The sequence below is a fragment of the Salmo salar genome, chromosome ssa15, assembly GCF_905237065.1.
Source record: "Salmo salar chromosome ssa15, Ssal_v3.1, whole genome shotgun sequence".
Classification (NCBI taxonomy): domain Eukaryota; kingdom Metazoa; phylum Chordata; class Actinopteri; order Salmoniformes; family Salmonidae; genus Salmo; species Salmo salar.
Window position 1 is genome coordinate 106528746 of NC_059456.1, and position 144179 is coordinate 106672924.

The 144179-nt window shown below is 43.5% G+C and overlaps 4 protein-coding genes across 7 annotated transcripts; 1 reads left to right on the forward strand and 3 right to left on the reverse strand.

Moving 5' to 3' along the window:
* Positions 1 to 14941: 14941 nt before the first annotated feature.
* cdk20 (cyclin dependent kinase 20) lies at positions 14942 to 29472 on the reverse strand. The gene is made up of 8 exons (XM_045696533.1): positions 29156 to 29472; positions 28645 to 28758; positions 26452 to 26640; positions 26076 to 26197; positions 25681 to 25743; positions 21372 to 21495; positions 16339 to 16494; positions 14942 to 15854 (listed from the first exon to the last, which is right to left on the reverse strand). The coding sequence occupies exons 1-8, from the start codon at positions 29228 to 29230 to the stop codon at positions 15666 to 15668; spliced, it is 1032 nt and encodes a 343-aa protein (XP_045552489.1). The 5' UTR covers positions 29231 to 29472; the 3' UTR covers positions 14942 to 15665.
* Positions 29473 to 40040: 10568 nt separating this feature from the next.
* hcfc1b (host cell factor C1b) lies at positions 40041 to 105483 on the reverse strand. The gene is given in 28 exon segments (XM_045696534.1): positions 40041 to 41845; positions 42943 to 43006; positions 45276 to 45585; positions 47150 to 47335; positions 48312 to 48449; positions 50012 to 50440; positions 55041 to 55198; positions 58514 to 58709; positions 63023 to 63208; positions 63370 to 63521; positions 65270 to 66419; positions 66984 to 67120; positions 67457 to 67595; positions 71290 to 71423; positions 71701 to 71905; positions 73689 to 73799; positions 75518 to 75742; positions 79308 to 79484; positions 86000 to 86151; positions 86351 to 86665; positions 86952 to 87033; positions 87035 to 87132; positions 89237 to 89343; positions 89574 to 89658; positions 94042 to 94250; positions 102482 to 102642; positions 102913 to 103061; positions 104695 to 105483. Coding segments are annotated over 28 exon segments (5673 nt in total). The 5' UTR covers positions 104873 to 105483; the 3' UTR covers positions 40041 to 41805.
* A 22220-nt stretch (positions 105484 to 127703) lies between these two features.
* On the reverse strand, positions 127704 to 135295 carry mecp2 (methyl CpG binding protein 2). Of its 2 annotated transcripts, none has more exons than XM_014147507.2 (3): positions 135203 to 135295; positions 133435 to 133860; positions 127704 to 132310 (listed from the first exon to the last, which is right to left on the reverse strand). In XM_014147507.2, exons 1-3 carry the CDS (start codon positions 135232 to 135234, stop codon positions 130765 to 130767), a joined length of 2004 nt encoding a protein of 667 aa, XP_014002982.1. In that variant the 5' UTR covers positions 135235 to 135295; the 3' UTR covers positions 127704 to 130764. The 2 variants fall into 2 exon arrangements, with proteins under 2 accessions (XP_014002982.1, XP_014002981.1); XM_014147506.2 differs by having other exon boundaries at positions 133435 to 133863.
* Positions 135296 to 136309: 1014 nt separating this feature from the next.
* Positions 136310 to 141854, forward strand: LOC106572929 (uncharacterized). Of its 3 annotated transcripts, none has more exons than XM_014147516.2 (9): positions 136310 to 136628; positions 136932 to 137117; positions 137796 to 137953; positions 138062 to 138260; positions 138982 to 139078; positions 139440 to 139611; positions 140081 to 140233; positions 140466 to 140620; positions 141554 to 141854. In XM_014147516.2, exons 1-9 carry the CDS (start codon positions 136384 to 136386, stop codon positions 141638 to 141640), a joined length of 1452 nt encoding a protein of 483 aa, XP_014002991.2. In that variant the 5' UTR covers positions 136310 to 136383; the 3' UTR covers positions 141641 to 141854. The 3 variants fall into 3 exon arrangements, with proteins under 3 accessions (XP_014002991.2, XP_014002992.2, XP_045551215.1); XM_014147517.2 differs by having other exon boundaries at positions 136318 to 136628; positions 136932 to 137105; XM_045695259.1 differs by lacking the exon at positions 136310 to 136628 and having other exon boundaries at positions 137026 to 137113.
* Positions 141855 to 144179: the final 2325 nt, after the last annotated feature.

The window sequence follows — 144179 nt, forward strand, 5'->3', positions numbered from 1 at the left end:
ATGGGCCTGTAAGACTACTGGACTAGCCCTGTGGTTAGTAATCTCTCCATGTCATTCACTGCCATTTCCCCAGCGCAGGACTGTCTGCCTCCCCTAATACACACACACACACACACACACACACACACACACACACACACACACACACACACCCCACCAGATGAACCTGTTCGCCTGTCACAGAGGAAGAGAAGAAAAAAAAATCACTCGCTTGTCATGCTGAAAAAACAACTTTTCCTCTTTTTTCAAGGAAGAGAAATCTTTCATAGTTGAGATGGGGGGTATGCTAATTCACTCTAACTCACTCTATTAAATTAATCAAAACAGGAACATTTTACATTTGGCTAGAAATTCAACAGGAAATTATATCAACAGAGAAAAATGCCTACAGTCTATAGTGCATTGACTTTTTCCACATTTTGTTACGTTACAGCCTTATTCTAAAATATACTGCTCAAAAAAATAAAGGGAACACTTAAACAACACATCCTAGATCTGAATGAATGAAATAATCTTATTAAATACTTTTTTCTTTACATAGTTGAATGTGCTGACAACAAAATCACACAAAAATAATCAATGGAAATCCAATTTATCAACCCATGGAGGTCTGGATTTGGAGTCACACTCAAAATTAAAGTGGAAAACCACACTACAGGCTGATCCAACTTTGATGTAATGTCCTTAAAACAAGTCAAAATGAGGCTCAGTAGTGTGTGTGACCTCCACGTGCCTGTATGACCTCCCTACAACGCCTGGGCATGCTCCTGATGAGGTGGCGGATGGTCTCCTGAGGGATCTCCTCCCAGACCTGGACTAAAGCATCCGCCAACTCCTGGACAGTCTGTGGTGCAACGTGGCGTTGGTGGATGGAGTGAGACATGATATCCCAGATGTACTCAATTGGATTCAGGTCTGGGGAACGGGCGGGCCAGTCCATAGCATCAATGCCTTCCTCTTGCAGGAACTGCTGACACACTCCAGCCACATGAGGTCTATAATTGTCTTGCATTAGGAGGAACCCAGGGCCAACCGCACCAGCATATGGTCTCACAAGGGGTCTGAGGATCTCATCTCGGTACCTAATGGCAGTCAGGCTACCTCTGGCGAGCACATGGAGGGCTGTGCGGCCCCCCAAAGAAATGCCACCCCACACCATGACTGACCCACCGCCAAACCGGTCATGCTGGAGGATGTTGCAGGCAGCGGAACATTCTCCACGGCGTCTCTAGACTCTGTCACGTCTGTCACATGCTCAGTGTGAACCTGCTTTCATCTGTGAAGAGCACAGGGCGCCAGTGGCGAATTTCCCAATCTTGGTGTTCTCTGGCAAATGCCAAACGTCCTGCACGGTGTTGGGCTGTAAGCACAACCCCCACCTGTGGACGTCGGGCCCTCATACCACCCTCATGGAGTCTGTTTTTGACCGTTTGAGCAGACACATGCACATTTGTGGCCTGCTGGAGGTCATTTTGCAGGGCTCTGGCAGTGCTCCTCCTGCTCCTCCTTGCACAAAGGCGGAGGTAGCGGTCCTGCTGCTGGGTTGTTGCCCTCCTACGGCCTCCTCCACGTCTCCTGATGTACTGGCCTGTCTCCTGGTAGCGCCTCCATGCTCTGGACACTACGCTGACAGACACAGCAAACCTTCTTGCCACAGCTCGCATTGATGTGCCATCCTGGATGAGCTGCACTACCTGAGCCACTTGTGTGGGTTGTAGACTCCGTCTCATGCTACCACTAGAGTGAAAGCACCGCCAGCATTCAAAAGTGACCAAAACATCAGCCAGGAAGCATAGGAACTGAGAAGTGGTTTGTGGTCCCCACCTGCAGAACCACTCCTTTATTGGGGGTGTCTTGCTAATTGCCTATAATTTCCACCTGTTGTCTATTCCATTTGCACAACAGCATGTGAAATTTATTGTCAATCAGTGTTGCTTCCTAAGTGGACAGTTTGATTTCACAGAAGTGTGATTGACTTGGAGTTACATTGTGTTGTTTAAGTGTTCCCTTTATTTTTTTGAGCAGTGTATATATTTTTTCCCCTCATCAATCTACTCACAATACCACATAATGACAAAGCGAAAACAGGTTTTTAGAATTTTTTGCCAAAAAATTATTTACATAAATATTCAGGCCCTTTGCTATATGACTCGAAATTGAACTCAGGTGCTTCCTGTTTTCATTGATCATCCTTGAGATGTTTCTACAACTTGATTGTAGTCCACCTGTGGTAAATTTAATTGATTGGACATGATTTGGAAAGGCACACACACCTGTCTATATAAGGTCCCACGGTTGACAGTGCATGTCAGAGAAAAAAACCAAGACTTGAGGTCGAAGGAATTGTCCGCAGAGCTCCGAGACAGGATTGTGTTGAGGCACAGATCTGGGGAAGGGTACCAAAACATTTAAAATCAAATGTTATTGGTCACATACACATGGTTAGCAGATGTTATTGTGAGTGTAGTGAAATGCTTATGCTTCTAGATCCGACAGTGCAGCAGTATCTAACAGGTAATATCTAACAATTCCACAATAAAACCTAATACACACAGTCTAGTAAAGGAATGGGATGAGAATATATAAGTATAAAACATGAATGAGCAGTGACAGAGCAGCTAAGATGCAATAGATAGTAAATAATACTGTAGATAGTGAAGGATACAGAATACAGAATATACATATGAGATGAGTAATGTGAGATATGTAAACATTATTAAAGTGACTAGTGTTCCATTTATTAAAGTGAATAGTGTTCCGTTTAATAAAGTGACTAGTGTTCCATTTATTAAAGTGACTAGTTACCATTTATTAAAGTGACTAGTTACCATTTATTAAAGTGACCAGTTACCTTTTATTAAAGTGACTAGTGTTCCATTTATTAAAGTGGCTAGTGTTCCGTTTATTAAAGTGGCTAGTGTTCCGTTTATTAAAGTGACTAGTGTTCCATTTATTAAAGTGACTAGTGTTCCATTAATTAAAGTGACTAGTGTTCCATTTATTAAAGTGACTAGTGTTCCGTTTATTAAAGTGACTAGTGATCCATTTATTAAAGTGACTAGTTACCATTTATTAAAGTGAATAGTGTTCCATTTATTAAAGTGACTAGTTACCATTTATTAAAGTGACTAGTTACCATTTATTAAAGTGACTAGTTACCATTTATTAAAGTGACTAGTGTTCCATTTATTAAAGTGACTAGTGTTCCATTAATTAAAGTGACTAGTGTTCCATTTATTAAAGTGACTAGTGTTCCGTTTATTAAAGTGACTAGTGATCCATTTATTAAAGTGACTAGTTACCATTTATTAAAGTGAATAGTGTTCCATTTATTAAAGTGACTAGTTACCATTTATTAAAGTGACTAGTTACCATTTATTAAAGTGACTAGTTACCATTTATTAAAGTGACTAGTTACCATTTATTAAAGTGACTAGTGTTCCATTTATTAAAGTGACTAGTTACCATTTATTAAAGTGACTAGTGTTCCGTTTATTAAAGTGACTAGTGTTCCATTTATTAAAGTGACTAGTTACCATTTATTAAAGTGACTAGTGTTCCGTTTATTAAAGTGACTAGTGTTCCATTTATTAAAGTGACTAGTGTTCCATTTATTAAAGTGACTAGTTACCATTTATTAAAGTGACTAGTTACCATTTATTAAAGTGACTAGTTACCATTTATTAAAGTGACCAGTTACCATTTATTAAAGTGACTAGTGTTCCATTTATTAAAGTGGCTAGTGTTCCATTTATTAAAGTGGCTAGTGTTCCGTTTATTAAAGTGACTAGTGTTCCATTTATTAAAGTGACTAGTGTTCCATTTATTAAAGTGGCTAGTGTTCCATTTATTAAAGTGGCTAGTGTTCCGTTTATTAAAGTGACTAGTGTTCCGTTTATTAAAGTGACTAGTGTTCCATTTATTAAAGTGACTAGTTCCATTTATTATACTAGTTACCATTTATTAAAGTGACTAGTGTTCCATTTATTAAAGTGACTAGTGTTCCATTTATTAAAGTGGCTAGTGTTCCGTTTATTAAAGTGACTAGTGTTCCGTTTATTAAAGTGACTAGTTACCATTTATTAAAGTGACTAGTTACCATTTATTAAAGTGACTAGTGTTCCATTTATTAAAGTGACTAGTGTTCCATTTATTAAAGTGACTAGTGTACCATTTATTAAAGTGACTAGTGTTCCATTTATTAAAGTGACTAGTGTACCATTTATTAAAGTGACTAGTGTTCCATTTATTAAAGTGGCTAGTGTTCCATTTATTAAAGTGACTAGTGTTCCATTTATTAAAGTGACTAGTGTTCCATTTATTAAAGTGACTAGTGATCCATTTATTAAAGTGACTAGTGTTCCATTTATTAAAGTGACTAGTGTTCCATTTATTAAAGTGACTAGTGTTCCATTTATTAAAGTGACTAGTGTTCCATTTATTAAAGTGACTAGTGTACCATTTATTAAAGTGACTAGTGTTCCATTTATTAAAGTGGCTAGTGTTCCATTTATTAAAGTGGCTAGTGTTCCGTTTATTAAAGTGACTAGTGTTCCATTTATTAAAGTGACTAGTGTTCCATTTATTAAAGTGACTAGTGTTCCATTTATTAAAGTGACTAGTGTTCCATTTATTAAAGTGACTAGTTACCATTTATTAAAGTGACTAGTTACCATTTATTAAAGTGACTAGTTACCATTTATTAAAGTGACTAGTGTTCCACTTATTAAAGTGACTACTGTTCCATTTATTAAAGTGAATAGTGTTCCATTTATTAAAGTGACTAGTGTTCCATTTATTAAAGTGGCTAGTGTTCCATTTATTAAAGTGACTAGTGTTCCATTTATTAAAGTGACTAGTGTTCCATTTATTAAAGTGACTAGTGTTCCATTTGTTAAAGTGACTAGTGTTCCATTTACTAAAGTGACTAGTTACCATTTATTAAAGTGACTAGTGTTCCATTTATTAAAGCGACTAGTGTTCCATTTATTAAAGCGACTAGTGTTCCATTTATTAAAGTGACTAGTTACCATTTATTAAAGTGACTAGTTACCATTTATTAAAGTGACTAGTGTTCCATTTATTAAAGTGACTAGTGTTCCATTTATTAAAGTGGCTAGTGTTCCATTTATTAAAGTGACTAGTGTTCCATTTATTAAAGTGACTAGTGTTCCGTTTATTAGTGACTAGTGTTCCATTTATTAAAGTGACTAGTGTTCCATTTATTAAAGTGACTAGTGTTCCATTTATTAAAGTGACTAGTGTTCCATTTATTAAAGTGACTAGTGTTCCATTTATTAAAGTGACTAGTTACCATTTATTAAAGTGACTAGTTACCATTTATTAAAGTGACTAGTGTTCCATTTATTAAAGCGACTAGTGTTCCATTTATTAAAGCGACTAGTTACCATTTATTAAAGTGACTAGTTACCATTTATTAAAGTGACTAGTTACCATTTATTAAAGTGACTAGTGTTCCATTTATTAAAGTGACTAGTGTTCCATTTATTAAAGTGACTAGTTACCATTTATTAAAGTGACTAGTTACCATTTATGAAAGTGACTAGTTACCATTTATTAAAGTGACTAGTGTACCATTTATTAAAGTGACTAGTGTTCCATTTATTAAAGTGACTAGTGTTCCATTTATTAAAGTGACTAGTTCCATTAAGTGACTAGTGTTCCATTTTTTAAAGTGACTAGTGTTCCATTTATTAAAGTGACTAGTTACCATTTATTAAAGTGACTAGTGTTCCATTTATTAAAGTGACTAGTTACCATTTATTAAAGTGACTAGTGTTCCATTTATTAAAGTGACTAGTGTTCCATTTATTAAAGTGGCTAGTGTTCCATTTTTTAAAGTGACTAGCGTTCCATTTATTAAAGTGACTAGTTACCATTTATTAAAGTGACTAGTTACCATTTATGAAAGTGACTAGTTACCATTTATTAAAGTGACTAGTGTTCCATTTATTAAAGTGACTAGTGTTCCATTTATTAAAGTGACTAGTGTTCCATTATTAAAGTGACTAGTGTTCCGTTTATTAGTGACTAGTGTTCCATTTATTAAAGTGACTAGTGTTCCATTTATTAAAGTGACTAGTGTTCCATTTATTAAAGTGACTAGTGTTCCATTTATTAAAGTGGCTAGTGTTCCATTTATTAAAGTGACTAGTTACCATTTATTAAAGTGGCTAGTGTTCCATTTATTAAAGTGACTAGTTACCATTTATTAAAGTGACTAGTGTTCCATTTATTAAAGTGACTAGTGTTCCATTTATTAAAGTGACTAGTGTTCCATTTATTAAAGTGACTAGTGTTCCATTTATTAAAGTGACTAGTGTTCCATTTATTAAAGTGACTAGTGTTCCGTTTATTAAAGTGGCTAGTGTTCCGTTTAATAAAGTGGCTAGTGTTCCATTTATTAAAGTGACTAGTTACCATTTATTAAAGTGACTAGTGTTCCATTTATTAAAGTGACTAGTGTTCCATTTATTAAAGTGACTAGTGTTCCATTTATTAAAGTGGCTAGTGTTCCATTTATTAAAGTGGCTAGTGTTCCATTTATTAAAGTGACTAGTGTTCCATTTATTAAAGTGACTAGTGTTCCATTTATTAAAGTGAGTAGTTACCATTTATTAAAGTGACTAGTGTACCATTTATTAAAGTGACTAGTGTTCCATTTATTAAAGTGGCTAGTGCTCCATTTATTAAAGTGACCAATGATATCAAGTCTGTTGGTAGGCAGCCGCCTCTCTGTGCTTCTGCAGCATTGAAGGTCCCCAATAACACAGTGGCCTCCATCATTCTTAAATGGAAGAAGTTTGGAACCACCAAGACTTTAATTATTTATTTATTTGAACTGTTTTTGCTTTGTCATCATGGCGTTCTGTGTGTAGATTGATGAGGGGGAAAAAATAAATAATTTACTACATTTTTTAATAAGGCAGTAACGTAACAAAATGTGGAAAAAGTCCACCGGTCTGAATACTTTCCGAATGCACTGTATACCCCAGCCTTATTCTGGTCCTGTGCCTGTTTATTTTGAAGGACTCTGGAATAAACGCTTTCTCTGTATATTTAGTCTTGACTTCATTGCATTTTGGTACACCAGAATTACATTCATCTCCAATGAAACGCTGCCAGAATTCCATTCATTTTCCAATGAAACGCTGCGATTGCCTTGCAGCACTGCATTACAAAGGCAGTTGCAGTGAGTTCTATGTGGTGCGTACATTAGATTTGTCAAACTGTACGCGTAGACGGCTTGACAGAAACGGTAGCAGACGGGGGAATGTTGAACTTTTGTTGCAGACATATCCAGATGCTGCGTACTATTTTACGCAACGACGCTGTCAGTGTGTTGGAAGCGTTACTCTGCAGATAGCCCTACTGGGTGATCTGAAACGTCATAGTCAATCAATCAATAATATCATAATACTTTTAGCAAAAATGTTTATCTTTAATTTACAATCTGTAGAAACTATGAGAACAGAAAGGTTCAGAGCTTTTGGTGAAACATCACAGCACAGTTGAAAAATATTTGGCAAATAGAAATCCAATATGGATGGTGTTAAGAGATAGATGGGAGGGGTTGAAATGAGCTAATAGGCAGAGTGCAGTAACCTAGGAAACCCACTGAACGGTCCTGTTACCACCTCATTAGTAGACATAGTGCAGTAACCTAGGAAACCCACTGAACGGTCCTGTTACCACCTCATTAATAGACAGAGTGCAGTAACCTAGGAAACCCACTGAACGGTCCTGTTACCACCTCATTAATAGACATAGTGCAGTAACCTAGGAAACCCACTGAACGGTCCTGTTACCACCTCATTAATAGACAGAGTGCAGTAACCTAGGAAACCCACTGAACGGTCCTGTTACCACCTCATTAATAGACAGAGTGCAGTAACCTAGGAAACCCACTGAACGGTCCTGTTACCACCTCATTAATAGACAGAGTGCAGTAACCTAGGAAACCCACTGAACGGTCCTGTTACCACCTCATTAGTAGACAGAGTGCAGTAACCTAGGAAACCCACTGAACGGTCCTGTTACCACCTCATTAATAGACAGAGTGCAGTAACCTAGGAAACCCACTGAACGGTCCTGTTACCACCTCATTAATAGACAGAGTGCAGTAACCTAGGAAACCCACTGAACGGTCCTGTTACCACCTCATTAATAGACAGAGTGCAGTAACCTAGGAAACCCACTGAACAGTCCTGTTACCACCTCATTAATAGACAGAGTCCAGTAACCTAGGAAACCCACTGAACGGTCCTGTTACCACCTCATTAATAGACAGAGTGCAGTAACCTAGGAAACCCACTGAACGGTCCTGTTACCACCTCATTAGTAGACAGAGTGCAGTAACCTAGGAAACCCACTGAACGGTCCTGTTACCACCTCATTAGTAGACAGAGTGCAGTAACCTAGGAAACCCACTGAACGGTCCTGTTACCACCTCATTAATAGACATAGTGCAGTAACCTAGGAAACCCACTGAACGGTCCTGTTACCACCTCATTAGTAGACAGAGTGCAGTAACCTAGGAAACCCACTGAACGGTCCTGTTACCACCTCATTAATAGACAGAGTGCAGTAACCTAGGAAACCCACTGAACGGTCCTGTTACCACCTCATTAATAGACATAGTGCAGTAACCTAGGAAACCCACTGAACGGTCCTGTTACCACCTCATTAATAGACAGAGTGCAGTAACCTAGGAAACCCACTGAACGGTCCTGTTACCACCTCATTAATAGACATAGTGCAGTAACCTAGGAAACCCACTGAACGGTCCTGTTACCACCTCATTAATAGACAGAGTGCAGTAACCTAGGAAACCCACTGAACGGTCCTGTTACCACCTCATTAGTAGACAGAGTGCAGTAACCTAGGAAACCCACTGAACGGTCCTGTTACCACCTCATTAGTAGACAGAGTGCAGTAACCTAGGAAACCCACTGAACGGTCCTGTTACCACCTCATTAATAGACAGAGTGCAGTAACCTAGGAAACCCACTGAACGGTCCTGTTACCACCTCATTAATAGACAGAGTGCAGTAACCTAGGAAACCCACTGAACGGTCCTGTTACCACCTCATTAATAGACAGAGTGCAGTAACCTAGGAAACCCACTGAACGGTCCTGTTAACACCTCATTAATAGACAGAGTGCAGTAACCTAGGAAACCCACTGAACGGTCCTGTTACCACCTCATTAATAGACAGAGTGCAGTAACCTAGGAAACCCACTGAACGGTCCTGTTACCACCTCATTAATAGACAGAGTGCGGTAACCTAGGAAACCCACTGAACGGTCCTGTTACCACCTCATTAATAGACAGAGTGCGGTAACCTAGGGAAACCCACTGAACGGTCCTGTTAACACCTCATTAATAGACAGAGTGCAGTAACCTAGGAAACCCACTGAACGGTCCTGTTAACACCTCATTAATAGACAGAGTGCAGTAACCTAGGAAACCCACTGAACGGTCCTGTTACCACCTCATTAGTAGACAGAGTGCAGTAACCTAGGAAACCCACTGAACGGTCCTGTTACCACCTCATTAGTAGACAGAGTGCAGTAACCTAGGAAACCCACTGAACGGTCCTGTTACCACCTCATTAATAGACAGAGTGCAGTAACCTAGGAAACCCACTGAACGGTCCTGTTACCACCTCATTAATAGACAGAGTGCAGTAACCTAGGAAACCCACTGAACGGTCCTGTTACCACCTCATTAATAGACATAGTGCAGTAACCTAGGAAACCCACTGAACGGTCCTGTTACCACCTCATTAATAGACAGAGTGCAGTAACCTAGGAAACCCACTGAACGGTCCTGTTACCACCTCATTAATAGACATAGTGCAGTAACCTAGGAAACCCACTGAACGGTCCTGTTACCACCTCATTAGTAGACAGAGTGCAGTAACCTAGGAAACCCACTGAACGGTCCTGTTACCACCTCATTAGTAGACAGAGTGCAGTAACCTAGGAAACCCACTGAACGGTCCTGTTACCACCTCATTAGTAGACAGAGTGCAGTAACCTAGGAAACCCACTGAACGGTCCTGTTACCACCTCATTAGTAGACAGAGTGCAGTAACCTAGGAAACCCACTGAACGGTCCTGTTACCACCTCATTAATAGACAGAGTGCAGTAACCTAGGAAACCCACTGAACGGTCCTGTTACCACCTCATTAATAGACAGAGTGCAGTAACCTAGGAAACCCACTGAACGGTCCTGTTACCACCTCATTAATAGACAGAGTGCAGTAACCTAGGAAACCCACTGAACGGTCCTGTTACCACCTCATTAATAGACAGAGTGCAGTAACCTAGGAAACCCACTGAACGGTCCTGTTACCACCTCATTAATAGACAGAGTGCGGTAACCTAGGAAACCCACTGAACGGTCCTGTTACCACCTCATTAATAGACAGAGTGCGGTAACCTAGGGAAACCCACTGAACGGTCCTGTTAACACCTCATTAATAGACAGAGTGCAGTAACCTAGGAAACCCACTGAACGGTCCTGTTACCACCTCATTAGTAGACAGAGTGCAGTAACCTAGGAAACCCACTGAACGGTCCTGTTACCACCTCATTAGTAGACAGAGTGCAGTAACCTAGGAAACCCACTGAACGGTCCTGTTACCACCTCATTAATAGACAGAGTGCAGTAACCTAGGAAACCCACTGAACGGTCCTGTTACCACCTCATTAATAGACAGAGTGCAGTAACCTAGGAAACCCACTGAACGGTCCTGTTACCACCTCATTAATAGACAGAGTGCAGTAACCTAGGAAACCCACTGAACGGTCCTGTTAACACCTCATTAATAGACAGAGTGCAGTAACCTAGGAAACCCACTGAACGGTCCTGTTACCACCTCATTAATAGACAGAGTGCAGTAACCTAGGAAACCCACTGAACGGTCCTGTTACCACCTCATTAATAGACAGAGTGCGGTAACCTAGGAAACCCACTGAACGGTCCTGTTACCACCTCATTAATAGACAGAGTGCGGTAACCTAGGGAAACCCACTGAACGGTCCTGTTAACACCTCATTAATAGACAGAGTGCAGTAACCTAGGAAACCCACTGAACGGTCCTGTTAACACCTCATTAGTAGACAGAGTGCAGTAACCTAGGAAACCCACTGAACGGTCCTGTTACCACCTCATTAGTAGACAGAGTGCAGTAACCTAGGAAACCCACTGAACGGTCCTGTTACCACCTCATTAGTAGACAGAGTGCAGTAACCTAGGAAACCCACTGAACGGTCCTGTTACCACCTCATTAATAGACAGAGTGCAGTAACCTAGGAAACCCACTGAACGGTCCTGTTACCACCTCATTAATAGACAGAGTGCAGTAACCTAGGAAACCCACTGAACGGTCCTGTTACCACCTCATTAATAGACATAGTGCAGTAACCTAGGAAACCCACTGAACGGTCCTGTTACCACCTCATTAATAGACAGAGTGCAGTAACCTAGGAAACCCACTGAACGGTCCTGTTACCACCTCATTAATAGACATAGTGCAGTAACCTAGGAAACCCACTGAACGGTCCTGTTACCACCTCATTAATAGACAGAGTGCAGTAACCTAGGAAACCCACTGAACGGTCCTGTTACCACCTCATTAATAGACAGAGTGCAGTAACCTAGGAAACCCACTGAACGGTCCTGTTACCACCTCATTAATAGACAGAGTGCAGTAACCTAGGAAACCCACTGAACGGTCCTGTTACCACCTCATTAATAGACAGAGTGCAGTAACCTAGGATGCGTTAATCAGTTGATTGGCAGGTGTAGGACTATAGAACAATACACTTTCCTCTACTCTGGATGCTCACAAACGTTTTATAGTTAGGCTATGTAGCCTATAGTTTTTCGTTACACTTACACCTGTTAACTTTACTTTTATGCTCTATAAATTGAGTCCTTAGAATCATTTACTGCTGCAAATTTGCCAACCCCCATAGGGATGTAAAGCGGAAGTCAAATCCATCGATTCCGTTTGCTGTGCCAATAGCAACATTGGGAAAATGAGTTGGATACCAATTTAACAATCCTTCTATAGGATAAAGCATCGCAAAGTACTTCATACCAGTTCAATCACATCGATGTATTCAGAGACCACATTTCAAGAGGCATGTTTCTTTGCATACTAAAGTACAATAATATCCATTATGAGGCTAAAGTCTCCTTGTCAAAATAGCAATATGTGAAAGTCATTACAATGATGTGATGAATGATAACCAGTATAGTTCTATAAATAGCACCGAGGCCAGACCAATATGTCTGCCTTTGCATGCTGTAGAGAGACATCAGCAGTGTTTCCTTCATAGCAAAGCCAGGCTGGCTGAGTGGCATACTGTACTGCAGGCCAAAATGGAGGCTGAGTGGCACACAGTACTGCACCAAAATGGAGGATGAGTGGCACACTGTACTGCAGGCCAAAATGGAGGATGAGTGGCACACTGTACTGCAGGCCAAAATGGAGGATGAGTGGCACACTGTACTGCAAGCCAAAATGGAGGCTGAGTGGCACACAGTACTGCACCAAAATGGAGGATGAGTGGCACACTGTACTGCAGGCCAAAATGGAGGCTGAGTGGCACACAGTACTGCACCAAAATGGAGGATGAGTGGCACACTGTACTGCAGGCCAAAATGGAGGATGAGTGGCACACTGTACTGCAGGCCAAAATGGAGGATGAGTGGCACACTGTACTGCAAGCCAAAATGGAGGCTGAGTGGCACACAGTACTGCACCAAAATGGAGGATGAGTGGTACACTGTACTGCACCAAAATGGAGGATGTGGCAAACTGTACTGCACCAAAATGGAGGATGTGGCACACAGTACTGCACCAAAATGGAGGATGAGTGGTACACAGTACTGCACCAAAATGGAGGCTGAGTGGCACACTGTACTGCACCAAAATGGAGGCTGAGTGGCACACTGTACTGCACCAAAATGGAGGCTGAGTGGCACACTGTACTGCAGGCCAAAATGGAGGATGAGTGGCACACTGTACTGCACCAAAATGGAGGATGAGTGGCACACTGTACTGCAGGCCAAAATGGAGGATGTGGCAAACTGTACTGCACCAAAATGGAGGATGTGGCACACAGTACTGCACCAAAATGGAGGATGAGTGGCACACAGTACTGCACCAAAATGGAGGATGAGTGGCACACAGTACTGCAGGCCAAAATGGAGGCTGAGTGGCACACTGTACTGCACCAAAATGGAGGCTGAGTGGCACACTGTACTGCAGGCGTCAAAATGGAGGATGAGTGGCACACTGTACTGCACCAAAATGGAGGATGAGTGGCACACTGTACTGCAGGCCAAAATGGAGGCTGAGTGGCACACAGTACTGCACCAAAATGGAGGCTGAGTGGCACATTGTACTGCAGGCCAAAATGGAGGATGAGTGGCACACTATACTGCACCAAAATGGAGGATGAGTGGTACACTGTACTGCACCAAAATGGAGGATGTGGCACACTGTACTGCACTAAAATGGAGGATTACATTTTACATTTTAGTCATTTAGCAGACGCTCTTATCCAGAGCGACTTACAGTAGTGAATGCATACATTTCATACAATTTTTTTTTGTACTGGTCCCCCGTGGGAATCGAACCCACAAACCTGGCGTTGCACACACCATGCTGGCGTTGCAAACACCATGCTCTACCAACTGAGCCACAGGGAAGAGGATGAGTGGCACACTGTACTGCACCAAAATGGAGGATGAGTGGCACACTGTACTGCACCAAAATGGAAGCTGAGTGGCACACTGTACTGCACCAAAATGGAGGATGAGTGGCACACAGTACTGCACCAAAATGGAAGCTGAGTGGCACACTGTACTGCACCAAAATGGAGGATGAGTGGTACACTGTACTGCACCAAAATGGAGGATGAGTGGTACACAGTACTGCACCAAAATGGAGGCTAAGTGGTACACTGTACTGCAGGCCAAAATGGAGGCTGAGTGGCAGAATGTACTGCACTAAAATGGAGGATGAGTGGCACACTGTACTGCACCAAAATGGAAGCTGAGTGGCACACTGTACTGCACCAAAATGGAAGCTGAGTGGCACACTGTACTGCACCAAAATGGAGGCTACGTGGCACAATTATTCAGGCTACAGCTGTTTAAAGACTTTAGTCTGGTAAATGCATCCGACCTAAGAACATTTCCGAATGGTACTCTGAAGTATATATTATAACATCTACAACCACGAAAGACCTTGGGACTTCTGGGGAACGCAACCAGAGACTCTCTGATGAACTATTATCCAGCAGACAGACCGGCGATCGCAGAGAGGGACAACAAAGGCATACACTCGGAAATATGTAAATTGACATTTATTTTCGAATGATCGGCTGGCTGTTCATGTTAAAAGTATTAGCATTTCATGACTGTAGTTATCATCTGTATTACAGTGAATCCTCTGAGTTTCCCGCTCTTGAACTGTCCCCACCCCTTTCCTTTGTCTACCAAGCCGTCATATCGACTTAGCCCACTAGGGACTTTTCTATCATGTCAGTAAACAATGTACCTACTGTGTGTGTGTGTGTTTCTGTAACTCTGTGATTAAGTTAGTTAGTTAGTAAATAAATAATGAAGCCAATTTGTATATCGCTGATTCATGATCTAGGCTCGGGTTCGTGCAGATATCCAAGAGTTTGCGACATTCAGAATATGACTGATGAGGTAATAATACATTAAGTATTATTAAGTGACTGTAAATCGATAAGATATGAAAATATCTGAAGAGAGTTAAATTCGGGAAATAGAAACTCTTTAAAACATTTTCCCGTGGTGCCCCGAATTCCTAGTTAATTGAAGTTACATGATTAGTTTAATCGCGTAATTAAATGACACATAGAGAATTGATTTGATAATGTGTAGTCCTCACATTTAATGACAGTCAACGCTACAACAATGAGCACCATGAGTCAGCAAGGCTGTCCATACTGTCTCACACACACACACACACACACCTGAAACCTGCAGAACAACAAACACACGAATTAAGAAAATGACATGGCTTTCACATCACAGCATGCATTATCTACATACCAATATCAATATTCTATGGTGCAATTAACATAGCCTGAGTTCCTGATCTGTTTGTGCTGTCTTGCCAACTCCCAACTTCCATAACAATGACAGCAAATGGAGATGGCAAGACAGCACAAACAGATCAGGAACTCAGGCTAGGATGGATGACAAAAACAAGGAAGAACAGTCGGCCATAAACACCAGGCGTGTCCTTGGACCAGAGCAGGATCCACCAGGCTACATTCTGGGATGTATTCATTAGTCACACACCGTTGCAAAACAGTTTTGCAATGGAAAACGATTTGCAACGAGAACAAGGGTTTTCTATTGGACAAATTCCGTTTGGTCCCGTTTGGTTCCGTTTGGTTCCGTTTGGTTTTCTAGTGAATACACCCCTGGTTTAAGCAGCCTGGGATTAACATGAAGAACAGTCATACACACATTGTACCAGTGCAGGGTCCACCAGGCTCTGACAGTCAAACATAAAACCTGATTAAACCAGCTTAAGTGCTACTCTCAACCAGGCTATGAAAAGCATTGGGGGCCAGTCAATCATAGACACCAGGCATGTCCCTGGACCAAAGCAGGGTCCACCAGGCTCTCTGAGAGGGGTAGATCTACAGAGAATTCTACAGGAGGCTGGAGTCGCTGACGGGAATGTTTCCCTCCGTGCTGGGGGATAGGCAGCTCCGAGTGGTGGGCCGGCAGCGGCTCAGAGAACAAATAGGGATGGAGCAGGGCCTGAGAGAGAGAGACAGAGACAGACAGAGAGAGAGACAGACAGAGAGAGAGAGAAAGAGAGTTGAGAGAGGTGGTGTGAGACAAACTGAACTTCTGTTTCAACCTCTCATTCCTAGCCTGGTCATTCCAGATCTGTGGCACTAGACATGGACTATAGGAGTTGGCAAGACAGCACAAACAGATCTGGAACCAGGCTCTCACCTTGGCTTTCAACTATCATAATGGGCTGGCAAGACAGTTGAGGACGATAACCACTTTGAAGCATAGGTGTTCTTATCAATCAATGCAAACAAAAAGCTTCCCTTCTATACAGCTTATCAGAGGTTCTATTCTGTTATTCTAGAACCGTTCAGAGGTTCTATTCTGTTATTCTAGAACCGTTCAGAGGTTCTATTCTGTTATTCTAGAACCGTTCAGAGGTTCTATTCTGTTATTCTAGAACCGTTCAGAGGTTCTATTCTGTTATTCTAGAACCGTTTCTGACCTGTCTGGCGCTGATCCTCTGTTTAGAGGGGTAGACCAGGAACTTGTTGAGCAGGTCCACAGCCTGAGGTGAGGTATCAGGTACTATCTCCTCAAGAGGGATAGCAGGGTTCTCCTTAAAAGTGATCTTATTGTAGTCAGGCAGCTCTGTGATCTCCTGCAGAGACAGAGAGAGACAGAGCGAGACAGAGCGAGAGAGTCAGAGAGAGAGAGACACGAATTGGCAAGGGCACTAGAACAGTCTGGTGCACCCGGCCTCACCCTACTAGAATCTGAAGTCAAATGTCTACTTTTTGCTGATGATCTGGTGCTTCAGTCCCCAACCAAGGAGGGCCTACAGCAGCACCTAGATCTTCTGCACAGATTCTGTCAGACCTGGGCCCTGACAGTAAATCGCAGTAAGACAAAAACAATGGTGTTCCAAAAAAGGTTTAGTTGCCAGGACCACAAATACAAATTCCATCTAGACACCGTTGCCCTAGAGCACACAAAAAACTATACATACCACGGCCTAAACATAAGCGCCACAAGTAACTTCCACAAACTTCCACTCGTCTCGGATCCCCAAAGATTGGAAAGCTGCCGCGGTCATCCCCCTCTTCAAAGGGGGAGACACTCTAGACCCAAACTGCTATAGACCTATATCTATCCTACCCGGCCTTTCTAAGGTCTTCGAAAGCCAAGTTAACAAACAGATTACCGACCATTTCGAATCCCACTGCACCTTCTCCGCTATGCAATCTGGTCATGGGTGCACCTCAGCCACGCTCAAGGTCCTAAACGATATCATAACCGCCATCAATAAGAGACATTACTGTGCAGCTGTATTCATCGACCTGGCCAAGGCTTTCGACTCTTGTCAATCACCGCATTCTTATCGGCAGACTCAACAGCCTTGGTTTCTCAAATGACTGCCTCGCCTGGTTCACCAACTACTTCTCAGATAGAGTTCAGTGTGTCAAATCAGAGGGCCTGTTGTCCGGACCTCTGGCAGTCTCTATGGGGGTGCCACAGGGTTCAATTCTCGGGCCGACTCTTTTCTCTGTATATATCAACGATGTCGCTCTCGCTGCTGGTGATTCTCTAATCCACCTCTACGCAGACGACACCATTCTGTACACTTCTGGCCCTTCCTTGGACACTGCGTTAACTAACCTCCAGACGAGCTTCAATGCCATACAACTCTCCTTCCGTGGCCTCCAACTGCTCTTAAACGCTAGTAAAACCAAATGCATGCTCTTCAACCGTTCGCTGCCCGCACCCACCCGCCTAGCATCACTACTCTGGACGGTTCTGACTTAGACTATGTGGACAACTACAAATACCTAGGTGTCTGGTTAGACTGTAAACTCTCCTTTCAGACTCACATTAAGCATCTCCAATCCAAAATTAAATCTAGAATCGGCTTCCTATTTCGCAACAAAGCATCCTTCACTCATGCTGCCAAACACACCCTCGTAAAACTGACCATCCTGCCGATCCTCGACTTCGGCGATGTCATTTACAAAATAGCCTCCAACACTCTACTCAGCAAATTGGATGCAGTCTATCACAGTGCCATCCGTTTTGTCATCAAAGCCCCATATACTACCCACCATTGCGACCTGTACGCTCTCGTTGGCTGGCCCTCACTACATATTCGTCGCCAAACCCACTGGCTCCAGGTCATCTATAAGTCTTTGCTAGGTAAAGCCCCGCCTTATCTCAGTTAACTGGTCACCATAGCAGCACCCACCCTTAGCACGTGCTCCACAGGTATATCTCACTGGTCACCCCCAAAGCCAGTTCCTCCTTTGGTCGTCTTTCCTTCCAGTTCTCTGCTGCCAATGACTGGAACGAATTGCAAAAAAAATCACTGAAGCTGGAGACTCATATCTCCCTCACTAGCTTTATTAAGCACCAGCTGTCAGAGCAGCTCACAGATCACTGCACCTGTACATAGCTCATCTGAAAATAGCCCATCCAACTACCTCATCCCCATGCTGTTATTTTTATTTTTTTGCTCTTTTGCACCCCAGTATCTCTACTTGCAGACTTATCTTCTGCACATCTATCACTCCAGTGTTTAATTGCTAAATTGTAATTATTTTGCCACTATGGCCTATTTATTGCCTTTACCTCCCTTATCTTACCTCCTTTGCACACATTGTATATAGATTTTTTTTCTACTGTATTATTGACTGTACTTTTGTTTATGTGTAACTCTGTGTTGTTGTTCGTGTCGCACTGCTTTGCTTTATCTTGGCCAGGTTACAGTTGTAAATGAGAACTTGTTCTCAACTGGCCTACCTGGTTAAATAAAGGTGAAATAAAAATAACAAAAATATATTTTTTTAAAGCTGTGAACGATCTGAGAGACAAGGCAAGAAGGGCATTCTACGCCATCAAAAGGAACATAAATTCAACATACCAATTAGGATCTGGCTAAAAATACTTGAATCAATTATAGAACCCATTGCCCTTTATGGTTTTGAGGTCTGGGTTCCGCTCACCAACCAAGAATTCACAAAATGGGACTAACACCAAATTGAGACCCTGCATACAGAATTCTGCTAAAATATATTCCCTGTATACAACATAAAGCACCAAATAATGGATGCAGAGCAGAATTAGGCCGATACCCGGTAATTATCAAAATCCAGAAAAGAGACGTTAAATTCTACAACCACCTAACAGGAAGCGATTCCCAAATCTTCCATAACAAAGCCATCACATACAGAGAGATGAACCTGGAGAAGAGTCCCCTAAGCAAGCTGGTCCTGGGGCTCTGTTCACAAACACAAACAGACCCCACAGAGCCCCAGAATAGCAACACAATTAGACCCAACCAAATCATGAGAAAACAAAAAGATAATTACTTGACACATTGGAAAGAGCAAACAATGCTATTTGGCCCTAAACAGAGAGTACACAGTGGCAGAATAGCTGACCACTGTGACTGACACAAACTTAAGGAAAGCTTTGACTAGTGTTAGGCTCTAATTTTTCCAGAGTAAATAACTCACAGACACTAGAGAAGCTTAACCAAGTTTAATTCTTCCCAAAAGGTCTGTAATTCAGACAAGCAAGACATTTCTTACCATCACAGGTATATATATCCCACTTAAGACACACTCCTCCTTCTCTCTAATCCTTACATCTTATGTTTTCACAGGAAGAGGGTAGTAAACCTTTATTACTCCCTTCAGGGGTTCTGACCTCTGACCTCAACCCCTCCTTCACCTAATCCACAGATGTCCATCCGCTTCCCCTAAAGTAAACCTGTGATCTCCTCCCGTCCACCCAGCACATTCCACAGCCACTCTGTCTTTCTACAGATCTCACTCCTTAATATAGTACTATGCGTCTGATCGATCAAGTTTAGACTCCAACACTGTGTACAGACTCGGGCTCTCAGGAGAAGACCGGATATGTGCACACTGCCCACAAAATGAGGTGGAAACTGAGCTGCTCTTCCTAACCTCTTGCCAAATATATGACATTTTACGTTTACATTTTAGTCATTTAGCAGACGCTCTTATCCAGAGCGACTTACAGTAGTGAATGCATACATTTCATACATTTCTTTCCGTACTGGTCCCCCATGGGAATCGAACCCACAACCCTGGCGTTGCAAACACCATGCTCTACCAACTGAGCCACACGGGAGACATATATTTCCCTCAGAGAACTAAAAAACAAATCCAATTTTGATAAACTCCCATATCTAATGGGTGAAATACCACAGTGTGACATCACAGCAGCAAGATTTGTGTCCTGTTGCCACAAGAAAAGGGCAACCAGTGAAGAACAAACACCATTGTAAATACAACCCATATTTATGTTTATTTATTTTCCCTTTTGTACTTGAACTATTTGCACATAATATGACATTTGAAATGTCTTTATTCTTTTGGAACTTTTGTGAGTGTAATATTTACTGTACATTTTTTATTGTTTATTATCAATTTCCCTAGCTTTGGCAATGTAAACATATGTTTCTCATGCCAATAAAGACCCTTAAATTGAATTGAAAAAGAGACAGAGACAGACAGACAGACAGACAGACAGACAGACAGACAGACAGACAGACAGACAGACAGACAGGATGATGAACAAGAAGCCAAAGAGCTTTATCCCACTTCATCCACCATTATTGCGAAGCAGCACAGGTAATCAGTCCTAGAATCACACAAACTGCTTCAATTAAATTCAATAATTGATTTCATTCAGAATGTTCTGAGTTGACTGGACTGAATGATGCAGAATGTTCTCAGTTGACTAGACTGACTGATGCAGAATGCTCTGAGTTGACTAGACTGACTGATGCAGAATATTCTCAGTTGACTAGACTGACTGATGCAGAATATTCTCAGTTGACTGGACTGAATTATGCAGAATGTTCTGAGTTGACTGGACTGACTGATGCAGAATGCTCTGAGTTGACTGGACTGACTGATGCAGAATATTCTCAGTTGACTGGACTGAATTATGCAGAATGTTCTGAGTTGACTGGACTGACTGATGCAGAATGCTCTGAGTTGACTGGACTGACTGATGCAGAATGCTCTGAGTTGAGGTAAACGGTCTTATTCACCCACTTAAAGAGAAAATCCCTGGTCATCTCTACTGCCTCTGATCTGGTGGACTCATTAAACACAAATGCTTTGTTTGTAAATTAATGTCTGAGTGTTGGAGTGTGCCCCTGGCTATCATTACATTTTAAAAAAATCATATATTTTTTTTAAATAAACATTGTGCTGGCTGGTTTGCATAATATAAGGAATTTGAAATTATGAATACTTAAGTATATTTTAGCAATTCCATTTACTTTTGATACTTCAGTATATTTAAAACCAAATACTTTTAGATTTTTACTCAAGTAGTATTTTACCGGTTCACTTTCACTTGAGTCATTTTCTATTAAGGTATCTTTACTTTTCCTCAAGTATGACAATTGAGTACTTTTTCCACCCATGCTACCTAATATACAGTAGAATATCCCTCAAATTGTGTGTATAGACAGATGGACAGATGGACAGAGAGCCGTCTCACCGGCCAAATGTGCTGGTTGGGTGTCCCCAGGACTCGGAGAACACAGCACAGCTGTTCTATGTCATTCTCTCCAGGGAACAGAGGGGAGTTATTCAGAAGTTCCCCAAATATACATCCCACTGCCCTGTGGACAGCAGAGACTGGGGTTAGATACATCAGTAGAGTCTGGGGTTAGATACATCAGTAGAGTCTGGGGTTAGATACATCAGTAGAGACTGGGGATAGATACATCAGTAGAGACTGGGGTTAGATACATCAGTAGAGACTGGGGTTAGATACATCAGTAGAGACTGGGGTTAGATACATCAGTAGAGACTGGGGATAGATACATCAGTAGAGTCTGGGGTTAGATACATCAGTAGAGACTGGGGATAGATACATCAGTAGAGACTGGGGTTAGATACATCAGCAGAGACTGGGGTTAGATATATCAGTAGAGACTGGGGTTAGATACATCAGCAGAGACTGGGGATAGATACATCAGTAGAGACTGGGGATAGATACATCAGTAGAGACTGGGGATAGATACATCAGTAGAGACTGGGGATAGATACATCAGTAGAGACTGGGGATAGATACATCAGTAGAGACTGGGGATAGATACATCAGTAGAGACTGGGGATAGATACATCAGTAGAGACTGGGGTTAGATACATCAGTAGAGACTGGGGTTAGATACATCAGTAGAGACTGGGGATACATTTACATTTACATTTAAGTCATTTAGCAGACGCTCTTATCCAGAGCGACTTACAAATTGGATAGATACATCAGTAGAGACTGGGGTTAGATACATCAGTAGAGACTGGGGATAGATACATCAGTAGAGACTGGGGATAGATACATCAGTAGAGACTGGGGATAGATACATCAGTAGAGACTGGGGATAGATACATCAGTAGAGACTGGAGATAGATACATCAGTAGAGACTGGAGATAGATACATCAGTAGAGTCTGGGGATAGATACATCAGTAGAGTCTGGGGATAGATACATCAGTAGAGACTGGGGTTAAATACATCAGTAGAGACTGGGGATAGATACATCAGTAGAGTCTGGGGATAGATACATCAGTAGAGACTGGGGTTAGATACATCAGTAGAGACTGGGGATAGATACATCAGTAGACACTGGGGATAGATACATCCCACTGCCCTGTGGACAGTATAAACTGGGGTTAGATACATCAGCAGAGTCTGGGGATAGATACATCAGTAGAGACTGGGGATAGATACATCAGTAGAGACTGGGGATAGATACATCAGTAGAGACTGGGGTTAGATACATCAGTAGAGACTGGGGATAGATACATCAGTAGAGACTGGGGATAGATACATCAGTAGAGACTGGGGATAGATACATCAGTAGAGACTGGGGATAGATACATCAGTAGAGACTGGGGATAGATACATCAGTAGAGACTGGGGATAGATACATCAGTAGAGACTGGGGTTAGATACATCAGTAGAGACTGGGGATAGATACATCAGTAGAGACTGGGGTTAGATACATCAGTAGAGACTGGGGATAGATACATCAGTAGAGACTGGGGATAGATACATCAGTAGAGACTGGGGATAGATACATCAGTAGAGACTGGGGATAGATACATCAGTAGAGACTGGGGATAGATACATCAGTAGAGACTGGGGATAGATACATCAGTAGAGACTGGGGATAGATACATCAGTAGAGACTGGGGATAGATACATCAGTAGAGACTGGGGATAGATACATCAGTAGAGACTGGGGATAGATACATCAGTAGAGACTGGGGATAGATACATCAGTAGAGACTGGGGTTAGATACATCAGTAGAGACTGGGGTTAGATACATCAGTAGAGACTGGGGATACATTTACATTTACATTTAAGTCATTTAGCAGACGCTCTTATCCAGAGCGACTTACAAATTGGATAGATACATCAGTAGAGACTGGGGTTAGATACATCAGTAGAGACTGGGGATAGATACATCAGTAGAGACTGGGGATAGATACATCAGTAGAGACTGGGGATAGATACATCAGTAGAGACTGGGGATAGATACATCAGTAGAGACTGGGGATAGATACATCAGTAGAGACTGGGGATAGATACATCAGTAGAGACTGGAGATAGATACATCAGTAGAGTCTGGGGATAGATACATCAGTAGAGTCTGGGGATAGATACATCAGTAGAGACTGGGGTTAAATACATCAGTAGAGACTGGGGATAGATACATCAGTAGACACTGGGGATAGATACATCCCACTGCCCTGTGGACAGTATAAACTGGGGTTAGATACATCAGCAGAGTCTGGGGATAGATACATCAGTAGAGACTGGGGATAGATACATCAGTAGAGACTGGGGATAGATACATCAGTAGAGACTGGGGTTAGATACATCAGTAGAGACTGGGGATAGATACATCAGTAGAGACTGGGGATAGATACATCAGTAGAGACTGGGGATAGATACATCAGTAGAGACTGGGGATAGATACATCAGTAGAGACTGGGGATAGATACATCAGTAGAGACTGGGGTTAGATACATCAGTAGAGACTGGGGATAGATACATCAGTAGAGACTGGGGTTAGATACATCAGTAGAGACTGGGGATAGATACATCAGTAGAGACTGGGGATAGATACATCAGTAGAGACTGGGGATAGATACATCAGTAGAGACTGGGGATAGATACATCAGTAGAGACTGGGGATAGATACATCAGTAGAGACTGGGGATAGATACATCAGTAGAGACTGGGGATAGATACATCAGTAGAGACTGGGGTTAGATACATCAGTAGAGACTGGGGATAGATACATCAGTAGAGACTGGGGATAGATACATCAGTAGAGACTGGGGATAGATACATCAGTAGAGACTGGGGATAGATACATCCCACTGCCCTGTGGATGCACAGAACAGACAGAAGAGGATTGGGGTTAATCATCAAGTAGGTGAAAGCAGCTAAACCACAGCTATCTGCTCTACAGGAAACACCTCATCATTACTGCCGTCTGCTCTACAGGAAACACCTCATCATTACTGCCGTCTGCTCTACAGGAAACACCTCATCATTACTGCCGTCTGCTCTACAGGAAACACCTCATCATTACCGCTATGTGCTCTACAGGAAACACCTCATCATTACTGCCGTCTGCTCTACAGGAAACACCTCATCATTACTGCCGTCTGCTCTACAGGAAACACCTCATCATTACCGCCGTCTGCTCTACAGGAAACACCTCATCATTACTGCCGTCTGCTCTACAGGAAACACCTCGTCATTACTGCCGTCTGCTCTACAGGAAACACCTCGTCATTACCGCCATCTGCTCTACAGGAAACACCTCGTCATTACCGCCGTCTGCTCTACAGGAAACACCTCGTCATTACTGCCGTCTGCTCTACAGGAAACACCTCGTCATTACTGCCGTCTGCTCTACAGGAAACACCTCGTCATTACTGCCGTCTGCTCTACAGGAAACACCTCGTCATTACTGCCGTCTGCTCTACAGGAAACACCTCATCATTACTGCCGTCTGCTCTACAGGAAACACCTCGTCATTACTGCCGTCTGCTCTACAGGAAACACCTCGTCATTACTGCCGTCTGCTCTACAGGAAACACCTCATCATTACAGCCGTCTGCTCTACAGGAAACACCTCATCATTACCGCCGTCTGCTCTACAGGAAACACCTCATCATTACCGCCATGTGCTCTACAGGAAACACCTCATCATTACCGCCGTCTGCTCTACAGGAAACACCTCATCATTACCGCCGTCTGCTCTACAGGAAACACCTCATCATTACCGCCATGTGCTCTACAGGAAACACCTCATCATTACTGCCGTCTGCTCTACAGGAAACACCTCATCATTACTGCCGTCTGCTCTACAGGAAACACCTCATCATTACTGCCGTCTGCTCTACAGGAAACACCTCATCATTACTGCCGTCTGCTCTACAGGAAACACCTCATCATTACTGCCGTCTGCTCTACAGGAAACACCTCATCATTACTGCCGTCTGCTCTACAGGAAACACCTCATCATTACTGCCGTCTGCTCTACAGGAAACACCTCATCATTACTGCCGTCTGCTCTACAGGAAACACCTCATCATTACTGCTATCTGCTCTACTGTTGTATACAGTAGATAAGAAATGGCTTATTTACTGAGCTACCTCTTTACACATTATCACTGAACTGTTATTATAGGATATGATACCAAATGAAAGCATCAAATCAATTAATCTGTTTGATTGATTAATTAATCAATCAGTGACATGAGAAACGGAATCCTCTTACCAGAGATCTACACCTTCGTCGTATTTTCTTGCCCCATAAAGCAGTTCTGGTGCTCGATACCACCTGAAAACATACAGAGCATGATCATTATTGTTTCCTGTTAATACCCACATGGGGAGGACGAGCTGGAGAAGACTGCTCTGAACAGAGTGCGATGGAGGGGAGTCGTCGATGGCGTAAGAAAGTAATGATTACCTCAACTAAGACATCATGGCTGTGTTTACACAGGCAGCCCAATTCTGATCTTCATTTTTTATTTTGACCAATCAGATCAGCTGTGAAAAAGATGATGATGTGAAAAGTACTGATGCTATTGGTCAGAAGTCCAATTAGTGGAGAGAGAAAAAGAAAGATCACAGCCCATGTAAGCCTGCAGTGAACGGTATGCAGTGTACCTGGTGGCCACCTGATGGCTGTAGAGATGCTCTCCATCGTTGTTGAAAAGTCTGGCCAGGCCAAAGTCTGCTATCTTCAGATGACCTGTAGAGCTGATGAGCAGGTTGGCCGGTTTCAGATCCTGCAGAGAGAGAGAGAGAAAAACACAGCACTTTATTATAGCTTATAACCAGGGAACAATGCAGACACAATGTGTGTGTGTGTGTTATAAGAACGTGAGTGACGTCACATTTTGTGTGTGTGTGTGTGTGTGTGTGTGTGTGTGTGTGTGTGTTATAAGAACGTGAGTGACGTCACATTTTGTGTGTGTGTGTGTGTGTGTGTGTGTGTGTGTGTGTGTGTGTGTGTGTGTGTGTGTGTGTGCGTCTCACTCACTCTGTGCATGATGGAGTTCTCGTGGCAGAAGGCAACCCCTTTGAGTAGCATCATCATGTAACCCTTGACATGTGACTCAGTGAGAGGCCTCTGAGAGTTCCTGATGACCTCAGAGAGGTCAGAGAGCATGTACTCAAACACCAAGACGAACCCTGTACCATGGGGAAACACGTCCTTTAGCTTCACCACCTACAACACATGGGGATGGACGGAAAGGGTTTCTCAAGAGTAGCCGTGTACAAGTGAGGGGGGTGTACAACTGAGGGGGGTGTACAAGTGCAATTATACAATAAACTTGGGCAACATTCTGAGAGTTAGGCTATATCAATTATATATATACTGCTCAAAAAAATAAAGGGAACACTAAAATAACACATCCTAGATCTGAATGAAATAATCTTATTAAATACTTTTTTCTTTACATAGTTGAATGTGCTGACAACAAAATCACACAAAAATAATCAATGGAAATCCAATTTATCAACCCATGGAGGTCTGGATTTGGAGTCACACTCAAAATGAAAGTGGAAAACCACACTACAGGCTGATCCAACTTTGATGTAATGTCCTTAAAACAAGTCAAAATGAGGCTCAGTAGTGTGTGTGGCCTCCACGTGCCTGTATGACCTCCCTACAACGCCTGGGCATGCTCCTGATGAGGTGGCGGATGGTCTCCTGAGGGATCTCCTCCCAGACCTGGACTAAAGCATCCGCCAACTCCTGGACAGTCTGTGGTGCAACGTGGCGTTGGTGGATGGAGCGAGACATGATGTCCCAGATGTGCTCAATTGGATTCAGGTCTGGGGAACGGGCGGGCCAGTCCATAGCATCAATGCCTTCCTCTTGCAGGAACTGCTGACACACTCCAGCCACATGAGGTCTAGCATTGTCTTGCATTAGGAGGAACCCAGGGCCAACCACACCAGCATATGGTCTCACAAGGGGTCTGAGGATCTCATCTCGGTACCTAATGGCAGTCAGGCTACCTCTGGCGAGCACATGGAGGGCTGTGCGGCCCCCCAAAGAAATGCCACCCCACACCATGACTGACCCACCGCCAAACCGGTCATGCTGGAGGATGTTGCAGGCAGCAGAACGTTCTCCACGGCGTCTCCAGACTCTGTCACGTCTTTCACATGTGCTCAGTGTGAACCTGCTTTCATCTGTGAAGAGCACAGGGCGCCAGTGGCGAATTTGCCAATCTTGGTGTTCTCTGGCAAATACCAAACATCCTGCACGGTGTTGGGCTGTAAGCACAACCCCCACCTGTGGACGTCGGGCCCTCATACCACCCTCATGGAGTCTGTTTCTGACCGTTGGAGCAGACACATGCACATTTGTGGCCTGCTGGAGGTCATTTTGCAGGGCTCTGGCAGTGCTGCTCCTGCTCCTCCTTGCACAAAGGCGGAGGTAGCGGTCCTGCTGCTGGGTTGTTGCCCTCCTACGGCCTCCTCCACGTCTCCTGATGTACTGGCCTGTCTCCTGGTAGCGCCTCCATGCTCTGGACACTACGCTGACAGACACAGCAAACCTTCTCGCCACAGCTCGCATTGATGTGCCATCCTGGATGAGCTGCACTACCTGAGCCACTTGTGTGGGTTGTAGACTCCGTCTCATGCCACCACTAGAGTGAAAGCACCGCCAGCATTCAAAAGTGACCAAAACATCAGCCAGAAAGCATAGAAACTGAGAAGTGGTCTGTGGTTACCACCTGCAGAACCACTCCTTTATTGGGGGTGTCTTGCTAATTGCCTATAATTTCCACCTGTTGTCTATTCCATTTGCACAACAGCATGTGACATTTATTGTCAATCAGTGTTGCTTCCTAAGTGGACAGTTTGATTTCACAGAAGTGTGATTGACTTGGAGTTACATTGTGTTGTTTAAGTGTTCCCTTTATTTTTTTGAGCAGTGTATATATATATATATATATATATATATATATATATATATATATATATATATATATATATATATTTTTTTTTTATGTAACCTTTATTTAACTAGGCAAGTCAGTTAAAAACAAATTCTTATTTACAATGACGGCCTACTCCGGCAAAACCCGAACGACGCTGGGCCAATTGTGCTCCGCCCTATGGGACTCCCAATCACGGGCCGGATGTGATACAGCCCGGATTCGAACCAGTGCCTAAGACCGCTGCGACACTCGGGAGTCCCAAATCGATAACTCACGTATTGGTTGTCTTCAATCTCCTGTAAAGCTTTGATCTCTCTGAGGGCTTGGTTCGGGATCCCATCCTCCAACCTTCTCAGAGCTACTTTCTTCAGAGCCACAGTCTCTCCGGTCTAAATAACAGAGAAAAGAGCGTTTCAGACAGTGCTTGAGAATGTTATATTACTGACGATGGTTTGACTGTCTGCTAACCAAACAAGGCTGGGTATAATGTAATAACTAGCTGCCGAACCACGAAGCTTACTCTTAATGTTTGTCCGTAGGCTGTGAAAAACGTAATGAAATAGCTCACTCCCTACCCGGTATCTTATTCTGTCACTATACAACTTTGTAAGCGTTGTTTTGTTGGCGATCTTGTGTTCTTTACCAAGGTTTTTGGAACATATTCCTATTGGAATGTATCACAAATAAATACCCACCAAGCCAAAGAAGAGCTAGCTATTTACAGTAGACATCTAACGTTAAGTTAGCTATCTGAGTTAAATCAAATAAACAGATTTTAATCCATACCTCGATATGTTTTGCTTTGAAAACAATACCATGAGCTCCTTCTCCTATTCTACCCAAAATACTATATTGGTCCATGGTAAATTACAGAAAACGGTTAACGTTAGCTAGCTAAACGCTCTTGTTGATAAAGCTGGCTTCCTTCAACCAAATGCAAACTTAAATAACAAAATCTACGAACTTCTGCTATATCTAATACATCGTGTTTAACTCGTGTAAAATAACGCGGTAATACAGTAAACTAGCTATCGTACAGAGAGAATAGTTTTCTCCTTAGCAAAATGCTAGCTGGACTGTTGTCATTGACTACGGTGTTGTTGTCACGTGACCATAATGGCAGCCTGTAATGCTACACTTCGGAAGACAGGGGGCGCTGTTGTATAGGCATCAGTGTAGTAGCTTCTACCACATGGAAAATATTTGCTTGTACTGATTTCAATGTGTGTACGGCACAGGAGGTTGGTGGCACCTTAAATTAGGGAGGACGGGCTCGTGGTAAATGACTGGAGTGGATTTAATGGAATGGTATCAAATACATCAAACACATTGCTTTCCAGGTGTTTGATGCTATACCATTTGCTCCTTTCCGGGCATTATTATGAGCCGTTCTCCTCTCAGCAGTACATGGCCAAGATGTTCAAACATTCATAGATGACCAGCACGGTCAGATAGTAATAATCACAGTGGTTGTAGAGGGTGCAACAGATCAGCACCTCAGGAGTAAATGTCAGTTGGATTTTCATAGCCGATCATTCAGAGTTAGAGACAGCAGGGGTGGCAGGGTAGCCTAGTGGTTAGAGTGTAGGGGTGGCAGGTAGCCTAGTGGTTAGAGTGGAGGGGCGGCAGGTAGCCTAGTGGTTAGAGTGGAGGGGTGGCAGGTAGCCTAGTGGTTAGAGTGGAGGGGCGACAGGTAGCCTAGTGGTTAGAGTGGCGGGGTGGCAGGTAGCCTAGTGGTTAGAGTGGAGGGGTGGTAGGTAGCCTAGTGGTTAGAGTGGAGGGGTGGTAGGTAGCCTAGTGGTTAGAGTGTAGGGGCGGCAGGTAGCCTAGTAGCCAGCACAGCCTTCATAAAATCACAAATAGCGATTAAATATTCACTTACTTTTTGAAAATCTTCTTCTGATTTGCAATCCAAAGGGTCCCAGCATGGTCGTTTTGCTAGGTAAAATCCTTCTTTATATCCCAAAAAGTCAGTTTAGTTGGCACCATCAATTTGAGTAATCCACTCGTTCAACATACAGAGAAAGGAATCCAAAAAGCTACCGCTAAACTTTGTTAAAACAAGTCAAACTACGTTTCTATTTAATCCTTAGGTACCCTAAAATGTAAATAAACTATAATATTTCATACGGAAAGAAGTATGTTCAATAGGAAAAGTAAAATGAGCAAGTGCGCGTCCTCTTCGTCGTGCCCACAGACTGATTTCCAACTGTGACTCCAAGTACCAAAACTCAAAATTATTCCTCGTTTGGGAAGAAACAAGCCTGAAACCTTGATCAAAGACTGTTGACATCTAGTGGAAGCCATAGGAATTGCAATCTGGGAGCTGCAATTGCATATGACCCATAGCTTTCCATTGTAAGAGCCTGGGACCTCAAAAAATATATAATTTCCGGTTGGTTTTTCTTTGGATTTTCTCCAATCATATCAATTGTGTTAAAGTCTCATACATTATTTTAACATTTATACAAACTTCAAATTGTTTTCTATCCAATAGTACCAACTATATGCATATCCTGGCTTCTGGGCCTGAGTAACAGGCAGTTTACTTTGGGCACGTCAGTCAGACAGGAAGTGGAGAAAAATAGACCGTTACACTCTTTTTTTGTTGTTGTATGGAAATCTCAGAATTGCACTGTAACCTCAGTTAACAGGGTTCTTCAATAATTATGCATAATAGCTTTTGGATGCGAATTTGATGTCTAGCTGTTTAGTGACTTGAGGAAAAATATTTGTCAACATCAGCTGATTCAGGATTTTCTGAATGACAGTCAAGTGATAAAGTGTGGGTGTGATACTGCAACGTGATTGAACAACTGACAAAGTTAAATTCATGTTGATCTGGAGAATTGACAGAACATTTTGGTGCCTATGTTGTTATGGTGATCAAGATAATTAGCCTTTGTGCTGGACAACATTATGTCAAGATTCCCGAAGTAAGATTACGGTCCGTGTACGTTTTGATCATTTGTTTTCCGAGTTAAAATGGAGCAATAGGGAACATTTTCGGGAATGTTTTTTAAAGTTAGTTTTTGAAAAGAAATAGAAAAAAAAAAAAAAAAAGCTTGTTTTCCATTTTTTTTCATATATAAAAAAACCCGGCATATTTTGATTTTCACGTGGGTGGAGTTAAATGTGGAATGCCTGTCATTGGTTAAGTGCACAATCAACACTTCCTGTCCTTTCAAAAGTAGGAGTTCACCCTTCTAACTCCATTCCAGGAATCAATTATCGATTAATGAAACAATTAACAGCTGCCCATACCATATAGCTGCCCATACCCAGCTGCCCATACCATACAGCTGCCCATACCATACAGCTGCCCATACCCAGCTGCCCATACCCAGCTGCCCATACCATACAGCTGCCCATACAGCTGCCCATACCCAGCTGCCCATACCCAGCTGCCCATACCATACAGCTGCCCATAAAGCTGCCCATACCCAGCTGCCCATACTCAGCTGTCCATACAGCTGCCCATACCCAGTTGCCCATACCCAGTTGCCCATACCCAGCTGCCCATACCATACAGCTGCCCATACCCAGCTGCCCATACCCAGCTGCCCATACTCAGCTGCCCATACCCAGCTGCCCATACTCAGCTGCCCATACAGCTGCCCATACCCAGTTGCCCATACCCAGCTGCCCATACCCAGCTGCCCATACCATACAGCTGCCCATACCCAGCTGCCCATACCATACAGCTGCCCATACCATACAGCTGCCCATACAGCTGCCCATACCCAGCTGCCCATACCATACAGCTGCCCATACAGCTGCCCATACCCAGCTGCCCATACCCAGCTGCCCATACTCAGCTGCCCATACAGCTGCCCATACCCAGCTGCCCATATAGCTGCCCATACCCAGCTGCCCATACCCAGCTGCCCATACCCAGCTGCCCATACCGTGCCACTGTGCCAAGATAAAGTAAGATTTCTGCATAAGATTAATTGACTTATTGATGAACTGCTTTTACTGTAAATGGTTAGCCAACTGATATAGCTTAGCCACCTAACTAATCATTGGTTATCTTATTCAATGGTGCCATACAGCCAAAACAACAGTATCTATTGTTAGACTAGATATATGTCCTAGCTATAGTTAGTCAGTGGTTACACATCTAACGAGCTGGAATGAAGTTGTGATGTAGGTCAACCCCACACCTAGAGAGTTGTTGGGTCCTGTCCAGAAACAACCCCTATTCCCCTACCCCTTAGATCTCAGAGAGTTGTGGGGTCCTGTCCAGAAACAACCCCTATTCCCCTACCCCTTAGATCTCAGAGAGTTGTGGGGTCCTGTCCAGAAACAACCCCTATTCCCCCTACCCCTTAGGTCTCAGAGAGTTGTGGGGTGTTGTCCAGAAGCAATCCCTATTCCCCTACCCCTTATATCTCAGAGAGTTGTGGGGTCCTGTCCAGAAACAACCCCTATTCCCCCTACCCCTTAGGTCTCAGAGAGTTGTGGGGTCCTGTCCAGAAGCAATCCCTATTCCCCTACCCCTTAGATCTCAGAGAGTTGTGGGGTCCTGTCCAGAAACAACCCCTATTCCCCTACCCCCTTAGGTCTCAGAGAGTTGTGGGGTCCTGTGTAGAAGCAACCCCTATTACCCTACCCCTTATATCTCAGAGAGTTGTGGGGTCCTGTGTAGAAGCAACCCCTATCCCCCCTACCCCTTAGATCTCAGAGAGTTGTGGGGTCCTGTCCAGAAGCAACCCCTATCCCCTACCCCTTAGATCTCAGAGAGTTGTGGGGTCCTGTCCAGAAGCAACCCCTATCCCCTACCCCTTAGATCTCAGAGAGTTGTGGGGTCCTGTCCAGAAGCAACCCCTATCCGCTACCTTTTAGATCTTAGAGAGTTGTGGGGTCCTGTCCAGAAGCAACCCCTATCCCCCTACCCCTTAGATCTCAGAGAGTTGTGGGGTCCTGTCCATAAACAACCCCTATTACCCTACCCCTTAGATCTGAGAATTGGACAGGTGTAAAGTAAAATTCCACCAAGCCTATCAGAGGGTGAGGTGGAGCTCTCACCATGTCACCACCCATCAATCCCAGAGTGTCTAGACTCTGGACAGTAGGGGCTAGGGGTTGTTTCTGGACAGTAGGGGATGGGGGTTGTTTCTGGACAGTAGGGGCTAGGGGTTGTTTCTGGACAGTAGGGGCTAGGGGTTGTTTCTGGACAGTAGGGGCTGGGGGTTGTTTCTGGACAGTAGGGGCTAGGGGTTGTTTCTGGACAGGCCATGGGTATTGTGGTAGCTCAGTCAGTCAGTCTGGCAAATGTTAACATTTTAACCATTTAGCAGACACTCTTATCCACAGCTACTTACAGTAGTGAATGCATACAATTCATACATTTTCTTTTTCCGCACTGGTCCCCCGTGGGAATTGAACCCACAACCCTGGCGTTGCAAACATCATACTCTACCAACTGAGCCACACGGGCAGTGCAGTTAAAAACGTAATTTGCGATACTGGTATCGCCCAGCCCTAGTTTGAGATCGAAATAACACTCTGAAATAACACTCTGAAATAACACTCTGAAATAACACTCTGAAATTGTGAAAATTATGAAAATGCCCTTTTTTGTGTAAAAGCTGTTTGAAAACAAATGACTGGAATTTCAGCCTGTTCAGGTGGGATGGAACTTTTGGCCCACATCATGACGTCACAATGTGATCTGATTATAATAGACCAATGACAGTTCATCGCACGATGACACAGTACGTGATCCTCCCACTATAACTTAACTATACAGTTTATTAGGTTACAGATTAAAGAAATTATCAACTTCACAGGGTGGTGAAAGTACATTGGCAGGTGATCGGCAGGTAACCTAGCGGTGAGAGCGTCGGGCAAGTAACCGAAAGGTTGCTAGATTGAATCCCTGAGCTGACAAGGTAAAAATCTGTCGTTCTGTCTCTGAACAAGGCAGTTAACCCACTGTTCCTAGGCCGTCATTGTAAATACGAATTTGTTCTTAACTGACTTGCCTAGTTAAACAATGATAAAATAAAAACCTTAATGCTCCTTTACAATAAATACCAAAGGTCTTATTCTGGTGACATGTTTGATTGCCGTTTGACATGAACTATTATGGAATCATGTTGACTTGCGGGTTGTGAGGCCGGTTGGACGTACTGCCAAATTCTCTAAAACGACGTTGGTGGTGGCTTATGGTAGAGAAATGAACATTCAATTCTCTGGCAACAGCTCTGGTGAACATTTCTGCAGTCAGCGTGCCAATTGCACGCTCCTTCAAAACTTGAGACATCTGTGGCATTGTGTTGTGTGACAAAACTGCACATTTTAGAGTGGCCTTTTATTGTCCCCCAGCACAAGGTGCACCTGTGTAATAATCATGCTGTTTAATCAGCTTTTGTCAGGTGGATGGATTATATTGGCAAAGGAAAAATGCTCACGAAGGGATGTAAACAAATTTGTACACACAATTTGAGAGAAAATAGCTTTATGTGTGTATGGAACATTTCTGGGATCTTTTATTTAACATGTGTTTATATTTTTGTTCAGTATAGAATAACAGATTTTTCTTGGATTAAGTGTTTTCTTCATGACAAACTTTAAATGGTGGCTGAATTCTCCTCAGACAACTAGAATACCTCAACACAGAGGGCCTCTAATGCTTTAGAAAGTCTATGTATTTGTCATTATCAACATCAAATCTCCAATTCATTGTCATGTCATTTTCCAAATATGTATATTTAAGTATATTTTCGGATGTTAGTTACACTTAACCCCTCAGTCCCAATATCACTGCCCCAGGATGTCCGATCCTTACACAGGTGCACCTAGCAAAAATTCCCTGTCTTAGGTCAGTTAGGATCCCCACTTTATTTTAAGAATGTGAAATGTCAGAATAATAGTAGAGAGAATGATTTATTTCAGCTTTTATTTTTGTCATCACATTCCCAGTGGGTCAGAAGTTTACATACACTCAATTAGTATTTGGTAGCATTGCCTTTAAATTGCTTAACTTGGGTCAAATGTTTGGGGTAGCCTTCCACAAGCTTCCCACAATAAGTTGGGTGAATTTTGGCCCATTCCTCCTGACAGAGCTGGTGTAACCGAGTCAGGTTTGTAGGCCTCTTTGCTCACACACGCTTTTTCAGTTCTGCCCACAAATTTCTATGGGATTGAGGTCAGGGCTTTGTGATGGCCACTCCAATACCTTGACTGTGTTGTCCTTAAGCCATAACTTTGGAAGTATGCTTGGGGCCATTGTCCATTTGGAAGACCCATTTGCGACCAAGCTTTAACCTCTTGACTGATGTCTTGAGATGTTACTTCAATATATCCACATAATTTTCCATCCTCATGATGCCATCTATTTTTTGAAGTGCACCAGTCCCTCCTGCAGCAAAGCACCCCCACAACATGATGCTGCCACCCCCATGCTTCACGGTTGGGATGGTGTTCTTCGACTTGCAAGCGTCCCCCTTTTTCCTCCAAACATAACGATGGTCATTATGGCCAAACAGTTCTATTTTTGTTACATCAGACCAGAGGACATTTCTCCAAAAAGTACGATCTTTGTCCCCATGTGCAGTTGCAAACCGTAGTCTGGCTTTTTTATGGCCGTTTTGGAGCAGTGGCTTCTTCCTTGCTGAGCGGCCTTTCAGGTTATGTCGATATAGGACTCGTTTTACTGTGGATATAGATACTTTTGTACCTGTTTCCTCCAGCATCTTCACAAGGTCCTTTGCTGTTGTTCTGGGATTGATTTGCACTTTTCACACCAAAGTACGTTCATCTCTAGGAGACAGAATACGTCTCCTTCCTGAGCGGTATGACGGATGCGTGGTCCCATGGTGTTTATACTTGCATACTATTGTTTGTACAGATGAATGTGGTACCTTCAGGCATTTGGAAATTGCTCCCAAAGATGAACCAGACTTGTGGAGGTCTTTGTGAGGTCTTGGCTGATTTCTTTTGATTTTCCCATGATGCCAAGCAAAGAGGCACCGAGTTTGAAGGTAGGCCTTGAAATACATCCACAGGTACACCTCCAATTGACTCAAATGATGTCAATTAGCCTATCAGAAGCTTCTAAAGCCATGACATCATTTTCTGGAATTTTCCAAGCGGTTTAAAGGCAGAGTCAACTTAGTGTATGTAAACTTCAGACCCAATGGAATTATGATACAGTGAATTATAAGTGAAATAATCTGTCTGTAAACAATTGTTGGAAAAATTACTCGTGTCATTAACAAAGTAGATGTCCTAACCGACTTGCCAAAACTATAATTTGTTAACAAGAAATTTGTGGAGTGGTTGAAAAACGAGTTTTAATAACTCCAACCTAAGTGTATGTAAACTTCCACCCTCCAACTGCATACAGAGAAAATTATTTTTGTTTGCTAATGCCCAAGTTTGACCAAAATGATGGAACAAGTGTATATGGCTTTAAGAATGCCAAAATCAACTATAAATGTTTATGCCATAGTCTAAGTATGTACAGTATGTCTGATTATATAGTCCCCATAGTCTAAGTATGTATTGATTGTATAGTCCCCATAGTCTAAGTATGTATGATTGTATAGTCCCCATAGTCTAAGTATGTATGATTGTATAGTCCCCATAGTCTAAGTATGTATGATTGTATAGTCCCCATAGTCTAAGTATGTATGATTGTATAGTCCCCATAGTCTAAGTATGTATGATTGTATAGTCCCCATAGTCTAAGTATGTATGATTGTATAGTCCCCATAGTCTAAGTATGTCTGATTGTATAGTCCCCATAGTCTAAGTATGTATGATTGTATAGTCCCCATAGTCTAAGTATGTATGATTGTATAGTCCCCATAGTCTAAGTATGTATGATTGTATAGTCCATTGGTTCACTGAATTTGTTCCAAATCTGTTTCTCTCCTATTTGGCTGTTATTTGTATATTTTACCGCTTAAAAATGACAATATCTCTGTCCCAGAGAGTCAGACTAAAAGTTCTTCTGGTTCAGTGGAGTCTCCCGCAGTATCGACAGGTTCTACAGTACATCATCCCGGTAAGGTCCACAACCGTATAACTGTACAACCTATTTTTTGTATTTTCTGTATATTTGCATATCTTTTCATTCAGTTATTACTCTTTTAAACTTTAAAAAAAAAAAACCCCGCATCCATTCCATAGTTTGTGTTTGTTTGATAATCCAACTGTTTTAAGTTTAAAAAGGTTAAGGATATTTATCCTAAATTTACTATAATTTGTATTATGCCCATTTTAACCTTGAAATAGTAATAATCCCTTGAAAATGGCCTTATAAATCATCATTTTACGTGACATCCGGGCTTAACTTTATCACATTTACATTTGACATTTTTAGTCATTTAGCAGACGCTCTTATCCAGAGCGACTTACAGTAGTGAATGCATACATTTCATACAATTTTTTTGTTTATCTCCATACTTCTCTTCACCCAGTCATTGTTTGACCAGCCTGTAACAACCAGCAACAACCAAAAAATACTACTTTTTCCAGGTTGGCTGTTCTACTATATAGTCAGAGGAAAAACATAACACCAAGACATTATTGAGCAGGGAGACAAGCAGTAGTGTAAAGTACTTAAGTAGTTTTTGGGGGTATCTGTACTAAACTATTTATATTTTTGACAACTTTTACTTCACTACATTCCTAAAGAAAATTATGTATTTTCTACTCAATACATTTCCCACGACACCCAAAAGTACTCGTTACATTTTGGATGCTTAGCAGGAGAGGAAAACTGTCTTATTCAACCACTTAAAGAGAACATCCCTGGTCATCTCTACTGCCTCTGATCTGGAGGACTCACTAAACAGAGAACATCCCTGGTCGTCCCTACTGCCTCTGATCTGGAGGACTCACTAAACAGAGAACATCCCTGGTCATCCCTACTGCCTCTGATCTGGAGGACTCACTAAACAGAGAACATCCCTGGTCATCCCTACTGCCTCTGATCTGGAGGACTCACTAAACAGAGAACATCCCTGGTCATCCCTACTGCCTCTGATCTGGAGGACTCACTAAACAGAGAACATCCCTGGTCATCTCTACTGCCTCTGATCTGGTGGACTCACTAAACAGAGAACATCCCTGGTCATCCCTACTGCCTCTGATCTGGAGGACTCACTAAACAGAGAACATCCCTGGTCACCCCTACTGCCTCTGATCTGAAGGACTCACTAAACACAAATGCTTTGTTTGTAAATGATGTCTGAGTGTTGGAGTGTCCCCCTGGCTATCTGTAAATGATGTCTGAGTGTTGGAGTGTTCCCCTGGCTATCTGTAAATGATGTCTGAGTGTTGGAGTGTGCCCCTGGCTATCTGTAAAGATGTCTGAGTGTTGGAGTGTCCCCCTGGCTATCTGTAAAGATGTTTGAGTGTTGGAGTGTTCCCCTGGCTATCTGTAAAGATGTCTGAGTGTTGGAGTGTTCCCCTGGCTATCTGTAAATGATGTCTTAGTGTTGGAGTGTCCCCCTGGCTATCTGTAAAGATGTCTGAGTGTTGGAGTGTGCCCCCGGCTATCTGTAAATGATGTCTGAGTGTTGGAGTGTGCCCCTGGATATCTGTAAATGATGTCTTAGTGTTGGAGTGTCCCCCTGGATATCTGTAAATGATGTCTTAGTGTTGGAGTGTACCCCTGGCTATCTGTAATGATGTCTGAGTGTTGGAGTGTCCCCCTGGCTATCTGTAAAGATGTCTGAGTGTTGGAGTGTCCCCCTGGCTATCTGTAAATGATGTCTGAGTGTTGGAGTGTTCCCCTGGCTATCTGTAAAGATGTCTGAGTGTTGGAGTGTCCCCCTGGCTATCTGTAAAGATGTCTGAGTGTTGGAGTGTTCCCCTGGCTATCTGTAAATGATGTCTGAGTGTTGGAGTGTTCCCCTGGCTATCTGTAATGATGTCTGAGTGTTGGAGTGTGTCCCTGGCTATCTGTAAATGATGTCTGAGTGTTGGAGTGTTCCCCTGGCTATCTGTAAATGATGTCTGAGTGTTGGAGTGTCCCCCTGGCTATCTGTAAAGATGTCTGAGTGTCCCCCTGGCTATCTGTAAAGATGTCTGAGTGTTGGAGTGTCCCCCTGGCTATCTGTAAATGATGTCTGAGTGTTGGAGTGTCCCCCTGGCTATCTGTAAATGATGTCTGAGTGTTGGAGTGTTCCCCTGGCTATCTGTAAATGATGTCTGAGTGTTGGAGTGTCCCCCTGGCTATCTGTAATGATGTCTGAGTGTTGGAGTGTTCCCCTGGCTATCTGTAAATGATGTCTGAGTGTTGGAGTGTTCCCCTGGCTATCTGTAAATGATGTCTGAGTGTTGGAGTGTTCCCCTGGCTATCTGTAAATGATGTCTGAGTGTTGGAGTGTCCCCCTGGCTATCATTAAATTAAACAAACAAGAACATCGTGCTGTCTGGTTTTCTTAATATAAGGAATTTGAAATGATTTATACATTTACTTTAACTTTTGATACTTAAGTATATTTTTGCAATTATATTCACTTTTAATACTTAAGTATATTTAAAAACCCAAATACTTTTTGACCTTTACTAAAGTAGGATTTTATTGGGTAACTTTCACTTGAGTCATTTTATACTAAGGTATCTTTACTTTTACTCAAGTATGACAATTGGGTACTTTTTCCACCACTGGAGGAGACAAGACATTACTGAGCAGGGAGACAAGGCATTTCGTTTTTCAATTTTTTTTTTTTTTATATATATCAAGACATACAGCAACCGAGATGACAAACATGTAAAAACATTTTTGTTACAGATAATTATTAAAAAAGTATTTTTTTTTTTTTTTTTTACTTTTTTACTTTACTTGCTACGTGAAGGAAGGAACTAATTTACAACTGAGCTCAAACCCTGTCTGCATCATTCAATCATTCTTCATAACGAACATTTCCCACCTCTAGGTAAATAAAATGCTCTGTTCAAAAAGACATGCATGCCAACTACATGGAAAACATTTGTCACATTACACACACTTGCATACCTAAACATATGTAAAGCAAAGAATAATAATAATAATAATAATAATAAACAACAACAATACACCAAAAGTAATGTGAATGGTTATCAATATCAACAGTTTGTCCGCATTTTTGGGGGGCAGAAAATATCCCAGTTAATTCTCAGAACTCTAAAAACAAGGTTTGGAAAAATAACCTTCTAAATGCCATAAGATGTCAACAAATGCATTCTATGGACTATCAACAGGTCGAGACGAGGAGGAGGAGGACAGGTGGAAAATGAGCTTTTCTTCTGCAAATCAATTCCTTTAATAAAACATAAAAAAAAAAACTGAAAGTAAAAAAAAAAACTAAAAAAACATCCACTCGCCTCTTTCTTTTAGTCAAATCTTACGTTCTGTTCGTTCATCTTCCGCAGCAGAGCAAGTACAAAAAAAAAAAAGTCCTTTATTTAACGCTTCATTAGACCACCAATTCTGAAATAAGTGTCAAATTACCTGTCGAAATAGGGCTGTGAAAAACCATTGTACTTTTCACCCTGGCTCAGTCAGTCAGTCAGTCAGTCAGTCAGTCAGTCAGTCAGTCAGTCAGTGTCCACGCATCCTCCAATGAAAAGGAAACAGACTACTTTATTCTCTAGTCTCCTAAACCTACATCAAAAACACTTCCTGTGACGTGGGTACGAATGAACACAGTGATGTCACAAAGCAAGACGAAAGCCAGGACAAATACAGAGTCTTAAAATCGGTTGACGATGACGATGATTCCCCTTCAAAATGGAGAAACACTTTGTCCTCCCCAAGTGCTGTCTGTTTTCCCATCGCTGTGTTTTTCTCCCCCCCCCCGGCCCCCGTGACAACGTTATGATGCTGTGTTCTTCTGTTCCAACCATCCGGATCCTTCTAAATGTGACCAATCGACCGACGAGCAAAATGACATAGGACATACACAGCTATTTGTGCTGTGTATTGCTCGTGTTGATAAACCCGGGAGTGGGGGAAAGCATGGGATAGAGACTAAAGAACTAGCTAGCAACTACAGTTAAAGCGGACTCAACAGTTTTTTTTTTCTCGTATTTTTTTTGATTTCACCGAAAATCATAAAAGAAAAAAAAAGCAAGAGAAATGTAATTATGTGCTTTCAACCGTTTTAACAGAAGATCAGTAATAAACCAATAAAGAAGTTGAAACACGGTGTCCTTGGCACCACAACCTCCAGTGATGAGGGCAGGGTTCTGGGATTATTTTCAAATGGGTTTTTCCCTTGCGGCCGTTTTGTGAATGATGGGTAGTTTGGGTCCAGGTTTGGGGGACCGCTCTGGGTCCAGGTTTGGGGGACTGAGGTTGAGGCAAGGATATTGTAGATAGTTGGTGAGGGGGCTGGTTGAGGCTGGGGTGTTGTATTCAGTAGGAAGGTGTTGTATTCAGTTCAGTCATAGTCATCATGGAAAACAAGAGGAGAAGAAGGAAACCCCTTTTACTGGTCTGATCTGGCCTTCTTTGGACCAGTAGCTTTCCTAAAGGACAGAAACAAAATGATTCAACAGATGAACATAGACAGGGGGGGGCTGCAGGGTTAAGAGTCATGAGTCGGGGTTAAGAGTCGGACTGAGAGTCGAGAGGAGAATAAAGTTGAGAGTTTAAGGCTCACCCATGTTGAATGTTATATTGTTTGGTTTTTGTGTGCATCTGAGTTGATGTTGTATCGATTCCCGAGGTCATTTCATGTTTATCTAAGATCTTGATCAGAAACTCGGGTAGAAATACAGCCGGTATGACGCAAAACGCATCGTACCGGCTAGATTACCCCCCCCCTGGATATCTGAAAAGTTAATTGCTGACATGCAAAGCGTTTTGGGACTGCATCCACAGCGGACTAATTAAACAAATACCAAAATATCGTTTTTGAGTGGAGCGTAAAGTTAAGAATTATGACAGAGGGGTGACTGGGCTTGATCACAACTGACTACTTTGTTCAAATACTTTCGCATTTCTCAAATAAATTCATAGCATTTTTTTTTTTTGAATGTATAGTTAAATAACCTATTATTTCATGTGGATGAAGAGAGACAGGGAGAGAGAGAGAGACAGGGAGAGAGAGAGAGAGAGACAGGGAGAGAGAGAGAGACAGGGAGAGAGAGAGAGACAGGGAGAGAGAGAGAGACAGGGAGAGAGAGAGACAGGGAGAGAGAGAGAGAGAGAGACAGGGAGAGTGAGAGAGAGACAGGGAGAGTGAGAGAGAGAGAGTAGCGAGACAGGGAGAGAGAGAGAGAGCGAGACAGGGAGAGAGAGAGACAGGGAGAGTGAGCGAGACAGGGAGAGTAGAGAGACAGGGAGAGACAGGGAGGAAGGGAGAGTGAGCGAGACAGGGAGAGTGAGCGAGACAGGGAGAGTGAGCGAGACAGGGAGAGTGAGCGAGACAGGGAGAGTGAGCGAGACAGGGAGAGAGACAGGGAGAGAGACAGGGAGAGAGACAGGGAGAGAGACAGGGAGAGAGACAGGGAGAGAGACAGGGAGAGAGACAGGGAGAGAGAGTGAGAGGGGTGAGAGAGGGGTGAGAGATGGAGAGACAGGGAGGGGGAGAGTGAGAGTGAGGGGGATGAATGGTACTCACATGTCAGGCGAGGAGCCTGGTCTCTTGGCAGTAGGCTTAGCTGCGACGCCATCTTTCCCTACCTCTACAGGGAGAGGACATAGGATTAATACATTATAGCACTTCTCATTACAACGAGAAACTCAAAACCTCACCTCATCTTTCCCTACCTCTACAGGGAGAGGACATAGGATCGTAATAATACATTATAGCACTTCTCATTACAACGAGAAACGAGAAACTCCGTCTTCAAGAGAGCGAGAGTTGCACCCCTTCTGAAAAAACCTACACTCGATCCCTCCGATGTCAACAACTACAGACCAGTATCCCTTCTTTCCTTTCTCTCCAAAACTCTTGAACGCGCCGTCCTTGGCCAGCTCTCTTGCTATCTCTCTCAGAATGACCTTCTTGATCCTAATCAGTCAGGTTTCAAGACTGGGCATTCAACTGAGACTGCTCTTCTCTGTGTCACGGAGGCTCTCCGCACTGCTAAAGCTAACTCTCTCTCCTCTGCTCTCATCCTTCTAGACCTATCTGCTGCCTTTGATACCGTGAACCATCAGATCCTCCTCTCCACCCTCTCCGAGCTGGGCATCTCCGGCACCGCGCACGCTTGGATTGCGTCCTACCTGACAGGTCGCTCCTACCAGGTGGCGTGGCGAGAATCTGTCTCCGCACCACGTGCTCTCACCACTGGTGTCCCCCAGGGCTCTGTTCTTGGCCCACTCCTATTCTCACTATACACCAAGTCACTTGGCTCTGTCATATCCTCACATGGTCTCTCATATCATTGCTATGCAGATGACACACAATTAATCTTCTCCTTTCCCCCTTCTGACAACCAGGTGGCGAATCGCATCTCTGCATGTCTGGCAGACATATCAGTGTGGATGACGGATCACCACCTCAAGCTGAACCTCGGCAAGACGGAGCTGCTCTTCCTCCCGGGGAAGGACTGCCCGTTCCATGATCTCGCCATCACGGTTGACAACTCCCTTGTGTCCTCCTCCCAGAGTGCTAAGAGCCTTGGCGTGACCCTGGACAACACCCTGTCGTTCTCCACTAACATCAAGGCGGTGACCCGATCCTGTAGGTTCATGCTCTACAACATTCGCAGAGTACGACCCTGCCTCACACAGGAAGCGGCGCAGGTCCTAATCCAGGCACTTGTCATCTCCCGTCTGGATTATTGCAACTCGCTGTTGGCTGGGCTCCCTGCCTGTGCCATTAAACCCCTACAACTCATCCAGAACGCCGCAGCCCGTCTGGTGTTCAACCTTCCCAAGTTGTCTCACGTCACCCCGCTCCTCCGCTCTCTCCACTGGCTTCCAGTTGAAGCTCGCATCCGCTACAAGACCATGGTGCTTGCCTACGGAGCTGTGAGGGGAACGGCACCTCCATACCTTCAGGCTCTGATCAGGCCCTACACCCAAACAAGGGCACTCCGTTCATCCACCTCTGGCCTGCTGGCCCCCTACCTCTGAGGAAGCACAGTTCCCGCTCAGCCCAGTAAAAACTGTTCGCTGCTCTGGCACCCCAATGGTGGAACAAGCTCCCTCACGACGCCAGGACAGCGGAGTCAATCACCACCTTCCGGAGACACCTGAAACCCCACCTCTTCAAGGAATACCTGGGATAGGATAAAGTAATCCTTCTAACCCCCCCTTAAAAGATTTAGATGCACTATTGTAAAGTGGTTGTTCCACTGGATATCATAAGGTGAATCCACCAATTTGTAAGTCGCTCTGGATAAGAGCGTCTGCTAAATGACTAAAATGTAAATGTAAAACCTTGTAAAACCTCACCTCATCTTTCCCTACCTCTACAGGGAGAGGACATAGGATCGTAATAATACATTATAGCACTTCTCATTACAACGAGAAACTCAAAACCTCACCTCATCTTTCCCTAACTCTACAGGGAGAGGACATAGGATCGTAATAATACATTATAGCACTTCTCATTACAACGAGAAACTCAAAAGGCGCTTTAAAAACTAATCGTTTTGTCAAAGACTAAAGGTGGCTTTTTATTTTTAAACGAAAGAGCATCATGAAGTATTGGTCGTTGCTATGGAGTCCATCAATCTTCATTTCAATTCATCAAAAAAGGTCAACACAAGTCAAGTTTGGATTTTATTCCATCATAAATATCCAGAGTCCTCTGGTATAATAGAATATCAACTTTTATTTATATGTATTTATTTATACAGGGAATTAATTCCCTTTCAGATCAATGGGATGTTTCACTTAAGAGCAGCACAAAATACAAAAACACAATAAGGAATTAGTGACATAATTCTACCAGCTTAGAGACAGAGGAAAGCAGGGTTAGCTTAGCGTAGCGTAGCGTACCTTGGAGCCACCTGACCTGCGTGGCAGGGCCGTATCCTTTCTCGTTGCGGGCTGCGATGCGGAAGATGATGGCAGGCTTTGTGGTGTAGTCTATGTGCGCGTTGGAGAGGCTGGACGACTGCACCAGACAGGAAGGGTTGGGCCCACAGAACACCCGCATGAAAGCCAGCTGGGCTGGGGTGGTGGTGGTAGTGGGCTTGGCCTGCTCCCCGCTCTGGGCGCTCTGGATGGCCAGGTACACCGAGTACTCGATGATCTTACCAGATGTGACGGACGGAGGCTCCCAGGTCAGGTGGGCTCCGTCTGGGCTCTGAGGGGAGAGAGGGAAGTGGGGAGAGAGAGAGAGAGGGGAGTGGGGAGAGAGAGAAGAGAAGAGAGGAGAGGAGAGGAGAGGAGAGAGGAGAGAGAGAGAGAGAGGAGGGGGAAGGGAGAGAAACTTTTAAAACTCCAGTGAGATAAATGTAACATTACTGATCTCTGACGTGGCGTGTTTTGAGCTATGAACACAAATTCAAAGGAAACTAAATAAAACATTCAAATTAGAAATAACGCTCCCTGGGCAAAGGACGTTCAAAAATATGTTTTTTATTTTAAAAAGAACTTTCGTGGTTAAATAAATTACACTGAACAAAAATATAAAAACGCAACAACTTGAAAGATTTACAGTTCAGATAAGGAAATCAGTCAATTTAAATAAATGCATTAGGCCCTAATCTATGGATTTCACATGACTGGGAATACAGATATGCATCTGTTGCTCACAGATACCTTAAAAAAAGGTAGAGGCGTGGATCAGAAAACCAGTCAGTATCTGGTGTGACCATTTGCCTCATGCAGCGCGACACATCTCCTTCACATGGAGTTAATCAGGCTGTTGATTGTGTTCTGTGGAATGTCGTCACGCTCCTCTTCAATGGCTGTGCGACGTTACTGGATATTGGGCGGGAACTGGAACACACTGTCGATCCAGAGCATCCCAAACATGCTCAATGTGTGACATGTCTGGTGAGTATGCAGGCCATGGAAGAACTGGGACATTTTCAGCTTCCAGGAATTGTGTACAGATCCTTGCGACATGGGGCCGTGTGCATTATCATGCTGAAACATGAGGTGATGGTGGCGGATGAATGGCACGACAATGGGCCTCAGGATCTCATCACGGTATCTCTGTGCATTCAAATTGCCATTGATAAAATACAATTGTGTTTGTTGTTCCGTAGCTTATGCCTGCCCCATACCATAAACCCCACCCCCACCATGGGGCACTCTGTTCAGCAAACCGCTCGCCCTCATGTAACATTTGGGTCGGTTCGGGGTCTCGCGGACCTGTTCACACCACGACATCTTCCTGGTACAGTTGAAACCGGGATTCATCCGTGAAGAGCACACTTCTCCAGCGTGCCAGTGGCCATCGGAGGTGAACCATTTGACCACTGAAGTCGGTTACGACGCCGAACTGCAGTCAGGTCGAGACCCTGGTGAGGACGACGAGCAACGCAGATGAGCTTCCCTGAGACGGTTCCTGACAGTTTGTGCAGAAATTCTTTAGTTGTGCAAAACCCCCCAGTTTCATCCACTGTCTGGGGTATCTGGTCTCAAGACGATTCCCGCTGGTGAAGAAGCCAGATGCGGAGGTCCTTGGGTTGCCGTGGTTACACGTGGTCTGCGGTTGTGAGGCCGGTTGGACGTACTGCCGAATTCTCTAAAACGACGTTGGAGGCGGCTTATGGTAGAGAAATGAACATTCAATTCTCTGGCAACAGCCCTGGTGAACATTCCTGCAGTCAGCGTGCCAATTGACATCTGTGGCATTGTGTTGTGTGACAAATCTGCACATTACATTTTAGAGTTGTGTAAAAATGCAAATGTGTTACCTTGCTGATCTTGATAGCACAAGGAGCTCCGGGGAAGCCTGGTAGACAGGTCTTGAAGGCTGAGACCTCTGAGAAGTTCCCCCGGCCACAAGTGTTGATCCCGGCCACTCTGAATTTATAGGCCGTCCCAGGCTGGAGTTCCATCTTCTTCATCTGACTGTAGTCCGGGATGGCCCCAGAGTCATCCTACAAGAACAAGACAAGTTCAGTCACACACACACAACGTGAATAAATTAAATTCATGTTAATTGGTAGCGTACACTGATTTGCAGATGTTATCGAAGATGCAGCTAAATGCTTGATTCTTTAACTCCAACAGAAAGCTAAATAAACCAAACTCAATGGATTCTTCGCATTCTGTCTTAAAATATTGGATGAGAAGGTCAGAAGGGACTTGGATGTTTTCCTCCAGAGTGTTTTGAGAAGGAGAGGATGACTGAGCATGTGAAAGAGCCCTAGAAAAGCGCTATATAAACCCAATGTATCATCATAGATTCCACGGTGGCATTAGTGTGACTTCAGAATAACAGTAGCCTTGATAAGGCCTCTGCATGCTTCCCAGCAGAAACCGTTTGGAAGAGTTCTTGCATATATTATTGCAACATTTTGTGAAGTTTGTTTGTTTTGGACTTCGACGAGTTCTCTTTCCCCTCTTCTCCCGACTGTTCGGGCACACAAAAAATGTTTGAGAGAGACAAGCCGAAGTTCGGAGGCGAAGTCCACGCCCCATTTGTCAGTGATTGGTCAACAGTAGGGATTCTTCAATAAAGTCGTTGTCACTCAACAAGAGACGACTCGTTTTCATGCAAAAAAAATTTCATTGAGAAATACTGCACTAAATATCTTAGTTCGACGTAAAATCACGACTAAGATCTCCTCTGCAAAAACATCAAAATGAATGACAGATGAGTTATCTTAGATTATTTTTGAGGAAGTGTATACAGGTTACGGCATCTCAAAATGGACAAACAGTACTATCGCCGCTTTAAAAAAATACAAATAATTCAAGCCAAGGTCCTTTTAAGGGATTATGCGAGCACAGGCGCCAGCCAAACTGAAGCATGCTGATGCCTTTATAGAGTCTTACATCGACCGAGGCCTGGTCATCAGCGGGTAGTGTGTGTGTGTGTGTGTGGTGTGTGCGTGGTGTGGCGTGTCTTACGTCGACAGTGGCTTGGTCGTCAGTGGGCAGGTAGTAGTGCGTAACCACGGTGTTGGTCACCTTGACGATGCCAACGTCAAACCACTGGTTGTCTTTCTTCACCGGGGCTTTGGCCACCGCAGGAGGAGCTCCTTGCCTCTAAATAAACAATATGGGAGGATTAGAAGACAAGGTAATAATCTGGAGGATTAAAAAACAAGGTAATAATCTGGAGGATTAAAAGACAAGGTAATAATCTGGAGGATTAAAAGACAAGGTAATAATCTGGAGGATTAAAAGACAAGGTAATAATCTGTAGGATTAAAAGACAAGGTAATAATCTGTAGGATTAAAAGACAAGGTAATAATCTGGAGGATTAAAAGACAAGGTAATAATCTGGAGGATTAAAAGACAAGGTAATAATCTGTAGGATTAAAAGACAAGGTAATAATCTGTAGGATTAAAAGACAAGGTAATAATCTGTAGGATTAAAAGACAAGGTAATAATCTGTAGGATTAGAAGGTAATAATCTGGAGGATTAAAAGACAAGGTAATAATCTGTAGGATTAAAAGACAAGGTAATAATCTGTAGGATTAAAAGACAAGGTAATAATCTGTAGGATTAAAAGACAAGGTAATAATCTGGAGGATTAAAAGACAAGGTAATAATCTGTAGGATTAAAAGACAAGGTAATAATCTGTAGGATTAGAAGGTAATAATCTGGAGGATTAAAAGACAAGGTAATAATCTGTAGGATTAGAAGGTAATAATCTGTAGGATTAAAAGACAAGGTAATAATCTGTAGGATTAAAAGACAAGGTAATAATCTGGAGGATTAGAAGGTAATAATCTGTAGGATTAAAAGACAAGGTAATAATCTGTAGGATTAGAAGACAAGGTAATAATCTGGAGGATTAAAAGACAAGGTAATAATCTGGAGGATTAAAAGACAAGGTAATAATCTGTAGGATTAGAAGGTAATAATCTGGAGGATTAAAAGACAAGGTAATAATCTGGAGGATTAAAAGACAAGGTAATAATCTGTAGGATTAGAAGGTAATAATCTGGAGGATTAGAAGGTAATAATCTGTAGGATTAGAAGACAAGGTAATAATCTGTAGGATTAAAAGACAAGGTAATAATCTGGAGGATTAAAAGACAAGGTAATAATCTGGAGGATTAAAAGACAAGGTAATAATCTGGAGGATTAAAAGACAAGGTAATAATCTGGAGGATTAAAAGACAAGGTAATAATCTGGAGGATTAGAAGGTACTAATCTGGAGGATTAAAAGACAAGGTAATAATCTGTAGGATTAGAAGGTAATAATCTGTAGGATTAAAAGACAAGGTAATAATCTGGAGGATTAGAAAACAAGGTAATAATCTGGAGGATTAAAAGACAAGGTAATAATCTGGAGGATTAAAAGACAAGGTAATAATCTGGAGGATTAGAAAACAAGGTAATAATCTGGAGGATTAAAAGACAAGGTAATAATCTGGAGGATTAAAAGACAAGGTAATAATCTGGAGGATTAGAAAACAAGGTAATAAACATCCTTTAACATCTATCTCTGGAAATAGGGTCAAAAAGATTTTATTTTTTGACAAAATATTATATTTATTCAGACAGTAAATCTCAAGAGGTGAACATAAATTCGCGACATCTAACAATCAATCAACAGATGACAGAAATTCTGACAAGGTTCAGTCCACTCACCCCTGCAGCAGACTCTATGCCGTTAGCCACCTCTGCCAGGGTCGCAGCTGCCTGCATCTTAGCCGGACTGGCCACCATCATGGGCTGAGTCTTAGCCGGACTGGCCACCATCATGGGCTGAGTCTTAGCCGGACTGGCCACCATCATGGGCTGAGTCTTAGCCGGGCTGGCCACCATCATGGGCTGAGTCTTAGCCGGGCTGGCCACCATCATGGGCTGAGTCTTAGCCGGGCTGGCCACCATCATGGGCTGAGTCTTAGCCGGGCTGGCCACCATCATGGGCTGAGTCTTAGCCGGGTTTGTCACCACCATGGTGCAGGTCGGGGCTAGCCGGGCCACAGCCTGGGTCACTGCTGCAGCCAGCTCCTGGCCGTTACTCTCTGACGCTGGGTCGTTCAGGCTGTCTGCTGGGGCCAGGCCCTCGGTGGGCTGGGTCAAATCAAACTTCATTTATATAGCACATTTCTTTAAAAAAAAAAAATCTGTTCAAAGTGCTAAACAGAAGAAAAAGAGAGAACACCAAAACCAATCGATTTATAGATTTAATACGCAACGCTTCACCCACACGCATTGGTCCCCAGTTCAAATGTTTAATATGAGTGCATTGATCCCCGGTTCAAATGTTTAATATGAGTGCATTGGTCCCCGGTTCAAATGTTTAATATGAGTGCATTGGTCCCCGGTTCCCCAAACCGACCCAAATGTTACATGCATCGGTCTCAAAATCAATTAAAACTTTACGAATCACTGGTTCATATTTTTTCCCCCCATCTGAAGTTACTTTCTACCATCCCCCCCCAAAAAACGACATTTTCTGACAACGGTATCCTCTCCTCCAGTGTCAATCTAAACATGCAATTGGGAGCTTTATATAGTCCTTATACTGGTTTCTACTTAACTGGGAGCTTGCTACAGCCCTTCTTATGCTGGTTTCTACTTAATTAACTTCTTTGGGATCTGGGGGCAGTATTGAGTAGCTTGGATAAATAAGATGCCCAGAGTAAACTGCCTGCTACTCAGGCCCAGAAGCTAGGATATGCATATTATTAGTAGATTTGGATAGAAACCACTCTGAAGTTTCTAAAACTGTTTGAATGATGTCTGTGAGTATAACAGAACTCATATGGCAGGCAAAAACCTGAGAAAAATCCAACCCGGAAGTGGGAAATCTGAGTTTTGTAGTTTTTCAAGTGATTGCCTATCCAATATACAGTGTCTGTGGGGTCATATTGCACTTCCTAAGGCTTCCACTAGATGTCAACAGTCTTTAGAACGTTGTTTCATGCTTCTACTGTGAATGGGGAGAGAATAAGAGCCGTTGGAATCAGGTGTCTGGAAAAATGGCATGAGCTCAGTCATGCGCACCGTGAGAGCGAACCGAGTTCCTTTTCATTTCTGAAGACAAAGGAATTGTCCGGTTGGAAAATTATTGAAGATTTATGATAAAAACATCCTAAAGATTGATTCTATACATCGTTTGACATGTTTCTACAAACTAATGCAACTTTTTTGACTTTTCGTCTGGACTTAGTGCAAGCGCCTTCTGCATTTGGAATAGTGAGTGAACTGAACGCGCAAACAAAAAGGAGGTATTTGGACATAAATATGGACTTTATCGAAACAAAAACGAACATTTATTGTGGAACTGGGATTCCTGGGAGTGCATTCCGATGAAGATCAAAGGTAAGTGAATAATTATAATGCCATTTCTGACTTCTGTTGACTCCACAACATGGCGGGTATCTGTATGGCTTGTTTTGCTGGCTGAGCGCTGTACTCCGATTATCGCATGGTGTGCTTTTCCCGTAAAGCTTTTTTGAAATCTGACACACCGTTGCATTTTTTATTTTTTAGATATACAGGGTAAAGTTGATCATTTCATAACGAAGACAGCAATCACGTTTGCTACCCTTCACTGCATGGTTGAAGCGGTTGGGGGTCTCAGGCTCTGCACACTCCTGGATTGCATCATACCTGGTAGGTCTCTCCTACCAGGTGGCGTGGAGAGGATCTGTGTCTGCACCACGTACCATCATTACTGGTGTCCCCCAGGGTTCAGTTCTATACCCTCTCCTCTTCTCTCTATACACCAAGTCACCAGGCTCAGTCATATCCTCACATGGTCTCTCCTATCACTGCTATGAGGATGGACCTCTCCTCTTCTCTCTATACACCAAATCACTCAGCTCTGTCATATACTCACATGGTCTCTCCTATCACTGCTAAGAGGGTGACACTCAACTACTCATCTCCTTCCCCCCCTTCTGACACCGCGGTGGCGACACGCATCTCTGTGCCAGGCAGACAGCTCAGCTTGGATGTTACGCCCACCACCTCAACAAAACCGAGCTGTTCTTCCTCCCAGGGAAGGCCTGTCCGCTCCAAGACCTCTCCATCACGGTTGACAACTCCACGGTGTCGCCCTCCCAGAGTGCAAAGAACCTTGATGTGACCCTGGACCACACCCTGTCGTTCTCCGCAAACATGAAAGCAGTGACTCGCTCCTGCAGGTTCATGCTCTACAACGTCCGTAGGGTACAACCTTTTCCCTCACACAGGAAGCGACGCAGGTCCTAAACCAGGAACTTGTAATCTCCTGTCTGGGCTACTGCAAGTCTCTGTTGGCCCAGTTCCCCGCTTGTGTCATCAAACCCCTTCAATTTATCCAGAACGCAGCAGCCCGCCTGGTGTTCAACCTTCATAAGTTCTACCATATCACCTGGCTCCTGGGTCTCCACCGGCTTCCAGTCGAAGATTGCATCATCTTCAAGACCCAGGTGCTTGCCTATGGAGACCCAGGTGCTTGCCTATGGAGACCCAGGTGCTTGCCTATGGAGCAGCAAGGGGAACTGCCCCTCCTTAAGGGGCGATGCTCAAAGCCTACATCCCAACCCATAGCACTTCGTTCCACCACCTCTGGTCTCTTGGTCCTCCCACCCCTATAGCAGGGCAGCTCCCGCTCAGCCCAGTCAAAACTCTTCTCTGTCCTGGCACCCCACCACCACCACCTCCCCGCCAGCACCACCACCTGCCCGCCAGCACCACCACCTGCCCGCCAGCACCACCACCTCCCCGCCAGCACCACCACCTCCCCGCCAGCACCACCACCTCCCCACCAGCACCACCACCCCCCCACCAGCACCACTACCTCCCCACCACCACCACTACCTCCCCACCACCACTACCTCCCCACCAGCACCACCACCCCCCCACCAGCACCACTACCTCCCCACCACCACCACTACCTCCCCACCACCACTACCTCCCCACCAGCACTACCTCCCCACCTCCCCACCAGCACTACCTCCCCACCATCTCAGCAGCACTACCTACTAGCACTGACGTTGCTGAGTAATACTTTGAGAGAAAATGTACTTGATACGATTGTGATGCGTCGTCTCACCTAGCTATCTTACGACGAAGGCAGTAATTACGTCTAGATAAGAGCGCCTGCTAAATGACTACGACGAAGGCAGTAATTACGTCTAGATAAGAGCGCCTGCTAAATGACTACGACGAAGGCAGTAATTACGTCTAGATAAGAGCGCCTGCTAAATGACTACGACGAAGGCAGTAATTACGTCTAGATAAGAGCGCCTGCTAAATGACTACGACGAAGGCAGTAATTACGTCTAGATAAGAGCGCCTGCTAAATGACTACGACGAACTGTAAGAGAAGCTCATTCAAGTCCGTCAACTTTCATCATTCCATGATGAGGGGTGACATCCATACCCGTGCTATCTATCTATCTATCTATCTATCTATCTATCTATCTATAGTATCTATCTATCTATAGTATCTATCTATCTATAGTATCTATCTATCTATAGTATCTATCTATCTATCTATAGTATCTATCTATCTATCTATATCTATCTATCTATCTATAGTATCTATCTATCTATCTATAGTATCTATCTATATATCTATCTATCTATGTATCTATCTATCTATCTATCTATCTATCTATCTATCTATCTATCTATCTATCTATCTATCTATCTATCTATCTATCTATCTATCTATCTATCTATCTATCTATCTATAGTATCTATCTATCTATAGTATCTATCTATAGTATCTATCTATCTATATATCTATCTATCTATATATCTATCTATCTATAGTATCTATCTATCTATCTATCTATCTATCTATCTATCTATCTATCGTATCTATCTATCTATCTATCTATAGTATCTATCGTATCTATCTATAGTATCTATAGTATCTATAGTATCTATCTATCTATCTATCTATCTATCTATCTATCTATCTATCTATCTATCTATCTATCTATCTATCTATCTATCTATCTATCTATCTATAGTATCTATAGTATCTATCTATCTATCTATAGTATCTATCGTATCTATCTATAGTATCTATAGTATCTATCTATAGTATCTATAGTATCTATCTATAGTATCTATCTATCTATCTATCTATCTATCTATCTATCTATCTATAGTATCTATCTATCTATAGTATCTATCTATCTATAGTATCTATCTATCTATAGTATCTATCTATCTATAGTATCTATCTATCTATAGTATCTATCTATCTATCTATCTATCTATCTATCTATATCTATCTATCTATCTATCTATCTATCTATCTATCTATCTATCTATCTATCTATAGTATCTATCTATAGTATCTATCTATAGTATCTATCTATAGTATCTATCTATAGTATCTATCTATCTATCTATCTATCTATCTATCTATCTATCTATCTATCTATCTATCTATCTATCTATCTATCTATCTATCTATCTATCTATCTATCTATCTATCTATCTATCTATCAGAATGGAAAATGAATGTGTTTATGTAACAAACTTTAGTGAATCGAACCGTTCCTCTAATCAAACAATCTCTCTGAATCGTTTCAAATTAAAAAAAAAGGTATGGTTCAACAGTCTACATACCTAGATACGCATCGAAAATCATCTTGAAAATGAAACGAAGACAGACAGTTCAGACAGACAGATGAAGAAAGCAAAACAACAGTGGACTGACCTGGTTGTGCTGTGCTGCTGCTGCTGCTGCCGCCGCCGCTGCTGCCTGAGCCAGGGCCTGGGCTTCCTGTAGCTGCTGCTGTTGTTGAACCAGGGCTGCCAGTTCAGCCTGAGTCAACACAATGGGGATGGCGGTGGTCTGGCCACTGTCTCCTTCATCTGGAGGAGAGGGGGGGGATGAGACTTGTTACAATCTACCAAACTACTAACTAGGGCTGGGTGATAAGTCTATTAATGCGAATGTATGTTTTTGCACGATATTCCAAAGGCCAGTACTGCAGGAATATTTTTTTTTTTACATTTTATTTTAATGAGTTTAAGTCTGCTTGTTCTCATTTTGGTATCATCTCCTTCTGTGCCTATAGGCTGTACCTTCCAATGTAGACACACACACACACACACACACACACACACACACACACACACACACACACACACACACACACACACACACACACACACACACACACCAAAGATGAGATCACATTGTGAGTTTCAACTCACCATTTGCATTTGAGGTTCGGTCCAACAGAAAATCAGTCATATTGAACTGCAATGCACTGAGACATTATTTTACTCTAAAAGAGATGTTCAACTGACTACCGATACCATTTTATGTTTCAACTCATGGAATTGCGCGCAGAGCAGACACTACTAAAACGGGAGTATAAATTAACATTGAATCTGGAAAATCAGTTTGTTGCGCGCGACATTGCAGTACCACGTAACGCTAGCAGCATTTTAACCAAATACCATTACGCCAGCCGCCCGGTCAGCGTCCGCACGCCAGCCGCCCGGTCAGCGTCCGCACGCCAGCCGCCCGGTCAGCGTCCGCACGCCAGCCGCCCAGTCAGCGTCCGCACGCCAGCCGCCCAGTCAGCGTCCGCACGCCAGCCGCCCAGTCAGCGTCCGCACGCCAGCCGCCCAGTCAGCGTCCGCACGCCAGCCGCCTAGTCAGCGTCCGCACGCTAGCTGTCTATAGTAACTCGTTCTCATTCTGAATCACTTATTTTATATTTTTGAAACCGTAACCTCTTTCCCCCCCAAATTTCATGACATCCAAATTGGTAGTTACAGTCTTGTCCCATCGCTAAAACTCCTGTAAGGACTCGGGAGAGGCAAAGGTTGAGAGCCATGCGTCCTCCGAAACGCGACCCTGCCAAGCCGCACTGCTTCTTGACACACTGCCTGCTTAACCCGGAAGCCAATGTGTCGGAGGAAACAACGACCACGCCCGGCCCGACACATGGAGTTGTGATGGGACAAGGACATCCCGGTCGGTCAAACAATCCCTGCATCCCGGACCACGCTGGGACAATTGTGCGCCGAATCTGTAGTGACGCCTCTAGCACTGCCTTAGACCTCTGCGCCACTCGGGAAAGCCAACATTTAATTTCAAAATCTGTGAGACAGGCTAGCATGCTGTTCAAAACAGTTGGAGACGGACAGAAGGGTTTGTGTTCATAACAATTCAACTGTTCTACCTTAGTAGCTAGCAAATACAGCCAAGTTGGCTAAACTTGAAATAAAAGATTAGCTGGCTACTTACAATGACGGGCGTTTGAGATATTGTTTATGAGACCTGTGTTAAATTTTCTGTAATGTCTGCTACAATAAGTTAGTCTATTTGTGAATGTGTATTATGCATGATTCTGGTTAAATTGGACTTCATAGACTTGAAAGACAGATCAGTGATTATTGCAAAGCAGGTTCAACTAGTTTGATGAAATAATGAAATGATTGTTGAAACCGGGATTCAGCCGTCACCCAGTTCCTGCACTGACAAGGTAAAAATCTGTCGTTCTGCCCTTGAACAAGGCAGTTAACCCACTAGGCCGTCATTGTAAATAATAATTTGTTCTTAACTGACTTGCCTAGTTAAATAAAGGTTAAATAAAGGTTACAAGTTGCAGAGAGTCCCTGTAATCCGAGATAAAGATCATTCAGTCGAGAAATAGGCCAGTCGTGTGAGAAACTTGTCATCATGCAAGCGGTCAGACAAGTGAACATTATGGTCAGTAAAGAAAACTTTAAGCTCGTCTCTCAATTCAAAAAAATAAAAATTGTCAATACTTTGCCCCTTGATAACCAGTGCTCTTCTGTATGTTGTAAAAGCGTAACATAGTCGCTGCCCATATCATTACATAATGCAGAAAACACACGAGAGTTCAGGGGCCTTTTGCTTTAACCAACTTAACCATTTTCACTGTAGTGTCCAAAACATCATTCAAGCTGTCAGGCATTCCCTTGGCAGTAAGAGCCTCTCGGTGGATGCTGCAGTGCACCCAAGTGGCGTCGGGAGCAACTGCTTGCAGGCGCGTTACCACTCCACTATGTCTCCCTGTCATGGCTTTTGCTCCATCAGTACAGACACCAACATGAGCAGCAGCTACGATTGGCTACTTACAGACTGTTAGTGGAATTCCCGAGGGAAACGATTAATGTGATTGGATGTTAATTATTTGACTACGCTACCTGTATTTGACAGTGTGTTGTTATTTCGCTGAACACTAGATGGTTTCATTTTATTTTTGGCAGTGAAACGAGGCTACTCGGGCGAGAAAAAAAAAAACTCACCCAAATGTATAGACCCATTAGAAAATATAAATGGACAGTTATATATATATATACATTTTAACGTGTATCACATTTTTATTTGGGGTACCCCCGACGGCATTGTGGGTACCCGTACCCCAGTTTGGGAATACCTGATCTACAGTATGACCAAGACCAGGACTGTCTGTAGTCTGTAGTGCAGCCTGTATGACCAGGACCAGGACTGTCTGTGTAGTCTGTAGTACAGCCTGTATGACCAGGACCAGGACTGTCTGTTAGTACAGCCTGTATGACCAGGACCAGGACTGTCTGTAGTACAGCCTGTATGACCAGGACTGTCTGTGTAGTGCAGCCTGTATGACCAGGACCAGGACTGTCTGTAGTACAGCCTGTATGACCAGGACCAGGACTGTCTGTAGTACAGCCTGTATGACCAGGACTGTCTGTAGTACAGCCTGTATGACCAGGACCAGGACTGTCTGTAGTACAGCCTGTATGACCAGGACTGTCTGTAGTACAGCCTGTATGACCAGGACTGTCTGTAGTACAGCCTGTATGACCAGGACCAGGACTGTCTGTGTGTGTGTGTGTGTCTACTCACTCATGACAGCGTGCTGTGCGGCCTGCAGGACAGCCTGTATGACCAGGACTGTGCTGTGTGTGCCTGTGTGACCGTGTCTGTGTGTGTGTATGTCCACTCACTGTCATGACAGCGTGCTAGTGACTGTCTGCAGTACAGCCTGTATGACCAGGCCTGGACTGTGTGTGTGTGCGGTTTGTGTGTGTGTGTGGTCTGTCTGTGTGTCTCTACACTCATGACCAGGACTGTGCGCCTGTAGTACAGCCTGTATGACCATGACCTGGGCTGTCTGTGTGTGTGTGTGTGTGTGTGTGTGTTGTGTGTGTGTCTCTACTCACTCATGACAGCGTGCTGTGCGGCCTGCAGGACAGCCTGTATGGCCATGGCCTGGGCGTTAGCCTCCTCAGTAGCAGCGTGTTGTGCCGCCTCCTCAGCAGCAGCGGTAACAGCCAGCTCCTCGGGGGTTAAACCCGTCACCATCAGGGTCTGCTGGCCCACCGAGCCACCTTCAGACATCAGCTCTGCAGGCAGGCCCTAGAGGCAAAGAAGAAAAGAATGACAAAAATATATATATATATTTTTTCAATGTTACTAAAAATGTTTTGTTTTCGCACACACAATTCAGTCGCTCATGTGTGTTGCTAGGAGAAAACAGCGTTTCATTCTGTGGCCTTTTCCAAGACATGACAGTGGACCGACCTGTGGATGGTGGTTCCCTTCCGCGAGTGTGTGTTGCACTGTATGTATATACACACTACCAGTCAAAAGTTTGGACACAGCTACTCATTCAAAGGGGTTTTCTTTATTTGTAAACTTGTCTACATTGTAGAATAATAGTGAAGACATCAAAACTATGTAATAAACACATATGGAATCATGTAGTAAAAAAAATTATTTAAAAAAGTGTTAAACAAATCGAAATATATTTTATATTTGCGATTCTTCAAAGTAGCCACCCTTTGCCTTGATGGCAGCTTTGCACACTCTTGGCATTCTCTCAACCAGCTTCACCTGGAATGCTTTTCCAACAATCTTGAAGGAGTTCCCACATATGCTGAGCACTTGTTGGCTGCTTTTCCTTCACTCTGCGGTCCATCTCATCCCAAACCGTCTCAATTTGGTTGAGGTCGGGTGATTGTGGAGACCAGGTCATCTGATGCAGCACTCCATCACTCTCCTTCTTGGTCAAATAGCCCTTACATAGCCTGGAGGTGTGTTGGGTCATTGTTCTGTAGAAAAACAAAAAGTGTCCCACTAAGCCCAAACCAGATGGGATGGCGTATCACTGCAGAATGCTTTGGTAGCCATGCTGGTTAAGTGTGCCTTGAATTCTAAATAAATCACTGACAGTGTCCCCAGCAAAACCCCCACACCTCCTCCTCCTCCATGCTTCATGATGGGAACAACACATGCGGAGATCATCCGTTGACATACTATGCGTGCCACAAAGACACAGCGGTTGGAACAAAAAAAACTAAAAAAATGTGGACTCATCAGACCAAAGGACAGATTCCCACCGGTCTAATATCCATTGCTTGTGTTTCTTAGAGCAATTTGACCATGAAGGCCTGATTCACGCAGTCTCTTCTGAACAGTTGATGTTTCGATGTGTCTGTTACTTGAACTCTGTGAAACATTTATTTGGGCTGCAATCTGAGGCTGATGAACTTATCCTCTGCAGCAGAGGTAACTCTGGGTCTTCCATTCCTGTGACGGTCCTCATGAGAGCCAGTTTCATTATAGCCCTTGAAAGTTTTTGCGACTGCACTTCTTCAAAGTTCTTGAAATGTTCCGTATTGACTGACCTTCATGTCTTAAAGTAATGATGGGCTGTCATTTCTCTTTGCTTATTTGAGCTGTTCTTGTCATAATATGGACTTGGTCTTTTACCAAATAGGGCCGTCTTCTGTATACCACCCCAACCTTGTCACAACACAACTGATTGGCTCAAACGCATTAACCTCTTACATCTAGACGTTCCGCTAGCGGAACTCCTGCTCCAATATCCAATGATAGGCGTGGCGCGAATTACAAATTCCTCAAAAATACAAAAACTTCAATTTTTCAAACATATGACTATCTCACAGCATTTTAAAGACAAGACTCTCCTTTATTTAACCACACTGTCCGATTTCAAAAAGGCTTTACAGCGAAAGCAAAACATTAGATTATGTCAGCAGAGTACCAAGCCAGAAATAATCAGACACCCATTTTTCAAGCTAGCATATAATGTCACAAAAACCAAAACCACAGCTAAATGCAGCACTAACCTTTGATCTTCATCAGATGACACTCCTAGGACATTATGTTATACAATACATGCATGTTTTGTTCAATCAAGTTCATATTTATATCAAAAACCAGCTTTTTACATTAGCATGTGACTAGCATTCCCACCGAACACTTCCGGTGAATTTACTAAATTACTCACGATAAACGTTCACAAAAAACATAACAATTATTTTAAGAATTATAGATACAGAACTCCTTTATGCAATCGCGGTGTCCGATTTTAAAATAGCTTTTCGGTGAAAGCACATTTTGCAATATTCTGAGTAGATAGCCCGGCCATCACAGGCTAGCTATTTTGACACCCACCAAGTTTGGTACTCACCAAACTCAGATTTACTATAAGAAAAATTGGATTACCTTTGCTGTTCTTCGTCAGAATGCACTCCCAGGACTTCTACTTCAATAACAAATGTTGGTTTGGTTCCAAATAATCCATAGTTATATCCAAATAGCGGCGTTTTGTTCGTGCGTTCAAGACACTATCCGAAGGGTAAAGAAGGGTGACGCGCCCGGCGCGTTTCTTGACAAAAAATTTCAAAATATTCCATTACCGTACTTCGAAGCATGTCAAACGCTGTTTAAAATCCATTTTTATGCGTTTTTCTCGGAAAAAAGCGAAAATATTCCGACCGGGAGTCGTTGTTTTCGTTCAAAGACAGATAAAGTAAAATGGACTCTTCACGTGCACGCGCGCACCCGTCTCATTGTTCTCAGATCGACCACTTACCAAATGCGCTACTGTTTTTCAGCCAGAGACTGGAGAGTCATCATTCAATGTTCTGGCGCCTTCTGAGAGCCTATGGGAGCCGTAGAAAAATATTCTAGTTACTGGGCAGGAGTAGTAACCAGATTAAATCGGGTACGTTTTTTTATCCGGCCATGCAAATACTGCCCCCTATCCCCAACAGGTTAGCAGGTGTGCCTTGTCTTTCCTTAACCTCTTATGGCTAGGGGGCAGTATTTTCACGGCTGGATAAAAAACGTACCCGATTTAATCTGGTTACTAATCCTACCCAGTAACTAGAATATGCATATACTTATTATATATGGATAGAAAACACCCTAAAGTTTATAAAACTGTTTGAATGGTGTCTGTGAGTATAACAGAACTCAAATGGCAGGTCAAAACCTGAGAGATTCCTTTACAGGAAGTGGCCTGTCTGACCATTTCTGGAACTTCTTTCCCATCTCTATCATTTACTAAGGATCTCTGCTCTAACGTGACACTTCCCACGTCTTCCATAGGCTCTCAGAGCCCGGGAAAAAACAGAATGTCGTCATCCCAGCCCCAGGCTGAAACACATTATCGCCTTTCTCAAGTGACCGATCAAGGGACACTGGGCTTAGGCGCGTGACCTGGCCGCCCCCGTCTTTGTGATTTTTTTCCTCTGTTTGCCGAAAAGGAGATTCCCGGTCGGAATATTATCGCTTTTCTACGAGAAAAATGGCATAAAAATTGATTTTAAACAGCGGTTGACATGCTTCGAAGTACGGTAATGGAATATTTAGAATTTTTTTTGTCACGAATTGCGCCATGCGCACGACCCTTCTTTACCATTCGGATAGTGTCTGGAACGCACGAACAAAACGCCGCTATTCGGATATAACGATGGATTATTTTGGACCAACCCAACATTTGTTATTGAAGTGGCAGTCCTGGGAGTGCATTCTGACGAAGACAACAAAAGGTAATCAAACTTTTATAATAGTAAATCTGATATTGATGAGTGCTAAACTTGCCGGGTGTCTAAATAGCTAGCCCGTGATGGCTGGGCTATGTACTTAGAATATTGCAAAATGTGCTTTCACCAAAAAGCTATTTTAAAATCGGACATATCGAGTGCATAGAGGAGTTCTGTATCTATAATTCTTAAAATAATTGTTATGCTTTTTGTGAACGTTTATCGTGAGTAATTTAGTAAATTGTTAGCAAATTCCTCCGGAAGTTTGCGGGGGGCATGCTAGTTCTGAACGTCACATGCTAATGTTAAAAGCTGTTTTTTGATATAAATGTGAACTTGATTGATGTTTTGCTTTCGTTGTAAAGCCTTTTTGAAATCGGACAGTGTGGTTAGATAAAGGAGAGTCTTGTCTTTAAAATGGTGTAAAATAGTCATATGTTTGAGAAATTGAAGTAATAGCATTTCTAAGGTATTTGAATATTGCGCCACGGGATTCCACTGGCTGTTGACTAGGTGGGACGCAAACGTCCCACCTAGCCCAGAGAGGTTAATTGAAATGCATTCTAGGTGACTACCACATGAAGCTGGTTGAGAGAATGCCAAGAGTGTGCAAAGCTGTCAAGGCAAAGGGTGGCTACTTTGAACAATCTCAAATATATTTTGATTTGTTTTAACACTTTTTTGGTTACTACATGATTCCATATGTGTTAATTCATAGTTTTGATGTCTTCACTATTATTCTACAATGTAGAAAATAGTAAAAATAAAGAAACACCCTGGAATGAGCAGGTGTGTCCAAACGTTTGACAGGTAATTAATTAATTAATATATATATATATATATATAAATAAAACTGTATGTATTGTACTGTACCTCCTGCTCCCCCTGGTTCTGTTCCTCCATGCCCTCCACATGGACCTGTATCCCAGCTGCAGCAGCCTCCTCCAGGGTCACGACCCTCACCGTGCCCTCTGGGAGACAGTCGGTCTGCATGGCCTCCTCTCCCTCTATACATGCCGCCACCATCGCCTCAGACGACCCAGACATCGACGAGATCTCCTGGTGGAAGGAAGGGTCGGGGACAGAAAAGGGTTGAATGGTCAAAAGTAAAATGATCCCAAAAATAAACATGCCATACTGCAGTGACTATCTGAACCAGCTAACCACAAGAGAGTAGACACTATAACAGCCTTGTGTGTGTGTGTGTGTGTGGCCCTTACAGGTACGGAGGGTCCAGGTGTGGGTGTGGACTGGGTAACCGTGGTAACTGCTCGACCAGACGCCACCACGGCGCTGGACTCTGTGGTTACCGAGGACGACGAGGGAGCCTCTGTAGTTCCGTTGTCTCCCTGTGTCGAGTCACCAGGCTGGGCTGGAGGGAGGAGAGACGTCACACAATTAAAACCAAAACATCCCGACCAAAACGTCCCGACACGGAGACCAAAACATCCCGACCAAAACGTCCCGACACGGAGACCAAAACGTCCCGACACGGAGACCAAAACATCCCGACCAAAACGTCCCGACCAAAACGTCCCGACACGGAGACCAAAACATCCCGACCAAAACGTCCCGACACGGAGACCAAAACATCCCGACCAAAACGTCCCGACACGGAGACCAAAACGTCCCGACACGGAGACCAAAACATCCCGACCAAAACGTCCCGACACGGAGACCAAAACATCCCGACCAAAACGTCCCGACACGGAGACCAAAACGTCCCGACACGGAGACCAAAACATCCCGACCAAAACGTCCCGACACGGAGACCAAAACGCGTCCCGACACGGAGACCAAAACATCCCGACCAAAACGTCCCGACCAAAACGTCCCGACACGGAGACCAAAACATCCCGACCAAAACGTCCCGACACGGAGACCAAAACATCCCGACCAAAACGTCCCGACACGGAGACCAAAACGTCCCGACACGGAGACCAAAACATCCCGACCAAAACGTCCCGACACGGAGACCAAAACATCCCGACCAAAACGTCCCGACACGGAGACCAAAACGTCCCGACACGGAGACCAACACTGATCCCGACCAAAACGTCCCGACACGGAGACCAACACTGAGACCAAAACGTCCCGACACTGAGACCAAAACGTCCCGACCAAAACGTCCCGACACTGAGACCAAAACGTCCCGACACTGAGACCAAAACAGAGACCAAAACGTCCCGACACTGAGACCAAAACGTCCCGACACTGAGACCAAAACGTCCCGACACTGAGACCAAAACGTCCCGACACTGAGAACAAAACAGAGACCAAAACGTCCCGACACTGAGACCAAAACAGAGACCAAAACGTCCCGACACTGAGACCAAAACGTCCCGACACTGAGACCAAAACGTCCCGACACTGAGACCAAAACGTCCCGACACTGAGACCAAAACGTCCCGACACTGAGACCAAAACGTCCCGACACTGAGACCAAAACGTCCCGACACTGAGACCAAAACAGAGACCAAAACGTCCCGACACTGAGACCAAAACGTCCCGACACTGAGACCAAAACAGAGACCAAAACATCCCGACACTGAGACCAAAACGTCCCGACCAAAACGTCCCGACACTGAGACCAAAACGTCCCGACACTGAGACCAAAACGTCCCGACACAGACCAAAACGTCCCGACACTGAGACCAAAACGTCCCGACACTGAGACCAAAACGTCCCGACACTGAGACCAAAACGTCCCGACACTGAGACCAAAACGTCCCGACACTGAGACCAAAACGTCCCGACACGGAGACCAAAACGTCCCGACACGGAGACCAAAACGTCCCGACACGGAGACCAAAACGTCCCGACACGGAGACCAAAACGTCCCGACACGGAGACCAAAACGTCCCGTATTCAGGTAGGAGAAAATATTACTAACATCTTAATCTTCTGTTTTAAAACACTAAGGCTGTGTTTATACACGCAGACCAATTCTGATCTTTGGACCAATCAGATCAACCCCTTTTCCCCAATAATTGGGCAAAATATCAGAATATGTAGGCCTGTGTAAAGATAGATAGATAGATAGATAGATAGATAGATAGATAGATAGATAGATAGATAGATAGATAGATAGATAGATAGATAGATAGCAGTAGCTCCCACCTGTAGTAGCCGTGTTGGTGGTGCCCGTTTCGTGTGTTTCACACGGCGGATTGGAACACACTCTCTGGACCGTTCCCGTTCCCGCCAGGTTGGACGTAGTCTGAGACGGGGTGTTGGTGGTGCCCGTTTCGTGTGTTTCACACGGCGGATTGGAACACACCTTCTGCACTGTCCCTGTAGTCTGCCCGTTGCCCATACTGGAGTTGGCCTGCGTCGACGTAGCGGTAGTGCCAGTCTGGTGTGTTTCACAAGGTGGATTGGAGCAGACCTGTGTGGCGCTGCTGCCTTCAGCTCCGGTCACAGTGGGGCTTGTCTGGTGTGTTTCACAAGGTGGATTGGAGCAGACCTGTGTGGCGCTGCTGCCTTCAGCTCCGGTCACAGTGGGGCTTGTCTGGTGTGTTTCACAAGGTGGACTGGAGCAGACAGAAGAGGTGAGTGGGGATCCTCCTCCACCACCAGCGTTGGATGACTTGCTCTGGTTATCTGAGGACGAAGAGCTAAGCGTCATGCCCATCTTGTCAGAACCCATGTTAGAGCGCGCGGTGGTCGAGGTGTAGGTGGTCCCCGTTCTCAGAGTCTCCGGTCGTAGCACCCCGGGGACAGAGCTGGTACCAGAGACAGACGAGGGCGAGACGGCTCCGGAGGAAGAGGAGCACGGAGAGGACGGGGGATCAGACCCGCTGGTGTTGTTGGTCACACTGGAACCTTGTTGTTGCTGGTTAGATCCCATGTTACAGCTGGCGATGGTCTGGGTGTTGGTGGTACCTGTATCGTGAGTCTCTGACGGCGGGTTGGTGCACACCTGCTGCACCTGGCCCATGTTGGAGGACGCCGTCGTTTGAGTATTGGTGGTGCCGGTCTCGTGAGTTTCGCACGGCGGGTTTGTACACATCCTCTCTACCCCACCATTACCAGTCATGTTAGCCGAGGCCGTTGTAGCGGTATTGGTAGTGCCGGTCTCGTGGGTCTCGCAGGGTGGGTTTGAGCAGACCAGGGTTACCGTTCCTGGGTCGCCTGCCTCGGGCTGGGTGGACGAGGGGTCGGCGGAAGTAGGGGAGGACAGGATGGAGACAGGGAGGTCGTGGACAGGCTGAGCATCCACACCACTGGGGGTCGTGATTAGGGTCACCTGAGTGGGTTGAGCTCCCGCCTGGAGGACAGAACGAGTACAGGAGGTCAATCAGGAAGTCAATCAGGAAGTTAATAGAAACTGTTTTTAAAGCTGTGTAAGCATTTTTTTTTTTTATATATAAAAAAAATTACATATTTGAATAAATAAAACATATTTAAATTGACAATTGAATCAATCCAAGTATGAGTGTTTTCTACAGGTTTTTTCATGATGGCATGTCTGACCAGAAGAGAAGAGCCACAGTTCATACGAGAAGCACAGCAAGTCCTGCTTTTCACAGACAGCCATCTCCCAGCTGTATCACTGCATGTGCCAGCAGGACAAGCATAGCAGCCGAATTCAAAATGGGACTCAACCCATTGCAAGTATTCATGACAACATGACAGGATTGGATGCATCTATACCAAACACAAACAACTTTCCCCGACGTAAAAAACGTGACAGATAAGACGCCGAGACGACACTGCTTTTACAAAAATAAGGCAGCCCGATTCTGATATTTATTTTTGACCGATCAGATCTTCTAATAATTGGGCCGCCTGTGTTAAAACTCAGCCTACGTTTTTCCTACATGAACTGTACCTGAGCTGCGGCGACGGTGACCTGTCCAGGCAGAGTGGTCATGGTGCCCAAGGTGGTGATGGGGGTAGCCGTGGCAACGCTTCCACCCGCCAGGCTTGAAGACACTGTGCCAGTGACCGTACCAAACGTTGTCACACCTAAAAGGGGAAAGAAAGGGGACAACATTAATCGATTATGTATATTGGTAGCCTGAAACCCAGACCGGTTTTGTGCTAACATTCCACCAGGTGTTGTTAGCGAGTGGAACGTTAGCGCTAAACAGACTGGTACCCAGGCTAAATCTATTGGGATTGATGCTTGAAAACAGTAAAGGATTTAGCTAAAGGATTTAGTTCAATGCATCCAACTGTTGATGATTCAACGCGTCACTAAAACTAAAAACGAATCTTTTAGGGAACACAACTAGTCAAAAGGATGAAGCTAAGCGCGCCGACTAGCAAAGCTATTGTCGGAGGTTCACTGAACATCCTTACCCGTGGTTCCCTTGACGACAAGGGTGGTGACGTTAGGTTTGACGCCGGAAACAGTAACCGGGGAGACGAGACGTACTCCTCCCATGGGGACGGTCCGTAAAATAGTCCCGGGCTGTCCAGGAGCACCCTTCAGCACCACCTGGTACAAACATAATATTAATAACAGCCTGTTAGAATCATAACAACAACAACCTGGTAGATTCACAACCACAACAACCTGGTAGATTCACAACCACAACAACCTGGTAGATTCACAACAACAACAACCTGGTAGATTCACAACAACAACAACCTGGTAGATTCACAACCACAACAACCTGGTAGATTCACAACCACAACAACCTGGTAGATTCACAACAACAACAACCTGGTAGCATCATAATAACAACCACAACAACCTGGTAGATTCACAACCACAACAACAACCTGGTAGCATCATAATAACAACCACAACCTGGTAGCATCATAATAACAACCACAACAACCTGGTAGCATCATAATAACAACAACAACAACCTGGTAGCATCATAATAACAACAACAACAACCTGGTAGCATCATAATAACAACCACAACAACCTGGTAGCATCATAATAACAACCACAACAACCTGGTAGCATCATAATAACAACAACAACAACCTGGTAGCATCATAATAACAACAACAACAACCTGGTAGCATCATAATAACAACAACAACAACCTGGTAGCATCATAATAACAACAACAACCTTGTAGCATCACAACAACAACAACCTGGTAGCATCATAACAACAACAACCTGGTAGCATCATAACAACAACAACCTGGTAGCATCATTCAACAACAACAACCTGGTAGCATCATCAACAACAACAACCTGGTAGCATCATAATAACAACAACCTGGTAGAAAACAACCTGGTAGAATCACAACATAACAACAACAACAACCTGGTAGATCATCACAACAACAACAACCTGGTAGCATCACAACAACAACAACAACCTGGTAGCATCACAACAACAACAACAACCTGGTAGCATCATAATAACAACAACCTGGTAGAATCACAACAACAACAACCTGGTAGAATCACAACAACAACAACCTGGTAGAATCACAACAACAACAACCTGGTAGAATCACAACAACAACAACAACCTGGTAGAATCACAACAACAACCTGGTAGAATCACAACAACAACCTGGTAGCATCACAACAACAACCTGGTAGCATCACAACAACAACAACCTGGTAGCATCACAACAACCTGGTAGAATCACAACAACAACAACCTGGTAGAATCACAACAACAACAACCTGGTAGAATCACAACAACAACAACCTGGTAGAATCACAACAACAACAACCTGGTAGAATCACAACAACAACCTGGTAGCATCACAACAACAACAACCTGGTAGAATCACAACAACAACAACCTGGTAGAATCACAACAACAACAACCTGGTAGAATCACAACAACAACAACCTGGTAGAATCACAACAACAACCTGGTAGAATCACAACAACAACAACCTGGTAGAATCACAACAACCACAACAACCTGGTAGAATCACAACAACAACAACAACCTGGTAGAATCACAACAACAACCTGGTAGAATCACAACAACCACAACAACCTGGTATAAACATACAGGTGAAGTATACATGAGCAAGATAGGAAATATACGCACGTCAAACTTATTCAGGTGGGCAAGAGAATAATGTATGCAGCTTTTGGTTGAACATAGAAAGACTTAAATTGATTATTACATTAGGCTAGTTTGATATTTAACCAATGGCTGGACAGTATACTTTATTTTTTATATTTTATATTGAACCTTTATATAAAACTGGACAAGTCAGATACGAACAAATTCTTATTTACATTGACGGCCTACACCGGCCAAACCCGGACGACGCTGGGCCAATTGTGCGCCGCCCTATGGGGACTCCTAATCACGGCCGGTTGTTATAACAGCCTGGATTTGGAACCAGGGTTTCTGTAGTGATGCCTCTAAGCACCGAGATGCAGTGCCTTAGACCGCTGAGCCAGTCGGGAGCAGCTGTTCTGCAGGTATCGATGCAACGGACCAGTTTGGGTTTTTTAACTTGACCTTCTAAAACGGCATTTCAATGTTTGGTTTTGTTCAAATGTGATGCGTAACTCCGGTAATGTAATGTAGTAATGCGTAACGTAGTTTAAAAAAAAAAATAATACTTTTACTCCGTTTGCTACGAGTCATCTTTCTCCCTTTACTTTACTGCTGTTGCATGGCGCTTACAAAAATCCCACTGGCTAGATGTGCCAAGCTTATAGAGACATATCCCAAGAGACTTGCAAACGGTGGCTCTACAAAGCATTGACTTTGGGGTGTGAATAGCTATGCACGCTCAAGTTATTTTTCTTTTTTTTTCACCAAAAATATTTTGCATCTTCAAAGTGGTAGGTATGTTGTATAAATCAAATGATACAAACCTCCCAAAAAAATCTATTTTAATTCCAGGTTGTAAGACAACAAAATAGGAAAAATGCCAAGGGGGGGTGAATAGTTTTGCAAGCCACTGTACACGCTGAAGCTGTGCTGCGCTTGGGTGACCTCTGTTTCAAACTAACATCGTTGGTGCCGACGTGGATAACAATATCCCTATACTCTCTACACTCGCCAGTTTTAGCCTCACCCTCTTCAGATTAGCCTTAATGTCGGTAGCCCTGCCCACTGGTAAACAGCGTATGATCGCTAGATTATATATTTTTTTTTAAAGTGTAATATTGCAGGTAATGGAGTCGCCAAAGACTCGTTTTTTTTTTATTTTATTTGTCAGAGCTAAAACGGTAGGAGGCTTTGGTGGAGGAGAGACCTGAGCAGTCTCGGCCTCTTGACTCGTTGCTTAATGAAGAGGACCGGTTGAAAGAGTGTCGGCTGAATGGAGCGACACCGATTGAGGATGAAACAGCACCTGTGCCACCGGTCGTGGGGATTTATACTACTATCTGTACTTACTGGTGGCACAGACACGGTTTCATCCTTTCTTACACTTAAACTGCCCTCGTCTAACGAATGCGTCTGAAGCTGGGCTTACAACACAGCTATGCTCACCATTAAGACGATAGTTCTCATGTATATTATGAGCACGGCGACTGCAGTTAGATGGCATAGTGTTAACGTTACTACTTAGCTTTTTCGGCTGGCGGAGGTCCTGCAGAACCATGGAAATGATAAGTGCATAATTTGATGAAAATTCAGATTTTTTTGTTGTTTGAAGTTGAATGAACCGTATAAAACTAAATCAGAATGGATAAAATACCCATTGAAATCACTTGTGTTGCCACCATAGGGTCGGCATATTTTGAACTTCTATTATTCAAAAACAAAATACCGTAAAAAAAAAAAATAAATAAATAAATAAGAGACATAGTTTGGTCATATGGCCCCAGCCTTAACTGGAGCCCAGAGCCAGAGCACAGCTTGACCTGGAACTGCCTGGTTTTCTCCTCGTTCCTTATTTACTCTTCTTACGTTTACCAAATGTTATTTGTTACCTGACCCAAGTTAGGGACTGGAGTCGAAAGAGACTGTACACGAGTCCCTGCTGATGGTCTTGACTGGTGTTATTGTACCAGGGTTAAAGGTTAGAGAGGGGATAGGTGTACCATTGCGCTGATGGTCTTGACTGGTGTTATTGTACCAGGGTTAAAGGTTAGAGAGGGGATAGGTGTACCATTGCGCTGATGGTCTTGCCTGGTGTTATTGTACCAGGGTTAAAGGTTAGAGAGGGGTTAGAGAGGGGATAGAGAGGGGTTAGAGAGGGGATAGAGAGGGGTTAGAGAGGGGATAGGTGTACCTGTGTGAGTCCCTGCTGGCCAGCCCCAGCTCTGGGCATTGCGCTGATGATCTTGCCTGGTGTTCCAGTGCCTGGTGTCATCATCTTAGTGGTAATGATGGTAATGGGGGACTTCATACCACTTCCTGTCACTCCTTAACCAGACAACAGATTAAATACATTTAGTAACAGGAAGTTATTGTCATACGTAGACACATTTACAAATTATCCATGTGGTTGCACCAATGGGCCACTATGAAAACGTTGTACAAAATCCAAAATGTCATGCCGACTATGAATCCAAACGATCTAAAAAATAAAAAAAACTCAACATTTGTAAAGCCCTCTTTTAACAATATTTTAAAAAAATCACAAATTGCCTTTCAATTGATTGATGAATTGGTTGACGTATAGGAAGCAGACAGGACTAACCTGCTTGTCCGATGGCAGACATGGGTATGGTCTTGATGATGTGCGTGCCAGGCTTGGTGGTGGTGGTGGGCATGCCGCTGTAAGATAAGATGGTGGGCTTTCCTCCCGCGGTCCCAGCCTGAGACGTTGTGATGATGGTGGTTGGCTTGCCGTCCGCTGACGTCACCAGCTTCAGGATGGTGCCCGCCGGGAGGGGACCTTTAGTCTGATTGAAAGGAAAGGAGATAAGAGGTGGTTTTCAGGGTTAGTGGTCGGTAGGTCAAGATAAGAGGTGGAAGCTGACGTACAATATGAAAACATGGTCCTTCGAGACGGATATCTCAGGTTGGTTGACATTGCATTCATCAGAATACTAGGCTGATCCCGTACAGGACTAGGCGGATCGCGACCATGTTTCTTGATCGCGTACAGGACTAGGCTGATCGCGCACAGGACTAGGCGGATCGCGCACAGGACTAGGCGGATCGCGTACAGGACTAGGCGGATCGCGTACAGGACTAGGCGGATCGCGTACAGGACTAGGCGGATCGCGTACAGGACTAGGCGGATCGCGTACAGGACTAGGCGGATCGCGTACAGGACTAGGCGGATCGCGTACAGGACTAGGCGGATCGCGTACAGGACTAGGCGGATCGCGTACAGGACTAGGCAGACCCCGTACAGGACTAGGCTGACCCCGTACAGGACTAGGCGGATCGCGTACAGGACTAGGCTGATCGCGTACAGGACTAGGCTGATCGCGTACAGGACTAGGCTGATCGCGTACAGGACTAGGCAGACCCCGTACAGGACTAGGCAGACCCCGTACAGGACTAGGCAGACCCCGTACAGGACTAGGCAGACCCGTACAGGACTAGGCTGACCCCGTACAGGACTAGGCTGACCCCGTACAGGACTAGGCAGACCGCGTACAGGACTAGGCAGACCCGTACAGGACTAGGCAGACCCCGTACAGGACTAGGCTGACCCCGTACAGGACTAGGCTGACCCCGTACAGGACTAGGCTGATCGCGTACAGGACTAGGCAGACCCCGTACAGGACTAGGCTGATCGCGTACAGGACTAGGCAGATCGCGTACAGGACTAGGCTGACCTCGTACAGGACTAGGCGGACCCCGTACAGGACTAGGCGGACCCCGTACAGGACTAGGCGGACCCCGTACAGGACTAGGCGGACCCCGTACAGGACTAGGCGGACCCCGTACAGGACTAGGCGGACCCCGTACAGGACTAGGCGGACCCCGTACAGGACTAGGCGGACCCCGTACAGGACTAGGCTGGCTGTCAAGAGATTTTCTCACCAGATCTAAAGACATATCGAACACAGCCACACAGATTAAGACTAGTCGTTGACACAAACCCTAAATCAGGGATGGGCACCCCCAGTCCTCGTGGGTCTGATTGGTGAAACAATTTTGCCCCAGTGCCCGTAAACACACTAATCATGGTCTTTGGTTTCAAATGTAATTAGGTTAAAAATCAGATGCATTTGCTAGGGATGGGGGGGAAAAGTGAGACCCCAATCAGGCCCTCGAGGACTGAGTTACACATCCCTGAACTAAATGACCCAAGTTATACTTTATTAAAAGTTTATTTAACCTTTACTTAACTAAGCAAGTCAGTTAAGAACAAATTCTTATTTATAATGACGGCCTAGGAACAGTGGGTTAAACTGCCTTGTTCAGGGGGCAGAACGACAGATTTTTACCTTGTCAGCTCGAGGATTTGATCTAGCAACCTTTCGGTTACTGGCCCAACGCTCTAACCACTAGGCTACCTGCTGCCCCCAAGACTAAGGGAAAGAGGGGGATATCTAGTCAGTTGTACAACTGAATGCATTCAACTGAAATGTGTCTTCCGCATTTAAACCCAACGCCTCTGAATCAGAGAACAGATTTTTTTTGACATTGTCAGCTCGGGGATTCGAACCAGCAACCTTTCGGTTACTGACCCAACGCTCTTAACCACTAAGCTACCTGACTACTGACCTGTATAATGTGCTGGAGGCTGGAGCCAGCCTGTCCCGTCACAGCTCCGGTCTGACCAGGCTTGGTCTGGACCACGGACATCACCTTGCCCAGGTTGGACAGGTTAGACAGCTGAGGACAGAGGAGAGACAGGTCAAAAACAACATATCTTGATAATGTATCTATAACCTAGTATAATACATTCCACTTAGCAGACGCTTTCGCATCACTTCTATCAAGATAGGCCAATTTAATGTCAGATAATATCATATATGGGTGGGTATGGTTGTACTTACATGGCTGAGGAAACTATGTATTTTACATTTGTCACTAATTAAATTAATTAATGGAAGTTAGCAGATGTTTTTATTTAAAGCGACTTCCATACTGTACGTGTTTAATATGTGACCCCCCCCATGGGAGGAATGGACTGTTCTACTGTACATGTTTAATATGTGACCCCCCCATGGGGAGGAATGGACTGTTCTACTGTACATGTTTAATATGTGACCCCCCCATGGGGAGGAATGGACTGTTCTACTGTACATGTTTAATATGTGACCCCCCCATGGGGAGGAATGGACTGTTCTACTGTACATGTTTAATATGTGACCCCCCATGGGGAGGAATGGACTGTTCTACTGTACATGTTTAATATGTGACCCCCCATGGGGAGGAATGGACTGTTCTACTGTACATGTTTAATATGTGACCCCCCATGGGGAGGAATGGACTGTTCTACTGTACATGTTTAATATGTGACCCCCCCATGGGGAGGAATGGACTGTTCTACTGTACATGTTTAATATGTGACCCCCCCATGGGGAGGAATGGACTGTTCTACTGTACATGTTTAATATGTGACCCCCCCATGGGGAGGAATGGACTGTTCTACTGTACATGTTTAATATGTGACCCCCCCATGGGGAGGAATGGACTGTTCTACTGTACATGTTTAATATGTGACCCCCCCATGGAGGGGGAATGGACTGTTCTACTGTACATGTTTAATATGTGACCCCCCCCCCCCCATGGGGAGAATGGACTGTTCCACTGTACATGTTTAATATGTGAATGGACTGTTCCACTGTACATGTTTAATATGTGAATGGACTGTTCCACTGTACATGTTTAATATGTGAATGGACTGTTCCACTGTACATGTTTAATATGTGAATGGACTGTTCCACTGTACATGTTTAATATGTGAATGGACTGTTCTACTGTACATGTTTTAATATGTGACCCCCCCATGGAGGGGAATGGACTGTTCTACTGTACATGTTTAATATGTGAATGGACTGTTCCACTGTACATGTAAAAGACAACAGAAGGCATCCTAACTAACCCAATGCTGCACGTCCTTGCCAGACATCACTTTGTTTTGACCCTGGTTGGCCGCAGTCAGCTTAGAACGGGGGGCACAAAACAGATGCAGTGAGTCACTGCTAAACCAGGGGTGTGGGGCATGTCACAAAACTGGGGTCAACGAGATAGCCAGCTAACTTGTTTAGCTTTAATGTTCAGATTTGTTTAAACATATTGTATAGGAAGGATGCATGAAATGAGAATTGGGATTAATTCAACCAACAATTTACAACCCATATACCAAGTTTATCTTTGGAATAAGCAGAAAAACAAACCAGAAAATCTAGTTATTTCTGAATTATAAAAGTTATTATTATTATCATCATTAATATTTGTTATTAAATGGTTTCATTAAATTTATTGAAAACAACTACTCCAAACTGTAGACCCCCCCCCCCCATAAATCGAGTTATTTCTGAATATTTCTCAAAGTTAGCCGGCCAATTTATGGATCCTGATAAGGTAACTAAACAGTATCTTACCAGTGTTCCACCTCCCCCCATAGTAAGGGGACTCTTAACCAGGGTGATTGTCTTGGTGACTCCTCCCACTACCGTGGTAACCACCTGGTGTTGCTGGGCAACCGTCACCGTGCCAGACTTGTGCACGGTGATGATTGGGCGAGAAGGAGTTCCGGGTGTGGCAACACCTGACGTGCCAACCTGAGCGGCAGCAGTCTTCAGCATGCGGGTTGCTGGGTTACTAACCTAGGAGGACAACACCGGGTGAGAGACAGACAGAGAGACAGAGAGCATTCAGAAGGCACGGCCAAGACAGCATTCAGAAGGCACGGCCAAGACAGCATTCAGAAGGCACGGCCAAGACAGCATTCAGAAGGCACGGCCAAGACAGCATTCAGAAGGCACGGCCAAGACAGCATTCAGAAGGCACGGCCAAGACAGCCCCTACAGCATTCAGAAGGCACGGCCAAGACAGCCCCTACAGCATTCAGAAGGCACGGCCAAGACAGCCACTACAGCATTCAGAAGGCACGGCCAAGACAGCATTCAGAAGGCACGGCCAAGACAGCCACTACAGCATTCAGAAGGCACGGCCAAGACAGCATTCAGAAGGCACGGCCAAGACAGCATTCAGAAGGCACGGCCAAGACAGCCCCTACAGCATTCAGAAGGCACGGCCAAGACAGCCCCAACAGCATTCAGAAGGCACGGCCAAGACAGCCCCAACAGCATTCAGAAGGCACGGCCAAGACAGCCCCAACAGCATTCAGAAGGCACGGCCAAGACAGCCCCAACAGCATTCAGAAGGCACGGCCAAGACAGCCCCAACAGCATCTAGAAGGCACGGCCAAGACAGCCCCTACAGCATTCAGAAGGCACGGCCAAGACAGCCCCAACAGCATCTAGAAGGCACGGCCAAGACAGCCCCTACAGCATTCAGAAGGCACGGCCAAGACAGCCCCAACAGCATCTAGAAGGCACGGCCAAGACAGCCCCAACAGCATTCAGAAGGCACGGCCAAGACAGCCCCAACAGCATTCAGAAGGCACGGCCAAGACGAGCCCCTACAGCATTTAAAAGCGCGGCCAAGACGAGCCCCTACAGCATCTAGAAGGCACGGCCAAGACGAGCCCCTACAGCATTTAAAAGCACGGCCAAGACGAGCCCCTACAGCATTTAAAAGCACGGCCAAGACAGCCCCTACAGCATCTAGAAGGCACGGCCAAGACGAGCCCCTACAGCATTTAAAAGCACGGCCAAGACGAGCCCCTACAGCATTTAGAAGCACAGCCAAGACGAGCCCCTACAGCATTTAAAAGCACGGCCAAGACGAGCCCCTACAGCATTTAGAAGCACGGCCAAGACGAGCCCCTACAGCATTTAAAAGCACGGCCAAGACGAGCCCCTACAGCATCTAGAAGGCACGGCCAAGACAGCATTCAGAAGGCACGGCCAAGACAGCCACTACAGCATTCAGAAGGCACGGCCAAGACAGCATTCAGAAGGCACGGCCAAGACAGCATTCAGAAGGCACGGCCAAGACAGCCCCTACAGCATTCAGAAGGCACGGCCAAGACAGCCCCAACAGCATTCAGAAGGCACGGCCAAGACAGCCCCAACAGCATTCAGAAGGCACGGCCAAGACAGCCCCAACAGCATTCAGAAGGCACGGCCAAGACAGCCCCAACAGCATTCAGAAGGCACGGCCAAGACAGCCCCAACAGCATCTAGAAGGCACGGCCAAGACAGCCCCTACAGCATTCAGAAGGCACGGCCAAGACAGCCCCAACAGCATCTAGAAGGCACGGCCAAGACAGCCCCTACAGCATTCAGAAGGCACGGCCAAGACAGCCCCAACAGCATCTAGAAGGCACGGCCAAGACAGCCCCAACAGCATTCAGAAGGCACGGCCAAGACAGCCCCAACAGCATTCAGAAGGCACGGCCAAGACGAGCCCCTACAGCATCTAGAAGGCACGGCCAAGACGAGCCCCTACAGCATTTAAAAGCACGGCCAAGACGAGCCCCTACAGCATTTAAAAGCACGGCCAAGACAGCCCCTACAGCATCTAGAAGGCACGGCCAAGACGAGCCCCTACAGCATTTAAAAGCACGGCCAAGACGAGCCCCTACAGCATTTAGAAGCACAGCCAAGACGAGCCCCTACAGCATTTAAAAGCACGGCCAAGACGAGCCCCTACAGCATTTAGAAGCACGGCCAAGACGAGCCCCTACAGCATTTAAAAGCACGGCCAAGACGAGCCCCTACAGCATCTAGAAGGCACGGCCAAGACAGCCCCTACAGCATTCAGAAGGCGGGGCCAAGACAGCCCCAACAGCATTCAGAAGGCACGGCCAAGACAGCCCCAACAGCATTCAGAAGGCGGGGCCAAGACAGCCCCAACAGCATTCAGAAGGCACGGCCAAGACAGCCCCTACAGCATTCAGAAGGCGGGGCCAAGACAGCCCCAACAGCATTCAGAAGGCACGGCCAAGACAGCCCCAACAGCATTCAGAAGGCGGGGCCAAGACAGCCCCAACAGCATTTAGAAGGCGGGGCCAAGACAGCCCCAACAGCATTTAGAAGGCGGGGCCAAGACAGCCCCTACAGCATTTAGAAGGCGGGGCCAAGACAGCCCCTACAGCATTTAGAAGGCGGGGCCAAGACAGCCCCTACAGCATTTAGAAGGCGGGGCCAAGACGAGCCCCTACAGCATTTAGAAGGCGGGGCCAAGACAGCCCCTACAGCATTTAGAAGGCGGGGCCAAGACAGCCCCTACAGCATCTAGAAGGCACGGCCAAGACAGCCCCTACAGCATTTAGAAGCACGGCCAAGACAGCCCCAACAGCATCTAGAAGGCACGGCCAAGACGAGCCCCTACAGCATTTAAAAGCACGGCCAAGACGAGCCCCTACAGCATTTAAAAGCACGGCCAAGACGAGCCCCTACAGCATTTAAAAGCACAGCCAAGACAGCCCCTACAGCATTTAAAAGCACGGCCAAGACGAGCCCCTACAGCATTTAAAAGCACGGCCAAGACGAGCCCCTACAGCATTTAAAAGCACGGCCAAGACAGCCCCTACAGCATCTAGAAGGCGGGGCCAAGACGAGCCCCTACAGCATTTAAAAGCACGGCCAAGACGAGCCCCTACAGCATTTAAAAGCACGGCCAAGACGAGCCCCTACAGCATTTAGAAGGCACGGCCAAGACAGCCACTACAGCATTTAGAAGGCACGGCCAAGACAGCCCCTACAGGATTTAAAAGCACGGCCAAGACGAGCCCCTACAGCATTTAAAAGCACGGCCAAGACGAGCCCCTACAGCATTTAGAAGCACGGCCAAGACGAGCCCCTACAGCATTTAAAAGCACGGCCAAGACGAGCCCCTACAGCATTTAAAAGCACGGCCAAGACGAGCCCCTACAGCATTTAAAAGCACGGCCAAGACGAGCCCCTACAGCATTTAAAAGCACGGCCAAGACGAGCCCCTACAGCATTTAAAAGCACGGCCAAGACGAGCCCCTACAGCATTTAAAAGCACGGCCAAGACGAGCCCCTACAGCATTTAAAAGCACGGCCAAGACGAGCCCCTACAGCATTTAGAAGCACAGCCAAGACGAACCCCTACAGCATTTAGAAGCACGGCCAATACATTGCTTCACTCCATGGTGGTACAGTAGGTAATGTGGATATTGGAGCACAGCCTTGATAATCAGAATCACTCTAGTGTACCTGAAGAGTTCATAATTAACAGCAGAGGTTTACATGGTGTGTGTGTGTGTGTGTTACTATTCGTACAGAGATCTCTTACCATAACAGGCGAAGCTACTTTAGCAGTCTGTGCTCCGGGGCTCATGGCCACGGTCTTGACTATAGTAGCACCGGCTGGCAGCTGCATGGTGGCCGTGGAGGGCGGGATCTTCTGGGTGGCCGCAGCTGCTGCAGCCAACGCAGCCATGCCACTCATCTGAGGGCTGCTGCCCATTGGCTGAGGGGGTGGGGTTGGGGGGGAGAGGAAGCAGACGCGTACAAAATAATTACAATTATTAACATTTATAAATCACTTTTTTTGTTTAACAAGAATAATCTCAGTGTATAAAGTTTGGTTATTCATAGGACTAGAGAATATGGAATAGAAGGAACTAAACTTGTTGTGCATGAATCAAACCTGGGATAACTATAGTTTTAACTACGACTTATAGAAATATATTTCCTTTATTATTTTCCCATAACCCTACCACCCCTCCCCTACTATGAGTAAACTAATGGACACCAACACTTAGGCTTCTACTTCCTGGTTACACACACACACACACACACACACACACACACACTAAATAATGTAAAATATACTCTCCGTGAAATTGAAGGAGTATGTCTGTCTGTAATAAAGCCCTTTCGTAGGGAAACACTCATTCTGATCGGCTGGGCCTGGGGCTCCCCAGTGGCTGTGCCTGGCTCCCCAGTGGGTGGGCCTATGCCCTTCAAGGCCCACCCATATATGCACCCCTGCCCAGTCATGTGAAATCCATAGATTAGGGCCCAATGAATTTATTTCCACTTATATGAACTTTAACTCAGTAAAAAAATAAAATAAAAAAATGAAATTGTTGCACGTTTCGTTTATATTTTTGTTCAGTATCTCTGAAGACCATCGAGTTTTGATATCTAACTGCCATATATTTTTTCCACTGTGCTGTTTCACAAAAGTTCTGAATCTTTCTATTTATATAGTTCCTACAGATTGTAGATAAACACCATTGCTAAGATAAGTCATAGTCAAATCGATCAATAATATAATTAATCAAAATCACCCAGCAGTGCTATTTGTATCAGTGCATAAACCATGTGCCATGTATATCGGTAAATCTCCTCTCAACTATTTTGCAACCAGTAAGGTACAGCTGTCAAATTTTTGGTCCTTAAATTAAAGACTGGTATACTTTATTTCTCACAATTTTCTTTAAACAATTTTGTTCTTTAAAGCCATTAGTTGGAGGTCCAATGCTTTAATATTTTATAATTTCTTCCCTCCGAATTAATATTCATTATATAAATAGGCCTGTTTAATTTTGAATGGCTTGCCTTTGCAAATAAAGTGGAATATTTTTTTGCTCATATAAAAAAAGTTGTTAGGTAAACTGGGATATGACTAAAGAGTTAATCAGGGTGATTTTTTACACAAACACACGTGTTGTGCTTTCCATGGTAGTAAAATCTTTACAAATTTGACTAACTTTCTATAAAAATGTATTGTAGTGAGATAACTTCCTTCTTTCGGGACATGAATACAGAGTATGCCCACTTCACCGTCGGACATTTACATTTTAGTCATTTAGACAATACCCTTTTTATGTTAGAAAATGTATGAAATGTATGCATTCACTACTGTAAGTCGCTCTTATCCAGAGCGACTTACAGTAGTGAATGCATACATTTCTTCCGTACTGGTCCCCCGTGGGAATCGAACCCACAACCCTGGCGTTGCAAACACCATGCACTACCAACTGAGCCACACGGATCATTTTATTGGTAAACTACATGGTAATGTAAACGTTTAATATTTTAGAGATCCAATACCTAATATGGTAATCTTATCATAATTTGGTTTTAATCCTCTACGAGGCTGTGGAGGGATCCAAATTGTGGTTTTAAAAAGAAAAAACACGAATCGTCAGCGTACAATGACACCTTTGTTTTTTAAGCCCTGGATTTCTATCCCCTTAATATTATTGTTGTATCAGATTTTAATAGCTAACATATGGCCGTAATAAATAGATATGCTGATAACGGACAGCCTTGTTTTAATCCTCCTGACAATTTAATACTTTCTGAAAAGTATCCATTATTAATCATTTTACACCTGGGGTTGCTATACATAACTTCATCCCATTGTATGAGAGATTCTCCAATATTAAAATAGTCCAGGAATTTATATATAAATTCCAGTTGTACTTTCCCAAAAGCCTTTTCAAAGTCCGCCATGAATACCAGGCCTGGTTTCCCAGATATAGTGTTCTATTGTTTCCAGTACTTGTCTTATATTGTCTCCAATATATTGTCTCCATGTATTATCCATGTAAAAACACTGATTAGGATGAATAATATACGACAATACCTTTTTAATTCTATGCGCTATCTATGGATGTGTACAGGGTCTCCAGTTTGTTTAAATGGACTGGATCTTAATATATTTACCACTTGGGTTGTGTTAGAGTAATAAATAAATCAGACCTTCTTGCTGAGTATCTGATGGTCTACCATTTTTATAGATGTGGTTAAAACAGGTTAATAACGTGCCTTTGAGTACAAAAAAATATTTCATATATAGTGCCTTCGGAAAGTATTCAGACCCCTCAACTTTTTACACAGTTTGCTAAAATGGATAAAAAAAAATAATCTCAGCAATCTACAAACAATACCCCATAATGACAAAGCGGACAGGTTTTTAGAATTTTTTGCTAATTTATCAAATAAAAAAAACTAAAATAACTTATTTATTTAAGATTCAGACCCTTTGCTATGCGACTCGAAATTGAGCTCAGGTGCATCCTGTTCCCATTGATCATCCTTGAGATGTTTCTACAACTTGGAGTCCACCTATGGTAAATTCAATTGATTGGACATGATTTGGAAAGGCACACGCCTGTCTATATGAGGTCCCACAGTTAACAATGCATGTCAGAGCAAAAACCAAGCCATGATGTCGAAGGAATTGTCTGTAGAACGCCGAGACAGGATTGTGTCGAGCCACAGATCTGGGGAAGGGTACCAAAAAATGTCTGCAGCATTGAAGATCCAACAATACAGTGGCCTCTATAATTCTTAAATGGAAGAAGTTTGGAACCACTAAGACTCTTCCTAGAGCTGGCCAAACTCAACACTTGGGGGAGAAGGGCCTTGGTCAGGGAGGTGACCAAGAACCCAATGGTCACTCTGACGTAGCTCCAGAGTTCCTCTGTGGAGATGGGAGAACCTTCCAGAAGGACCTCCATCTCTACAGCACTCCACCAATCAGGACTTTATGGTAGAGTGGCCATCGAAAAGTACAACGTTCCTTGATGAAAACCTGCTCCAGAGTGCTCAGGACCTCAGACTGGGGCGAAGGTTCACCTTCCAACAGGACAACGACCCTAAGCACACAGCCAAGACAACGCAGGAGTGGCTTATGGGACAAGTCTCAATGTCATCGAGTGACATAGCCAGACCCCGGACTTGAACTCGATCGAACATCTCTGGAGAGACCTGAAAATAGCTGTGCAGCGACGCTCCCCATCCAAACCGACAGAGCTTGAGCGGATCTTCAGAAAATAATGGGAGAAACTCCCCCAAAACAGGTCTGCCAAGCTTTGTGGCTGTAATCACTGGCAATGGTGCTTGAACAAAATACTGAATTGATAGTCTGAAATCTTTTGTAAATGTGACATTTCCATATATAATATTTAATACATTTACAAAAAACTGATTTTGCTTGGTAATTACATGGTTTGGTGTGTAGATTTGGGGGGGGGCAATTTAATCCATTTTAGAATTCGGCTTTAACTAGCGATGCACAATATATAGTCCGATATTAGCTAAAACTGGCAACATCGGTATCAGCCCGATGTCTAGTTACACGTGCACCACAGCATTCCTAACCTAGCCCACAATGTCTGCTGTGTGGATCGAGCAGTCAACAAGTCGAGCAGTCATTTGAAAAAGGTAAGAACATTTCAGAGAGACAACTCAAAAGGCGAAATACATTAAAGCCAAGATAATGGAATTCATTGCCCTTGACAATCAACTGTTCTTTGTCGTGGGTGATGTTGGCTTTCGCCGACTGGTCGAGCACCGATACACACTACCAAGTGCGCTATTTTTGCGCTATTGTTGCCCTACCGGAGTTACACAGTAATAGCGTCACTGCTATTAGCTTCACGACCAGCGATATCAGCCCCATGAGCAGGCTGAGTCTGACAGCACGGTGGGTCGTCGAGGACTTCGTACTGAGGAAAGTTGTATTGCATGCTCACGAATGTGCTGGTTGTCATACCGCTGCTGCCATTTCAACGGCATTTGAGAACATGTTTGAAACATGAACACGCTAGCTGGCTCCATTCGAACAACTGAGAAGGAGAGAAATAAGCTCCTCAACTGCACCTGCAGCAGACGTTATACCCTCTGTCATGGCATTGAAACACCTGCTCTCACAGGCTGTGAACAAGCGAGTCGGTGGCTTTCTCTCTTTACTGTGTCGCCACCATGCTCGATGCTATGTACAAGGACCGCTACTTCGACGCAGACAAGAAACAGGGTTTACGCGAAATGTCACAGACACAGCTGGACAAGATGGAAACGGACACAGCGACAGTGCGCACCGAGGAAGAGGCGCTACGGACAGACAGAGCTGAAACTTCACCGCTTGACATGTATGATGAAATCCAGGTTTTTACTTAACCTGTATTTAACTAGGCAAGTCAGTTAAGGACAAATTCTTATTTACAATGACGGCCTAACCCCGGCCAAACCCAGACGACTCCGCCCCTATGGGACTCCTAAACACGGCCGTTTGTGATACAGCCTGGATTCGAACCAGGGACTGTAGTGACGCCTCTTGCACTGAGATGCAGTGCCTTACACACACGGACACTGCGGTCTGTTAACTATTTAACTGTACTAGAATGCTTAAAAAGGCCGTTTTTTTTTTTTTTAATATAGGCAGTGTTTTTTTGAGCAAGAAAAATATCAGATATCGGTACCAGCCAAAAATGTCATATCGGTGCATCACTAGCTGTAACATAACAAAACGTAGAAAAAGTCAAGGGTTCTGAATACTTCCCGAATGCACTGCACCTCAACTTGCATGCCATCCAGTATATCAAAAAAAGTTTGGTATACTTCCACTGGTATGCCATCCAGCCCTGGAGTTTGGTTATACCTCCACTGGTATGCCATCCAGCCCTGGAGTTTGGTATACTTCCACTGGTATGCCATCCAGCCCTGGAGTTTGGTTATACCTCCACTGGTATGCCATCCAGGCCTGGAGTTTGGTATACTTCCACTGGTATGCCATCCAGCCCTGGAGTTTGGTTATACCTCCACTGGTATGCCATCCAGCCCTGGAGTTTGGTTATACTTCCACTGGTATGCCATCCAGCCCTGGAGTTTGGTTATACCTCCACTGGTATGCCATCCAGGCCTGGAGTTTGGTTATACCTCCACTGGTATGCCATCCAGCCCTGGAGTTTGGTTATACCTCCACTGGTATGCCATCCAGGCCTGGAGTTTGGTATACTTCCACTGGTATACCATCCAGCCCTGGAGTTTGGTATACTTCCACTGGTATGCCATCCAGCCCTGGAGTTTGGTATACTTCCACTGGTATACCATCCAGCCCTGGAGTTTGGTTATACCTCCACTGGTATGCCATCCAGCCCTGGAGTTTGGTTATACCTCCACTGGTATGCCATCCAGGCCTGGAGTTTGGTATACTTCCACTGGTATGCCATCCAGCCCTTGAGTTTCCCCAGCCTTAAAGGCTTTAATTGCATCAAGAAGTTCCTCCTCTGTAATTAGGCCTTCACATGAGTCTCTGTACAGCTGTTAATGTTACACTATTATTAGAAAAATACCCTTACCATTAGCTTTAGTTAGTGGCGATGGAGGAGAATGAAAATGAGAACATATGTTTAAAGTACTTTGCTTCCTCTTTTAAAATATTGTTTGGTGAATCATGGAATCATTTGTAAGAAGTTGAAGTAAATCATTTTCGGTAGCATTTTTATGTTGAATATAATAAATAATAAAAAAATTCTGTGCATTTTCTCCCCCCCACATTCCATCCATTTTTTTTTAATAACGCTTAAATATTTTATACACTTGATCTTTATTACGTTCCTTCATTTCTTTTTCTTATTCTGAGCCTTTACGGTACAGTTTTTATTGCTATCTATCTATACTTTTAGTTCCTCTGTTTGAGATTAACTCTTTTTACCTAAATATGTTGTTTTTAAAAAAAAAAAAAGAGAGGAGTATTGAATTGCATGGCCTCTTAAAGTACATTTAAGTGTCCCCATACAATAAAGGGGATCAGTTGTATCTATTTTACGTAGGGGGGGAAAAAAGTCACTTAAATTCTTCGGTCTAGGTTAATAAAAACAATTTGTCATCCAGTAGGCTTTGATTACATTTCCAACACATCCTTTCTCTAAGAGTATTGTGTATACCAATGATTTGATAGTTGGGGGACAGAATGCTGTCAATCAACACTAACTTTTGGTGCCAGCAAAAATGACATGGGTAGTCAAGACGACTAGCTTGATCGAGCCTCCGCCATGTATATCTCACAAGGTCAAGGTATTTAAGTCTCCATATATCCACTAGTTCCAATACATCCATGATTTCCTTAAGTGCATGAGGGTGTTAAGTTTGTAGTGTGATTTCCCTATGGGCCCTGGTCAAAAGTAGTGTCCTCTATAGGAAATAGGGTCGCATTTGTTACATAGAACATAGTACGTCCTTTACCGTTCCCTGTGCACCCTGGGCCGGCACCACCATGCGGACCCCGGCAGGAAGTGACGTCACCGTTACGGGAGATTTCCCGCCCTGGTTGGCCTGTCTCACCGTGACGATGGAGGTGCCTGTGGTGGCGTGAGGAGCAGACACCTTCAAGATAGCTGGAGGGGAGAAAATTAAAACCAATGTTTAAGATGGTGGCTGATCTGAAAAGAAACCGTTCGATTTCGTTTTGACACAATTATAATTAAAACAGTTTTGGAGAAGTTAAGCCCCCCCCCAAAAAAAGAAAAAAAAAGAGATCATTTAAAATATTACAGCAATAAGGTTAAATAAAATCATTTATTCAGTCGTCGTTACCTGGCCCGCGTGCATTAGCAGCAGCCAGTGGACTCCCAGGCATTGTGGTGGTGGGGGAGGGGACCAGCGTTATGCCTTGGAGAGGCAGGCCCTGCGGGGACGCTGCAGAGGCTGTGACAGGGCTCTTGGGGGAGTTGACCGGTAGTGATGTCGCGGGGCTGACCCCGGGGGTGGTGGTGGCTGAGGTGGGAGGGATATCGTACTTCTGCAGCTGCAACAGGTAGGTGTCTGCGGTAGGTACCGCCCCCCAGCTCACCTCTAGGCTACTGGTATTGGCTCTCACCAGCTGCACTCGTGACGGGGGGCGGGGCTTCTCTGTGAGGAACAGAGCAGCGGCTCGTGTTAACAAATCAAAAATAACTCCCTGATTTCTTAAGGATTCGCTGTATCCCACCGTACTTATTTGTACTGTTAAATTCCCAACACACAAGTACTTCACAGATTATCACGTTGCGATTCCCTGTATTAAAAATAATAATAAAGTGTCCTACATAAAAATGAATTATTGATACTTTCAATTAAAAAACATACAAACAGGCAACAGCATCTTTCTGAACAAGCAAGTGTCATACAGACTGACGAAGTGAACTAAGGGACTCACCTGTCTCCAGGTACCAGAGGTCCTTACAGCACACCTGGTTGTTCCAGGCCTTGCGGTATCCGTCCCGGCCGCTCCACACGTAAGAGACGTGAGTTGATGGCCACGGAGCAGTGACCGGCCCTGGCCCTGGGGATGTTATCTTCTAGAGAATCCATCAGCACCGACTCCCACGCCATCGAGTCTAGGAGCGGACAGAGGAGAAACATCAGCGGCACTAGTCAAGTCACTAAACATTTTGATTTTTGGATTCGAGCCATCATGTCCCTGTTAGGTTTGGGCAGTACACCCGTATACCGGGGTATTTTGGGGGCAGTACACCCGTATACCGGGGTATTTTGGGGGCGGCACACCCGTACACCGGGGTATTTTGGGGAGGCACACCCGTACACCGGGGTATTTTGGGGGCGGTACACCCGTACACCGGGGTATTTTTTGGGGCGGTACACCCGTATCCCGGGGTATTTTGGGGGCGGTACACCCGTACACCGGGGTATTTTTGGGGGCGGTACACCCGTACACCGGGGTATTTTGGAGAAAGCCTCATGATGGTTTTCAATACCTGCTTAACTATTTCATTGAAGTATAAAAAAAAGATATATTTGTAGCTACTTTTTTAAAAGTAAATACCTGCAGTCAACTTGTGCAACACGTTAGGAGATAAAGCAGATCGCGTACTTCATTTCGTCTGTCGCATTATTATGATGCTTACGGTAGTGCTCAGTCACGTGTTTGTTTAACAGCACACAACAACGACAAACCGGAGCCTTGCGAGTCACTCGCTGCTGTGCAGAATGCGCCAGGTGATCTAATTACAGGATGGGAATTCACTACAAAAATGTTGGTCAGCTGGATATAATATAAACGATTAAGTTAACTGTGTAAAATGTACTAAATGCTTCACAGTTGAGCATTTGTTTTGCCAATGTAGTAGCACGTTAGCTAAGTGGTTAGCTTCTTCCATTCCATAATCAAGCATTCGCTTGGTAACAGCAGAGAATTCCCTCCTGGATAGAGAGCCTTGCCAGCTAATATTTATTTGTTTTGTGCATGCAGCGGTGTAGCACTTGAGTACTTTATATAGTTTAGGTCATGAACTTGTACAAAAAATGTTTTTGCAATGTGATCGTTAGCATTCTCTATGTGATTTTACATGTAACGTTATTTTTTTAGCATTGCGAATGGAGTTTCAAAATAGCGCCCCCCCTGTTCAGTTCCCGGGTATTACAGAGGTTGTATGAAGGTATGACAAGCTGGATACTGGCCAAGCCTTGTCCCTGGGACACATTTTACATTACACAGCTTTAATAAATATATATATATATATATTTTTCACAGAAATGTGTCCGGGTACTACACGCTCAATTTAAAATGAACGTTTTAAAATGATTTTTGTAACCATGGAGAAACAAAATAAGCCATTAGCTAGCAAAACCAGAATCTCTTTCCTCATCATTGATAACATTCCAAACAGCTGATTGGTCAGACATACCAAGGCCAATACAATGTTATTGTCCATGGAAACAGTCTGGGACAGAGGGGAGATTGCATTTCACATTACTAAGTTGAGAGGTCAATTGTAGCAGAGACGGGTTTCTGTCTATCATTACAGTTTCTTTTTTTTTTTTGAAATGTGTAAAAAAAAAAAATTGTGGTCAACATTTTATAAAACATTGAGCACTAAATACTGTAATTTTTAGGCCATTTTAGCTAAAGGGCTCTACACACTATGCACTAACAGAACGGAGCGCCATATACGACCCGCTCCAAAATTATTCAGCGGCACAAAAGTATGTAAAACTACACAGATAGCGACACAGAGAGCGTGTAGCCCCTTAAAAGAATGGTTGATCGGTCAGTCAGCCTGACATACCTACGTTGAGACGGGCCAGTGTGTCGATCAGCCTGACATACCTAGGTTGAGACGGGCCAGTGTGTCGATCAGCCTGACATACCTAGGTTGAGACGGGCCAGTGTGTCGATCAGCCTGACATACCTAGGTTGAGACGGGCCAGTGTGTCGATCAGCCTGACATACCTAGGTTGAGACGGGCCAGTGTGTCGATCAGCCTGACATATCTAGGTTGAGACAGGCCAGTGTGTCGGGTCAGCCTGACGTACCTACGTTGAGACGGGCCAGTGTGTCGGGTCAGCCTGACATACCTAGGTTGAGACGGGCCAGTGTGTCGGATCAGCCTGACATACTTAGGTTGAGACAGGCCAGTGTGTCGGATCAGCCTGACATAACTAGGTTGAGACGGGCCAGTGTGTTGGATCAGCCTGACATACCTAGGTTGAGACAGGCCAGTGTGTTGGTGCACTTCCACTCCTTCTCGTGTGTCGCTACTTTGACGTCATCCATCACCAGGGGAACCCAGCCTCCGAAAACGTACATCCTGTGTTACAGAAGAGACAGGTGAGGAGGGAGAAAGGTGAGCTCCTGATAGACAAAATACGCACCAGACTAGCTCAGAAATAAAAATGTTCACACTACATCCAGTTACTTGCCGGTTCAGGGTATAAAAAGCAAAAAAGTGATGACAAAAAAAATAAAACTTTAAAAAAAAAGTCCCTCTCCCTGAAAAGACAAATGTGTTGCTCAAGTTAAGCAATTGGATTAACTCACTTGTTGGTGATGGTTGTGGCAGAGTGGAGACTGCGGGGAAGAGGAGCTGTCCCGTTGATAGACGGTTTATTCCATGTCAGGGTGTCTGCAGAGGAAAGACAAGGACAGATCAAGTTCCTGTGCTAAAAAGGCCACGCTACTAAGTAGTAGGGATGTGACAAATGGGGGATTTTTTATAGAATTATTTTGGGTTCTGTTAAAACGATAAGAAAAACTGGATAAAAAAATAAAGAAATTATTCCCATACAGGACTTCACTGCCTTTCACTTGCCTTTCTCTGCCATTTTTCCAACTTACAGACAATGGTCTTTCTTAGTGGTAAAGACTCCAAAATAATTGATTTCGTGAACTCCATTGCATATCGACTCCCGTTTTAGTGTCGAATCTGCCAACCGCTAAAATGTATTATCTTTGGAATGGAGGAGACTGATTAGTAGCCGTACTTCAGAGAAGAGCGGCACAGTATAGGCCGGTCAGCCACCATGCAGACGGAGTCAGAACCGTGCACCGGGCCCGTCTATCAGCAATGTAATGCTGTTTGTTATCTCGCAATTACTTGGCTTGAAATGTCTCGCAACTTCAGTAAAGCAGGGACTATAAACGAAGAGGCTATGATACTCTACACGCAACAGACCAAAACCAAAAGCAACAGGCAAGCCAGTGAGACAGTGAGAGACAGAGAGAGAGAGAGGGTGCAGCCAGAATGAACTGGCACATACAGTTTGAGCACATACAATCCCCCCACATACATCTGCCGATGCAAAAACAGCTTTATAATTTATTTTCTTTTAAATGATTGCGTAAGCCCCAAGAAGCATTTGTCTGCAGCCATCTTGGCCAAAGCCTGTGAAACCATGTACTTGCTCTGGGGTGCCAATAATTTTGTCCATGCCATGTCTCTGTTGCACTTTTCCTTAAAAAAAAAAAAAAAAAAGACTGATTTCTTTTAAAAAACATAGAAATGTGACAAATTTTGATCACCATACATTGGATTTTTTTATTTTATTTTTGGCATGGACAGAATTATTGGCACCCCGGAACAAGTACATGGTTGCACAGCCTTTGGCGAAGATAACTGCAGACAAACGCTTCTTGGGGCTTATGCAATCTTTTTTTTTTTTTTATAAAAGCCCTTTTTTACATCAGTAGACGTCAAAGGGCTTATACAGAAATCCGGCATAAAACCACAAAGAGAAAGCACTGCTCACCTTTCTACTGGCAATTTCTCTCACTTTTCAGCAGCAAACTGTTTGCATTCTTCAATATTTTGAGGGGTACCCTCTCCAACATGCTTTCAGATCTCGCCATAAGTTTTGGGTGAGATTCAAATCTGGACTTGTTGTTGGCCAGTCCAGCATCTTTTCTTAACCATTCCTGTGTGGTTTTTAAAACAAATATGTTTGGTGTCGTTGTCCTGCTGGAAGACCCACAACCTTGAATGGAGACCCAGTTTTTATAAACTGGGATGAACATTGGACTGCAAAACACCTGATAATCTGCTGATTTTATGATGCCTTGTTCATGCCCCCCCCCCCCAGAAGTATAAACGCAACCCCACAGCTTGACAAAACCTCCCCCATCTTTGAGACTGCTCTTTCCATGGATTGCTTCATTTGGTCGTCAGTGAACACAGCACTGACATGTATTGCCAAAGAGCTCTAATTTTGTTTCATTTGGTCCACAGAATATTTCCCCTCCAGGATTTAGGTGGGTTTATTGAGAAGTTCAAATCAGTTCAACAATGCTGCGGGGCTGCCTCTGGTACTACGGGCCTTGAATGTGTGCAAGACATCATGAAATCAGATTATCAATGCCATACAACTCTCCTTAGGTGGCCTCCAACTGCTCTTAAAATGCTAGTAAAAACAAATGCATGCTTTTCAACCGTTCGCTGCCCGCACCCGCCCAGCATCACTACTCTGGACGGCTCTGACTTAGAATATGTGGACAACTACAAATACCTTGGTGTCTGGTTAGACTGTAAACTCTCCTTCCAGACTCACATCAAACATCTCCAATCCAAAGTTAAATCTAGAATCGGCTTCCTATTTCACAACAAAGCATCCTTCACTCACGCCGCCAAACACACCCTCGTAAAACTGACCATCCTACTGATCCTCGACTTCGGCAATGTCATTTACAAAATAGCTTCCAATACTCTACTCAGCATACTGGATGCAGTCTATCACAGTGCCATCCATTTTGTTACTAAAGCCCCTTATAACACAAACCACTGCGACCTGTATGCTCCAGTCGGCTGGCCCTCGCTAAATATTCGTCGCCAGACCCACTGGCTCCAGGTCATCTATAAAAGTTTATGCTAGGTAAAGCTCCGCCTTATCTCAGCTCACTGGTCACAATAGCACCCACCCGTAGAATGCGCTGCAGCAGGTATATCTCACTGGTCATCCCCAAAGCCAACACTTCCTTTGGCCGCCTTTCCTTCCAGTTCTATGCTGCCAATGACTTTAAACATCAGCTATCTGAGCAGCTAACCGATCGCTGCAGCTGTACATAGTCCATCTGTAAACAGCCCTCCCAATCTACCTACCTCATCCCCATATTGTTTTTATTTACCTTGCTGCTCTTTTGCACAACCAGTATCTCTACTTGCACATCATCATCTGCACATCTATCACTCCAGTGTTAATCTGCTAAATTGTAATTACTTCGCTACTATGGCCTATTTATTGCCTTACCTCCTCACGCCATTTGCACACACTGTATATCGACTTTCTTTTTTCCCCAATTGTATTATTGACTGTATGTTTGTTTATTCCATGTGTAACTCTGTGTTGTTGTTTGTGTCGCACTGCTTTGCTTTATGTTGGCCAGGTCGCAGTTGTAAATGAGAACTTGATCTCAACTAGCCTACCTGGTTAAATAAAGGTGAATTTTTATTTTATTTTTTTTTTAAATCAAGGTGTTTTGGAGTGCAATGTTCAACCCAGTGTCCAAAAACTGTCTCTTGAAGGTTGTGGGTCTTCCAGTAGGACAACAAACCCCAAAACACACGTAAAAAGCACCCTGGAATGGTTTAAAAAAAAAAACCACTGGACTGTTCTGGAGTAGCCAATGAGAAGTCCAGATCTCAATCTCATCCCATAACCTATAAAACATCAATTGGTGGATGGCACCCAACAAACACTGAAGAATAAGAGCAATTTGCTTATGAGGGCCAAATTGGCCATAGAACAAGTTGCAGCAAGCTCATCGATGGCTACAATTTCCGACATTGTAGAATAATAGTGAAGACATCAAAACTATGAAATGACACATATGGATTCATGTAGTAACCAAAAAAAAAAAAAAGTGTTAAACAAATCAAAATGTATTTGAGATTCTTCAAAGTAGCCACCCTTTGACTTGATGACAGCTTTGCACAATCTTGGCATTCTCTCAACCAGCTTCATGAGGTAGTCACCTGGAATGCATTTCAATTAGCAGGTGTGCCTTGTTAATTTGTGGAATTTCTTTCCTTCTTAATGCGTATGAGCCAGGTAGAGGTGGTATACAGAAGATAGGCCTATTTGGTAAAAGACCAAGCCCATACTACAGCAAGAACAGCCCAAATTAACAAAGAGAAACGACAGTCCATCATTACCTTTAAGACATGAAGGTCAGTCAATCTGGAAAATGTCAAGAACTTTGAAAGATTCTTGAAGTGCAGTCGCAAAAACCTTTCCTTATCATTTTAACAGAAAACCACTTTTTTTTTTTTTTTACATTTGTCACATCGCTACCAAGAACCAAAATGACCACTGACAGAACTACAGAGTTCCTTAGCTGAGATGGGAGAACCTTCCAGAACAGTCTCTAGAGCACTTCACCAATCTGGAAGAATTTCCCCAAATCCAGACACAGACATAACCAAGACAATCAAAGCTGCACTCGCCACCAAAGGTGCATCTACAAAGTATTGAATCAGGGGTGTGAACACTTACGTAAATTTGATATTTCTGTATTTAATTTTCAATTATCTTTTTTTATTAGCAAACATTTCTAAAAACATGTTTTGACTTTGTCATTATGGGGTATTCCATGTGTATGGGTGAGAAAAGTAAATTTAACAGATTTTTGAATTCAGGGGTTAACACAAAATGTGGAATACGTCAAGGAGTATAAATACTTCTGAAAGCCCTTTTTTTTTTTTTTTTTTACAAATGTAAATACATTTAAATAAATCGCAGGAAATTACATTTAAAACTGAAACAAGCTCTCCATGGAGAAGTGTGTAGAATTGCAGGAAATTGGCTTAAATATCAAAAAAGTTCTCTACACCGCCAAGATGGGGGTATTTAAAAATGTTCTCTAAACACCCAGCTGTACGTGCCCATTGCCACGCCCTCTGCCACATAAGCTCCCCTTTGATAAAGGAAAAAACCCTGTACCGTGTATCCAGTGCATATGAAAAATGAACTTGATTTGATTTTCCAAAAATCGGCAGGAAAATTGACCAATCACTCACCTATATCCAGGGTCCACAAATCCCCCAGTCGACAGCCGCTCATACCCCCATAGATGACCAGACGGGACTTGCTAGAGGTCTTCTCTGTGTAGACGACGGCAGTATGGCTCTCTCTGGGTGGGGGCAACACCCCGTAGGTGATGGGGATGTCCCAGCCTACTACACTGGAGCCGGCGCGCAGCTCCAGCGTATACAGATCATTCAGGTATCTGGGTGGAGGAGGGAAAATAACATTAGTCTTATTCTGTGCCTTATATTCAAATCACATTTTATTTGTCACGTGTGCTGAATACAACAGGAGTAGGTTAACCTAACCGTGAAAATGCTTACTTACAATCCCTTTACCAACAAGGAAGATTATTATTTATTTTTTTAAGTAAGAAAATTGCACAAACAAAATGTAAATTAAAACAAATTAACTAACCAAATTAAGAAAAAGCAGCAAAATAACAACAAGGCTATATACATGGGGTACCGAGTCAATGTGTGGGGGTACAGGTTAATTGAGGTAATATGTACATGATAGGGGTAAAGTGACTATGCATCGATAATGAACAGCAAGTAGCAGCAGTTTAAATAAAAGGGAGGGTCCGGGTAGCCATTTGATTAACTGTTTTGCAGTCCTTTGGTTCGGAGGTAGAAGCTGTTAAGGTGCCGTCGGCAAACAGGGAGAACAGGAGGGGACTAAGCACGCACCCCTGAGGGGCCCCCGTGTTGAGGATCAGCGTGGCCGAGGTGTTGTTGCCTACCCTTACAACTTGGGGGCGGCCCGTCAGGAAGTCCAGGATCCAGTTGCAGCGGAAGGGTTCTTGGATTAGTGATGAGCTCGGAGAGCACTACGGTGTTGAACGCTGAGCTGTAGTCAATGAAAACCATCCTCGCGTAGGTGTTCCTTTTGTCCAGGTGGGAAAGGGCAGCGTGGAGTGCAATAGAGATTTCCTCATCTGTGGATCTGTTGGGGTGGTACGCGAATTGTAGTGGGTCTAGGGTTTCTGGGATGATGGTGTTGATGTGAGCCATGACCAGCCTTTTAAAGCACTTCATGGTTACAGACATGAGTGCTACAGGCGGTAGTCATTTAGACAGGTTACCTTGGCGTTCTTGGGCACAGGGACTATGGGGATCTGCTTGAAACGTGTATTACAGACTGGGTCAGGGAGAGTTTGAAATGGTCACTTCGCCAGTTGGTCAGCGCATGCTCAGAGTAAGTGTCCTGGTAATCCATCTGGCCCTGCGGCCTTGTGAATGTTGACCTGTTTAAAGGTCTTATTCACATCGGCTACGGAGAGCGTGATCAGTCATCCGGAAGAGCTGGTGCTCTCATGCATGGTTCAGTGTTGTTGCCTCAAAGAAAGCATAGAAGGCATTTAGTTCGTCTGGACGCTTTAGTTCGTCTGGAACGCTAGCTCGCGGCTGGGTTTCCCTTCGTAATAGTTTGCAAACCCTGTCACCACATCCAATGAGCGTTAGAGCCGGTGTAGTAGGATTCAATCTTCATCCGGCATTGACTGTTTGATGGTTCATCGGAGGGCATAGCAGGATGTCTCATAAGCATCCAGATTAGAGGTCGACCAATTATGATTTTTCAACGCCGATACCGATTATTGGAGGACCAACAAAAGCAGATGCCGATTAATCGGCCGATTTTTTATAATATATATATATAAAATAAATGACAACAATACTGAATTAACACTTATTTTAACTTAATACATCAATAAAATCAATTTAGCCTCAAACAAATAATGAAACATGTTCAATTTGGTTTAAATAATGCAAAAACAAAGTGTTGGAGAAGAAAGTAAAAAAGCGCAATATGTGCCATGTAAAAAAGCTAACATTTAAGTTCCTTTCTCAGAACATATGAAAGCTGATGGTTCCTTTTAACATGAGTCTTCAATATTCCCAGGTAAGAAGTTTTAGGTTGTAGTTATTATAGGACTATTTCTCTCTATACCATTTGTATTTCATATACCTTTGACTATTGGATGTTCTAATAGGTACTTGAGTATTGCCAGCCTAATTTCGGGAGTTGATAGGCTTGAAGTCATAAACAGCGCAATGCTTGAAGGACAGCGAAGAGTTGCTGGCAAATGCAGGAAAGTGCTGTTTGAATGAATGCTTACGAGCCTGCTGCGGCCTACCACCGCTCAGTCAGACTGCTCTATCAAATCATAGACTTAATTAGAATATAATAACACACAGAAATACGAGCCTTAGGTCATGAATATGGTCGAATCCGGAAACTATCATTTTGAAAACAAAACGTTTATTCTTTCAGTGAAATACAGAACCGTTCCATATTTTATCTAACGTGTGGCATCCCTAAGTCTAAATATTGCTGTTACATTGCACAACCGTCAATGCCATGTCATAATTATGTACAATTCTGGCAAATTGATTACGGTCTTTGTTAGGAAGAAACGGTCTTCACAGTTCGCAACGAACCAGGCGGCCCAAACTGCTGCATATACCCTGACTCTGCTTACACTGAACGCAAGAGAAGTGACACAATTTCCCTAGTTAAAAGAAATTAATGTTAGCTGGCAATATTAACTAAATATGCAGGTTTAAAAACATACTTGTGTATTGATTTTAAGAAAGGCGTTGATGTTTATGGTTAGGTACATTGGTGCAACGACAGTGCTTTTTTCGCAAATGCGCTTGTTAAATCACCCGTTTGGCGAAGTAGGCTGTGATTCAATGATAAATTAATAGGCACCGCATCGATTATATGCAACGCAGGACAAGCTACATAAACTAGTAATATCAATCATGTGTAGTTAACTAGTGATTATGTTAAGATTGATTGTTTTAATTTTATAAGATAAGTTTAATGCTAGCTAGAACCTTACCGTGGCTCCTTGCTGCACCCGCATAACAGGTAGTCAGCCTGCCACGCAGTCTCCTCGTGGAGTGCAATGTAAATCGGCCATAATCGGTGTCCAAAAATGCCGATTACCAATTATTATGAAAACTTGAAAATCGGTCCCAATTAAAAATCGTCCATTCCGATTAAATCGGTCGACCTCTAATCCAGATTAGTGTCCCACTCCTTGAAAGCTGCAGCTCTAGTCTTTAGCTCAGTGCAGATGTCTGTAATTAGGGCTGACCACAATGACCTCAGTGGCTCCATATGGAGGAAGTGACCTAACTCCGGAGCCTCCAGAGGCATGCAGAGGTCAAATGAAGCTCATTACCCCATCGCCATGCGCCTCCCTCTGTATAGCTCCGCATTGACGGCAGGTGGGGGGGTGGTACATTCTGTATAAACAAACTCACTTCCTTGACAACAGCTCTACGCTGCTCTGCAAAGCGCAAAGTAGTATGAATGCCCTGACTTCTACAGTATCACCGTAAAAGCTGCATGGCCAATGCAGACGTTGGATTTAACACATTCATTGTTTCATAACACCATTGTGCGAATTGTTGGCGTCAATTCCCCATTACATATATCACCAGTAGTACATTTAGCATTAATTCCTAATCTACAATGTTTATTTGGTTACAGCAATTTCAATATATGATTATTAAATTTTACCTTTTGTCATTGTCGGAGTGGACACATTGTTTTGCAGAGCGCACAACATATGCAACACTTGTGAGAAACAAGTTTTGGTTCATTTCATTCCATTTCCGAGGTTTGTAAACGTAATGTAGTCATTGTCTTTTGTTTGGAGTGCTCCTGTCAATGTTGATTGAGGACGCTGATTACGCTCAGAAGTAGGCCTATAGGTTTCCTGGCCTGCGCACAAATGTAGGCATAATAATGTTGCATTTGGGGGATCTGATAGCGTTTATGATTGGTTTAACGCACCACCACTAATAATCCGCGGAGCTTCTCAAAGTAATATTTTCTTCACCTCAAAAACAGCAAGCAAACAAAGTCTGTTTTTACATCCATTGAGAATGACAATTCTTTAATATATTTGAAAAATCTTTCCAGCTCTCTCCCTTTCGACAACCACTCGGCGTGAAATGGAAAAACGTCATGCTCTGATCTAGTGGAAAACGTTAAAAATAGGCCAACCTGATTACTTCTTATCAGTGCTCGACTTGGACCGAAATAGGTTTTGATACTCATTTTGGGTGCTGGTACTGTTTATATTTAGGTGGATCAGGCCAGACCCAAGATAATAGTTGAAACATTTCAAGTTCGTTGCAGACAGGACATACGTAGCCAATGTGATTTATAGGATATTTCTTTTTATCATTATATTTTCTACCTGCAGGCTGCAATGTTTTTATTTGTTGGCTGTATGTAGGCAATTTTTACATAGTTGGCAACGGCAATAGAAGTGACTTTTTAGGTTTGTATCATTTTCATTTAGATATAATTTTGCTTAACCACATGACAAGGAGTTTAAGATATGAAGACATTATTATAAATTAAATGAAACTGTTCCACAAAAAAAAACGTGCATATGAAAACCATAACTGGCAAACAGATCGGTCGTAATTGTAAGAAATTGGCATTAAACATCAGAAAGGTTGCCAACTCTTTATATAGCCCATTACAGGCAACTTCTGGAGAGTAATGGCAGAATCTGTGAAAGCCAGCAGGATATTTAAATCTTGGGCCATTTGTGTCTTATTTAATCAAACAGCATAAAGCATCAGACAAGATCAATGCCAGATCAATGCATATAGTTGATTTTATTAAAAACGCATAAGGTACGTCTATATGGAAAAATACATATTTAAAATGTTCAAACAAATTGACTGGTCCAAAGAACAGACTTTAGGTCGACCAAGATTTTTTTTATATAAATAAACAACTTCCTTCACTACCTGTAATCCATGGCCTCTGGTTTGGATATATGTACAGTCAATGTGGGGACAACACCGGCGGCGATGTACTTGTTGATGAAGCCGGTGACTGGTGTGGTATATTCCTCAATGCCATCGGATGAACCCCGGAATATATTCCAGTCTGTGCAAGCAAAACAGTCGCTTAGCTCATCAGACCACTTTGGCATTTAGCGAGTCGCTGGTACTTCCTGCTTGAGTTTTTGCTTGTAAGCCGGAATCAGGAGGATAGAATTATGGTCAGATTTGCCAAATGAAGGGCAAGGGAGAGCGTTGTATGCGTCTCTGTGTGTGTGTGTTGTAAAGGTGGTCTCGAGTTTATTCTCTCCTCTGATTGCACATGTAACATGCTTGTAGAAATGGGGAAAAACACATTTAAGTTTCGCTGCATTAAGTCCCCAGCCACTAGGCGAGCCACGTCCGGGTGAGCATCCTCTTGTTTGCTTATGTCCTTATACTGCTTGTTGAGTGCGGTCTCCGATCCTGCATCGGTTTGTGGTGGTAAATAGACAGCTATGAAAAACATTGATGAAAACTCTTGGTAAATAAATAGTCTACAGGTTATGAGTTACTATACCTCAGGTGAGCAAAACTTAGAGACTCCCTTAACATTAGAGATGGCACACCAGCTGTTGATGACAAGACACAGATCACCACCCCGTCGTCTTACCAGAGATTGCTGTTGTCTTGCTGATGCACAGAAAACCCAGCCAACTATATATTATCCATGTCCTTGTTCAGCCACGACGACTCGGTGAAACATAAGAGATTACAATTTTTAATGTCCCGTTGGTAGGATATTCTCGAACGGAGCTCATCCAGTTTATTCTCCAGTAATTGCATGTTTGCCAGCAGGATGGATGGTACATGCAGATTATCCACTCGCCAACGAATTCTCACCAAACACCCGGTTCTGCACCCCTTGTATCGGAGTATCCTTTTCATGTGAATGAGGGTGATTTGGGCCAGGTCCGGGAGGGGCCGTACATCTTTCGCCTCCGATTGAATAAAGAAAAAATAATAATCTTTGTCCAATCCGAGGTGAGTAATCGCTCTTCTGATGTCCAGAAGTTATTTTCAGTCATAAGAGACGGTGACAGAAACATTAAAATGATGAAATAACACATATTGCGTCATGTGGTAACCAAAGAAAGGTGTTAAAACGAATCAAAAATGACTCTTGGCATTCTCTGAAACAAGTTTCATGAGGTAGTCACCTGGAATGCATTTCAATTGACAGGTGTGCCTTGTCAAAAGTTAATTCCATAAATGTCTTTCCTTAATGCATTTGAGCCAATCAATTTTGTTGAGACAAGGTAGGGGTGGCACACAGAAGACAGCCCTTTTTGGTAAAAGACCAAGCCCATATTATGGAAAGAACAACTCAAATGAGAAAAGAGAAACAACAGTCCATCATTACTTTAATAAGACATGAAGTTCAGTAAGTCCAGAAAAAGTAAAGAATTTTGAAGGTTTCTTCAAGTGCAGTCGCAAAAACCCATCAAGCGCTATGATTAAACTGGCTCTCATGAGGACCGCCACTACTAAAAGACACCAATAAGAAGAGATTTGCTTGGGCCAAGAAACACGAGCAATAGATATTAGACCGGTGGAAACCTGTCCTTTGGTCTGATGAGTCCAAATTTTAGGTTTTTGGTTCCAACCGCCAAGAGTAGGTGAACGGATGATCTCCGCATGTGTGGTTCCCACCGCGAAGCATGGAGGAAGAGGTGTGATGGTGCTTGCTGGTGACACCGATTTATTTAAAATTGAAGGCATAGCCAGCATAGCTACCACAGCATTCTGCAGCGATACGCCACCCCACCTGGTTTGAATCTTAGTGGGACTATTATTTGTTTTTCAACAGGACAATGACCCAACACACCTCCAGGCTGTGTAAGGACTATTTGACCAAGAAGGAAAGTGATGGAGTGCTGCATCAGATGACCTGGCCTCTACAAATCACCCGACCTCAACCCAATTGAGACGGTTTGGGATGAGTTGGACCGCAGAGTGAAGGAAAAGCAGCCAACAAGTGCTCAGTATATGTAGAAACTCTTTCAAGACTGTTGGAAAAGCATTCCAGGTGAAGCTGGTTGAGAGAATGCCAAGCGTGTGCAAAGCTATCAGGGCAAAGGGTGGCTACTTTGAAGAATATAAAATATATTTTAATTTAACACTTTTTTGGTTACATGATTCCATGTGTGTTAATTCATTGTTTTGATGTCTTCACTATTATTCTACAATGTAGAAAATAGTAAAAAATTAAGAAAAACTCTTGAGAGAATAGGTGTCCAAACTTATGACTGGCACTGTAGGTATTCAGATCTTTTGCTACGAGACTCGAAATTGAGCTCAGGTGCATCCTGTTTCCATTGATCGTCCTCGAGATGTTACTACAACTTGGAGTCCACCTGTGGTAAATTGAATTGATTGGACATGATTTGGAAAGGCACACACCTGTCTATATAAGGCCCCACGGTTAACAGTGCATGTCAGAGAAAAACCAAGACATGAGTTTGAAGGAATTGTCCGTAGATCTGGGGAAGGGTACCAAAACATTTCTGCAGCATTGAAGGTCCCCAAGAACACAGCGACCTCCATCCATCTTAAATGGAAGAAGTTTGGAACCAACAAGACTCTTCCAAGAGCTGGCCACCCGGCCAAACTGAGCAATCAGTGGAGAAGGGCCTTGGTCAGGGAGGTGACCAAGAACCTAATGGTCACCCTGACAGAGCTCTGGAGTTCCTCTGTGGAGATGGGAGAACCTTCCAGAAAGACAACCATATCTGCAGCACTCCACCAAATCAGGCCTTTATGGTAGAGTTGCCAGACGGAAGCCGCCACTCAGTTTGCCAAAGGGAACCTAAAGTACTCTCAGACCATGAGAAACAAGATTCTCTGATCTGATGAAACCAAGATAGAACTCTTTGGCCTGAATGCCAAGCAACACATCTGGAGGAAACCTGGCACCATCCCTACGGTGAACCATGGTGGTGGTGGCAGCATCATGCCGTGGGGATGTTTTTCCAGAGGCAGGGACTGGGAGACTAGTCAGGATCAAGGCAAATATTGAACGGAGCAAAGTACAGAGAGATCCTTGATGAAAACCTGCTCCAGAGCGCCTAGGACCTCAGACTGGGGCAAAGGTTCACCTTCCAACAGGACAATGACCCCTAAGCACACAGCCAAGACAATGCAGGAGTGGCTTTGGGAAAAGTCTCTGAATGTCCTTGAATGGGAGAAACTACACAAATACAGGTGTGCCAAGCTTGTAGTGTCATACCCAAGAAGGCCCGAGGCTGTAATCGCTGCCAAAGGTGCTTCAACAAAGTGCTGAGTAAAGAGTCTGAATACTTACGGAAAGGTCATATTTCTTTTTATATATATATATATATATATATATATATATATAAAAAATTCAACCCTGTTTTTACTTTGTCATTTTGGAGTATTGTGTGTAGATTGACGAGGGGGGAAAAACGATTTAATACATTTTAGAAAAAGGCTGTTCAGTAACAAAATGTGGAAAAAGTTGAGGGGTCTGAACACTCTCCGAATTGCACTGTAGGCTACACAGTACACACATACCTGGGGGTGTGGTTCTTGGTGGATAATATATGATGCATACCTGGGGATGTTGTTCTTGGGGTCCTCACTGTCGTTAGCCAGTCCTCCAAACAGGAAGCATTTGTTCCCTACTAGGGAGAAGCTGTGTCCCAGGCGGGGACAGGGAGGAGGGCCGTTCTTAGGAGACTTGGGCTTCAGACGCTTCCACTCCCAGCGACTGGCCTGAGGAGAGATCAGCAGCAAACGACAACATGAATGCAGTGACTCACTAACAAGCTCAGTTGTGCCTACAGAGCTAAGATCTCTAATTAGGCTATACCTGTTCAAGCACATCTTATGCAAAACATAGAAATGACAAGGAACGTGTGTTACAGTTTAAAATTGAGGACGGAAATTAGTATAACAGATATTTTTTGCAAACTATTTCGTGTTTACAACACCAAATCCCACTAAATAACTGTCAGAGCTTAATTCTGTGGGCTGAACACGTACCTGCAGTTCATACAGATCGTTACTGTATTTGCCATACTCCACCATCCCTCCGAACACCAGCAGCCTTGTGCCGTCGCACACAAACCCATACGCAGCACAGCCAGGCGGGATGTCGCCACGGACAGCAGGAATGAACCACTGATTGGTTGCTGAAACACATTGAATTGATGGATTATAAACCCTGCTAGGTACTGAAGTTACTGTAGTAATAACCAGTGCTCGACTTGGGCAGGCCGGCTAATCAAATCTACTTAGTGTTGCACGGTATACCGGTACCACTGTACTACCACGGTACCAAAAAAAGTGTCATGATACCAACATTTTAGAATACCATAGTACCGTTTCATATACTACCAAATTGTTCAGTCCTACTGATCTAAAAGAACCTGCTTACTCGTGTTATAAAACGTTTAATAAAGTCAGTTGTGTTTATAAATTCTGTTGAATCTAAGCAACAGTCACTAGTCTCTTGTATGTTCTGGTCCAATAATATCTACTTCACTTTAAATGCTCATAATCACGTGTGACAGCTATAAATACGGTAGTGCATCCCTTACAGCAATCACTCACCTGCTTCTCTCCTTATGCATCATTATGCATGCATATTCATTCCTCCATCCAAATCACAGGTAGGCATTTGCAAATACTGTATGAGCAAGTGTGAATATCAGCGACAGGTTGTATAGCGCATGCGCATAATGTTTAGAAAGCAGGAACATGGTTTCCGGGACGGGTTGAACAGGACTCTAGGTCACTGAATTTCTCACTGTGGTATCCTGATACTACTCGGTATCCTGATACCTGGTCCGGTATTTTATTAGTAAAAAAATATTCTACTGCTTGAGTACTGCAACTTATAGAGTATTAGCTCGAAAGTATTGCAGAGTTCCTGCACCTAAATATAAACAATCAGAGCAAAGCATCTATTTCAGTCCAAGTCGATCACTGGCAATAACCTGCTTAACTAACGACTGTCAAAAGCCACAGCCTGTTAGAATTCCAGTTATTTCAATTAATTAAATAGACTATCAAACATGCCAATATGTAAATTAATTCCTGATGCTGCACCACTGGCAGACCATAGAAATAAAGTGATGCCCAGTGAAAGGGATGCTTTGTTTACATTTTTTTGTTGTTGTTGTTTTTGGCACACCCGTTGAAAAAAAATACCCATTAGTGTGGATTTTCACAAACGGCATGGCTTATTAAAAATGCAGATCATAGATTAATGGTCAGTTTATATATTTCAGTTTATTATGCAGTTACAGAGCTTTTGTTGATATTATGACGTGGGTTGTTTTAATTTAACCCGCCATTTCTCTTTGCAGTTTCCCTCCAATCTCCACTGGGCGAGTTCGGCTTTGCCAAAAGGCTTCGCAGCTCAACTGGGTACCATTAGCCATATAACTAGCGAGCTAGCTACTTGGTCCCATTAAATTTCACGGCACGTCAACACTGGCGCATGATTGCTTTGCACAATATGAGAAAAAAAACAAGTCAAACACTTTAACCACCTACCTATTCACTGTCACAACCACAGAGATACATTGGTAATTTACTGGTGTTGAGCGACCCATGCATAAGAGGTTTAAAGCAATAACTACTTGGTGAAAATATTTAGCTAGTTAGCGCTACAGCCCATGAAATGGCTAACTAGCACAAATTAGCCGAGGAGTATAGTTCGTATCCAATTGCTAAAAATGTTAGTACCATAGCAACTCAAACATTTATGAACAATACCGAATGTATGCAAAAATAACAATGGGGACGATTAATCTTTACCTGTGTTATATACGTGTAGCTCATCCACAATTCCTTCATTGCCTCCCCCGAAAACAACCATCAATTCTTTGATTGCAACTGCACGATGTCCGTGTCGGGGCCGAGGGACAGGGCCGGACCAACCCAACACCCGCTTCCACCGTGGCTGCAGAACTGAGCCAGAGTTCCCAGATGTCATGGTGCCGGTAGATTCAGTTTCTCTTTGAGGGAAAAAAATCCAATTTGAAAAGCTTTCCAATATAGCTAAATTGCTAATGTACAACAATGCTAAGCTAACTAGTTAGCTAGCTTCCGTTAGGACTAGCCAGCTAACGTTAACTGACAACAAGCTAACAGTAGCTGGCTACAGTAACGTTAACGCTAAACTAACAGGATTAAAAAACGCGTCCTGCTAAAATACTGCACTCAAACATCAAATATAGTATCAAGATTTGTATGCGTTGTTCCCAGTTCAAGACCACTTGTAGATAATTGTATAGAGAATATAAATATGTCCAGGCTGTGGATGCTAGCTCGCAAGCTTATTTAGCCAAGAAGAAGCACAAAAAAAAACCATCTATGGGAGCCGCCATTTTAGCAAGCGAGACACCCGAGAAGAAAATATGAAACGTAGATCCGGAACAACATGAATGCACAGCCATCAAAATTGTGTAACTCTGAGACCATTTTTTTTGATAATCTCTTCAAAATTAAACGCATTAATTTTCTGTTGCAGTTATATTTCAAAGGAAAGCAAGGCGGTGCGATTCGATGGGTGCCGCCATCTTGTAGCTAACAAACTAAACAAACCATCCAGAAAACAGCCTGACTAAAAAAATAAAAAAATGGCAGTACCAAATTAGGCACTGAAACTGGCTTGCTAGTTTAATCGTTTCAGATACCTTTAGAGTAATGTATGTACCCAATCCCGATTAAAATTTGCAAGATACATTATGGTTGGACATTATTATCCCGGGAGAAATGACTATTGCAGTTGATTTTCATGCTTCTTCATGAGCAGAAATTATTTCTCAACTTGTTTCAGTCAGTAAACCTCCAATTGTCATATGTAACTGTAATTTTATAGCCAGTGTTTATTTGTTCTGTTGCACTGTGATTGCACTGTGACGGTAACAAGCTAGCTTCCAGACAAAAAATGTCATGCCTTTCTGTTCTGGGTGTCGCCATTTTGACATACTTAAAAAGCTACAGTAGTTAAAAAAAAAAAAAAACGCTAGCTCAGCTAACGCGTTAGTGAAGCATCTTTGCTAGTGAGCTAGCTAACGTTAGCGGATGCTGCAAATTAACATTCAAAATAACGTTACTACCAGATTATACAAGACATTCCAATACAAACCAGATAGCTAAATGGCTAAGCTAAATAGCAAATATGCTAACAGCTAATTTCTTAGCTTGCTAACGTTAGCTTTCAGCTTGGAGGCTACAGCTAACGTTAGCTTGCTAATATCCTTCTTGACCAATTAACAGAAGCTAGTTATAAATGAAGAACAACCTTAATAAATCCTAACATGATAGAATCATTTAACGAAATTAAGTTTTACTTCTTTATTAACGTCTGTTTCATTGATGCATTCATATCAATAAGTTATTTTTTTTGTATTAGCCTTGCTAGCAAGCTAGCTAGCTTCCCTCAAGAAAAATGGCGGAGATAACGTTAGCCGTCACAATAAAACGCGAAAAAAAGTTAGTCGCGTAATCGTTAGCACATTATACTTACTCGTAAGTTGTAACTTTAATCAAAAGTCTCGAGAGCGGGACTCAATTTAATAATTTGAACCCGGGATAATTCTAAACAAAAATGAGAAAAAGCTACATGTTCTCATGCCGCCCAGGAAGCCGCCATTTTCTCATCCGCCTCAAACACCACTTTCCATAAACCGATAGTGGAGAGATGTCGAGCACGGTGGCCACTGTCACCAATTCTCACTGATTACCTGCTACAGAATGGTTGGTGGTCAACTTCGAAATTAAAAATCATATATATTGCTCATTCAAAGACAAGTTTGATACGACACTGAACCTGGAGAAACGATTGTCATTCTGGCAAACTGCATGCTAATGTAGAGTAGGCTATGTCGCCATATTATTGTGTGAAAAAAAAAATACAATGCAACAGTGACACAGCCATCATCCCACTGCTGACACCAATGCAGCAAATTGAAGGAAAATATTAATACAACTGGCTCCCACGGCAACAGGTGGCAAAGGTTGGCAGGACACTACATTGCATGAGCCAAGTGTCCCTCGGACTTATATCATTAGGTGACTACTGCCCTAGTTTGACAGTAAAAAAAATAAAAATGCACCCCTCTGGACAGTTGAAGGCCTGTACCCCAAACATGATCAAGTATATTGTGGGCCATGTTTTAAAATAAAGTATAACAATTGAATTACTCTTGATAACAAAATCATGACAGACAAATAATTCACATTAATAGCTAAATAACTCTACTTTGTTAATTTGAAGCAGTCTATACAGTAGACTTTCTATTCAGAAATTATAGTTTAAAAAAAATGTAACTCTAAGGCTATTTGTAACTGGCATATTTCATGAAAACCTTGACATACACTGTAAAAATACAAATCCTACATTTTCTGAAATATCTAAAAGATACATTGTGAATACTAAAAAAGGATGTCATACAATTTGGGAACAATGATTTGGTGTTGAGAACTAGTGATGTGTTGTGGCCTAGGGCAGGGTTTACCAAACCCGGTTGCACATTTTGTTTTTTTGCCCTAGAACTACACAGCTGATTCAAATAATCAAAGCTTAACGACGAGTTGGTTATTTGACTCAACTGTGTAGTATAGTTTCACTGATTCCCAACTGTATGCTTCAGTATTTTTAATTAAATGGAAAATACTCCTATACTGTTTGTTACTAAACATTTGCTTTGCTCTTCCAGAACTGACTTAGATAAAAGCCAAAATGTACTGTTGGCCAGTGTATGACACACAGACAACTGTGTCCGTATGTATTGCAGTGTGTACTGGGCCGGTAAGATAGTTTTATTTTTAATTATTATAAAAAAAATTGACAATTTCAACACAACAATAGAACAATTATTATTATGATTTCTGTCAAACCCCCGAAGGCTAGGATGTTAGCTGTGAGTTTAGGTTGGTCTGGATGTGTTGGCTTGACTCACTGGCCTCTCCTGAAATGTAGTCAAGCTCATCGCTTTCCTCTGGTCCTCCGCTTGGTGGGTTCATCTCCGCATCTGAAAGATCAATGAAAACCAAAAACTACTTACGGTGCCGACGGAAAGTATTCAGACCCCTTGACTTTTTCCACATTTTGTTATGTTCTAGCCTTATTATACAATGGATTAAATAATTTTTTCACCCTCATCAACACACAATACCTCATAATGACAAATCAAAAACAGGTTTTTAGAAATGCTTGCTGATTATGATTCTTTTTTTAAATTACTGAGTAAAGGGTCTGAATAATTATGTAAATGTTATATATTTCCATTTTTTAAGCACCTTTGGCAGCGATTACAGCCTTGAGTCTTCTTGGGTATGACACTACAAGCTTGGCACACCTGTATTTGGGGAGTTTCTCCCATTGTTCTCTGCAGATCCTCTCAAGCTCTGTCAGGTTGGATGGGGAGCGTTACTGCACAGCTATTTTCAGGTCTCTCCAGAGATGTTCGATCGGGTTCAAGTCCGGGCTCTGGCTGGGCCACTCAATGACATTGAGACTTGTCCTGAAGCCACTCCTGCATTGTCTTGGCTGTGTGCTTAGGGTCGTTGTCCTGTTGGAAGGTGAATCTTCACTCTAGTCTGAGGTCCTGAGCGCTCTTGAGCAGGTTTTCATCAAGGATCTCTCTGTACTTTGCTCTCTTCATCTTTGCCTTGATCCTGACTAGTCTCCCAGTCCCTGCCGCTGAAACACATCCCCACAGCATCATGCTGCCACCAACATGCTTCCTTTTGGCAAACTGCAAACGGGCTGCCATGTGCCTTTTACTGAGGAGTGGCTTCCGTCTGGCCACTCTACCATAAAGGCCTGATTGGTGGAGTGCTGCAGAGATGGTTGTCCTTCTGGAAGGTTCTCCCATCTCCACAGAAGAACTCTAGAGCTCTGTCAGCGTGACCATCGGGTACTTGGTCACCTCTCTGACGGGTGGCCAGCTCTAGGGTTCCAAACTTCTTCCATTTAAGAATGATGGAGGCCAATGTGTTCTTGGGGACCTTCAATGCTGCAGACATTTTTTGGTACCCTTCCCCAAATCTGCCCCTCGACACAATCCTGTCTCAGAGATCTACGGACAATTCCTTTGACTTCATGGCTTGGTTTTTGCTCTGACATGCACTTTCAACTGTGAGACCTTATATAAACAGGTGTGTGCCTTTCCAAATCATGTCCAATCAGTTGACTTTACCACAGGTGGACTCCAATCAAGTTGTAGAAACATTTCATGGATGATCAATGGAAACTGGATGCATCTGACCTCAATTTCTGAATACTTATGTAAATAAAGTATTTCTGTTAACTTTCTTTGTTAAATTAGCTTTTTTGCTAAATTTGAAAAAAATGTTTTCGCTTCATCATTATGGGGCATTGTGTGTAGTAGATTGATGAGGGGACAATCAATTTTAAAATAAGGCTCTATCATAACAAAATGTGGAAAAGGTCAAGGGGTCTTAATACTTTACGAAGGCGCTGTACATGCATATTTAAAAACAAAAAATGTCATCATGCCATTAAACAATAATACCGTTATTACAGTTAAATTCCAGTTCAAATTGTGAAATGAAAGAGCAGCTTACAAAGTTCATCAGAGGAAAGCAGCTCGCCGGTCTGTATTCTGCCTTCCTCACAGAGCGCCATCTTGTGGAGGAAAGCAGCTCGCCGGTCTGTATTCTGCCTTCCTCACAGAGCGCCATCTTGTGGAGGAAAGCAGCTCGCCGGTCTGTATTCTGCCTTTCTCACAGAGCGCCATCTTGTGGAGGAAAGCAGCTCGCCGGTCTGTATTCTGCCTTCCTTACAGAGCGCCATCTTGTGGAGGAAAGCACCTCGCCGGTCTGTATTCTGCCTTCCTCACAGAGCGCCATCTTGTGGAGGAAAGCAGCTCGCCGGTCTGTATTCTGCCTTCCTCATAGATCGCCATCTTGTGGAGGAAAGCAGCTCGCCGGTCTGTATTCTGCCTTCCTCACAGAGCGCCATCTTGTGGAGGAAAGCAGCTCGCCGGTCTGTATTCTGCCTTCCTCACAGAGCGCCATCTTGTGGAGGAAAGCAGCTCGCCGGTCTGTATTCTGCCTTCCTCATAGATCGCCATCTTGTGGAGGAAAAGCTCTTTGCACGTATTAACAACTATTCATTTTTACATTTACATTTTAGTCATTTAGCAGACGCTCTTATCCAGAGCAACTTACAGTAGTGAATGCATACATTTCATACATATTATTATTATTATTTATTTTTTTCTGTGCTGGCCCCCCGTGGGAATCGAACCCACAACCCTGAGCTACAGGGAAGACCATGGCTGAGCAAGCCTGGCAGGGTTATTCCAGAGAGGGCAAGCCTGGCAGGGTTATTCCAGAGAGGGCAAGCCTGGCAGGGTTATTCCAGAGAGGGCAAGCCTGGCAGGGTTATTCCAGAGAGGGCAAGCCTGGCAGGGTTATTCCAGAGAGGGAAAGCCTGGCAGGGTTATTCCAGAGAGGGCAAGCCTGGCAGGGTTATTCCAGAGAGGGAAAGCCTGGCAGGGTTATTCCAGAGAGGGCAAGCCTGGCAGGGTTATTCCAGAGAGGGCAAGCCTGGCAGGGTTATTCCAGGGGGCAAGCTTGGCAGGGTTATTTTCCATGCACCGGCAGAACAGAGATGCTACCTCTGGTAAGACGAGGGGTGGGGGTGTGTGTCTTTTGTCAATAACAGCTGGTGCGCAATGTCTAATATTAAAGAAGTCTTTAGGTATTGCTCGCCTGAGGTAGAGTACCTTATGATAAGCTGTAGACCACACTATCTACCAAGAGAGTTCTCTATTTGTAGCAGTCTATTTACCACCACAGAGCGAAGCTGGCACTAAGACCGCTCTCAAACCAACTCTATAAGGCCATAAGCAAACAAGGAAATGCTCACCCAGAAGCGACGCTCCTAGTGGCCGCAGACTTTAAGCAGGCAAACTTAAATCAGTTTTACCAAATTTTTACCAGCATGTCACATGTGCAACCAGGGATAAAAATATCCTAGACCACCTTTACTCCACACACAGAGATGCATACAAAGCTCTCCCCCGCCCTCCATTTGGCAAATCTGACCACAATTCTATCCTCCAGATTCCTGCTTACAAGCAAAAACTAAAGCAGGAAGTACCAGTGACTCGCTCAATACGGAAGTGGTCAGATGACGCGGATGCTACACTACAGGACTGTTTTGCTGCACAGACTGGAATATGATCCGGGATTCATCCAATGGCATTGAGGAATACACCACCTCAGTCATCGGCTTCATCAATAAGTGCATCGACGACATCGTCCCCACGGTGACTGTACATACATATCCCAACCAGAAGCCATGGATTACAGGCAACATCTGCATTGAGCTAAAGGCTAGAGCTGCCGCTTTCAAGGAGCAGGAGACTAATCCGGACGCTTATAAGAAATCCCGCTATGCCCTCAGACAAACCATCAAACAAGCAAAGCGTCAACATAGGATTAAGAATGAATCCTACTACACCAGCTCTGACGCTCGTCGGATGTGGCAGGGCTTGAAAACTATTACGGACTACAAAGTGAAACCCAGACACGAGCTGCCCAGTGACGCGAGCCTACCAGACGAGCTAAATGCCTTTTATGCTCGCTTCGAGGCAAGCAACACTGAAGCATGCACGAGATCACCAGCTGTTCTGGATGACTGTGTGATAACGCTCTCTGTAGCCGATGTGAACAAAACCTTTAAACAGGTCAACAATCACAAAGCCGCTGGGCCAGACGGATTACCAGGACGTGTACTCAAAGCATGCCAACTGGCAAGTGTCTTCACTGACATTTTCAACCTCTCCCTGATCGAGTCTGTAATACCAACATGTTTCAAGTAGTCCCTGTGCCCAAGGAAGTGAAGGTAATCTGCCTAAATGATTACCGCCCGTAGCACTCACGTCGGTAGCCATGAAGTGCTTTGAAAGGCTGGTCATGGCTCACATCAACAGCATCCTCCTGGACAACCCTAGACCCACTCCAATTCGCATACTGCCCCAACAGATCCACAGATGATGCAATCTCAATCGCACTCCACACCGCCCTTTCTCACCTGGACAAAAGGAACACCTATGTGAGAATGCTGTTAATCGACTACAGCTCAGCATTCAACACAATAGTGCCCACGAAGCTTGTCACTAAGCTAAGGACTCTGGGACTAAACACCTCCCTCTGCAACTGGATCCTGAACTTCCTGACGGGCCGCCCCCAGGTGGTAAGAGTAGGCAACAACACGTCTGCCACGCTTATCCTTAACACTGGTGCCCCTCAGGGGTGTGTTACATTTACATTTTTACATTTTAGTCATTTAGCAGACGCTCTTATCCAGAGCGACTTACAGTAGTGAATGCATACATTTCATAAATGTTTTTCTCCATACTGGTCCCCCGTGGGAATCGAACCCACAACCCTGGCGTTGCAAACACCATGCTCTACCAACTGATACATTCTCCTCCTGTATTCCCTGTTCACACACGGCTGCGTGGCCAAACACGACTCCAACACCATCATTAAGTTTGCTGACAACACAACAGTAGTAGGCCTGATCACCGACAACAATGAGACAGCCTATAGGGAGGAGGGCAGAGAACTGGCAATGTGGTGCCAGGACAGCAACCTCTCCCTCAATGTGAGCAAGACAACGGAGCTGATCGTGGAAGACAGAAGGCGGGCCGAACAGGCCCCCATTAACATCAACGGGGCTGTAGTGGAGCGGGTTGAGAGTTTCAAGTTCCTTGGTGTCCACATCACCAACGAACTATCATGGTCCAAACATACCAAGACAGTTGTGAAGAGGGCACGACAAAACCATTTCCCCTTCAGGAGACTGAAAAGATTTAGCATGGGTCCCCAGATCCTCAAAAGGTTCGACAGCTGCACCATCGAGAGCATCCTGACCGGTTGCATCACCGCCTGGTATGGCAACTGCTCGGCATCTGACCGTAAGGCGATACAGAGGGTAGTGCGTACAGCCCAGTACATCACTGGGGCCAAGCTTCCTGCCATCCAGGACCGATATAATAGGCGGTGTCAGAGGACAGCCCATAAAATTGTCAGAGACTCCAGTCACTCAAGTTCTAGACTGTTTTCTCTGCTACCGCACAGCAAGCGGTATCAGAACGCCAAGTCTAGGACCAAAATGCTCCTCAACAGCTTCTACCCCCAAGCCATTAGACTGCTGAACAATTCATAAAATTTGCCACCGGACAATTTACATTGACCCCCCCCCCACACACTGCTGCTACTCGCTGTTTGTTTGTTACCTACTGGTATGTATTATTTAAAAATATATATAAATACAAAATAATGATGCAAGCGTGTGTTAAGTCGTTCTTTTGCTTGTACAATATCTACGATCTACTAAATAGTATACCTACTCATTGATGAAAGCTAAGGTAACTGAGCTAAATGACTACCGCCCTGTAGCACTCATCATGAAGTGCTTTGAGAGATTAGTCAAGGACCATATCACCTCCACCCTACCTGACACCCTAGACCCACTCCAATTTGCTTACCGCCCCAATAGGTCCACAGACGACGCAATCGCCATCACACTGCACACTGCCCTAACCCATTTGGACAAGAGGAATAGCTATGTAAGAATGCTGTTCATCGATTACAGCTCAGCATTTAACACCATAGTACCCTCCAAACTCGTCATTAAGCTCGAGACCCTGAGTCTCGACCCCGCCCTGTGCAACTGGGTCCTGGACTTCCTGACGGGCTGCCCCCAGGTGGTGAGGGTAGGTAACAACATCTCCACCCCACTGATCCTCAACACTGGGTCACCACAAGGGTGCGTTCTCAGCCCTCTCCTGTACTCCCTGTTCACCAATGACTGCGTGGCCATGCACGCCTCCAACTCAATCATCAAGTCTGCAGATGACACTACAATTACATTTACATTTACATTACATTACAATGGTAGGCTTGATTACCAACAACGACGAGACGGCCTACAGGGAGGAGGTGAGGGCCCTCGGAGTGTGGTGTCAGGAAAATAACCTCTCACTCAATGTCAACAAAACAAAAGAGATGATTGTGGACTTCAGGAAACAGCAGAGGGAGCACCCCCCTATCCACATCGACGGGACACTAGTGGAGAGGGTGGAGAGTTTTAAGTTCCTCGGCGTACACATCATGGACAAACTGAAATGGTCCACCCACACAGACAGCGTGGTGAAGAAGGCGCAGCAGCGCCTCTTCAACCTCAGGAGGCTGAAGAAATTCGGCTTGTCACCAAAAACACTCACAAAATTTTACAGATGCACAATCGAGAGCATCCTGTCGGGCTGTATCACCACCTGGTACGGCAACTGCTCCGCCCACAACCGTAAGGCTCTCCAGAGGGTAGTGAGGTCTGCACAACGCATCACCGGGTGCAAACTACCTGCCCTCCAGGACACCTACACCACCCGATGTCACAGGAAGGCCAAAAAGATCATCAAGGACAATAACCACCCGAGCCACTGCCTGTTCACCCCGCTATCATCCAGAAGGCGAAGTCAGTACAGGTGCATCAAAGCTGGAACTGAGAGACTGAAAAACAGCTTCTATCTCAAGGCCATCAGACTGTTAAACAGCCATCACTAACATTGTGTGGCTGCTGCCAACATACAGACTCAAATCTCTAGCCACTTTAATAATGGGAAAATTGATGTAATCAATTTATCTCTTGCCACTTTATTATTTATATTAGATCATGTTTACATAACCTACATTATTCATCTCATATGTATATACTGTACGCCATACCATCTACTGCATCTTGCCATCTTGATGTAATTAGATGTATCACTAGCCACTTTAAACAATGCCACTTTATATAATGTTTTCATAACCTACATTACTCATCTCATATGTATATACTGTACGCCATACCATCTACTGCATCTTGCCATCTTGATGTAATTAGATGTATCACTAGCCACTTTAAACAATGCCACTTTATATAATGTTTTCATAACCTACATTACTCATCTCATATGTATATACTGTACTCTATACCATCTACTGCATCTTGTCATCCTGATGTAATGTATCACTAGCCACCTTAAACAATGCTGCTTTATATGTTTTCATACCTTACAATACTCATCTCATATGTATATACTGTACTCCATACCATCTATTACATCTTGCCTATGCCGTTCAGCCATCACTCATTTATATATTTTTATGTACATATTCGTATTCATTCCTTTACACTTGTGTGTACAAGGTAGTTGTTGTGGAATTGGTAGATTACTTGTTAGATATTACTGCACGGTCGGAACTAAAAGCACAAGCATTTCGCTACACTTGCATTAACACCTGCTAACCATGTGTACGTGACAAATACATTTGATTTGATTTGATGATAAGTCCTGCTTTACTGACATTTCAAGCCAGGAAATTGCAAAATCCATTGCGAGATACAGCTTTAGATTGCTGATACACGGGCCTAGTGCACGTTTCTGACTCTGTCTGCCTGGTTGCCGATCTGCCTATTCAGTACCCATCTCCTCTCTCTCCGTCTCTTGCTAGCTCGCTATGACAGTTTTGTTTTGTCTGCAATATATGGCAACTAATCACTCTCCTCCGTACCAAACATACTTGAATCCCTATCGGACGATTCCTACCACCAAAAAAATGCAATGTTCTTCCCAGACTTTTTCTAAATGTTTTTTGTATTTTACATTGTTTATGTGTCCAGAATTTTGAAAATCACATTACAGTAAAGTATTTAGAGACTTTAACCCCCTCCATACCTATTTACAACTTAACCCGTGAAGACAATGCACTATAGAGACAAAAAGTGAGTAAAAAACACAAAAAACTACAAATTAACTTTCTTCTGTTATTTCTAGTTTTTCTTATGTCACAATTCAAAAAGTGACCCAAAAGAGACACTCTGGCGGAGTTACTTATTTTTTTGATTTTTTTATTATTTTTTTTATTTTAGTTTTTTACATTTACATTCCGCCCTGAATGTAAGCCAGGGCGGGATCAGCCAGCGGTGACTTCTCGTATGCACAATTCATTTGCAGTCTGGATGCGGAGGGGTGAACATCTCCTGCTCTGACTGCAGCTGGGAAGGACTGCTGCACGAGGACTGGGCCGCCTGAGAGTGCTTTGGGACGGGGGTGGGGCCCACGGCAGCACCCGCTGCTCATTGAGAAGAGTAAGAACGATACGTGCTTTCACGTCAGAGTCCCCAATAACACCAGAAAAAGTCGCTAGATTTGTCGCTAGTCGCTTTTTAAAAATGTGTCGCTGGAGGGGTCTGAATGCTTGCTAAATATAGCAGCAAAATCGCTAAGTTGGCAACACTGTGTAGGATGTTGGTACCCAGCCAGGCTATAAAATGTCTCTTCTCACTGAATGACAAATGGATGAATGGGCGATTTAATTGTGCACGTTACTTCACAATAACATGTAAATGAGGCCCTAATGATTGATAAGGTGGGTGAAGAGGTTGATTTCATTTAGAACAACAGTGTGTAAATGGTGAGTTTGTATTAAGTCATTTTTACAGTGCGGTTTGCGGGATGATGTCATTCTCTTAAACGTTTTACTTTTGGAAAAGATGCTGTCATGGGACTGTTTTGTTTTACTCTAAGCCTATTACGAAAACTATACCGAAACTAATTTCACACATAATAAGAGTAGTGCTGAGCGATTAACCGAAATTGTGGTTATTTTTCGGGGTTTTAAACAACTAATTGACTTACATTGATTCAAATATTTGAATTTCATTTCATTAGTTTTTCTTCTGTGTGATTATTGCGCACATTGCTTCTCAAGAGGTTTCTCTAGGCATAAATCAGATCCAGCCTGAACTGTGCGATGTAGTAGGGAGTTGTAGTTTCTCTAGGCATAAATCAGACCCAGACTGAACTGTGCGATGTAGTAGGGAGTTGTAGTTTCTCTAGAGATAAATCAGATCCAGCCTGAACTGTGATGTAGTAGGGAGTTGTAGTTTCTCTAGAGATGAATCAGACCCAGACTGAACTGATGTAGTAGGGAGTTGTAGTTTCTCTAGAGATAAATCAGATCCAGCCTGAACTGTGATGTAGTAGGGAGTTGTAGTTTCTCTAGAGATGAATCAGACCCAGCCTGAACTGTGATGTAGTAGGGAGTTGTAGTTTCTCTAAAGATAAATCAGATCCAGCCTGAACTGTGCGATGTAGTAGGGAGTTGTAGTTTCTCTAGGCATAACTCAGATCCAGCCTGAACTGTGCGATGTAGTAGGGAGTTGTAGTTTCCAACAGGCCAATATTCTACATGTTTAGCACATAAAACGGGGTAATTAACTAAAATGACGATAATCCATTGCCGGTGGCGATTTTAGGATGTAACACAACACTAAACAATACATTAACTGCCCTATAACGGTGACAAACGGTGGCCACAAACTGTCCCAACAGCAGAGTCCCAACACCCACTGCTACACCTGGCTATCAGCGGAGACTTGTCTGGCAGCAAAACAGTTCATTCAGCCTCATTTACTGGCTTTAAAAAAACATAGCTGATATGGCTGACTTGCTTAAACAAATGTGGTTTCTACTGACAATTGAGATGTACAAACTATGGCATAAGGAGATGACAAGCTGATAAGAGGCAATCCGTAATTTTGATTAAGACATTAATGAGCGAGCTAGGATGGATGTAGTCAATATAACTATTTGTTCAGCACTTTTGAAATGTACAGTGACAGAATTCAGAACATGATCTGTTTCTTACATTGTTCTCCCTGTACACCAAGTCATAACTGTAGGATAAATAAAGGGGGCATATAAGCAGACAATGAAAACTCGTACAATATTCTATGATTACATTTCTCAAAAAACAGGTTATAGGCCACATGTGTACCACCGAGTCAGAGCAGTAGGCAAAATTAAGAGGTGAAAATAGACCAAATTATTAGGGTGAGGCACATGAGCTACTAACAGCTTACTACACAACATACACATAGTATTACTTTCTTAGCTACAGTATACACATCTCCTTGGCATATTACATCATTTATGCAGCAGCATACAGGACATTTTTGGACTCACCTTGTTGTGATGTGCTCACTTGAACAGGAAGGTGGCACAGCGGTCCTTCGTGGGCAAATTTTGTCAACAAACAAAGAGAAAGAGGCCGGATTTACAATTCTATACATTTTTAATCAAAAATTATTATGTGGAATTAATCAATCAACATAATAGTGATAATGTGAGTATATTTTATATAAAGCCTACAGTTGCAAAGGCCTGCATGATGCAAACATGCATAAATCAAGCTCAGCCCTGTGAGTTCTATTGTCTATTGTTTGTTGTCTATGTGTCTGGGTAGAGGAAATCCCCCTCCTAATCTAGTCTAAATATAATTTATATGAACCAATATAAGTTTGCTGCAGTTTTTTTAAACCATGTGACCTAATTAGGAAAAACTGGTCCCATCATAGTCCATATCAAAACTTTTTACAACTGATTAATCACTGTCATACATAAGGCCCAGAGTTTTCCTAGTTAGGTTAACATATAAGGAAAAACTCCAGGCCCCAGGGGGTAAAAATTTCCCCACCACTCTGGGACCACCAGTCTGATTGTAGTTGTCAGTTATCCTCAGGTATGTGGATGATCAGGACTTTATTCAGGTGACGTTTCTTGGGATACTTTGATGTGTCAAGTGGGCGAGATGCACAGTCTGTGTTTTGACTTTATGAATTTTGAGATGTCTGAGTTTAACTTCGTAGAGAAACTAGTTGTTCAAACCTACGATGTCACAGCTGTAATGGAATGTATCTGCTCATTTGTATTTTACAGCTAAGTCCCCCTCCTGTTCCCTGATTAAAGAGGTGATGAATACTCCACTCCACTACCATTGTCAACTTTCTCCTGACATTAACTGAAGCCATGTCTCATGTGCCCGCTCATCCACTGGCACATTGAATGTTTCCTCTTCAAGCACTGTGAGTACCTCTATCAATTTTCTCTCATTACTGTATGTAGAGTCAATCTCATTATTACACATCTATGATTTTACTCCTTGCTTGGACTAACTTATTCTTAGCTCTTTTGTCTAACTGTGTAGTGTGTTGTGTTTATTGTCTTTTGTCTAATCAGTCAAATCCTGTCCTGCACTGGTCAAGCCTCTGAACACCTCAACTCGTGCCTCATACCCTCATTCAATCACTGCTGTGATCCCTTTCCAACACCGTAAGTAGCCCTCTCATTCCCATTCTATTGTACCATAAATGTCTTTATTAAATGCTTTAGGTTAAAATAATTAGTCTTTGACAATTTTTTAAAAACACTTTGTTTTCTCTGTGCATTCCGCGCCAATACCGTGGGTCTCCCATCCTCCTCAATTATTAAAGTCACCAGCCTCCACTGATCTACAGTGACACCATTTTTCTGTGGGGTTAATTTGGAAAGAGGCTGTTTAAGCTACATTGCTCAAATTCTTCCCTGTCCACACAGTATTGACAGTCCTCCGGATCCCTTGGTCAAGTTCCTTGTACAGGAAGAGCTCAAATAAGCAAAGAGAAACGACAGTCCATCATTACTTTAAGACTTGAAGGTCAGTCAATTCTGAAAATGTAAGGAACTTTTAAAGTTTCTTCAAGTGCAGTCGCAAAAACCATCAAGCGCTATGATGAAACTGTCTCTCATGAGGAACACCTGTAACGAGTGTGCTGAGAGTCAGGAAACAAGTACAGGAAGTGAGTGTTTTAATAAATAAACAAAACAATAAACACGAACAACGCACCGACATGAAACAGAGTGAATAACAGCTGAGGAAAGAACCAAGAGGGGTGACAGATATAGGGAAGATAATCAAGGAGGTGATGGGAGTCCAGGTGAGTGTCATGAGGCGCGAGACGATGGTGACAGGTGTGCGGGATAATCAGCAGCCTGAGGACCTAGAGGCCGGAGAGAGAGTATACATGACACCGCCACAGGAAAGGAAGACCCAGAGTTTGATGAACCTCATGTTTGAGGTCCTCTAAATCTGACTCAAAGGTCAGAGCAAAGGCAAACAGAGACTCGTCATTCAAGAATGTTGTACTCTTTGGGTTGAGAGACTGGACCCTTTGCATTATCTCGCAATTTTTCTTTGAAAAACACCTCATAGCTCAGCGGTGAAACTGTCAAGCACCTGATAAAAGATAGCTCTTTGGAAGCTCTCACCATCACTTTGGTCACTATTTTTTTGTCCTACAGAGTCGTGAAATCTTAAGCTTGTTTTAGGCTGTCTTTTACACACGGTTTTGTACACTTATTTTGCAGTGCTCTGCAATCTCTTCAACCTTTTTCCATAGTTCTCCAAAGTAACCCTCACTGCTGTAGTAGTGTACTGTGTCTGTAAGGGCACCTACTAGATCCACAGCCCTTGCTAGGTCAAGAGAGCTTGATTGGAGCATGTCAGAAATACATTTGGCATCACCAAGCACTTTACAAAAGGTAACCAAAAGCCCTATGAAATAAAAATCTCAGGCCCCTTGCCTCTACTGATCTGTCACTACTTATTTTCAAGTGTGATATCCTGTAACACTCTCAGAACTGCTGGAAGCCTGTCCTTTCAGATTATGGCATGCCATGTATCTGCAGTCCCACCTTACATCTGTAAATCTCTGCTGTGGATACAGCTCTTTCTGAACTGCAAGCCACTTCAGATAAACATACACATCAGAGTTATAAAGCTTCTGCAGGAGAGCAAAAGAAGTTAGCTGCCTCAGGCACGGATTATACAGCATCGACAAGAACCAAATTCAAACAAATGTGCATTACAGTGCACATAAATTGCAAATCTTGCACTGTTTTTAATCCTTGCAGACACACCAGAATGCTTTCCGCTCATGACGGATATACCGATTTATTTCTGTAGTCCAGACCATGTTTTTCCAAGGCAATCAATTATCATTTTTGAGAGACCTGCTACATCTAAGCTTTCAGCTGACTGAAAGTGTAAAATGGATGGCCCCGTTGTAATAGTACCTCACAACTAAATACATGTATTTTTTCTTTAAAATCTTTGGTTTTATCTGCAATTACGCTAAACTTATTTAAATACTATTATTTCACTTTGTACCATCTCAGCTAAGCCCTCAATAACTTTGTTCTAGATTTGGTGGCTTGTGTACTTAGCATTGCCACATGCTTTTGTAACCGATGTGAAATGGCTAGCTAGTTAGCGGTGGTGCCCGCTAGTAGCGTTTCAATCAGGTGACGTCACTCGCTCTGAGACCTTGAAGTAGTTGTTCCCCTTGCTCTGCAGGGTCGCGGCTTTTGTGGAGCGATGGGTAACAATGCTTCGTGGGGTGTCAGTTGTTGATGTGTGCAAAGGGTCCCTGGTTCAAGCCCAGGTTGGGGCGAGGAGAGGGACGGAAGCTATACTGTTACACTTTCATCCTTTTCTCTGTGAGAGGGTCAGGCTTTGCTTTTCTCCTCTAACAAGATAGCCGAGTAATTTACATGTACCTGTAACAAGATAGATGTTTAATATTGAAATATTGAAAGCAAAAAAACACACCAACAGTAGATGTACTGGTATCAAATTAAAATGTTTATTACAAAACAAGAAAACACTTTAAGAGAAAACAGAAATCCACTTTGGGTTTCAAAATAATAAATAAAAGGACTTCACCAAAACCATTATTTTTACTGACAGTTCACCCATGCATGTGCCTCCTGCCCCAGCCAGTTCACACTCCTTCACATAAATCCTGAAAAAGACTCAATAAAAAAAGCTACAACATTTACCAAAACATGAGCAAAGTAGAGTTGCGTGAACATTCTGTAACTAGCTAAACTGCCACATACTTATTCAAATTGGCGTGCCAAGGTTAAACAGTAACAAGTTCAGCATACCATTACTTTCACCATAAACAGGCTGTGTTCCATGAAACTAGCTAGACCCATTCAGGCTGTAAAACATTCAGGTAGAAACTCATGTTGTATAGCATGAATATTAAAATCAGTTTAACACAGATAAAACAAACCGGCCCGACGTGACAAATGTTGCGACCAGCACCGCTGTGGAAAATAGCAATGTAGGCTACCGTGTTACTAGCGTTAGCTATAGCTAGTGGCAATGCATAGTGCAGTGGCAAGAGGGCCAACTATGGCCAGTTGAACTCATGTTAGTCAAACCCTTTGTTTGTGGCATATCTCCTACCATGTTCGCCACTGACATAAATGCCTGGTATTGTCATCTGCACTAATAGGGCTCTACCAGTGCTCAAAGTGTTCAATAGAGGCATTTTGTATGTTATGAATTTCGAGCTATGAATTATGAAAATAAAACATTTTAAAGGTCTGTGCACGGCCCTGGATCATCAGACCCTGTAAGGCCTCGATCACCCCTACATCGTCATTGCGCATAATGGTACGCTGCATCATCTGGATACGTGTGCAACAAAAAGTTCAACATTCCCCCTTCTGCTACCATTTCTGTCAAGCCGTCTACGCGTACAGTTTGACAAATTCAAAGTACGCACCACATAGAACGCACTGCAAAGCAATGCTGCATGGCGAACGCAGCGTTCCATTGGAAATGAATGTACTTCTGGTGTACCAAAACGCAAGAACACTGTCGCTGTGATCGAGGCGTAACACTTTGAACACAATACCTGTTGTTTTACAAGTCGCTAACTAACTAGGCCAATATAAAGTTGTAGCTCAACAGCGAGCAAGTCGTCACCCTGTAGCTAACGTTACTGTTAAAACAGTTCTAACTTCTTGTCCTACCAAAATGTCCTAACTAACTAAAAAAGGCACCATATGTTTTCAAATATGTAACGTTACAATGATCACGACTATTTCATGGTAAGTAGAACAAAAACGACTTATATTTCAACACCACCGCCGAAGTTTCGCTATTCGCCATCTTCCAAGTTGTTTACGTGAAGATATCTAACGTTAACTATCAAAACGAGCAGCCCTCTCTTCTAATGATGCATGATACATTGTGGCTATGAAATTCCCGAAGTGTGCAGCGATTTTTACTAGATGAAGATCCGACATGAGTAGGTCTATACTATCCTGACATTTAAATCCTACTCGATCAACAACAACAAAATTCACATACTATAAAACATTCAATGTTGGCATACGAGAACGCATCAATTCGCCTTTTCCGCTGTTTCCCGGGATTCGTTGATTTCAGTAGCTCCTCCCCTTATCTAATGATCAGCTGCTGTCAAAACCCAAATGAGTATGACTTCCGGGCATTTAAAAAGTGTCAAAACCCAAATGAGTATGACTTCCGGGCTTTTAAAGTATACACCATTTCCGAAATGACTCATAATATTAAACTGTCTTTTTTTTTAACATACTCAAAACAACCTACTATTTAGGGCGCAAGTATGTGTATGTAGTATGGGTATTTGGATACAAACCTCTGCCTCGAATCTTTGGGGTTCCCAAATGAATGTCACCCAAATGAATGAACGAAGAATGTTTACACACAAGACTCCGTAGATATATGTTGTTTACTAGTATGTTTGTTACATAGGGCAAAATCAAACAAACAAATACATTACTACAAAAGTTGACACAAACTATGCTTTTCAGTTTCAGGAAGGCAGAGACATGGCCTGGAAATGGCATAACAATAATACAATATAACCCTTGACACCATGAATGTTTGTGATTGTTTCATTAAAATAGTTTTGCTAACATTTAGGACTACCCATCCCCTTTGCATTACTAGTTGAAACTAAATGGACAAATATCAAAAATAAAATGACTAATTCAGACAAAAGGTAAAAATACATAGAAAAGGGTGATGTGTGTCCTGTCAGGCAACAGACTTCATAAAGTGCAGATATTAAATTTTTGTATTTCATACACTGGCCATGATTTAAATATTATTTCATAAAAAGACATGGTTGGAAGGAATAAGGCAGGCTAATGATCACCAATTATTTGTGAATAATAATAATAATAATAATAATAATAAATGTTAAACAACACATTTTTTTTCCCTCCCAAAGTGCTAAAAATACGAAAAACAAAACCTCTTAAATTTGTCACAAGGTCTTATGACATATTCGTTATTGCCTGTTATAGTCCTCAGTTCCTCTAAAACACAATTTGTTTAAATGAAAAAATAAAAAGCAGGCAAATTATCAAACTAATAAAATATTTTATATATCTATACACTCAAAGCGCAGAACAGCAACAAGAGGCAAATACAGGACTTGGAATAAAAAAACACATTGACCACAGTATAAATTCTAGTACTGCAACTTCAAGGCACAAGACTATGTTAAATAGACAGTTAACTTCTCCAACAGTGGATTTTTGAATTTGTATGAAAGTCTGTTTTTTTTTAAATTTTTGACCTGAATTGGCATTCAATAAATAACTTGGGTGTAGTTGAGCTTAATGCTATACATCATGCAATCTTACAAATGTTACCTATTACACCTTCAAAAGTGTGGGGAGAAATTTTAAGCAGTTAATAAGTTTAATAAATGAAGTAAAATGTAAATTCACTGGTTTTCTTAATGCGCTAGGCTATTGCTTTTTTTAAAAAAAGCAGTGATTTGGTGGAAGAGACAAGAGAGTTTAAACAGCATTGTCAAAGCTACCATGTCTGAAATAGTTAAATCTATAACATCTGAAGCAGGGACAAGTAATATACATCTCCCTTATCGAAAGAAACACAAAGTCCCTTGTAAGCTGGCACAATCTTTCCCCCCCCCCCCTCTTCATAAATATAAAAAAACTGAAATAGTTATTTAGATCTTCTTAACCACATGCTAAACACATCAAACACCTGTCTAGCCGTGTCCATGAAATTACATTCTACATCGTTGGATATTTCTTTAATAAAATCAAATAGAAAAATGAAGGGATTTATTATTTGAATGTAAATGTTCATTGAACAAGACACAAGCATACGTCACAATCAACTACAGGTTATATACTGAATGAGGATTGAGTCCAAACATCACAATCAACTACAGGTTACATACTGAATGAGGGTCGAGTCCAAACAGACGCTCTGATTGAAGTGTTATAACCATCTGTTATTCACATGTTATGACCTGTTATGACCTGTTAACGTTATGACCTGTTAACATGTTATGACCTGCTAACATGTTATGACCTGCTATTCACATGTCATTCACATGTTTTGACCTGTTAACATGTTATTACCCTTTATTCACATGTTACGACCTGTTATTCACATGCTATGACCTGGTATTAACTTCAACTGATTTAAGGAAACGCTAGATCCTCGTTGTGAAATTGTAGCAGGGTCCCAGATCAGATTGGGCCATCTTGCCAAGTCCAATGGTGGTTAAGTTGGCAAGACAGCACAAACAGATCTGGGACCAGGCTAGTGAATTGTCCTAGTCATCCACTGCTTTCCTTTGACCTTTTTAGTTTAGTTTTATTGGGATAAAATAATCATTGTGTTAATCAAAGGCCACAAAATATACTGTACATGCATGTCATGTAAATCCGCCAAAGCAAGGCACTATCCCAGGCCATCAATGTTGTTCCTATGGAGACAGAGAGTCATTCACTTTCCTCAAGTCCACACTTATCACAAATGAGAGAATTTCAGGACATATAGTACCAGTCAAAAGTTAGGACACACACCTACTCATTCAAAGGTTTTTCTTTAAACAATTTCTACATTGTAGAATAATAGTGAACGCATCAAAACTATGAAATAACACATATGGAATCATGTAGTAACCAAAAAACAAATCAAAATCAATTTTATATTTGAGATTCTTCAAAGTAGCCACCCTTCGCCGTGACAGCTTTGCACAATCTTGACATTCTCTCAACCAGCTTCATGGAGGTAGTCACCTGGAATGCATTTCAATTAACAGGTGTGCCATGTCAAAAGTAAACTTGTGGAATTCCTTTCCTTCTTAATGCATTTGAGCCAATCAGATGTGTTGTGACAAGATAGGGGGTGGTATATAGAAGAAGCCCTATTTGGTAAAAGACCCAAGTCCATATTATGACAAGAACAGCTCAAATAAGCAAAAGAAAAACGACAGTCCATCATTACTTTAAGACAAGCAGGTCAGTCAATCCAGAATGTTTCAAGAACTTTGAAAGTTTCTTCAAACGCAGTCGCAAAAACCATCAAGCGCTTTGATTAAACTGGCTCTCATGAGGACCGCCACAGGAAAGGAAGACCCAGAATTACCTCTGCTGCAGAGGATAAGTTCATTAGTGTTACCAGCCTCAGAAATTGCAACCCAAATAAATGCTTCACAGAGTTCAAATAACAGACACATCAACATCAACTGTTTAGAAGAGACTGCGTGAATCAGGCCTTCATGGTCAAATTGCTGCTAAGAAACACAAGCAATGGACATTAGACCGGTGGAAATCTGTCCTTTGGTCTGATGAGTCCGAATTTGAGATTTTTGGTTCCAACCGCCGTGTCTTTGTGAAACGTACAGTAGGTGAACTAATGATCTCCGCATGTGCGGTTCCCACCGTGCAGCATGGAGGAGGAGGAGGTGTGATGGTGCTTTGCTGGTGACACTGTCAGTGATTAATTTAGAATTCAAGGCACACAACCAGCATGGCTACCACAGCATTCTGCAGTGATACGCCATCCCATCTGGTTTGCTCTTTCATTTGTTTTTCAACAGGACAATGACCCAACACACCTCCAGGCTGTGTAAGGGCTATTTGACCAAGAAGGAGAGTGATGGAGTGCTGCATCAGGTTTGGGCTGAGTTGGACCGCAGAGTGAAGGAAAAGCAGCCAACAAGTGCTCATCATAATGTGGGAACTCCTTCAAGACTGTTGGAAAAGCATTCCAGGTGAAGCTGGTTGAGAGAATTCCAAGATTGTGCAAAGCTGTCATCAAGGCAAAGGGTGGCTACTTTGAAGAATCTCAAATATAAAATATATTTTTGATTTGTTTAACACGTTTTTGGTTACTACATGATTCCATATGTGTTAGTTCATAGTTTATGTCTTCACTATAATTCTATAATGTAGAAAATAGTATAAAAAAAATAAAACTCTTGAATGAGTAGGTGTCAACTTTTAACTAGTACTGTATGTAACCAAAATACATTTTTCCATCCTACTTTTGATATTTACTTCCACTAATTTCTGCTTCATTAAAAGAGCAAACATTAAATGGCAAACTGAATATGTATATTTTGCCTTCAAACTGTGGTGTAACTGACAGACCCATATCCTCCTCTAGCCTCCACCTCCAGGCTTCTGGACCATATTACTGAAGACCGAGTCAGACCCTGGTACTGTTAAATCCCTTTCACACTACTGTGGTGTAACTGACAGACCCGTATCCTCCTCTAGCCTCCACCTCCAGGCTTCTGGACCAGGGGGAAACATATTACTGAAGACCGAGTCAGACCCTGGTACTGTTAAAATCCCTTTCACAACTACTGAGCCCAGCTGAGCCAAAACAGAGCTGACACAAACTGCACTGCACTGGCCTGGCCTAGTTTACACATCCACCATACAATTGTTGCTGGAACTGTGCTGAAAAGAACCATATCAGAGCCAGCACAGTACAGCTTAGTTGTATGTAAAGGGCATTAGAATAGAATAGGAGCTACTAGTGATAATCTAGAGCGAGACAGAGAGACAGAGAGACAGAGAGAGAGACAGAGGTACTTGGGGTCACTCAGGGGGAGAAATATGTCACAACTTGTACCACGAATGTCCAGCTGTGACGGTGTGATCACGTCAGGTTTCCGATCAACTGGTCATAGCCCTTTGTGAGAGAGGATCTTCAGTTATACCCCTCCCTAGTCACTAGGGGGAAGGGAATATGAAGGAGAGAAATGGGCCACATCCAAACTATTGTCTACACTTTACATTTTTATTGAGGAGGACAAGCCACAGGGTGTATACATTGGTCTGAATGTCTGGTCGATATAGGACATATTCTCAATGCAAGGTGGAGACCGGAGTCATTCGATCTAGAAGGAGAAAAATTCTAGTGCACATTAAAAAAAAAAATAATAATAATAATAAATGTTTTCTGTTATTTCTGGTGTTGTTCCAAAACTGATTACTACCGTTTAAGCAAACTACTTTAACAGGCCTGCTCTACTGTAACAGCCACATACTGCCAACAACATGACAAGAGTATTACAGGTTTAACATATTGGTGCATTAAAGTAAATGAGAATATAGCTACTATCGTATTATGTTACACTTTAAAAAAGTCACTAACAAATAGATCTCTCGTGCAAGGACACGTTTTTTTTTTTTTTTTAAAGAAAACAAATGTTTTTCTAGACAGGGGCGTTACATTGATGGAAGTACTTGTGCAAGAGTGATTGAGCGTAGGCTAGAATTCATTCAAACATTTTGTTCTTGAGCCAGAAGAAAAGTGCATGGTTTTATCTAATGTAATTAGCAAGACATTGTTCACTGGGGGGGGCGGTGGGGAGAAAACATATTTCATTCATGTTGTAATCAAAAACGCGCTTGCTATGTTTGCGCAGGGGATTCCGGTTTCTGCTCACTGCAGATTTGATTGAACTCCAAAACACTAGTGACCACGGACAAGAGGCGTTTTTTTTTCTTCTTCTTCCCCCCCGCCATATCTTTTGACTTCCCACCTGTGAGTTTAAACTAAAGGAAACCCACGAGCCTAACACCAAGTTTCATGAAGTCACGGATAAATAGGCTAGTCCTGTTGCATGCAGAAAGGAATATGGGGTGATGATATTCAACATAAGTCCTACGTCAAAACTGGAGACAGAAATGTTCCTGATCAAAACAATACATCTTCTAATTTAAAATAATTCTTAAAACAGAACTATATATAAAATTCATTACATTTTTTTTTTTTTTCTTCCCCCAAACACAGACAGAAAAACAACTTCCTTCAGTGGGGTTGGGTTATTTATGTCTCTTGGAAATAATTTAAATATTATTGACAAAATACAGGACTGGGGGGGGTCAAGAAATCTATGGCGCCTCCATAATCATGTCTTGGGTCCTGTTGTGCTTTTAGCTTCCTGTCTGACTGTGGGGAAACAGTTCCATTTAGGAGTGATTAGGTAAAATTGTCCGTTTACTGGCTAATTCATGTTACTGGGGAAAACATATAGGTTTAATGATTGGAATCCTATTATTTTCTTTTAAAAACGTTGTAGGACTACAACTTCCAAAAAAAACATCAGTAGAATTTTGAATTCTTTAAAGCCTTGAAAATAAAATTCAACCTGTTTTTCAGTAGAGGTCATCAAGCTGCTGGCAGCATCTAGTCACTTGGTGAACAATGTAGTTGGTGAACAAAAATTGATTGTGAGCCACCACACATCATTGGTGTATCTAGGCCTCTAAAACCCTGGGGTTTCATCACCTCGACCATCAGATAGGAAGTTATGTCCGCATCAAGACGTTTCCATTTCAAAGCTTCAGGCTGCGTCCCAAATGGCACCCTCTTCCCTTTGTAGTACACTACTTTTAGATGGCCCATAGGGCTCTGGTCAAGATTACTGCACTATACAGGGAACAGGGTGCCATTTGGGACACAGCCTCAGGAATAATTGGAGAAGGTCTATACTCAGCCCTATATTGCTGCCTGGGCCACATCAACATCCTATATACTCAGCCCTATATTGCTGCCTGGGCCACATCAACATCCTATATACTCAGCCCTATTGCTGCCTGGGCCACATCAACATCCTATATACTCAGCCCTATATTGCTGCCTGGGCCACATCAACATCCTATATACTCAGCCCTATTGCTGCCTGGGCCACATCAACATCCTATATACTCAGCCCTATTGCTGCCTGGGCCACGTCAACATTCATAATCTCTCTGATCATCAAGCACCTCTGGTCTCTGTGTGAAGTGAAAGAATCTCCAGCCTGCTTGGGGAGACTAGCAGGCTGTAGTGCACTACTTGTCTCTCCCTGTGTAAGGAATAGGCTGCTGTTTCAGACAGAGACTACTGTATATAGAAGGAGATGATCGACACACACACACACACACACACACACACACACACACACACACACACACAGAAGACTTGGCATCTACATAATATAGGCCAACGAGGAAAACATATGTCACCTAAATTAATATGCTGACTGTAGAGCAAGGACTGGAAACCCATCTGTGTCCCAAATTATTCCCTATTTAGTGCACTACTTCTAGCCCACTACTTTAGACCAGGGTCCATAAGGCTCTGGTCAAAAGCAGTGCATTATAGGGAATAGGGTGCCCTATTGGATACAGCACAAAGCGTTGATGGACTGGATGTTGAGCGTACTGCAGTAAACAGAGGATGCTACAACAGAAGAAGAAGAAGCAGTGGCAGCTTGTATGACATATGTATGTCGTACCGTTTCTAGCCACAACACTGGAAAAGACCAACTGTGAGGAAACTACAGACAGGACACATGCCTCAGTCCCAGTTTTTTTTAGTTTTTTTTTATACGTTATCTTAAAACCACAGTGAAGAACTGAATGATTGAGGTTTATGAGTCATCGTCGTGGTTGCCGTGGTTTCCATCCGATGATGGCACCGGAAGGTGTAGGTCCTTCACTTCCTGTTTAGATTTTAAGCAAAGGCTTCTGGGTCGGGGTGGATGGGTCAGATGACAACAGGTTTAAAGCACAAAAAAAAAAAACGGAGAACAAGACAATGACCAAAACAAAGGAAGAAAAAAAAAAAAAAAAAAACGTTCATTTATCAGGAAGCAATCTGTTGTGGGTTGACCATTAAGCTGTGCTACCTGTCAATAAACAGATAAACAGCCCAACCCACAGAAAGAACAACCAACCAACAAGCTGCCTTGTGTTTCTATATACACGTCCTTTTCTGTTGTCTTAGAAAACCCCACAGCTCCTACACACGGCTCCTTTTCTCCTTACAGACAGGGGTCCTACCATACAGTCAACTAACCCGTTCAGTGACCGGTGTCCGAGACTCGACCGTCTCCTCTCGGCTGGGCCTGGGCACAGTAGAGACCATCTCCTCCCGGCTAGGTCTTGGTACAGCGGAGACCGTCTCCTCTCTGCTGGGCCTCGGTACTGCTGAGGAGGGTACAATGTCTCTCAAATCCCTCCCTACTACCACTGTCCCCGTTGCCTCGTCTGCTCGATTTCTGTTGCCTCTGGCGTCACTCGTTCCCACTACTACAACCGCAGCCGAGCTGACCTCTCCCCTCTCTCCTCTGGTCGTGGTGTTGCCCTCTGGCCTGCTGCTGGCCCGGCATGGTCCCCTAGAGGTGCTCAGGTCCTGGGGCTTGTTCTGTTGGAGGGCCCCTGACCCCACCGAGGCCCTGGCTGTATGGGAGACCAGGCCCATAGTCAGGCCGGGGAAGTGGTGGTGAGGGGGCCGCTGGGAGGGTTGAAGAGGATGATCCTCCACTACAGAGGAGTGTGTGTGATGGTGACGGTGGTGGTGGTGATGATGGTGTTTGTGCGGCGTACGTTCTTTTCTCTTGTGGCTGTGACTCTTTGGAGTAGTAATACTACTGCTGCCTCCGCTAGGCCAACTTTTAGACCCACCACTGGCCCCTGTGGTAACCGCTGCTGTCAGGGGAATGTCCTTGTGCTTCCTCCCTGGACTCTTTGGCAGCTTCTGTCCCTGCTCTGTCCCTTCTGTTGCCACCACAACCAGACCACTCCCTGTCCCCATCCCAGTTCCTACCCCACCACCACCACTCCCTGTCCCTATCAGAGTTCCTGCCCCACCACCACCACTCCCTGCCCCCATCCCTATCACAGTTCCTGCCCCATCACCATTCCCTGTCCCCATCACAGTTCCTGCCCCACCACCACCTCCTGCCCTGAGCAATGGCGTGGTGATGGCTGGAGTCTCCTTAGTCTCCTCAACAGTTTCTCTGGTCTTGCGTTTCTTAATGGGCAGAGCGGTCTGCTGCACCGGCTTAGCGGAAGCCTCCTTCTGAGCTTTCCTCTTGGCTTCTGCAGCCATGATAGCAGCCGCTGCGTAGGAGGAAGTACTGGAAGCCGCCGCCCCAGAAGCTGCTGACAGCATCGACCCAGTCACCCCCGACCCTGGCTTACACCCCCGCTTTTTCAGAGCAGTCTGCGGTGGTATCTCCGCTTTCCTTTTCCGTCCTGGGCGCTTCTTGGTGACTACGACCAGCTCCGATGTCTGCCCAGCTGCCTCGGATGCCTTGGACGCTCCAAACGGCATCTTAACCAGGAGCTTCCCAGGACTCTTCTCCACCACGCGCTTCATCGCCACACCCTCCGTAGCAGGGCGCAGCTTTCCACTCCCCTTCGGCCGGCCCCTGCCCCTCCCCGACGGTTTCACCACTTTGGGTTTCTTCGGGGGTCTCTTCTCGCGGCGGGAAGGGCTGCCACGCCCGGTTACGGTGAAGTCGAAGTCGTTGGGGTCGGTGGTGGTGTCCCCAACCTTCTGGAAGTAAGCGATCAGCTCCACCTTGGATCGGAAGGCTTTCCCCTCGGGGCTGAAATACAGATCAAACCGAAACATTCTAACTGTAAACGGATCTGTTAACGTCCTTTCTGTAAACACAAGTCTGGAATATTTTATGTGTATATGATGGAGATTAAATGTTCATTCCTCTGGAGATCAACTAAAGGGAGTGTCCTTGGAATAAAGATGGTGGGCGTCTGGGCGAGTAGGAACCAAAAGTTTGGACACAGCTACTCATTCGAGAATTTCTCTTTATTTTTTACTATTTTCTACATTGTAGAATAATAGTGAAGACGTCAAAACTATGAAATAACACATATGGAATTATGTGGTAACTAAAAAAATAAATATTAAAAAGTGTTGAACAAATCAAAATATATTTTATATTTGAGATTCTTCAAAGTAGCCACCCTTTGCCTTGATGACAGATTTGTAGAAAATAGTCAAAAAAAATTAAGAAAAAAACCTTGAAAGAGTAGGTGTGTCCAACCTTTTGACTGGTGCTGTATGTGTGTATGTGTGTATGTATGTATGTATGTATGTATGTATGTATGTATGGCTGTATGTATGCATGTATGCATGATGTATGCATGCATGTATGTATGTATGTATGCATGCATGTATGTATGTACGTATGCATGCATGTATGTATGTATGTATGCATGCATGTATGTATGTATGCATGCGTGTATGTATGTATATATATTGAAGTATTTCCATAAACCTCAAAACAGTCCTGTGAAACGCTCTTTATACAGTTCAGTCACGTTATAATATCAAAAGGGGGATGAAACGGTCAGCATTTTGTTACTTCCAGGGAAGGATTTTATGTCACCCCTAAAGGAGATCAGGCTGTAACATATTTAGTATTATCATATGAAATCATTTCTGTTAGGGGAATAACCTATGTGTAAATGTAATCTGTTGCTGTATTTTTGTTGTTGTTGTTGTTGTGTTATCTGTGATCGTTTTGTTTGTCTCGTGTAGTTTCTTAAATCATTGTACCTAAACTGTATGTGTTAACATGTATACGCAGGGCCCAGCTGTAAAAGAGACCTTGGCTCTCAGTCTGCGTTCCTAGTCGAAATAAAGGTATAATAATATGCTTTTAAGAGACAATATTTGATAAGGCTCTCTCTCTCATCGCCTACTCACTTCATCAAGTAGACGTCAAACTTCCCGGCGGACCGTCCAGACTTGCGTTGTTTGAGTTTACGTGTCCAGCCCTGGGGTAGAGAGGGGTCGTCGTAGAGTGGACCTCGGTCTCTGATGATGGACCTCCTCTGTTTGGGCGAAGGAGAGGACTCAGAGACACCCGAGGCCTCACCAGCTGCAGCGACCGTGGGCTCCGAGGGCCCCGCCTCAGCTAACTGGAGCTGTTCCTGGTCTGAACAGGGCTGCTGGGCTGGAGGATGAGGAGGAGGAGGAGGAGGAGGGGAGGACATGGTGGTGGATGAAGACTCCAGCCTCTCCTTCTCCACATCCCTCCTCTCCCTCTCCCGCCTCACCTTCTTGGGCTTGCTGTGTGTCTTAAGGTCCTTGGAGCTCTGATTCTGGTTGGCGTCCTCACTCTTCTCCTCACTGCTGTGGAAGACAACATTAGTCATGAGTGGGATGAGATAGAGCAGAGGCATGATCTCATCTTAGTCTATCTCATCAGATCAGAATATGGAGAATGGCCATCTTTGGCTGATAATACATTTTAAAACAAGAGTTTAAAGTCCCAGATAAGTTTCGAACATCAGCTTGCTCCCTCCCAACCTCTACATTAATACACAAAAGGTGTAGTAAAAACACATCACTTTTTTTGGAATTGTTGTTGTTGTTATTATTGTGATGTTTCTTCCCATAAGTGAAACATATATTACATTATTAGACGTTTGGAAAATGCACCAGGACTGGACTGATAAAATCTACCAGCTGAGGAACTAGCCTAAACCAAGCCCTATATCAGGCATATAGAATGATGCAGCCAGCTAGAGAAGCCACTGGGGCAAGAGATAATGTTATGAACTGCACATGGTCCAGACACACACCCCTTATCATGATCTACACAGCAACACTTATTGAAATGAATATAAACAATATTTACCATACATTTTGTTTTATTCAAATTGTCCCATCTAGAATATTTCATTACCAGACGTCAGTGTAAGGAAAACATTTTTTTAAAATACAGGGCGGTATTTTGACGGTATATCAACTGTACTTTTCTACCACGGCACTCAGTCCTTCATGCAAAATAAAAGCAATACTTTAATTGCTTCATAACATGAGTATTAGTTATTCTAGAAAAAAATGGGCCAACTCATGTCAGTTAGTTCTCGCGTTTAGCTAGATGATAACAGTCGTCACAACCTAGAAACCTAGCTAGGATATTTCCTCTGTAGAAAAAATATATATATTAAAAAAATGCAATATCATAACAAACGCAGCAATGATGTGGCTACTTTGTTGCCACATTACCTTGTCAAATGGCAACGTATGTAATCAGCTGACGCTACGATGTATCCAGCTACAGCTATTTAGCAGCATGCCAAATTGGTTACGAGGGTGGAGGATGCGGACAAAATCTATTTTGACAGTTAATATCTTTAAAAAACACACACATCTTACTGCTCTTCGTTTTCAGAGATGTCAGAAAAATTGACACACACACCCAACCACATACGTTTAAGCTAACTGAGACATTTTTGTTTCGCTCAGCCATGATCTTGTAAAGTAAGGGAAATACTTAGCTATAACTTGGTGACGTATTCACAACGCTTCTTTCAGTAAGCTACACCGCTGACCAGTTCATAACAAAAATACACCACATTACTTCAGTTAAATACAGCGATACCAGTTTTTTTTTTTTTTTTAAACACCTACAGTCATATAACTCGACATTTTTAAATGGTGAATACATGTAATTCACACTTACAGTTTCTCCTCTCCGCTCTCTATGGCGGCCATTTTTATTTAAATAAATAATTGGATAAAAAATGTCTCCAAACATCTCATGGGTACCTCTCTGAACCCCGCCCCCTGCCTCAATTCCACTGCCGTCAGTGGCGTACTCCCGCGAGATCCGTGGGACACTTTTATAAGACCCTATCGCATGAGCGCTTAGATCTCGCGAGAGAAGTTGTCTTAACGCTGTAAATATGTAAATGATTGTGAACTCTGAGCTGAGGCTACGATCTTCAACTGCAGAAAATACACATGACACACATAATCCCACAGCAAGGCTGAATGTACAGGCAGACTATGCACTGATGTTAATAAGTGTAGGATTTTTTTTCTGGGTGTTAATAAGTGTAGGATTTTTTTTTCTGGGTGGTGAAAACTGACCAGAAAATCCCCATTTATTATAGCGTTCCTTGACAATCTGTCTCTCATTCAAAGTTGCATTTGTTCAGCTCTAAACACATTTCAAGTGATGAATTACTGGTAAAATAGTTTAATTGAAACGCTATCTCATCTCTGTACTGATTGTAGTCCCCCAAAAACCCTCGATGATTAAACAAATGATCAGATTCAACTCACCAATTACCCATTGATTATGGAGTGGCCTTAATTGGACTGGTTAATTGTTTGCTCCCCTTTGCAACCTCTACTACAGGTGACTTAGTCAACCTGACAGTCTACCTTAGGGGTAGGCAACCCTGGTCTTGGAATACCTCAGGCACTTCAGCTTTTTGATTTAACTGAACATGGAAGACCAGGGCCCGGTTTCTTAAGGCTAAATTAATACTTATAACCATATAGTTTATGTTAAAAAAAAAAGCACATATATATATATATATATACACATATACATATATACACATATACATATATATATATATATATTAGTTCTAACAATGAAGTTAGTCTTAAAATGCCTTAGGAAAAGTGGGCACAGGTGTGTTGAATTTAGGCAATCACTAGACTGATCAATTAGCCCAGTGGGTGAGGTGCCGTGCTTACTTGGATGGGGCCCTCCAGGAAAAGGGTTGCCTGCCTCATTTGATTGCTTTTCCCCCCATGTCTGATTTCCTACCGTAACACTTGATTGTTGACTGTGTAGGTGACCTTTTAAAAAAAAAATATATATATATTATTTTATTTTTTTGATCGGAAATGTGGACTTTGTGTCTTCTCTGCGTCTGTTTATCACGGTCGTCGTGCCGTGACGCAGAAACAGCTGTTAACGTTGCGGCTGAAGGCAGAGCAGAGCTGCGGAGGGTTCGGAATCTTGCGGCCCAACCGCGCTATGGTGAATGTTGGTCTAATGCGCTGGAGAACATCGACGCGCGTTGCAGAGACTTCACAGTTGACATACAGAGTAGGATTGCCCTACTTTTCACCCACTGTCACCTGCGCAAGTAAATAAACACTTAAAAAAATAAATAATTAATTTCTTAAAATATTTAACGACTGTTTGCTGAGAACTCTATCAAAGTGTAGCATGGTAGAAAAAGCCTCCTTGGGATCTCGTTACTATAGGTAGATTTATTGAAATGTTTAGTAGGCCCATATAAATATTAGGCTACTGCAAAATAATATATATTGTTTTTATCCTCCAGAAATTAAGAGACTGGTGGTCGTTCATTATGGCATTGAGCAAGTGACTAAGTTTCATTATGGCATTGTGACTGAATAACAGTAGGCTACATTATGTCTGTCAGATCTGGCCGTCCATTCCCAGCATGTCCAGAGGACAGCGAGGTCAGTAGCTGTACTAAAACCATGGATCCTGTGGCCTTCAACGCCTACACGGAATTCTTCACCCACGCCCACAGCATCTGTCGACACCTGCAGAGCGAGAGCTGGCAACACCAGGCTGAGAACACCATCCACAGGTGCAGTGGTAGGTGCGGTACGCCTGACTACAGGTGCAGTGGTAGGTGCGGTACGCCTGACTACAGGTGCAGTGGTAGGTGCGGTACGCCTGACTACAGGTGCAGTGGTAGGTGCGGTACGCCTGACTACAGGTGCAGTGGTAGGTGCGGTACGCCTGACTACAGGTGCAGTGGTAGGTGCGGTACGCCTGACTACAGGTGCAGTGGTAGGTGCGGTCGCCTGACTACAGGTGCAGTGGTAGGTGCGGTACGCCTGACTACAGGTGCAGTGGTAGGTGCGGTACGCCTGACTACAGGTGCAGTGGTAGGTGCGGTACGCCTGACTACAGGGGCAGTGGTAGGTGCGGTACGCCTGACTACAGGTGCAGTGGTAGGTGCAATTTAATCAGTGTTCACAATTCACCTCATTTCATTCAGTGGGTGAGTTGGGTTTTGCTACACCAGGTGTCCCGGTTTGGTGGGGTTTGAACATTTGACCTAATTCCATTGGTTGTAAAATGAAATCTCCACTCACCCGGGGCACCGGGGCTATGCGAAACGAACTGTCTCAATAGCTCTCCAGGAGGGTTGCCGATCCATATCGTAGATGTTTTGTTATTGGACAAGTTTTTTTTTTTTTTAAGTCGTACCTCCCTGTTTTAACCACTTTCTTCTGTCTGGTGCCCTGCTGAATGTGGTGCTGGTGTCTAGGCTAACAGAGAGCTCAGCGGGGGTGGTGGAGCAATTGTCCTCTACCCAGCGTATGGCTGAGAGCCTAGTGGAGGCCCAGAGTGTCGCCCTCAAATCACAGGAGACGATCATACGCAACGGAGAGGAACTCAAACACACTCTCCACCATTCTACCCAAGGTAGCCGCCGTCTCAGTCCCTGTTCTGTTGATAAAGTGATGCTTATGGCTAACTTGTTAGAAAATTCCCCATCCAGGAAGTTCATGTCTCCTTTACACCTCTCCTCAGGCATCAGAGCAGTATTTGATGAGATGAGACTGTCAGCCCAGGAGCAGCAGGTAGCATTCTCGGAGATCTTCAACCGTGTTGCTTTCCTCCAGAGTTTCATCATGTCAGAGTCTCACACCTTCACCAGTCTACTCTACAACTCACTGGGGTTCCTCGCTGCCTTCTTCCTCACCGCTACACAGCGGACTGCTCCAGCCAGGTGTCCTTTATGTTTATATCATCCATCCAATTACACATGAACACCTGGCCTAAGGGGTTAGAAAGCAGATTAGGGGGAGAGAAGTGTGTGTTTTGGCTTTACACCCCCCCTGCTCTATTGTGGATAAAAAGTTTAACTGTTTAACAGAACACAGAGGGTGTTCTTTTAATTGGAAGCATCTCCAACAAAAGCCAGGTAGAATCAGGAATTCTCCAGGGCTGCTGTCTAGGACCCTTTTTATATATCTTTTTTTTCTTTTTTCCCCCCCAAATCTTTAAGTAAAGCCAGTGTGTATGTATACCAGGCCTGGGCAACTCCAGTCCTTGGGGGCCCGATTTGGGGTCGCACTTTTCCCCCAGCTAACACACCCGAATCCAATAATCAACTGATCTTCAGTTTAGAATGCAATTTTATTAATCAGCTGTGTTTGCTGGAGATTGGGGGGGGGGGGAGGGAGAAGTGAGACACCAATCAGGCCCCCGAGGACTGGAGTTGCCCGGGCCTGGGATAGTGCCATGTTCAAGGGCACAATGGCAGGATACCTAGAATCTGACCTGTTTTTTTTCCTTTTTTTTTCTCACCATCTGACTTTGAATCGGTATGAAACTCTCCCGTTGCAGGCCTACCTCTAACATTTAAGCTACCAGCCCGCCCCTTAGAATGGTTGGTGATCCCATGTACCATTCTGGTGACTGTCCTCTTTGTCATGTCACCTATCCAGGTTTGTTCTGTTTGGTCTGGTAGTGCTGAACGTGTACCTGGAGAGGATGCTCTGTAGAGCTGTGCTAGACTCCTCTGAACCAGGCTACCAGCAGATGGTGAGTAGAGCATGTGTTAGTTAAGATGCTTCAAGAGAACCTACGGTGGAATCTTAAAAGCAAATGTGACAGCGTGGAAATTCCACCCAGAAATTCTGCTCATTTCTAGATCCGGGTTGGACCATCTCTTACACATAAAGAGAGAAACTATGGCAACACATTGGACAAGAAAAGTAATGGTGGATAACTTGTTCTTCTACATTTTTAACTGTGTTCACTCAACATTTCAGAGTGCTGTCTATTGACACATCTGTAAATGTCTCCTGGTGCTGTGTTCTAACCAGCGATGGAGTCTTTTTTTTTTTTTTATAGTCGGAGTCTAATTCCAGTCTTGACTCCATTCCTCTGTGTTTCTGCCCAGGAACAAATCAGCCTGTTGGTGAGCCTCCTCAGAAGGGCCATGGTCCTAGTGGGTCTATTGGCTCTGGTCTACGTTGCTGTACGGTATCGTAACGTCACCAAAGAGAGCCTGGAGATTCTCACCCAACTCAAAGAGACTCGTACAAGTCTTGAGCTGGCCCTGCAGAAAGCGGGTAGGTTTGGTTATTTGGCTTAGTTTTAAGCCTGGTCCAAGATCTGTTTGTATTGTCTTGCCAACTTGTGGTTGACACAGGACTTGGCTATACAGCACAGATGGCTATCTGATATTCATGGTGCACAGACGGCAAATTGAGAGTTTGTTAAAGCTTCACTATCAAGACAGAGCAGTCTTGGATCAATTTGATTTCCAAGCGACTTTAGTCCGTTCATAAAGTCGCTTTAAAAATGTAATTAATTCAGTCAAATTGTTTTCTGAGGATTAAAAAAATAATTAAATGTATTAATACTGAATGTCCCCAAAGCATCGTGTGGGGTCGTATTCACGAGGAACCAAACAGGATAAAACTGGGAGGGACCTACATAAATTTGTCCAATAAACAACTTATTTTTTTGTCTTTTTTTTATTTATTTTTTAACGTTTTGCTACGGTGTGAACAAATAAAATACGACATTGCTGTCCAGAGTGTCTCTCTGAGGCGGTGGACAGGAGGAGCAGTGGAGCAAGAGGTCGAAGGTCAGAACAACAACCCAGTAGAAGGAGGGAGAATAAGGAAGAAAACAATAGCACTTCAGATTTCACATCAGAGAAACCCTACATGACTCACACCTATGATGGTGAGGAATATTATACTCATAATGTTAAAAAAAAAAAGGCTATTTTTAAATTCCTGTATTTGTCTGAGACCCCGACTCCTAACATGGGGTCTGCACATGTATAACTCTAAAGTTTTAAAACACATTTTTCGTTATCCTCATGAATGATTTATGCGAAAGTCTGAAATGCTCTGAATGTAGTATGGCGAGGGACTGTATTGTTCAACATAGCCAGTTGTTTGTGTTGCATCAGGCTGGCAGTATGACAGCAGTTACAGCACCCCTGGAGGAGAGGAGACCTCGACCCCGAACCAGTGTACCCTACCCAGACCTCAGCGTCGCTCCTCTGTCTCTAGACGTGCTCCGTCCTCCCCTTTGGTCTACAGTATACAGGTGGAGGATAAGCAGGTAGACTTGTGATTAGGGTTGAAAGCTTTCTGTAACTTTCCAATAATTCCCTGTTTTTCCAGGAATCCCTGTTGGGGGGGGGGGGGGGATTGTTTTGTTCCCCCTGCTGATTCCCTCGTAACCAAGATTTCTGGGAAAACCTGGCAATTTTGGGGAACGTTACTGGAATTTTGCAACCCTACTTGTGATACTCTCGATTCCAGATCTATCCCACCCTGTTCCTGGAGAGAGATGCCCTCCTGTAGGTTTTAACTCCAACCCTGTTCCTGGAGAGATACCCTCCTGTTGGTTTACACTCCAACCCTGTTCCTGGAGAGATACCCTCCTGTAGGTTTTAACTCCAACCCTGTTCCTGGAGAGATACCCTCCTGTAGGTTTTAACTCCAACCCTGTTCCTGGAGAGATACCCTCCTGTAGGTTTACACTCCAACCCTGTTCCTGGAGAGATACCCTCCTGTTGGTTTACACTCCAACCCTGTTCCTGGAGAGATACCCTCCTGTAGGTTTTAACTCCAACCCTGTTCCTGGAGAGATACCCTCCTGTAGGTTTACACTCCAACCCTGTTCCTGGAGAGATACCCTCCTGTAGGTTTAAACTCCAACCCTGTTCCTGGAGAGATGCCCTCCTGTAGGTTTTAACTCCAACCCTGTTCCTGGAGAGATACCCTCCTGTAGGTTTACACTCCAACCCTGTTCCTGGAGAGATACCCTCCTGTAGGTTTAAACTCCAACCCTGTTCCTGGAGAGATACCCTCCTGTAGGTTTACACTCCAACCCTGTTTCTGGAGAGAGATACCCTCCTGTAGGTTTACACTCCAACCCTGTTCCTGGAGAGATACCCTCCTGTAGGTTTACACTCCAACCCTGTTCCTGAATTAGAGTTTTAAACACTCTTTTTTCTTTTCCCCTCCGTGCTCACGGACGTCCCTGCAGACACGCTACAATCTGAGGAACCGGAGGTCTTCCGTGTCAGGCCTGGGGACAGAGAGACAGACAGAGGGACTGACACAAACCGACTGACGGAGATCAAAGTGTACCCAAACACGCTTCAGCCTTGGCTAAAGGAATACTTTTATGGACTGAGATGATTCGTGTTTCAACCTGTCTGGATCATAGCAGTGAAGCGGCTGATCCCACGATACATTTTCATGACCATGAATATCACTGGTTTTCAGGAATGTAATAATGCAAAACTGTCTCAATCTTGTGTATTTTAAGTAAATAAAGCTTTTAATATTTTTTGTACGTGTGTGTATATATTCACTTGACTATCAAGCTCCAATCAAATAAAATTAACCAGTCTTCTTTGTGATGGAGGATTTTAATGTTTTTCCAGTAAACCCTCTTCTCAGACTGACCTGTTTGTGTGCAAAGGGTAGTCCACTATAGGTCAAATAATTGTGCACTTTATGATAAATGTATCAAACTTTGTACACAAATGCTATATTGAACAAAAAATATAAAACACAACGTTCAATGATTTTCACAATTACAGTTTAAAAAAAGGAAATCAGTCAATTGAAATAAGTTAGGCTCTAATCTATGGCTTTAAATGCCTGGGCAGAGGTGCAGCATTGGGAGGGCATAGGCCCATCCAATCAGAATGAGTCCCCCCCCACAAAGGGGCTTTATTATAGACAGAAAAATAATCCTGTTTCATTGGCTGGTCTCCGATGATCCCGTAGGTGTAGAAGCCGGATTTGGAGGTCCTGGGCTGGCGTGGTTGTGACGCGGGTTGGACGTACTGCCAAATACTCTAAAATGATATAGGCTGACTATGGTAGAGTACATTCAATTCTCTGGCAACAACTCTGGTGTGCATTCCTACAGGCAGCATGGCAATTGCACACTCCCTCAACTTGAGACATCTGTGGCATTGTGCTGACAAACCTGCACATTTTATTGGCCTTTGGTCCCCAGCACAAGGTGCACCTGCGTAATGATCATGCTGTTTAATCAGCTTCTTGATATGCCACACCTGTCAGGTGGATGGATTATCTTGGCAAAGGAAGAATGCTCACTAACACGCTGATTACACTACCCACCATCGTGCTCACTTCGATTTGGTCCATCCGCGCCAGACGCGATCAGGACACGCAGGTAGAAATATCAGAACGAACTCTAAACCAACTAAATTAATTTGGGAACAGGTTGAAAAAAACAAACATTTAACTAGATAGCTTGCTGTTGTTAGCTAATTTGTTCTGGGATATAAACATTGGGTTGTTATTTTACTTTATTCCACCTGAAATGTACAAGGTCCTTTTATGTTCTGGATCTTTCTAGAATTTTGACCCATTTTGAGTTACACAAAATCTTGTTATCTACTACGACAATTAAACGTAGTTTCTAGTAATCACTCCTTCAGTCTTCTGTGGACTTTTTTGGTGGTTGGCAACCAACTTTAAGGTGCATTACCACCACCAACTGGACTGGAGTGTGGACCTCAGTTCAGCTTTCAATCACCCACGTGGGTATATGCTCCTAACAACCAATGAGGAGATGGGAGAGGTGGGACTTGCAGTGTGTCAAAAAAATAGAACCACGTTTTATTTCAGGACCTGGCTATGCATACGTTCTTAACAACGATCGCAAGCAGTTTGGATGAAATTATTGAGTAACATGTACGTGTACAATTATTTTGTAACTTGAGTGGTGTGGTCAGCATGTAACAGGGATGTAAACAAATTTGTCGACAACATTTGAAAGAAATACGTTTTTTGTGGAATATTTCCGGATCTTTTTATTTCCATTCATGAAACATGAGACCAACACTTTACACGTTGCGTTTTATAATTTTGTTCAGTGTAGATCCCTTAAGTGGAAACTCACTTTTTTTTTTAATCTGAAAGATGATGCTCATCGCTTACCCATGATGTTGCACAATGATTTTACGTCAATACGTCATCGTTTTAGTCAAAGTATCATATATTTGGGCTTGATGTGGGAAATCGGAACTGGTAAATTAAATATTTTCGGTGTCAATTGTGTGTGTTTAGTCTGGGATGACGTGCTAATACTTTTCAGTCCACATTTCTTTTCAGGATCAGGTTTTATTTGAATGTTACCACCCACCAGCATAGCATTGTTTCGGGGTGGCAGGTAACCTAGTGATTAGAGTATTGGGCCAGTAACCGAAAGGTTGCTGGATCGAATCCCAAAGCTGACGAGGTAATAATCTGTTGTTCTGCCCCTGAACAAGGCAGTTAACCCAGTGTTCCCCAGTAGGCAGTCATTGTAAATAAGAATCTTCTTCCACTGACTTGCCAAGTTAAATAAATGTTAAATAAATAAAAAAAGGTTTATTAATCACATCCTTCCTCTTTGCGAGTTTTGTGACTGAGCTGAGACAAACCATACTGGCTGCCAAACCATAGGACAAATTAAAATAAGCAGGTGCAAGCTAGTCTGCATTTAAAAAAAATGTGTGTATGTATGTATGTATGTATGTATGTATGTATGTATGTATGTATGTGTATATATATGACCATTTTGTGAGTGCAGCTCAGTTTCCACCTCATTTTGTGGGCAGTGTGCACAAAGCCTGTCTTCTCTTGAG

Excerpts from the sequence above, each read along its gene's own strand:
- mecp2 (XM_014147506.2), bottom strand. The coding sequence starts at position 135,234 with ATGGCCGCCATAGAGAGCGGAGAGGAGAAACT. Across the intron at positions 133,864-135,202 it reads GAGAGCGGAGAGGAGAAACT|CAGTGAGGAGAAGAGTGAGG; the intron begins GTAAGTGTGAAT and ends TGTCTTCCACAG. Across the intron at positions 132,311-133,434 it reads TTTGACGTCTACTTGATGAA|CCCCGAGGGGAAAGCCTTCC; the intron begins GTGAGTAGGCGA and ends TCTGTATTTCAG.
- cdk20 (XM_045696533.1), bottom strand. The coding sequence starts at position 29,230 with ATGGACCAATATAGTATTTTGGGTAGAATAGGAGAAGGAGCTCATGGT. Across the intron at positions 26,641-28,644 it reads AGATTGAAGACAACCAATAC|GTGGTGAAGCTAAAGGACGT; the intron begins GTGAGTTATCGA and ends CATGTGTTGTAG. Across the intron at positions 15,855-16,338 it reads AGAGGATCAGCGCCAGACAG|GCCCTGCTCCATCCCTATTT; the intron begins GTCAGAAACGGT and ends TCTCTCTCTCAG.
- LOC106572929 (XM_014147516.2), top strand. The coding sequence starts at position 136,384 with ATGTGGACTTTGTGTCTTCTCTGCGTCTGTTTATCACGGTCGTCGTGC. Across the intron at positions 139,612-140,080 it reads GCTGGCCCTGCAGAAAGCGG|AGTGTCTCTCTGAGGCGGTG; the intron begins GTAGGTTTGGTT and ends ATTGCTGTCCAG. Across the intron at positions 140,234-140,465 it reads CATGACTCACACCTATGATG|GCTGGCAGTATGACAGCAGT; the intron begins GTGAGGAATATT and ends GTGTTGCATCAG.